The sequence below is a fragment of the Dama dama genome, chromosome 22 (assembly GCF_033118175.1).
Source record: "Dama dama isolate Ldn47 chromosome 22, ASM3311817v1, whole genome shotgun sequence".
NCBI lineage: Eukaryota > Metazoa > Chordata > Mammalia > Artiodactyla > Cervidae > Dama > Dama dama.
Window position 1 is genome coordinate 16388390 of NC_083702.1, and position 102866 is coordinate 16491255.

Sequence of the window (102866 nt, forward strand, 5' to 3'; positions counted from 1 at the left end):
CCAGCTCCTTTTTCCGGGAGCTTCCAGCTTAGCTGACTTGTCCTGTCGGGCAAGCGGGATGATCAACCTTCTTTGTCTTTGTCCAGTGACGGCAAGCCCCCCAGGGCCTCTGTGGACCTCCAGTTGGGTCCTCTTGAACTGCTCCTTCAGCCGCCCTGACCTCCCAGCCTCCGTGCATTGGTTCCGGGGCCCAGGCAGAGTCCCTGTTCAGGAGTCCCCCGATCACCACTTAGTTGGAAACTTCCTCTTCCTGCCCCACGTCAGCTCCTTGGACTCTGGGACCTGGGGCTGCAGTCTCACCTACAGAGATGGCTTCAATGTCTCCATCACGTACAACCTGGCTGTTCTGGGTAACTCCTCCAGTCTGCCTTCACACTTGACCACAACCCCTTCCTGGCCCCTGACACCTTCTGCTGACTTCTGAGCCCCCAGATCAAGTCTCCGACAGCGGATGACACCTGTGATTACTCTGGGCCTCGCTGTCCCGCCCCTTTCTTTTTCCCTTTGCGGCCTTTCCTCGGCTTCTCCCCTTCGAGCTTTTCCCTTGGCCATCCAGCCTCCCTTGCCAGCCTTTGGTCTCCTGCTTGCCGGTCTGCATTTGGGTATTCTTGGCATCCTTTGTTCATTCACCTTGTTCTGCTCCTTAGCACCCTTCAAACTGGACCACTTCCTTCGTGTTTCTGCCCGCCTCCCCTGCAGACCTAGTGCTCCAGCCCATCTGTACTCCTCAGCTTTAACTCGGGGTTCCCTTTTCTCCGCAGACCTGGAGCCCCAAGTCCCTCTGACAGTGTACGCTGGAGCCGGTTCCAAGGTGGAGCTGCCCTGCCGCCTGCCTCTGGGTGTGGGGACCCAGTCTTCTCTCACCGCCACGTGGACCCCGCCCAGAGGAGGCCCCGACCTCCTGGTGGCTGGAGACCAGGGCAACTTTACCCTTCGACTAGAGGCTGTGGGTCAGGCCCAGGCCGGGACCTACACCTGCCGCGTCCACCTGCAGGGACGGCAGCTCAGTGCTACTGTTACTTTGGCAGTCATCACAGGTTAGCAGGTGGGACAAGACAGGAAGGGCAGGTTGGTGGGCAAAGACTGGGCAAGTCCACCTCATGATGCCAGGCCCCTGGGCACAATTGTGCGGGGTGCCCCCTTGACCTTTTCTTTTCTCACCCCCATATAATTAACAGAAACTGAAAATCTCCCCTGAGTCACTGGATGAATGTTCCATTCTTCTGTAAGGGACTCCCCAGCTCTGAATTGGGGGGAGGGTCAGAGAACTTAGAAGGAGAGGTCAAAAAGTTTGAATGATTCCAAAGAGGTGGAATATTTATTTTCAGAATCCTTGCCCACTTTGGAGCCAGGGATTGAGTTAAAGTTGCAGGAGGCAATCTAGACTGGGGGGAGTTGATAAATCAGTCCCTTAATCAGCAAATAGGGCTTTCCTGATAGCTCAGTTGGTAAAGAATCCACCTGCAATGCAGGAGACCCAGTTCGATTCCTGGGTCTGGAAGATCTGCTGGAGAAGGGATAGGCTACCCATTCCAGTATTCTTGGACTTCCCTGTGGCTTAGCTGGTAGAGTCTTCCTGCAATGCAGGAGACCTGGGTTTGATCCCTGGGTTGGAAAGATCCCCTGGAGAAGGGAAAAGCTACCCACTTCAGTATTCTGGCCTGGAGAATTCCATGGACTGCAAAGAGTCAGACACAGCTAAACGACTTTCATAGTCAGCAAATATTTACTGAACAAGGACTTTTCAAGACAGTGTAAAACAAACATAGGAGAAAACACCAAACTCAGAAAGTATGTGTTGATCGATCAGCAAACTATCACAGCTTGGCCGTGTCTGCAATGCTCATCTGTCGCCACTAAATAGTAGTACCACATAGGTGGCGCTAGTAGTAAGGAAGCCGCCTGCCACTGCAGGAGACTTAAGAGACGCAGGTTCGATCCCTGGGTCTGGAGGATCCCTTGGAGGAGGACATAGCAACCCACTCCAGTATTCTTGCCAGGAGAATTCCAGGGACAGAGCAGCCTGGTGGGCTGCCGACTATGGGGTCGCACAGAGTCGGAGACGACTGACGCAACTTAGCAGCAGCAGTCAGTATTCTTGCCTGGAGAATCCAATGGATAGAGGAGCTTGGTGGACTACAGTCCATAGGGTTGCAAAGAGTTGGACATGACTGAAGCAACTTAGCATGTATGTGTGCACATAGTAGGTGCTTAATAATGTATATTGGTTGAATGAATAAATGAATCTACTAATAAATAACCCATATCTCAAAGACCAGGGCTGAATTTCCACTTGTTTTCCACATATCTCTACCTAGACATGGTACCCACACCCAGCCTCACTCTGAACCCCATCTTTTCCTTATACCCAGTCCTCCTGCTAAGTCACTTCTGCATCAGTAACTCCAGTTGTGTTCTACTCATCCTGAAACCTGGCCTCCTTCTTCTGCATCAGTTGCCACAGTCTACCAGTTCTTTCTGTCCAGGGTTGTCTTCTTTTTTATTATTATGAATTTTAAAAATATCTACTCACGTCATTGTGGGGTGTGGGGTCTTCGCTGTGGCATGCTAGCTTCTCTCTTAGTTATAGCATCAGAGCTCAGTAGTTGTAGTGCAAAGGCTTAGTTGCCATGTGGGATCTTAGTTCCTTGACCAGGGATCGAACCTGTGTCCCCTGCATTGGAAGGACAATTCTTAACCACTGGACCACAGGGAGAAATACTGTTGTCTGTGTTTTACAGAGAAGGAAGTTTCTCAAAGTCACACAGCTGGGAAGAGCCAGGTTGGGGCTAAACTTGGGTATCTATGCCATCAAGTCTTCAGGGGCCTGTACACCACAGTCAGCTCAAGGTCCTTCATCAGTTGTCTCCTCTTACCCCCATCCCTCACCACATGGCTTCCAGGTGCTGTCTCTAGACCTAGGATTCGAACCCAGGTCTCCTGCATTGCAGGTGGATTCTTTCCCATCTGAGCCACCATGGATGTCCCATCTCTAGATCTCTAGATCTCTCTAGGTCTGCTCTCTAGACATTCAGAAATGGGAATAGGGTTCATTTAGGGGACACAGATGGAAGCTATAGCATGGAGGCAGAAAAAGTGTAAAGTCTTCTGGGGACCAACTCACATGGCTGATATTGGGGGTTCTGAGTCTTTGAATAAAAGTCATGAAAAAGAATCTGAAAAGGTACCTGTTTATGTGATCCCTCTGGGCCAGTTTGAGTTTGAACATTCCCCCGAGGCAGTAGGGAGCCTGGAAAGTTTGGGGGTAGCAGAGTGACCTGACCAGAGCTTTGTCTTGAGATTAATTTGGTCTTGACTCCAATCTCCTCCCCTCAAGTTCACCCAGTCAGAGCCCAGGTGAATCAAGACTTGGGCGGAATCTATGCTTTCAAGGAAGGGGGTCAGATCCCCCAAAGATCTCTTCCCTCTATTTTATCAGTCACTCCCAAGCCCTACGGATCATCTGGCAGCCTGAGAAAACCCTTCTGTGAGGTGACTCCGGCATCCGGACAAGAGCACTTTGTGTGGAGCCCCGTGGACGAGCGGTCTCAGAGGAGTTCCCCAGGCCCCTGGCTGCTGACACCGGACACCGGACGCCTCTCTCAGCCCTGGCAGTGCCGTCTGTACCAGGGGCAGAGGCTTCTTGGGACCGCGGTTTACCTCACCGAGCTGTCTCATCCAGGTCTGAGACCCCACAGCGCCACAGCCCCAGCTCCAGACCAGCCCCTTCCATTCCACTTCCAGACCGACCCCCACCCCCACTCTTCCCTTTCCAACCAGGGAGCTGACTACCAGCCCTTGTCAAGGCCCGACCCACTTCCACCACAAATTAGCTGAGTGACCCTGGACACGTCCCTTAAACTCTCTGGGTTTCATTGTCTGTAAATTATGGGAGTGTGGCTAGACGTTCCTCCAGCCGAGACCCCGTGTGTGTATGTGTGTGTGTGTGTGTGTGTGTGTTCCAATCCTGTCCTCTCTCCGTAGGTGCCCAGCGCTCCGAGAGAGCCCTGGGGGCGGGGAGAACAGGTCACCTCCCTCTCCTCATCCTTGGTCTTCTCTTCCTGCTTCTGTTGGTGACTGGAGCCTTTAGCTTTCACCTTTGGAGAAGACGGGTGAGCCGGGAACCCCCCTCTCCAGTCCTCAGCATGCTGTCTGGTACCCCTTCCTCAGGAAGATGAGCAAAGCAGACCCTGAACTTGCCTCAGAGTCCCTCTTCATGAGGCTGTGCTCTCCAGGGATGCCTTGTGCCTGAAGGACCCAAGGAAGGCTCACGGCGGGGTGGGGAGTGGCTGAGAGGCCTGGGACCAGATGGGCAGGGCGGGGGCTGGGAAGAATAGCTTATTCCCTTTCCCTTCCTCCTCCTACCCTCCGTGTCTTCTTCCCGCAGTGGCGACCCAGAAGATTCTCTGCCTTAGAGCATGGGACTCACCCCTCTCAGGCTTCGAGCAAGACAGGGGAGCTGGAGCCAGAACCAGACCCGGAGGTAGAACCGGAACCGGAACCCGAGCCAGAGTCTCAGCCACAGCTGCAGCAGGAGCAACCCTGACCTGCAGCAGTCAGCCACCCGCATCTCCGCAGCTCAATCCAAATAAACTCCCCGTCAGCAGCAAGCTTGAGTGTGGCCCTTTCTTGCCTAGGGGATGTTCTGTCTCTGCCCAGCCTCTGGGCTGCCTTCTCACACCGGCCTTCTGACCTACTTTCCCCAGCCAGGCTCACATCTTCCCCTTTTCAGTTCCTGGTTTCTTGGAGATTCTCTCTTCCTGGTCTCTCTCTCTCTCTCTCTGTCTTGCTCTTTCTGTCTCCTGAGTAGTTCTTTTCCTGAACGTCCTCACTCCTCCAGCCTATTCCTCCGTCCTTCTGCTCATGTTGTGCTGGCTGTCCTGGTTTCCTTTATATTTTGCTCTTTTGGCCCCCCCATGCGCGCCTGACCCCCAGCACTGTCCTTGGCCCTCTGGCAGTGGCGCACACACACACACACACACACACACACACACACACACTCTTGGAGCAGCCCTGCCGGTCGAGTCCTCTCCGAGAGGGGGGTCCTTCAACCTTCCTGGGTGGCAGCCTCCACCCCACCCCCATGTTCCGCAGCCAAGGGCGACCGGTCTGGTCTCAGGCATGAGAACACACTGCCACCCAGCGGTCACTGTGTGTCACACAGCACCGGAGGTCACAGAGCCGGGGCAGATGAGCAGTGCAGGGACCTGGGACCAGGGGCCTCAGCAGCCGACAGGCTGGCTCTGTCTCTGTGGCGGCACTGTCCATGGCCTGCACATGCGCGTCATCCGGCAGCTGTCTCCTGCATTGTGTACCCTCAGGACACATCACCAGGGCCCCAGGGGAGTCCTGGGACCAAGTCCCCAAGTGGGGAAGAAAAGCAGACACTGGCTGCTGCTGAAGCTTCAGAGGTCAGGACACCTGGCTTCTGATCCTGGATGAGCTGATGTGACCAGAGCTAGTCTCTGAGTCTCAGTTTCTTCACCTCTTAAATGGGCTGATGACTCACCCAAAGGGGTTGTTGCAAACATCAGATGATCCAAGGGCCAAGCATCCACTTGTGAAGGAGGAGACCAGCAAGCCTGCCTGTCCGCCTCCCTCTGTCTGTCTGTCTGTCTAAGAGGGAAATGTTCCTCTGGGGCTTGAGAGACAGTGCTTTAGCAGAGCACACACACACACACACACACACACACACACCCAGAGGGACCCAACCTCCGCCTACAGTGTGGGCACCCAGGCTGGACTCAGGCTGAAGGGTCTGTCACCCTGGCTGAAGGAGGACCACAGGGCAAGTGGGCAGGAGCGGTTGTGCAGCGGTGCATGGACGTGGGTTGTTGCGAAGGGACAGCCTGCTGCTGTCCCCTGCCCCCACGCCCGGCCACTTCCCGACCTGCTGTGCCCTGCTCAGTGACACAGACACTGCTGCCCACGCAGCTGAAGACCTGCCCTGGGGAGGCACAATGGTCAGAGACTTGGGGACAGAACCGGGAGAGGGGCCTCTTCGTGGCTGCAGAGCCCTAGTGGGGAGGGGCATCGGTTTGAGGGCACCTGAGGTCCCCAGCCTGAGGATGGTGGTGATCCTTGTCGTGTCACAGGCAGAAGTGCACAAAAGAGGCTCTGGGCTTGCCAGGGATGGTGGCACCATAAGGAGAGGCCCGAAGTCTCTTTGAGCATCCTGTCAAGCACCATCCCCACCCCTTGCTGGGGGGCTGCCAGGAGACCCAAGACCCACTCTCTGGGCAGGTTTTAAAGGGGCAAGGGTTTCCTGGAAAGTTCTGTGGGTGGCATTTTCCTCTCTATGGGGTGACACCGTCTTGCCCTTTGGGCTTCTGAGAGGAGTCACTGCGGATTCACGGGCTCCATGCAGGGACTTCCCCGAGTTCCTGCACAAAGGGGACGGGGAGGGGACAAGAGGCCACCTGCTCCTCCACCCACTGAGGAAGAGAAGAGCAGAGGGAGGAAGGAAGAGCAGTCAGGGGGTGGGGGCAGGGGACAGCAGCTCTCCTTTGATTAATTCTCGCCCCCCACTGTCTCTGTGGGGTCTCTCCTAGGGAGTCTCACATTCCTCCTCCTGCCCCTCTGGCCCCCAGCCCCACTCCCCATCCAGCAAGATAAGCTTGGACACTTTTTGTGTTCTCTTAGGGCCTTCCAGGGAGCCAGGCAAATCCACCCTGTATTAGCAAGTTTATCTTCAAACCGGTGTTCCAGGCTGGAGGGAGGAGAAGGGGCGACAAGGAGGCAGGGAGCCCATGGGGGTGTGAGGGGAATCAGCTTAGGTCCTTGTTAAAAAGGAAGGGAGGGGAGTTCCCTGGTGACATAGTGGTTAGGATTCCAGGGTTTCACTGCCAGAGCCGGGGTTCAAGCCCTGGTAGGGGAACTGAGATCCCAGAAGCTGCATGACACAGCCAAAAAAATGAAGGAAGGGAGCGTATTCGTTGTCTATTGCCGTGTCACAAGGGTTTCAGAGGTAAAGAATCCGCCTGCAATGCAGGAGTCGCAGGAGATGCAGTTTCCATTCCTCGGTTGGGAAGATCCCCTGGAGGAGGGCATGGTAACCCACTCCAGTACTCTTGCCTGGAGAATCCCATGGACAGAGGAGCCTGGCGGGATACAGTCCATAGCATTGCAAAGAGCCGGACACAACTGAAGCAACTTAGCATGAACACCCTAGAGTCAGTGCTCTGCAATAAGAGAAGCTACTGCCGTGAGAAGCCTGTGCACTGCAATTAGACAGTAGCCCTGGCTCTCCGAAACTAGAGAAAAGCCATGCAGCAACGAAGACCCAGCACAGCCACAAATAAATTAAGAAAAAAATTTTTCAAATGGTCCACATGAAAAAAAAAAATCTTAAAAACAATAAGGAGGCAGGAATTGTAGGGGCTGTCTTGCACCCTGCCATGTTGGTGGGGAACAGTGCCTGAAGGAGAAATAGGCCAAGATGGGGAAGAGGCCTCTCTGAGTTCCCCACCCCCAATCCTGCAGGGACCTGACGGCCTCCTCCAGGTCTGCCATCCAGACTTCTGGAGGCCAAACGAGGTCCAGGGCTTGGCCAAGTCAAATGTGTCAGCCGAGAGGCCACCTGGTGCTCCTTCAGGTCTGCCAGAATGTCCCCCACCCTGACCTGGTCTTCTCATCTCCTCCGGACAGGACAGTCCCAGAAAGTTCTCTGCCCCATCTATCTCACCAGCCAGAGGTACTGGGGTTCAGATGTACACAAAGGAGGTGCCTTAGGTTTCCCTGCGAGGCCCCACCCCATGACAGGGCTCGGCCTTTGAAGGGAGGGAGGTTGGGGTGGGGGCTGGGCTCTGTCTGCTCCACTCTGCGGCTGACAGTTTCTTCAGGGCCTGCAGCTGCCAGCTGGCTGGGCCCAGGCTGGGCTCAGAAATGTGCCTGCTCATACCGCCTGTGGGGCTGTGGGGCGGGAGGCCTGGGAGCCACCCTCCCAGAGTTGCATAAAGTCGGGAGGAATGTGGCCTGGGCGGAGGTGGCTCAGCCTTGCCAGACTCTGCCTCCCCAGGAACAGCTTCGGTGGTGACCCCTCCCCACCTCTCCCCAGCGCCCAGCCCCCAGCCCTGCCCCACCGCCTTGCAGAGGTTGTGAGTGCAGCTGCAGGGTAACTGGTGAGGAGGTCACCGCAGGACTGCACCTGGGGCTTCCGACCCCGGGCTCCGAGAGCCGCCCTACCCCAGCACTCTGTCAGCAGCCTGGCCTCCATGTCTTGCTCCCCTATCCCGACTTGGCCTTCCCTACCACTTGGAGGGAGACAAAACACACGCAGTAAAAATAGCTTCATATCAGGAACTGTATCAGGAGATTTCTGGAAATCCCCATGCTCCATTCCAACAGTCATGTGAGGGGGCAGAGAGCTTAACTGTGGCTTCTTCTGTAGAGTGAGGATAGTCGCATTTGCTGAAAAGATCCAGCATGTGCTAACAAATGTGAAAGAGCTGTGAAAACGGAAAATCTCTCTCTAGGTGTGAGGGATCCTGGTGAGGTTGCCTCAGAAGCCCCAGATGACCTGATGACCTCACACCCCCTCCACTCCCTTGGCCTCATCCTGGCCTTTTTTCTTTCTTTCTTTTAAAATATTTATTTGTTTATTTATTTGGCTGTACTGGGTCTTTAGCTGTGGCACTTGGGATCTTCAACCATCATTGTGGCATCCAGGATCTTTAGTTTAGCATAAGGGGTCTAGTTCCCTGACCAGGGATCGAACCTGGGCACCTTGCACTGGGAGCAAGGAGTCTTAAGCCACTGGACAACCTTTCTTTTTTCAATTGAAGTATTGTTGATTTACAATACTATATGCATCTCAACAGCATTGTGATGCAATATTTTTATAGATTATACTTCATTTAAAGTTATTACAACCTACTGTATAGCTCAGGGCACACTACTAAGTACCCTGTGATGACCTAAATAGGAAGGAAATTCAAAAAAGAGGGAATATATGTATATGTATGCGTTCGATCCCTAATCAGGAAGATCCTCTGGAGGAGAGCATGGCAATCCACTCCAGCATTCTTTCCTGGAGAATCCCATGGCCAGAGGAGCCTGGTGGGCTACAATCCATGGGGTAGCATAGAGTCATACAGAGTCGGACACGACTAAAGTGACTTAGCATGCGTGCACGCATGTATAGATATAGCTGATTCACTTTACTGTACAGTAGAAACTAGCAACATTGTAAAGCAACTATACTCCAATAAAAAATAATTTAAAAAATAGTTATTACAAAATGTTGGCTATATTTCCCTATGCTGTATGATATGTTCTTGTTCCTTATTTATTTTATACATAGTAGTTTGTGCCTTTTAACCCCATATCCCTATCTTGGAGGTCTCCCCCTTTCTGCACTTTCTTACTGCAGAGGAGAGCCAGTAGGGTGAGGAGGGTACCATCCAGGGAGGTAAGTTCAAATCCATCAGCTGTGATTACTCGCTTTGTGACTGCTAGTTCCCTGGTGGCTCAGCAGTAAAGACACTACCTGCAATGCAGGAGACACTGGATACCTGGGTTTGATACTTGAGTCAGGAAGATCCCTTGGAGGAGGAAGTGGCAACCCATTCCAGTATTCTTGCCAGGAAAATCCCAAGGACAGAGGAGCCTGGCAGGCTATAGTCCATGGGGTCGGATATGACTGAGCGACTGGGCATGAGCAAGTCTCTTAATTTTTCAAGCCTCAGTTTCCTTATCTGTATGATCTGGAAAATAATACTTATGCCCGATCACTGATATAACAGTTAAATAAAATACACAACTACGGAAATGTTCTAAATGTTCAATACATTTAGAAAAAACTTGCTGTCTCTTCCCCTTTTCTTTTCCTGTTTGAAAACCCCAAGGACCAATGCCTCAAGAGCCAGGTTCTTTAGGCATCGCTTCCTGGGAATTCATCTTCACAGGCAGTCACGGGCCACAGACCAAGAGCTGGGTGGCATCACACAATCTGTCTGGTCCATCGGTTGCAAACTGGTGGGCCTTGAGCTCCATCCAGCCCTTAGAAGGCTTTGGGTGATTTATTCAGTGTTAGAACAAAACATAAAATTAGTTGCCAACATCAAAACGAGGAGATATTACATAAATGTCTGGTTTTCCACATTCTCTTGAAATTCTGGCAGAGGCTGGAGACTCTGGGATCACATTCCGGCAGAACCTCCACTGTCAGCTCAGCTGGAGCTGTGCGGTTAGTGTCTGCCCTCTTTAGCTGAGACAGGGCCTCTGCTTACCTTGGTCCTCACCCCTCTCTGCTGTTACTATCAGCCTGCTCTTCTCAGCTATAATGCCAGCAGGCTCCTACAGACCTTTAAGTCTGTGACCCTTATTTCAGCCCCTCTGCATTCATTCAGAAAGTATTCAACAGCCCAGGGCTGGGGGGAGGGGGAAGCAGAGAGTTAGGTTTAAGGGGGACAGTTTCAGTAGGGGGAGATAAGAAAGTTTTGGAGATGGATGCCAGTGATGGTTGTATAACAGCATGAAGGTATTTAATGCCCACAGAAGTGAACACGTAAAAATGGTTAAAATGGTAAATTTAATGGGATGTGTATTTACCCTCATAAATTTAATATTGATCAATATCAATAAAATTTAATATCTAAGGAAGTATTCAAAGGGCATTCCCTGGTGGTCCAGTGGCTAGGACTCCATGCAGGGGATATAGGTTTGATTCCTGGTCAGGGAACTAAGACTCCACATGATGTGTGGAGTGGCAAAAAAAGAGAAAAAAAAAAACCATGTATATGTATATATATATATATATATATATATATATATATTCGACAAGAATTAACAGTCTACCAGGCCCAAGACACTGTGCTGGGTGCTAAGACAGACAAGGTCCTCCTGCAGCCCCTGAGGTGAACTGAAATGAAGTGAAGTGAAAGTCGCTCAGTCGTGTATGACTCTTTGCAACCCCATGGACTGTAGCCCGCCAGGCTCCTCTGTCTGTGGAATTCTACAGGCAAGAATACTGGAGTGGGTTGCCATGTCCTTCTCCAGGGGATCTTCCCCACCCAGGGACTGAACCCAGGGATTGAACCTGGGTCTCCTGCATTGCAGGCATCTTTACCATCTGAGCCACGAGGGAGGAAGCCGGTGCAACAGATACTAAACAGGAATTTCATAATTATTTCACTTGGACAGTTGCTTCCATGGGAGAAGTTACACAGTGTTCTGGGAGATCTTACCATAAGGGGACCTTCACTCAGCTGGGGCGCCTTGGCATCCTTCTCAGACTATGAGGAGGGGTCACGTGGAGGATGAGGGTGTGGAGCAAGATACAAACAGCTGATCCTGCTGCTGGAGTCGGTTTGCTGCTCGCCACTCCTACCCCGCACCTCTGGATCACCCACCTCCAGGCTTCTTTCAGAGGAGAAATTAATTTCAGTCTCATTTTGGCCTCTGTTGTATTGTATTTTCTTTCACTTTTGCCAGGGCCCACATGGTTACTGGGATATGCTTTCTGGAAGCTTTTCTCAACCCCCCCGGTTGAAATAAAGCTCCCCGGGGACTTCTCTGGTGGTCCAGTGGTTAGGAATCTGCCTTCCAATGTAGGAGTTCTGGGGAACTAGGACCCCACATACTGTAGGGCAACTCCTGAGCCTGTGGGCTCTGGAGCCAGCCCCTGTGCCAAAAGAGCCCACACACTGCATCTAAGACCCGACACAGTCGAATAAATATTTTTTAAAAAAAAGAAAGGTTCCCTATGATAAGCTGCCCTAGCACCCTGTGTGTCTCCCTTTGTGGCCCTTCTCCAGTTGTGATGGAATTATTAAATACATAGGGTCGATGCCACAGGCTTGAGAATAATCATGTTTGGTTTATTTAGCATCACATCTCTGGGTTCCTTGGGCTTCCCCTGTGGCTCAGTGGTAAAGAATCCACCTGCAATGCAGGAGAGGGAGGAGACGCAGAAGACGCTAGTTTGATCCCTGGGTGGAATAGATCCCCTGGAGGAGAGCATGGCAACCCACTCCAGTATTCTTGCCTGGAGAATCCCATGGACAGAGGACCTGGTGGGCTACAGTCCAAGGAGTCACAAAGAGTCTGACAGGACTGAAGCGACTAAGCACAACAGCATACTCTGGGTTCCAGCAGATGCCTTGGGCTGGTAAACATGGCATGCTTGTTGAATACACAAATGAATGGAGAGAATTGGGATGGGTCAGGGGTCACAATCTTGAATACTTACAGGAGCCTGCGAGGTCATACAAATGAGAAAAGCAGGCAGGCAGTATGTAAGATGGATGTTTGCATTCCTGCCCAAAGGAGGACACCCACACTCCCTTGAGGGACATGCCATAGAGCTTGCACTTAACAACTTATATCCATTAACCTAAATGGAGTCATTCAGGGACTTCCCTGGTGGTTCAGTGGCTAAGACTCCTCACTCTCAATGTAGGGGACCCAGATTCCATCCCTGGTCAGGGAACTAGATCCCACGTGAAGCAACTAAGAGTTCACATGCCTCAGCTGAAGACCCCAAGTGTTGCATCAAAGACAGGCCCAGGCAAATAAAAAAATATTAAAAAAAAAAAAAAAAAGAAAGCCCAGAGTCATTTAGCCATACCCAGCTGCAAAGGAGGCTGGGAAATATAACTTAAATATAACGTAAATCTGGGCAACTATGAGCTCAGCTAAAAATTGAAACTTCTATTACCAGGAAGAAGGAGAAAATAGGTTTGGGGGATAACTAAAGGTCTGTGCAGAGAGATAACTAAGACCTGAAGAGTGGATACAAAATTTCCAGATTAGTGGGGTTCCCACTGTGTGATCCATGGGGGACCCCGAGACCCTTTCAGGGAGTCTGCCAGACCAAGCCATTTTCATAAAAATAATAGGACATTATTTGTCCTTGTCACTATGTTGACATTGCAGAGATGTTGCAAAAACAATCTAGATTAGACTGCTGCCTTAGCACAAACCAAGGTGGTGGTGCCAAACCATGCTAAGGTCATTGTACTTTCCACTGTCGGGCACTTGTAGCAAAAAAAAGAAAACAACCAATGCCAGTTTCGATTTAGAATGCTCTTGATGAAGCAATATATAAACTAATGTTGTTAACTCTCAACCTTTGGGTATACTGTGTTATGAAAGGAGAAGTAGCAGAAAGTGCTTCAGCTGCAATAAAGCACAATGGTTGTCTCAACAGAAACCCTTGTATTAGTTGTTGGAGTTGAAAACTGAACTAGCCACTTTTGTTGGCAGTGGGGGAATGCCATGATGACAGGCGCGTACTGGAATGATCACTCAGGCTGTTGAGCAGATGATGGTCTGCAGGCAAGGCAGGAGGGCGACACCAGGAGACCAGGGGGAGGCAGGAGCTGTTGACCAAGTGAAGGATGAAGATGGCACCTTGGACTCGAATGGTGGCAGTGGGGCAGAGTGACTGACAGACGTCAGAGCTACTTAGAAGGTGATGTCCCGGGGAATTGGGAAACAAATACTTGGGAGATGCTGGCTGAGGAACGAGTCAGAGATTACACACAGGGACTTCCCTGGTGGTCCAGGGGTGAAGAATCTGCCTTGCAATGCAGGGGACGTGGGTTCAATCCCTAGTTGGGGAATTTGGATTCCACATGCTGCCTGGAGAAGACCCTTGAGAGTCCCTTGGACAGCAAGGAGATCAAACCAGTCAATCTAAAGGAAATCCACCCTGAATAGTCATTGGAAGGACTGATATTGAAGCTGAAGATCCAATCCTTTGGCCACCTGATGCAAAGAACTGACCCACTGAAAAAGACCCTGATGCTGGGAAAGATCAAAAGCAAAAGGAGAAGAGGGCAGCAGAGGATGAGATGGTTGGATGGCATCACTAACTCCATGGACATGAGTCTGAGCAAACTCTGGAGATAGTTAAGGACCAGGGAGCCTAGCATACTTAGTCCATGGGGTCACAGAGTTGGACATGACTTAGTGACTGAACACCAATGTCATGTGGTATGGCAAAAAAAGACAAGAACAACACAAAAACTCAACCAGACAAACAAAAAAAAATCAAATTAAAAAAAAAGAGAACAGGGGGACTTTCCTGGTGGTCCAGTGGTTAAGAATCCTCCTCGCCATGCAGGGTTTGCGGGTTTGATCCCTGGTTGGGGAACTAGGATCCCACAGGCCATGAGGAAACTAGGCCTTCATGCTACAACTACTGAGCCCGAGCACCATAATGAAAGATCCTGCGTACCCCAACTAAGACCTGACGCAGCCAAATAAATAAATATTAAAAAAGAGATTATACCCAGTTTCTTGTGTTTGAACCCAGTTCCTTGGTGGGCCCCTCACTGAGTGGGAAACTTGAACAAGGAGTAGGTTTGGAGGGTCATAGTATGGAGGTGATGGGTTTGGTTTGGGAGGCTATGCGCTGGGTTTGAGTTTGCTATGTCTGCTGAACATCCAAACGGGGAGACCCCCATCTGGTGCTCATGAGAGATCTGAACCAGAGAGAAACATTTGCGGATTGGCCAGAAATGAAGGCTCACAGGAAAGAAGCCCAGTCCATGGTCACTGTGATTGTCTCAGGTGCCCCTTCTTAGCCCTGGCCCTTTCTGCTGCGCGGGCCCAACTATGATGCTTTTGGTGAGGGAGCCCTGAAAGCACCTACTGAACAGATGTCCTCTGACCCTGGAGTTAGATGCTGTGTGCGGCTGACCACAGCAGCTACTGTGGATCCTCCATCTGCTTCCCACTTCTTGTTTCCCTGAAGCCCTGGCCAGACTGTAATATCACTGATCCAATCAATGTTTTTCTTGCTAGCCACAAAAAGCACATTGACGCTTTTTCCTGCCATCCACCGAGATGCGGGGCCACATTCTGGGCTCCGGCTGGGTTCTGCTAAACTTTTTCCCTTGACTTTGTCATTTTCATTCTGACATCTTCCCCAAAAGGCAGAGGGTGGGGACCCCAGCTCTAGATGGTGACGTTGGGGGCTGGCCCAGGCCTGGGGAGTGGAGGGGACTCGCTACCAGGCTTCCTGTCTCTCCGTCTAAGCGTATCTCTGCCTGCAGAAGTAACAGGCATCCTCCCCAGTGGGCCTCTGCTCCCAACCCTCACAGAGACACACCTGTGCAAGAAGCAGAAGGGAAGAGAGACCCAGGCCGGGAGGTAAGAGGGACAGACCAGGCTTCGTTCCTTTCTGAGGGTCGAGAAGGGGAGGGGTGTGAGGCAGGAGATGTGTTGGCATCACAGGTCTTGCCCAGAGCTCCGGCAACCTTCTCTGGCATTTCCCGAGCCACACTCTCCCCCTGGAAATGTGAGCTTGCAGAAGCCAAGGGACTCTGCCATGCCTCTCTTCACAGCCCCACTGCACACAGCTCAGTTCCCGGGGCGGAAGGGTGTCGACTTGGACTTGGAGATCAGAGAAGAAATGGGCGCTTCAGGGCCCCGGGCTGAAAAAGGCCACTGGTCATGGGCAGTAGAGGAGATAAAGACAGGCAGAGGGGAAAAGAAGGAAAAAAAGGGGAAAGAAGAAATGGAAGAGACATAGAAAGAACCCACAAATATTAAAAGAGGGAGGAGGCCTAGGAAAAAGAAAGGAAAAGAAAAAACAATATAAAAGCAAGAGAAAGGGAAGTAGAACCTGGTGTAGAGACATTTCTCCCTTCAAATTAATTTTCCCAATAACTCACTCACCAAAAACTCACACCAGAAATCACATTTGCAGCATTTCATAAGCCATATGACTGATGTAGCCTCTTTCGACTCTCAGTTTATGTTTCTACACTTTTGTTTGCTTTTCGTGCCTTTTTAGGATTTTTGAACAGTATATCTAAAGACACTTCCACTTTAGCTTTAAAATGATTAATGAGATGATTGAAAGCTAAAATTCTGAGAAGGGGGTGAAACCTAGCTCCTGGGTATGACATGCGGTAAAAGGGAGAGATACGTATTTTTAGGCCACCACGTCATTAGAAAAATTGGTTCTAAGAAATCAGTGTTAGGTGTCTCAGCTGCTCTAGGAAAGGAGGCTGTTGGGGGCGTTAGAGAAGGACTTGCAGACCCTCCCTGGGCTTGGTGGGGTGTGGGGGACACACAGGAGGTGATACCTCTCTAGCAGAATGCTCCGAAGGACCCCTGCCTCCCACCTCCACATTCTCAGTCCTCTCCTCTCTCCTGAGGCCTCCTTGGCTTACAGCCCTGTTCCCCAGGGTGTCCACTGTCCTCCCATCCTGGCCGGATTCTGTGTGTGTGTGGATGGGGGCCTCCTCCCTACAGTCAGATCCCTCAGAATAGAAAGGCCCCACTGTCACTCATTCAAACATCGCGCTCTGGGTGGGACAGCTCTTCCTGAATGTCCTGCCCTTTCGGGGTGGGCTTTTTGGGGTGCAGGACTGAGGGTAGAGCCTGATGCCGGGGAGGTCACCGCACTGTGTGTTTGACAATTTCTTGTGCTGTGTAGAGTCTGGGCTGGAACAAAATGGCCGCCCTCCTCACCTCAGAAGAAGGGGTTCCCAGAGAACCGTGGGATGTCTCCCTCCTTCAGTGTGGGGGCCCTCAGGTAGAAGAGGCCCACTTGAGATAAGACTCCCTCCCATCAACTGGTCTGGGCAGAAGCCCCATAGGCCTTGGGCCCTGATCCTGGCCCTGGCATGGCATCAAGGATTTGGGTAGACAAGGGCCTGGCCGCTTTAGAGCCTCCGTGAGTCTTGGCTGAGTGAAATGCCTTTGATGAGGGTGGGTGTGCGGAGGGGACAGGCAAGGGGCTGGGGTTTGTGGGCTCCTTGGCTGAGGTCGGCTCTGCACCCCTCCGGGGATCGTGGAAGGAGAGGGGGCGCTCCGTTCCCCCCATGTGGGCGACAGAGGCAAAGGAGAGGATGGTGGAGGTTTGCAGCCACCGAACCACAAGGGTCCCTTGGAGGGACCAAGTCTCTAGGAAGCTAAGTTCGCACGAAGCCGGAGCGCAGCAGACGGGGCTCGTGCAGTGAGGGGCACATCCGCGGCGGGCTGGAGGGGGCTGATGGGGGCCATGCGGAGGAGATAAAAGTGCCTGCGGGACCACAGACTGTCACTGCGGTGGGGCTGTGCCCTCCTCCCCCCAGCCCCCAGCCTCTTTCTTCTCAGCCCTGCCGGGGGTGGGGGGCGGCTGGGGCCGCGAGGGCAAGCAGTGCGTTGCCACCTTGACCTCTCCTTTCGGTGTCCTGCTCCAGGCCTGTGTCTTGTGTCTCAGAATCTCCTTCTTTCCCTCTGCCCTACCTCGTTTTTGCTACCTGGGGCATTGTGTGTGATCGTGGACTGTGTAAATGTAGCTGCTGCTTTAATGAGCTAATCTGGGTCCCTCCCTGTCTTTCTGTCCCACCCCCCCCCCCCCAATCCTCCCATCATCCTCCCTTGGGTCTTCTATGTATTCCTCTGCAGAATCTGTCCTTTTTCCTTTGTCCACCCCACAGCCATCTCCCTGGCATCTATCCTGGGCCCCAGGCTGTAGTCTGCAGGCTCCCTTCACACAGAAGCTTGTGGGGAGACTGCAGCCCTCCACCCAGAGGCCAGGATGCTGGTTTCCAGGCCAGGAGGGACTGGAGCTTAGTGGCTGCTGGAGAGAGAAGGGATTCTGAGGGGAAAGAAGCAAGGGGCCCTGCAGGCGAGCCAGGAGAGCTAGAATTGCCTCTTAGCAGAGGAGGAGAGACAGACACAGGGAGCTGAAGGTAGAGGTGAGGGGAAGCACGGCTGTGAGCAGAGAAACAGGGAGAGAGAGGAGCCAAGGCCTCAGGGACCCGTGGGCCCTCCCGCCGGCCTCAGGAGCCTGCGGTGTACAGTGTACAGGATGCTACTGTACCGGGGCAGAGCGCTTCTGGGGAGGCTGAGGATGTGGGGATCAAAGGCCAGCTCTCTGGGGCGGCAGCGGAAGCCCCAGGCATCAAAGCAAACAGCAGCTGGAAACCCAGAACCTCCTCCACCGACCAAGCTGAGCCCTGGGGTTGTGGGTTGGGGCAACACAGGGAACTGGGGGTGGTAAGTGGGCCTTGCACTGAGGCCAGGATCACGGAGTGGGGAGGAAAAATTGACCACACCCGGGGAGGGACAAGAATGGCCCTAGTCTTGCTCAGGCGTCTAAGCTGACTCTGAACCTCAGGGAAGGGCATCTCACATGGAGACTCCCTCACTCTCTGCTCACCCAGGACACGGTGAGTCTAGGATGGGCAGACAGTGGGACCTACTTTCAGATGTAAGAGTGCCCCGCCCTACTTTCTCACCCCAGCCTCCTGCTATGTGCCTTGTCGTCCCAGGCCAACTAGTAAACAACTTCACCCGTGACCTAGCCTCCCTCTTCCTTTCCTGGAAACCTCCTCCTCCTCCTTTTTTTTTTTTTTTTTTAAGATTTATTTATTTATTTTATTTTTTTGACTGTGGGGGGTCTTTGTTGCCACATGCAGGTTTTCTCTAGCTGCGATGAGCGGGGACTACTCTCTAGTTGCGGTGCGTGGGTTTCTTACTCCGGTAGCTTCTCTTGTTGCAGAGCTTGGGCTCTAGACGTAGGCTCAGAAGTTGTTGTGCACAGACTTAGTTGCTCCGCAGCACATGGAATTTTTCCGGACCAGGGACCAAACCGTGTCCTTTGCATTGCAAGGCAGATTTTTAACCACTGGACCACCAGGGGAGCCCCCAAAACCTCCTTCTTGACCACTTTTCTTCTTATTTCCCTTATTTAAAAAAAAAAAAAAAATTCTAGCAAGTTTCTACCAGGCATTAGGCCCTGAGTAGTTCCTCTTTCAGGCAGACAAAGCAACATCAGGTTGGCTCTTTCCCTTCAGGACTCTGCCTGCTGCTTTGGCATCTGGTGCCTCAACACCTCTTGAAGAGGAGGCTTCCCCTGCCCAAACCTCACTAGGAGGGTCATGCCCTTAGCACGCACTCAAGTGCTGCCTCCTTATCATGGATCATTGGCCAACAGGAAATGGAATCCATCTCAGATGGTTCAAGACCACCTGCAGAAAGAGGTTTTGAGGCACCAGATGCCAAAGCAGTGGGCAGAATCCTGAAGGGGAAAGGGCCAACCTGGTGTCTCTGGAACCCAGTGATGCCTTGAGTTGCTATTAGGGGGCCACCTGGCAAGAGCTGTGGTCACCATGGGAAGGAAAGGGCAAAGGAGGGAATACAGCTGATGCCAGAAAATATGCCCTGAGCCAGGAGAGAACAAGGATAAAACACCCCAACCTCTCTCCCCAGCCCTCTCATCTCTTGTGGGTGCTTCCCATTGGCCGACCCCAACTAGGAGCTGAAGGCCGAGGGAGCCTGGGTGACACAGTGTATAAGGTGTGCAGTGGTCAGCCTCCTTGTGGAGAGCAGGGCAGAGACCATGGGGAATGCCTGGGGGTTGGGGGTTTGGGCTTCCCTGATGGTCAAGTGATTAAGACTCTGTGCTTCCAGTGCAGGGGGGTGCAAGTTTGATCCCTGATTGGGAACTAAGGTCCTACATGCTTCGTGGTGTGGTCAAAAAATTTAAAAAATAAAAGAAGGAAGGTGGAGGAAGTGGGAGGGAGGTTCAAGAGGGAGGGGACATATGTATACCTATGGCTGATTCATGTTGATGTATGGCAGAAACCAACACAGCATTGTAAAGCTGTTATCCGCCAATTAAAAATAAAAAGAAAGAAAAGAGAATGCCTGAGAGGATGGGCACAAGAGTAGGCCGTGTGGATGGGGACGACTTGGTGTCATCCAGGCCAGGTTTGGGTGTGTACAGACACTTTTTAGTAACAGAATTACCATGTTGAGTCCAGAAAAAAGTAATCAGTGATTTCCCCTCTCTGTTCAATTCAATTTGGTTTAAGTTAACCAAACACATCCCAAGACCCTTCTCTGTACTCCAAATGGGGCCAGTGGTGGCCTTGCTGGCTGGACCATCATCTCCAGCCTAGAGATCAAGTTGGTGGAGGAGAGTTGTTATTGTTCAGTTGTGTGCAACTGTTTGCGACCCCTTGGACTGCAGCATGCCAGGTTTCCCTGTCCCTCACCATCTCCTGGAGTTTGCCCAAGTTCATGTCCATTGCATCGGTGATGCCATCCAGCCATCTCATCCTCTATCACCCCCTTCTCCTCCTGCCCTCAATCTTTTCCAATGAGTTGGCTGTTCGCATCAGGTGGCCAAAGTTTTGGAGCTTCAGCTTCAACATCAGTCCTTCCAATGAATATTCAAGGTTGATCTCCCTTAAGATTGACTGTTGGTGGAGGAAAGGCAGGAACTGAAACTATGGTAGAAGGTGGGATGTGCCCATAAGGGGGTCAAGTTCAGAGTGGGAGACTCTGGGAGTTCAGAGCAGACAGCTCACTGAAAGGTGGTCCCCAGCAGAGAGAAAGACCAGCCTGGGGTGGGGGGTGGGGGAGAAAAGTAGGTCTGGATACACAAGCTGCGCGCCAGGTGTGCGCTGACAGCCCCAAGGCTGTCACTGCTCTGGGGCCCGCCCTCAATCTGGGGCCAAATTCAGACACTTAAAAAAAAAAAATTGAAGTACAGTTGATTTACAATGTTGTGTTAGTTCCTGGTGTACAGCGAAGTGATTCAGTTATATATACTATACTCTTTTTCATATTCTTTTCCATTATGATTTATTGCAGGATATTGAATATAGTACCCTGTGCTATACAGTAGGACCTTGTTGTTTATCCATCCCATATGTAATAGTTTGCCTCTGCTAGTCTCCCAGACTTCTAGTCCAACCCTCCACCACCCCCTCAAAGACACTTGAGCCAGGTCCCGCCTGCCTGCGAGGCACTGTCTGGTGGCCTTCCTTTTGGCTCTACTTCCTCCATGTCATCTGGTCCCCTTACCATCTGATTGAGCTTCCTAAAGCTCTCAAAGACCTCATCACATCTCTGCTCCAAAATGAGCAGCGGTTCCCAGTGCCCTGCAGAGCCAAGCCCTAACTCTCTGGCCTGTCCAGCAAGACTCGAGATCAGGCTCCACCCACCAAGACTTCCCTCCAGAGCCACACACTGCCCACCCCCCCCCACCCCGACTCTGCGGACTGTGGTGGGGTGCCCTCCCCTTTCTTTTCCAGCTGGCTTGGGGTTGTCAGACTTGAGTGTGCACCAGTCCCCCAGAGGGTTGTGAATGCAGACGGCTGCACCCAACCCCAGCTCCTGATCCCGGAGGTCTAGGGTGGGCCCCAGAGGTTGCCTGTCTCACAAGTTCTCGGGTGATCACACGTGGAGAATCACTGCTCCAACCCAGTGCCGCCCATTCCTCCAGGTCCATGCAGAGCCCTTCTGCGACCCCCTCCCTCACTGCCCTGTCTGTCTTCCAAGCCCACAGGAACTCCGGAGCATCACCTTTTTGCTTGTCCCACTCAGAGGCCTTCTAGGGAATCACCCTCTGCCCTTTCCCTGACCGCACCCCTCATGCCAAATCAGACCCCAGGAACTGGGGGTTTTCTTTCAGAACTCCTCCCTTAAGTCTGTCTGTCTGAGTTCAGGCCTCATCTTCTCTCACCAGGATTCTTGCAATCCTGCCTCCCATGCTTGACCTCCTCCACGTCCTCTTCTGCTCAGCAGCTGGAGGGATCCATCCTGTAAGTCTACTCCTGTCCTTCTCTAAGTAAAGCTCCCTCGAGCACCCAGGGTCATGGCACTCCGGGACCTTCATGACCTGGCCTGACTCCCTAGTCCCAGTTTCTATCAATTTGCCACCTTCTCTGAGGCTTCTTCTTTTTAAAAAACTTTCATTCACACCAAAGGCCATTCACTCATTTTATTTTGTAATTCATTGATTGATTTATTAATTTTTGGCTGTGCTGGGTCTTTGTTGTTGGCCGCAGACTTTCTCTAGTTGTAAGGAGTGGGGGCTGCTCTCTAGCTGTGGTGGGAGGGCTTCTCATTCTGGTGGTTTCTCTTGTTGTGGAGCATGGGCTGTAGGACATGTGGCCTCAGTAGCTATAGCACATGGGCTCAGTGGTTGCAGATCTCAGGCTCTAGAGCACAGGCTCAATAACTGTGGTGCAAGGGCTTAGTTGCTCCATGGCATGTGGAATCTTCCTGGACCAGGGATTGAACCCGTGTCCCTTGCCTTGGCAGGCAGATTCTTAACCACTGGACCACGAGGGAAGTCTTTTGAGAATCCTTTTCTGGTTCCCCCTGGCAAAAAACCCACCCCTGGCCTGGGCACAGCATGCGTGGCATGTAACCCATGGGTGTCTTGTTCAGAGTTCCCGCTAGGTTCCCACCTGGCTGTCTGGGTCATGAAGGGGACCCAGCCAGGTGAATGCCTGCTAACTGCTGACTGGTGTCTCCCCCAGGCCCTGCCCTTTCTTCAGGGGAAGGCTCAGGCCCCCTGCGTGCCTCAGCAAAGCCACAATGCGCCTGAGGACTTCTCTTAGGCACCTGTTCTTGGTGCAGCAACTGGGTGAGTGCTCAGACTTGGGGTCCGGGTGCAGGTGACTTGGGAGGAGGGGCTGGTTGGGGACTGCCAGGTGGGGGATGGGGCAACCACAGCCTCAAGGCCTGACCCCCCTGTTTTTCCACCTAGCGACCCTCCTGGCTGGCACTCAGGGAAAAACAGTGGTGCTGGGTAGGGCAGGAGACCAGGCAGAGCTGCCCTGCCAGACTTCTCAGAAGAAGAACCTGGCCTTCAGCTGGAAAGATTCTTCCCAGTCCAAGATTTTGGGGAATTATGGCTCCTTCTTGCACAAAGGTAGGTGGGCCCTGCTCCCTGTTTAGAAAAGAGAGCCCTGGGGAATGAACACACCTGTGGCAGGGCCCGGCTCCTAGTAAACGCTGGGGTTCTGGAGGGTTCTGCCGTCAACCAGAGTCTCAGGGAGTCCCCAAGTCCAGAACCTCCCTCTGCCAGCTACTGGTGGGCTGGGGAATGGCTTCTGGTGGTCTATTATAATTTCATTATTTTAATATTGATGGCCTTATTTTAATGGATATTAGAAAAATAGCTATCATATGAAACCCATGATTTCATGAACGTTTTTGTTACAGACCAATGATGATACTTTGTTTACTTCCATTAAGAGCAACAAAATGTTTTTTTCCTAGCTTTTTAAAAAAATTATTTATTTTTGACTGGGTCTTCATCGCTGCTTGGGCTCTTCTCTAGTTGTGGTGACTGGGGGGCTACTCTCGAGCTTAGGCCACACTACTCTCTAGTGTGGGCTTCTCATTTCAGAGGCTTCTCTTGTTGTGGAGCACAGTCTCTAGGCAAGGGCTTCATGAGTCGTGGCACGTGGGCTCCAGAGCTCAGGCTCGGCAGCTGTGGCACACGGGCTGTTGCTTCTCAGCATGTGGGATCTTTCCCCACCAGGAACTGAACCCATGTCCCCTGCACTGGCAGGCAGATTCTTATCCACTGCGCCACCAGGGAAGTCTTTTTCTAGCTTTCAAAGTGGAAAGAAGATTTCAAAACTTCTTAGGAACATTATTTTGCAATCTTATTTTTTCACGTAAATTTTACCCTCATGCTCCTGTTTAAGTAACTTCTTTCTTCTGGGTATGGCTTCTAATATTCAATACATTATTGAATGGGAGAAAGTCATATGAGTCAAAAATAGAAAAATGCCACCAGTGTGAAATGTATTTATTCTTTATAAGTTTATTTGATTTATTATTATTTCCATTTCACTGCTTATGTTAACATTTTCTTTTAATTCAAATGTATATAGAAGTTGAATAAGTATATGATGAACCCTTATGTATCCCTCTCAGCTTCAACAATGATCAATTCATGAGTGATATTGGTTCATATAACTGAATCACTTTTGTGTACACCTGAAACATTGTTAATCAACTATATTTGGTTTTAAAAAACACATCTATAATACAATCATCAATGCTTAAAAATTAATTCCTTAATGAAAAAAAATATCCAGTGTTCAAATTTTCCCAAATGCCTCATAATATAATTTTTACATTTGGTCTATTTGAATCAGAATTCAAATAAAAATTCATGCATGGTATTTGCTTGACATGGCCCTTAAATCTCTTTGAATTTGTACATTTACTCTCCTTTTTCCGCCCCCTCTTGCAACTGATATTTGAAGAAACCAGGCAATTGCCCTGTAAGTTTTACACTATGGTAGCATTTAACATGTGTCTCTGTCCCTTAAATCTCCTAGAGATGGTGATTAGATCTAGAGGCATGATCAAGTTCACGTTCATTTTTCTCTCAGTGACTTATTTAATAACTGTACTCCATATTACAAAGCATTATAGCCCCATCTTTTTTTAAAATTGAAGTATAGCTAATTTACAGTGTTGTGTTCATTTCTGGTGTGTAGCAAAGTGATTCAGTTATACCTACACACCATTCCTCCTATACACCATTCCTCCTACACACCATTCCTCCTATACACCATTCCTCCTATACACCATTCCTCCTACACACCATTCCTCCCCTTTGGCAACCGTGGCGCTAGTGGTAAAGAATCCACCTGCCAATGCAGGAGACTTGCAGGAGACTTGGGTTTGATTCCTGGGTTGGAAAGATCCCCTGAAGTAAGAAATGCCAACCCACCCCAGTATTCTTGCCTAGAGAATCCCATGAACAGAGGAGCCTGGAAGGTTACAGTCCATGGGGTTACAAAGGATTGGACACAACTGAGCAACTAAGTCATTAAGAGATCTTAATAAATTGAAATATTAAGAAGTGTTGGCAAGAATACACAGAAGAACTATACAAAAATATCTTAATGACCCAGGTAACCACGGTGGTTGAGTCAAGTGGGCCTTAGGAAGCATCACTATGAACAAAGCTAGTGAAGGTGTTGAATTCCAGCTGAGCTATTTCAAATCCTAAAAGATGATGCTGTCAAAGTGCTGCACTCAATATGGCAGCAAATTTGGAAAACTCAGCAGTGGCCACAGGACTGGAAAAGGTCAGTTTTCATTTCAATCCCAAAGAAAGGCAATGCCGAAAACTGTTCAAACTACAGCACAATTGCACTCATCTCACACGCCAGCAAAGTAGTTCTCATAATTCTCCAAGTCAGGCTTAAACAGTACATGAACCATGAACTTCCAGATGTTCAAGCTGGATTTAGAAAAGGCAGAGGAACCAGAGATCAAATTGCCAACATCCGTTGGATCATCGAAAATCAAGAGAGTTCCAGAAAAACATATACAATAGTGCAGTCAATAAAATCAACTTTATTGACTACACTAAAGTCTTTGACTGTGTGGATGACAACAAACTGTGGAAAATTCTTAGAGATAGGAATATCAGACCACCTTACCTGCCTCCTGAGAAATCTGCATGCAGGTCGAGAAGCAACAATTAGAACTGGATGTGGAGCAACGGACTGGTTCCAAATTGGGAAAGGAGTACACCAAGGCTGTATATTGTCACCCTGTTTATTTAACTTATATGCAGAGTACATCATGTGAAATGCCAGGCTGGATGAAGCACAAGCTGGAATCCAGACTGCCAGGAGAAATATCAATAACCTCAGGTATGCAGATGATACCACATTAAGGCAGAAAGCAAAGAAAAACTAAAGAACCTCTTGAGGTAAGTGGAAGAGGAGAGTGAAAAGTTGGCTTAAACTCAACATTCAAAAACTAAGATCATGGCATCTGGTCCCAATACTTCATGGCAAATAGAAGGGAAAAAATGGAAACAGTGACAAACTTCTTGGACTCCAAAATCACTACAGATGGTGACTGCTTGGAAGAAAAGTTTTGACCAACCTAGACAACATATTAAAAAGCAGAGATGTTACTTTGCTGACAAAGGTCCATCTAGTCAGAGTTATGGTTTTTCCAGTAGTCATGTATGGTTATGAGAGTTGGACTATAAAGAAAGCTGAGCACCGAAGAATTGATGGTTTTGAACTGTGATGTTGGAGAATACTCCTGAGAGTCCCTTGGACTGCAAGATCAAACCAGTCAGTCCTAAGAGAAATCAGTCCTGAATATTCATTGGAAGGACTGATGTTGAAGCTGAAGCTCCAATACTTTGGCCACCTGATGCGAAGAGCTGACTCATTGGTAAAGACCCTGATTCTGGGAAAAATTGAAGGCAGGAGGAGATGGGGACGACAGAGGATGGGATGGTTGGATGGCATCACTGACTTGATGGACATGAGTTTGAGCAACCTCTGGGAGTTGGTGATGGACAGGGAAACCTGGCGTGCTGTAGTCCATGGGGTAGCAAAGATTCGGACACGACTGAGCGAATGAACTGAACTGAGCTGAGCTGGATGATACACAGTGACGATTAATCTCCCTCTTACTCCTGATCCCCTGTTACTTGGTTCCCTTCCCCAGAGTCAACTGTTTTAATCAGTTTCTATGTTTCCTTCAGAAGATGAACTAGGACTTAACTAAGCAGAGTTCTTAGACTAGATACCAATGCACAATCCATAAAAGGAAAAATGGATACATTGATCTTTTTTTATTTTTATGTTTTGGCTGTACTCCACTGTCTTGTGGGGTCTTAGTTCTCCAACCAGGGATCGAACTGGTGCCCCCTGAGGTGGAAGTGCCAAGTCCTAACCACTGGACTTCCAGGGAATTCCTGACATGTTGGTCCATACATTCCTGGTATGTTTGACCAAAATAAAAAAATTTTGCTCTGCAAAAGACTCTATTGAGAAGAGGAAAATTGTCTTAATTTATAAAATATGAGAAAATATATTCAAACTACATATCCAACAAAGACTAGTATCTAGAATATGAACATAACTCTCAAAATTCAATATCAAAAAACCCAAACAATCCAATTAGAAAATAAGCAAAAGACATGAAGAGATATTTCACCAAAGAGGACATAGAGATGGCAAACAAACACATGAAAATGTGTTCATTGTCATTAGTCATCAGGGAAATGCCAATTAAAACCACAATGAGATATCGCCACACATGTATCAGAATGACCAAAATTAAAAAAAAAAAAAAGGTAACATCCAGTGCTGGTGAGGATGCAGCCACTGGTTACTCTTATATTGCTGGTGGGAGTATAAAATGGTACAGCTGCTCCAGAGAACAGTTCAGCAATTAAAAAAAAAAAAATATTTACTTATTTTTGAGTGTGCTGGGTCTTCATTCCTGCTCAGGCTTTTTTTTAGTTTCAGGGAGTGGGGGCTACTCTCTAGCTGCAGTGTGTAGGCTTCTCATGGTGGTGGCTTCTCCTGTTGGGTAGCAAGGGCTCTAGGACTTGGGGACTTCAGTAGTTGCAGCTCCTGGGTTCTAGAGCACAGGCTCAGTAGTGGTGGTACATGAGCTTAGTTGCTCCATGGCATGTGGAATCTTCCTAGACCAGGGATCAGACCTGTGTCTCTTGCATTGACAGGCGAATTCTTTACCACTGAGCTACCAGGGAAGCCCTGGAAATTTCTTTAGAAAGCTAAACTTGCAACAACCTAGCAATTGCACTCCTAGACACTTACCCCTCAGAGAAAGAAAGACTTATGATCACACAGAAATCTGTGTAAAATTGTTGACAGCAGTTTTATTAGTAGTAGCCAACGACTAGAAATAACCTAGATGTCCTTTAATGGGTGAATGGTTGTATGCATGCTATGGACTATTTTTCAGCAGTGAAAAGAATGAACTATAGTTTTGGATCACAACCTAGATGACTCTCCAGAGGACTATGCTGTATGGGGGGAAAAAAAAAGCCAATCCCACAAAATAACATACTAAATAATTTCATTTATCTAACATTCTCAGAATGACAAGTTACAGAAATGGAGAACAGATTAGTGATTGCCAGGAGTCAGGGCAAAGGGGTCTGGGAGGGAATAGGAATTGGCTGGAAAAGGGTAACATCTTTATAGTGCTAGAAATGTTCTGCATCTTGAATTGTGTCCATGCCAATATTCTGGCAGCAATACTGTGCTATAATTTTGCAAGCTGTTACATTTGGGGTGAGCTGGGTCAAGGGTATTCCAGCTATTTCTGCGCTATTTCTTATGGTTGCATGATTTTCTCAGAAGAAAATGTTTAAAGAATCATCAGAGTAAAATGATTAGCTTTCATAATGTCAAAACAAAACAAACAGAATGAAGACGCTCCACACACACACACATACTTAGAAGGATGTCAGCCACATTTTGTTAAGTGGAAAGTAAGCTATGTATGTATCAATAATAGAGTCCCATTCTAATTTAAAAATTCAATGTGGGGGCTTCCCTGGTGGTCCAACGGCTAAGACTCAGTGTTCCTAATGCAAGGGGCCTAGGTTTGATCCCTGGTCAGGGAACTAGATCCCCGATGTGGCAACTAAGACCCAGTGTAGCCAAATTAATATTAAATAAAAATAGATACTAAAAAAAAAGGAAAATTCAATGTGTGTCAATATATGTCTACACAAACAGAAAAAAGCATGAAGAAATCCACACTAAGTTGTTTGCAGTAGTATTGATGATGGGCAAGGAAGGAGAGAAATGTTGAGTCTGTGAGTCTGTATAATTTTTGTAGTTCAAATAACTAACCAAAAAAGTAAAGATGATCTTAACACAACTTAAAAAATGTATATTATGAATGTTTTCCATTTCATTGAAAATTATTTGTAAATGTCATTTTTAGTGCTCACCTAATAGTCCATCAAGTTAGTATGCTCTAATATGCAGCCATTATCTTTTCATCTAATCTTGCACCCTATTAAGAACACTGTAATTATTATTTTTGTACCTACATTTTGGCTTGAATTTTAAACTTATTAAGGATAAAGTTCTAGAAATGAAATTAAGGATATGAGCTTTAAAAAAAAAAAAAAGTTGGTGTATACAGCCAGATTGCTTCCAGAAAGGTTCTATCCATTTACAGTAAGTCTAGATAATAATGTCACTGTGTGTGTCTTTCCCTGGAGCCCTTGCTGGCACTGAATACTAATATTTAAAACCTTCTCTCTTTTATTTTTTGCTAATTTTGATAATTGAAAAACATATCATTGTTGTTTTAATTTGCATTTCTGTGCTCGCCTGTGAGCTTGAAACAATGTGCTCCATTCTAAAAATTCTCACCTCTTTTGTGTCGATGTTTTTGTTCTGTTCCTAAGATCTCAACTTCTTTCAGAATGGCTTCGCTTCCCAGCTTCCTGATCTCTGACAACAGCAGGATCACTCTCCTGGCCGCTCCCAATTTCTGAACCAGAGTGGGATTTTTTTCCCCCCACTTCAGTCCCTGATTTCCCCTCAGTCCCTGCCTAGGGCCATTCCTTCCGGTGGAAGTGTTCTTCCGTTTCACCTTCTTTGTTCTCATGGGAACGCCGCCATCATTGGCCAAGGCCATCTACCCCTCCCCTGGGTTACAGTGGGAGCTTCCTGGCAATTCCTTTGCTACTGGTCTCTCCTACTTTGCTTCTCTTCTTCCTACGGCAGCGCTGATTCCCAACAGTGCCAGTCACTCCCTAATCCACTAGACTAAGCCTGGAAGAGCCTCTGCCAGACATTCATTCCCTCAGGATGGCTTCCCGCAGCTCCTCAGCCAGACACCTCACACCCAGGTATTCTCCGCACTGCTTTGAGGTGGCTGCCTGTATGACTTTCCAGGAACTTTACCCCCTTCCTAGACATTCTTGCTGCAACACTTTCCTCTAGCTTACTTCTTTTTTTTTCTAAAGAAAAATATTTATTTATTTGTCTGTACTGAGTCTTAGTTGCGGCATGCAGGATCTTCAGTCTTCGTCTGGCCTGCGGGATCTTGAGTTGAGGCAGGCAGAATCTTACTTTAGTTGAGGCAGGATCTTTAGTTGAGGCATGTGAACTCTTAGTTGTGTCATGTGGGACCTAGTTCCCTTACCAGGGATCAAACCCAGGCCCCCAGCACTGGGAGTATGGAGTCTTAGCCACCAGATCACCAGGGAAGTCCCCTGCCTACCCTTCTTTTAAGGCTTTGTTCTGTACTGGTCTCCTCCAAGAACTGATCCCAGATTCTCTCACACTCTTAGAACTTTCACAAAGTGGAATTGCTTTTACAAAGTATAGAACAGTCTGGACAAGGGGGTCTTGATGAGAGCCAGAAGAGCTTTTAGCAGGGAAGCAAGGAAGACAAGTTATTTTAGGGAAAGGTTGTTAGGTTTCATTTGTAACCAGTTGAGTTTTGGGCTGATGTCAGGACATCCAGATGAAGTCATTCCTTGGGCCACTGGAAACGTGGGCCCAGGAGGAAGGCGAGAGGTTGGGGCTGGGAGTTATCTGCTGAGCAGACAAGGGAGGCAGTGGAAGTTTTTTTCTTTTAATATTCATTTTTATTTATTTGTTTGTGCCAGGTATTAGCTGTGGCATGTTGGATCTAGTTCCCTATCCAGAGATTGAACTTCCTGAATTGGGAGCTCAGAGTCTTAGCCACTGGACCACCAGGGAAGTCTCACAACAGACTGAATTTTAATCCTGGCTCTACCACTTACTGGAGTCAAAATTTGAACAGTAGATCTAAAAGGCATAAAATGAAAAGCTCTCCCACACCTGTCTCATGGGGTTCACTTCCTATCCCCAGGGACAACCAAGGCGACCATTTTCTTGTGTTCACCGCTAGAAATATTTGTTCGTTTAAAAGATAGATGGATAGACAGATAGAAATATAGGTAGATAGATGATAAATAACTTTCTCCCTCCTTTTCAAACAGTGATAGCTTTGAAAATATCTTGCTTTATTCAGTTAACAGTGTTTCTCAGATATTATTCCATCTCAGAATATAAACAGCCTCCTCATTCTTCTCTTATAGCATTCCACTGAAAGAGTGAGTCTAACTTATTTAACCTCTTCTTTCATGGTGGACATTTCATTCTGTATGTGCATTTGTAATTCTGGGAGTATTATAAATTACCTTCCAGGGGAACAGATAAATTGGGAGATTGGAATTGACATATACACACTACTATATATAAAACTGATAACTAAGAAGGACCTACTGTATAGCACAGGGAACTCTATTCAATACTCTGTAACAACCTGTATTGAAGAAGAATTTTTAAAAAGAGTGGCTATGTGTATGTGTTTAGCTGAATCACTTTGCTGTACAGTAGAAATTAACATAGCATTTTAAATCAACTATACTTCAATAAAAACTTAAAAAATAAGAACAAAACAAATTACTTTCCAATGAAATTGCACTGGTTTATGTTCCTGCTGATAATGTGTAAACAAGAGTTTGGACAACTACTTTATTTCTCTGAGCCTCTGTTTCCTTATCTGCAAGATAAGCAAAATGATACCTATTTCTCAGACTTGTGATGATTACCTGAGATGATGTGTGTAAAGTGTTGGCCTGTAGGAGCTGGTGGAGCTTCCCAGGTGGCTCAGTGGTAAAGAATCCACCTGCTAATGCAGGAGACTCAGGAGACATGGGTTAGATCCCTGGGTAGGGAGGATCCCTTGGAGGAGGGCACAGCAACCCACTCCAGTATTCTTGCCTGGAGAATTCCATGGACAGAGGAGCCTGGCGGGCTACAGTCCATGGAGTTGCAAAGAGTCAAACATGACTGAAGCAACTTAGCGCACATACCTGTAGAGGCTGGTGCTCTCTAAGGGAGGTTACGATTTTATTTGGGGTTAGCGAGATGCTGTCCTGGCCAGGTAAAGGAATGTGTTTGGACCTCCTCGCCAGTCTGGGGTTCTCAGATTAGGACCAGGGCAGATTTTATCGGAGATCAGCAACTCAGATCAGAAGAGTCGTGGGTACCACCCTTGCCAGGGATGCGCTGTCTCCAGGGTACCCCAACCTCCTCCATACGGGATCTGCTCCCAGGTAACAGTGAACTGAGCCATCGAGTGGAATCCAAATTAAACCTGTGGGACCAAGGATCCTTTCCTCTGATCATCAAGAATCTCCAAGTAACTGACTCGGGGACTTATACCTGTGAAGTGGACAACAAGAAGCTCCAGGTGGAACTGCAGGTGTTCAGACGTGAGTAGGGCAGCCTGGGACCTTCAGCCAATTTCCCTTCCTTCTTGACTCGCATCCTTGCACCCAAACCAGGGCCTGAGCTGCTGGCATTTCAACAGTCTGAAGACAGATCAGACAGGCCACTGTGTCTTCTCAGTGCCGCCTCAGGCCTTGGGTCAGGCAAGCGAGACAGAGACCTGCGGGCGAGTGGGAGGTGCAGGGGTGGAAAGGCAGGAGACAGAGGGAGGAGTGAGAGAGACAAGGAAGAGAGGTGAGCGGGAGGGGAGAGGAGACCCTGCCTTGGGCTGGAGGTGGACAGAAGGGAGATGTTGGAACAAGGGTAACTGCAGATTCTCAGATGGCTCAGTGGTAAAGAATCCGCCTGCCAATGCAGGAGACGCAGGTTTGATCCCTGGAGTGGGAAGATCCCCTGGAGAAAGAAATGGCAACCCCACTGCAGTGTTCTTGCCTGGGAAATCCCATGGATAGAGGAGCCTGGTGGGCTACAGTCCATGGGGTCACAAAGAGTCAGACACAGCTTAGCAACTGAAACAACAGACAACAGAGCAATACCCTAGGCTTCCTGGCTTCTCCTCTTCTTGGGGAGATGGTGTGTGTCTGCTTGTGACACAGTTCGCCTTCTCCCCTCACAGTGACTGCCAGCTCAGACTCCCGAGTGCTGCTGGGACAGAGCCTGACCTTGACTTTGGAGAGTCCCTCTGGGAGCAACCCTTCAGTGCAATGTAAGGATCCAGGGAATAATAGGAAGGAAGACCTCAAGAGCCTGTCACTGGCCCAGGTGGGGCTGCAGGACAGTGGTACCTGGACGTGCACTATCTACCAGAGCCAGCAGACACTGGAGATCAAAATACCCATCGTGGTGCTGGGTAAGAGGGACTCCCCTCCCCCACAGGCACCCCCTGCCTGCCAGACCTTCTTCTGCCCTCAGTGCTCTGCTCTGGTGGGGGGGGGGGGTTTGGAGGGGGGGAGGGGGAGGCTGAAGCCAGGATCCCCTGGAGCAGAAGTCTGCCCTAAGGGACACGCTGGCCTTCTCTTCCTCACAAGCCACTCCTTGGGGAAGCGAACATGGAAGAAAGAAGGGACAGGGGGTGTAAGGATGTCAGGGACCCCAGAGACCCAGGAGGAAGCCCCACAGGAGGGCTGTCAAGGGCATCTGTCTTTTTGGTTGCCTCAGCTTCCCCCTCCCACCAAGATGCAAGTCCACTAACTCAGAGATGCTCACAGCAACAAGCCAGCCCTGATGAAACTCAATGTTGCAGGTTCAGAGTCCTGAGTAGGCACTGGGAAGGAAACAAAAAAAGAGCCTAGAAGACAGGTGCTACCCCAGACCCTGTCCTCTGGGTGACTCACGTGACACACAGGAGGGTAGCGTGGTAATGAAGTTCATGGACTCTGTCTGAAATCCTGGCTCTGACTTGACTGTGTGGCCCCGGGGAGGTCACTGAAACTCTCTGTGCCTTGGTTTCTGCATCTGCAAAATGGGGATGATCTAACCTACCTTGTCGTGTCATGAGGACAAGTAATGTACTAAGTGCCCTTAGAACAGCGCCTGGCATGTAGTCAGCCAGTGTCTGCGCTTACCTCGAGAAGGGTGATGAATGTGGTACCCATGTGGTACAGGCCAGATGCCCTCTGTGCTCCGGGATCCTGAGGATCCCTGTGGCTGGGCTGTTCTAGGAGGGCTTCTCCGGGGAGGGGTCATTGCTGTGGCACCTCCCTGGGGTGCAGAGCAGAGAGAAGAGAGGAGATGTAGAAGGGACTTGAAGGGCTCAAGTGGCAGCCCAAGTGTTTGGACTCACGTGGCCCCCTTTCCTGCGCCTGCCTTGCCCTGTATGGACCCAGGTTCTCTCCCTCCCCCTCCAGCCTTCCAGAAGACCCCCAAAACAGTCTATGTGAAGGAGGGGGAGCAGGCGGAGTTCTCCTTCCCACTCACCTTCGAGGATGAAAATCTGAGTGGGGAGCTGAGCTGGCAGCAGGCGAACGGGGATTCTTCCTCCCAATCCTGGGTCACCTTCAACTTGACGAACAGAGAGGTGAAGGTGCTCAAGACTCCCAAGGACCTCAAGCTCCTTGTGGGGGAGAGGCTACCGCTGCGTTTCACTCTGCCGCGGACTTTGCCTCAGTACGCGGGTTCTGGAACCCTGACCCTGGATCTCACCAAGGGGAAGTTGCAGCAGGAAGTGAAGCTCGTGGTGATGAGAGGTGAGGAGCTAGCCTGAGACGGTGAGGGTGGGGTCAGGGGCCAAGGGACCTGGCTCAGCGCCCCTCCAAGTCATGACAGACCCTTCAAGAGGGTGCCTTGGCCCTGGATGCCTGATGGAGCCCATCAAAGGCCCTCTGGTTGGGGGAATTTTTTTTTTTAATGTGGCTATGTTGGGTTCATTGTGGCATGCAGGGTTTCTCTAATTGAGGCACAAGGACTTCTCTTGCAGAGCATGGGCTCTAGAGCATTGCAGGTCAGTCGTTGCAGCTCGAAGGGTTTAGTTGCCCTGCCACATGTGGGATCTTAGTTCCCTGACCAGGGATCCAACCTGCGTCTCCTGCATTGGGAGGCAGACTCTGAAGTCCCTGGGGGTTGGTTTTGAACTGAAGTTGGAATCTTCTGTCCCTCCCTGACATCCAAGAGCCGGCCTAGGGTGAGCTCCACTAGAATTCCCGAGGGCCTCACTGAGAACCAGGCTCTAGTTCTACCTCTGCCGGGGCCCTCTCAGATCCCGACTAAGCCCCTCCCTTCTGTGGGTCATTTTTGTCCTAGGGAGGATAACAGTGTGACAGTGATGGTGACAATGTCAGGTGTCATACTGAGTTCTTCCCCTCCTACCTCCTTAATTTTCATAACAACATCACCAATAATAATGGCTTAGATTGGGTGTTTCGTACAAGCCAGGCCCCATTCAAATGCTCTGCGTTTATCTTTCCATTTAACTATTGTATGGGGCTCTCCCTGGTGGCCCAGGTGGTAAAGAATCTGCCTGCAATGCAGGAGACCTGGGTTCGATCCTGGGTGGGGAAGATTCCCTGGAGAAGGGAATGGCAACCCACTCCAGTATCCTTGCCTGGAGAATCCCATGGACAGAGAAGCCTAGTGGGCTACAGTCCATGGGGTCACAAAAAATCGGTCACCACTGAGCAACTAACACCTCACTTCAGCTTGGGAAGTAACTTCTTCAGAGACTCACAGATGGTAAGCAGCAGGGCTGGGGTTCAAATCTAAGACTGCTGGATCTCAGAAGCTGTGCTTCCTCCATGATAACTGTATGAAAATGTGCTCTGAGAGGCTAGCAGAGTGGTGCTGATGTAAGCACCATCGTCACTGTTCTATGGAATTCCTGGAGGTCCAGGGTCCCGGTCTCAGGCTCTTGTCCCTCTGCAGTGACCAAGTCCCCAAACAGTCTGACCTGTGAGGTGCTGGGACCCAGCTCGCCAAGGCTGACCCTGAACTTGAAGATGGGGAACCAGAGTATGAAGGACTCAAATCAGTCGAAGTCGGTGACAGCGCTGGAGCCTGAGGCTGGGACGTGGCAGTGTCTGCTGAGTGACAAGGGCAAGGTCCTGCTGGAATCCGAGATCAACGGTGAGTCAGGGTCCATGTTCCATGGCCTAACCCCGAGCCCCTGCCTCCTCAGCTGGGGGACCCTCCCAGGGCTGGTGGAGACCACCCAGCCTCCCAATTGCTCTAAGATGGATAGGGTGGTAGGTGAGGGGCTGAGGACACAGGGCTGATGAGGTGAAGTGGGGTGTGGCCCTGAGCTCTTGTAGTCCTACAAGCTCCCACTTCTCTAAGGTCTACCACCCAGGAGTGGGGCTCCCCTGACCAAAAGCCCCCCTCACTGGCTCCTCTTCAGACCCAGACATACGTGCACACCCAAACGTACAGACATTCGTGTGCATGGCAAGGATGGGGACTGTTGGTCTAGCTCCCCAGAAAGCAGAGTGGCATCTAATCTTAAAACCCTTTCCCCAAGGGAGCTTTGGGGTAGAATGGATACACGTATATCTGTGGCTCAGTTCCTTCCCTCTTCACCTGAAACTGTCACAACAATGTCTTTTTTTAATTTTATTTTTAAACATCAAAAAATAAAATGTTAAAACAACAACAACAACAAAAAATCCTTCCCCAGCCTTTCCCTTCCAGTCCTGGTGGCCCCTAAGGGGACCTGCCTCGCTCTCTCAGCCCAAGGACCAGACCCAAGTGTGGCTGGGCAGTGAGACCCTCTCTCCTGGGCCCCCTTGTGTGCCCCTTGCCCTGATGGTGGGCAGGGAGCTGAGCACGCCTCTCTCTGTCTTGCAGTCTTGCCTTCAGACCTCACCCAGGCCTGGCCAAAGCTCCTGCTCGTGGTGTTGGGGGGAATCACAGGTCTATTGCTTCTCACTGTCTTCTGCATTGTCTGTGTTAAATGCTGGCACCGCAGGGTGAGTGAGCCCTCCCCCGACGTCCTCGCACCCCTACGGGACACTCAAGACCCTGAGGCCGGTCCGGCCACGAGGGTGTCCTGTGTCTGTGACCCGCTTCTCCTCTGGCTCCCTCTGCCCACTGCTCACTCCCTCACTGATGGCTGGGCCCCGTCCCAGATCCCATGAGGAGGGAGAGAAACGAAGGCGCACAGTCAATTCTGGGACAGATGGCCTACTCGGCCACAGCCCTGGCCTCTCCCCTCCCAGCTTTCCCCCCATCCCCACCCCTGCGCCTCCCCTCCAAGGGGCAGCTCCCTTTCAGAGGCCCAGGGCCCTCACAACTCGCCTCCTTCTCCCTGGACAGCGCCAGGCAGAACGGATGTCTCAAATCAAGAGGCTCCTTAGTGAGAAGAAGACCTGCCAATGCCCCCAGTAAGGAGAGTAGAGAGGGAGGGGAGGGTGGTGAAGGGAGGAGGGCAGGAGATGCAGGCTAGAGGGAGGCTGTGCAGGGGAGAGAAGCGGGTGGGGATGGCCCAGGAGGCAGGAAGCAGGCTGGAGGATGGAGGACCAGGTGAGGGGTAGGGGGCCTGGGGTGTGGCTGGAAGCCAGCCCTGCACTGGAAGGGAAAAGCAGGCTCTGGGAACCACAGAGGGCCTGGAAATCAAAGGGCTGGGAAGCACAGACTTGTTCTTCTTATTCTTTGTCCCCCAGCCGGCTCCAGAAGACCTGTAATCTCACCTGAGGCCCTGACCAGGAGGAGTTTTTCACCTGCAACTTCCACACACCTGGCTCCTCCGCCCCCCAACCCCAACCCCACCCCCGCATCTCCTATCGGGCCCCTGGGCCTGGGGACCAGATGAATGTAGCCGGGCCCTCTGGCCGCCTCCCGCCCTCCTGGTTGAGGGCACCTTGGGTCTGCTCTTCCAGATGCTCGCCCCTTCTTCCCCATTTTCTTTCTACTCCAACTCTAACCCTTCTCTGATGACTTCTCTCTCCACTCTCTCCCTCACCACTGGCTCGGATCCCGGGCAGCACAAGGGACCAGCCCAGCCTGGCCTGGAGGATGAGGCTGGGTGTCTGCAGCATGAAGCCCAAGACTGTCATTGTACGGGGAGAGAACCCTGGGACCAGAGAGAGGAGGGACTAGCCCAGGATCACAAGCTAGTCAAGGACAGATTCAGATCCAAAGGTTCCTCCTGACTGCCCGCCAGCAGCATTTCATTCTGCCTGCATCTCACTCTGCCTTGGCAGAACCACAGACTCACATCCTGACCTGGGCACAAACAGGCACCCTGGGCACACTTGTTCACAGATGTGATTCCTTATCGCCCCAGCAGCACGGCTCTATTTACAAACCAGTTCCTTTGTTTGTCTATGGGCTTCCCTGGTGGCTCAGATGCTAGAGAATCTGCTTGCCAGTGCAGGATACCGGGGTTTGATCCCTGGGTTGGGAAGATCCCCTGGAGAAGAAAATGGCAACCCACTCCAGTATTCGTGCCTGGAGAATCCCATGGACAGAGGAGCCTGGCGGGCTACAGTCCATGGGGTTGCAGAGTCAGACACGACTGACTGACTAACAATGTCTATTTCAGCCTCACGAAAATTCTGCAAGGCTGGTAGTGACAGGACCGAGACTAGCATCTCCAGTTTATAGACCAGAAACAGAAGACAGAGAGGTACAGCTAGTGTGTGGACTAGCCCCGGTCTCTTGACTGCTAGTTCCATTGCTATCTCTTGAACAGAGGGAAAATATCACGCAGGTCTCTGCAGCTGGCTGGTCACAGATGCCGGGTATGTCCCTTGTCCCTCCATGGGAGCCCTTCCTGGCAGGGAGTTTGCCTCAGAGAGTTCAGGATCAGGCAGGAGGGCCTCCCTGCCTAGAATCCCTCCTTCGTCCCCTGCTGGCTGCAGAATCCTGTTACCAGGGAACAAAACCTGCAGTTCTCCTAATCAGGGCATAGGCCCTGTGGGAGAGGGTGTCCACTGACCACCACTCACCCTCTCAGAACCTTCTGGAAGGTGAGTTTTGCCTGGGGGAGAGGTGGGAAGCTGGCTGGAAACTGAGCCCTCTGAGGGCGCCTCCTGTGAAGGGTGATACCCCTGGGCCTCAGTCTCCCCACCCTGCACTCCCTTCTTCCTTCTCCCAAATGACTCAGGATACAAGAAAATCTCAGGGTTACAAGTTTTCTTCTTCTTCCTCTTTTCGATCCATTTCTCTCAGTATCCCCAGCCTCCTCTGCCCCACTCTCCTCCCTTCCCTTTCTCATCACCTCTTGCAATCCCTACCCTTTTCCCTTCTTTTCCTTCCAATTTGCCTCTTTGAGGAAGAACACCCAGCTGTCGACAGGGGTCCCCATGGCTTGCTTGTATTCATGACCTGTCCCCACCCCTGCCTCCCTGAGCTGAGAGAAAAATACAACAGACTTAACTTTAAGGAAGATGCTCTTCATTTATGTGTGTGTGTGTGTGTGTGTGTGTGTGTGTGTGAGAGAGAGAGAGAGAGAGAGAGAGAGAGAAAAGGGTGGGGGAGACATTGCGTGCCAAGTCTCTTCAGTCGTGTCTTACTCTTCGAGACCCCGTGGACTGTATCCCGCCAGGCTCCTCTGTCCATGGGATTCTCCAGGCAAGAATACTGGAGTGAGGTGCCATGCCCTCCTCCAGGGGATCTTCCCGACCCAGGGATGGAACCTTTGAGGGGGAGGCAAAGGTGGACTCTTTCCTGGGGATCTGGAATCTTCTGATCTGTGGGGTCAGACCCAGAGGACAGGTTGCCAGGTTTGCCCCCAAGAAGCAGACCAAGTTTCCCTGGGGAGGGAAAAATCCTCTGGAGGTGGTTAGCCACCTCCCCACCCCACAGGGCCCTGAGTGTGCGCGCTTATGTGTGTTCTACTGAAGCGGAGAGACTGCAGGGGCCGTGTGTGCGCGCCACGTGAGAAACTGCGATGTGTGCGTGAAAACTGTGTGTGTCCCCCACACAAGTGTGAGTTTGTGTTCCAGGAGGAGGCAGCGGTATATTGGGGGAGGTGCATCCTTCTAGGCCCCTGTCCCCACCCCCCCACCCCCTGTATCCCACAAGCAGCCCCAGCATGGCCACCGCCCCTCACTCCTGCAGCCTCCAGCACACGCCCGCGTGAGCCCTCATCCTGGGAACAGCCCTTAAAGATACACTGGGTGACACACGCGTCCTCCTCCCCGGGCCATACCAGCGGCCTCTCGGAGCCTGAGTTCGCCGGGGGGAAAACCGGGTGGGGTGGGGGCAGGACTCGAGCCGGGTCACCAATGAGACGGTTCCCTCCCGGCACCTGCCTAGCCCCTCCCGCGCCAGGTCTCCACCGTCCGGTCCCCCGGCCCGCGCTCACCCCGGTCCCCCGGGGCTGGCCTCCATCTCGACTCGGGGCTGCAGGCAGTGGCGGGACCCCGGGAGAGAGGGGCCGGCGGGCATCTAGGGGGCCGAGCCGAGAGGCTGGGACGGGCGGGAGGAGGGAGGCCCCGGGGGGAGGAGGGAGGAGGACTGAGGGCGGCGAGCTGGAGCCGGCAGGCGGCGGGAGCCCGGGCGAGCCGCGTCGCTCGGGTGTGCGGTCTCCATAGCAGTGCTGGGCGCAGCCCGAGGTAAGGCGACCCCGGCCCGCTTCCCCGCGGGCCTCCCCTCTCTCTCCCCGCACCACCCCCTCCACCGGCTCCTTTCCCCTCCGGCTGGCCCCTCCTCCCCGGCCACCTGCTGTCTCTGCCCTGGAGACCGCGGTGGGTGGCAGGCAGGAGGGAGGAGCCGCCTGACCTTACCCCTTCACCCCGAAGGGCGAGGGACCCCTGTCCGCCCCGGAGTCCCTCCGCACGCCCTCCCACCTTCCTCTGATCTCTCTCCGTCCTTCACCTCCTCTCTCTGTCCTTCACATCCTTCCTGCCTGGCTCCTTCTCTGAGTCCCCGCTGTTTCTTCCCGAGCCCACCCTCTGGGCCTGGGTGGGGGTGGGTGGGAAGGGGTCCAAAGCTGTAGCGGAGGGTGGGGGGGGGGCGCTCCTGACCAATTCCCTCTATCTTCCTCTGGCTGGCCATTGCCATGGCAACTAGGGTGTACTGGGCTCCCAGGGAAGACAAAGGTGGGGGATGGACGAAGGACCTCTGGGGGAGGGGGCAAGGGTCTACAGGAAACAGACCTTCCACTGCTGCACCCCATTTTTACTCCATTTACCCCAAAGCCGCTATGCCCATCTTTCCTGCTTCCACTCTATCCAGGGTTTCCTCTTAGCCTCCTTGCCGGGGCTCAGTAAGGCTCAGAGTCAACACATCCAGGACACCTTCCTTCCCGTCAGAGTAAGACGGAGGCTCGGGGCAGGGGAGGAAAGAGTGGGGGTCCACGGGGTGGGGGGGAGTCCGAACCTTATTGAACACCGGGCTTTTCTTCTCAGCCTCCCTCCCCCCTGCTCCCTCCCTCCACCCACCCCCGCATCTCCAGGGGTCTTGCATTTCCTTCTATTTTCAGATACTATCACTTTGCCCCCTCTTTCTCTCTCTTCTGCTCAAACTCTCCTCCTTCCCCTGGTTCCCCCTCTTTCCATTTCTGGATGCTTCTGATGTCAGCGGTTTCCCTGCCTTTGGGTTCCCTAACCACCACCCCCCCCCCCACTCAGTCCCTGCCCCCTTTCTCCGGTCTTCCCAGATCCCCGGTGAGTGGGAGGGTGATCGTGCAGGCTGGGGAGATGGGGCTGAGCATCAAGACCCCTGGATCCGGGAGTCTGGAAAGTGGGGGAGGGGCCGTACACCCCATCCCAGTTTCCCGTGAGCCCTCGGGAAGAAAGAAGTCGTGCCTTGGCCGACGTGGCTCTGGGGAGAGACTGGGGATGTGAAGATAGCGGTTGGGTAGTATTGGGCAGAGGACAGAAAGAGGGGCCTGGGAGGGAGGAAAAATGGCTGACGATGGATGGGAGATGGGAAGTCAGAATACCTTCTTTCCTGGAGGTCTGGAAGACAGGGCTCTTATCCGTGTGGGGTGTTGGAGTGACCGTCTGGTTTAGGGCAGGAGAGTGTTCTGAACGACCCTGTGACCCAGAGTAACCAGTCGTTTCTATAATTTCGAGAGAAGGGGGGATTCAGAGCCACTTGGAGACCAGCTCAGGCTCTGCCCCTTCCACACCTCATCTCTCCCTTGCAGTGAGTCCAGGAGGCTGAGCACCACCCCCAGGATCCTTGGGGGCGTCCAGAAGACCCGGAGTGGTCAAGAACCAGAGGAAGAAGAGACCTGGAAGTCCTGGCATGAGAACCGGGGCTCCCCAGCCAGTTTCCTAGTGGGGGAGCTATCAGCTTGTCTCCCGGTTAACGACAAGAATACTTCTGGAAGGGCCCCACCCAACATGGAGGCCGAGGACCACCTCCGCTGACCCTCAGTCTCCTCCCCCGCCCTCCCCGCCGGACCTCAGCTGGGTCATTCATGCAATGCTGAGCAAGAGGGGCAGCCTAGGGGCGGCCCACCTCACTCCGGGGCAAGGACTGTGGGCGTCATGGGGGTGCGTGTGAGCGGGGCTCCTGGGTGAGACCCAGCCCCCACCCCCAGGAGTTCAAGGGGGGTGGGGGGACCGAGGAAGGATGGCTCGGGGCGGGGCGGGGGCAGAGGAGGCCTCCCTCCGCTCGAACGCGCTGTCCTGGCTGGCCTGCGGGCTGCTGGCGCTGCTGGCCAACGCCTGGATCATCCTCAGCATCTCGGCCAAGCAGCAGAAGCACAAGCCGCTGGAGCTGCTGCTCTGCTTCCTGGCGGGCACGCACATCCTCATGGCGGCCGTGCCCCTCACCACCTTCGCTGTGGTGCAGCTGCGGCGCCAGGCCTCCTCCGACTATGACTGGAACGAGAGCATCTGCAAGGTCTTCGTGTCCACCTACTACACGCTGGCCCTGGCCACCTGCTTCACCGTGGCCTCCCTCTCCTACCATCGCATGTGGATGGTGCGTTGGCCCGTCAACTACCGCCTCAGCAACGCCAAGAAGCAGGCACTGCACGCCGTCATGGGCATATGGATGGTCAGCTTCATCCTCTCCACCCTGCCCTCCATTGGCTGGCACAACAATGGAGAGCGCTACTACGCCCGCGGCTGCCAGTTCATCGTCTCCAAGATCGGCCTGGGCTTTGGCGTCTGCTTCAGCCTCCTGCTGCTTGGGGGCATCGTCATGGGGCTGGTCTGTGTGGCCATCACCTTCTACCAGACACTGTGGGCCCGGCCCCGGAGGGCTCGGCAGGCCCGGAGAGCAGGGGGTGGGGGTGGGGCCAGGGGGGGTGGGCCAGGGGGCTTGGGTACCCGTCCGGCCTTCGAGGTGCCAGCCATCGTAGTGGAGGATGCCCGGGGGAAGCGGCGGTCCTCGCTGGACGGCTCTGAGTCGGCCAAGACATCTCTGCAGGTCACCAACTTGGTCAGCGCCATCGTCTTTCTCTATGACTCCCTCACAGGAGTGCCCATCTTGGTGAGACTGAGGCTCCCCCAAACCCACTCTGTCTCCAATATCCAGACCCCAGCATGATCACCTGACCTCTGACTCCATCACAAGCAGCTCCATCATCCATCTTCTCATCTACTCAGCCCCGCTGTGAGCCCCTGTCTCCATTGTCCATCTCAGCTCCTAGTTCCCACCATCCCCAGCTCCATAGCATGTTCTCTGGTGACAAGTACTCAACTTCATCACCTGTGCTTCTGTCCCACTCCCTGTCCTCTGGTTTCATCATCTATCTTGCTGTGCCACTATTCAGCCTCTAGAACTATCAACCCAGCTGTTAGGCTCCTCTCTCCACCCCCGAATTCCCTCTGGACACAATAGGGTCTTGAGCACTCCTGGGTGGCAACCCCACAGAGCTCACCCCACTCCACCCGCAGCTTTCTGCACTCCTGTGTGTGTGCGCTCATTTGCTCAGTCGTGTCTGACTCTTTGTGACCTCGTGGACTGTAGCCCGCCAGGCTTCTCTGTCCATGGGATTCTCCAGGCACGAATACTGGAGTGGGTTGCCATGCCCTCCTCCAGGGGATCTTCCCCATCTGGGAATCAAACCCATGTCTTTTATATCTCCTGCATTGGCAGGTGGGTTCTTTACCACTAATGCCACCTGGGAAGCCCTGTGCATCCCCCATCTAGTCCTTATTTCTGAATTTCAACTTGTCTTCAAGTTTCCTATACCACCTCTGCTCCTCCTCTCTAGACCCCTGGGCTTTCTCTCTAGAACACTTTCCAGATCTTCCTCCCACTAGGTTCATCCATCTTCACTCCAACTTTGCCTCTGTGCTTGTCCTATGTGATCTGGACCATCCCTTCCTGACTTCCTCCCTCCCTCCTCCCCCAGCTGCACCAGGATGTGGGGTCTGGGGTCGAGGAGGAGCCACCTCGGCTCTGGGCCCTGACCCGGCGCCCTTCCCCCTCCTCCTGCCAGGTGGTGAGCTTCTTCTCCCTGAAGTCAGACTCGGCGCCCCCCTGGATGGTGCTCGCAGTGCTGTGGTGCTCCATGGCACAGACGCTGCTGCTGCCGTCCTTCATCTGGTCCTGCGAGCGCTACCGCGCCGACGTGCGCACGGTGTGGGAGCAGTGCGTGGCTATCATGTCTGAGGAGGACGGCGAGGACGGTCAGAAGAGGGGCTGGGCTTTCGCTTTGTCTAGGCGTCGGCTCCCTTTCCTGCTCTTTTCTACCAGCTCATCGCGGGGGGTCGGGACGGGCTGCTCTGGAGTGCCCCCTGCTGGACAGAACCTGCGGTTTCCCCTGGGTGGACTCCTGATTCCCTCTCCCCAAGCATCTCCCCATGCCCACCCACTGATTCCTCCACTCTACTTCCCCTGGAAGCCCCACACTACCCAGCCCTGCGTCCGCCGGGCAGAGAGACCGAGAAACAGTCCAGCGTCCTAACACAGCCATAAAGGAAGGCTGTGGAACCAAGAGGAAGCTAAGCCTCCCTCCTGAGACTTCCCAACTACAGGGAGAGCGCCTGGGGGTGGGTGGGTAACTATTTCAAGTAAGTGTGCCTATGTGTATGAATCACTAGAGATTCAGCACTGAACGCAACAGACACTAGCCACTCTTGGTTCTTCTTGGAGCTCACTAATGGAAACAGGAGGATTCTCCGGGGAGCTTCTCAGGGAGTGGGAGCTCTTAAAGGGGGTGGGGAGGTGGGCATTCTCTACCTCGAACCACTCTGCCCCTTTTCTCTTCTAGATGGGGGCTGTGATGACTATGCAGATGGCCGAGTGTGTAAAGTTCGCTTTGACGCCAATGGGGCCACAGGGCCAGGGGGCAGGGACCCCACCCAAGTAAAGTTGCTACCTGGACGGCACATGCTCTTTCCCCCTCTTGAGAGGGTTCACTACTTACAGGTACAGGACACGTCCCGTTCTGGGCATCCCCTCACTACTTTTCTCCAGTCTGTTATCCATCACACCCCTCCCCCATCCCCTAGCCCTGGCCTGCAGGGCACGGATGGGGAGGTGGAAGGAAGGCCTGGTTAGGGCGGTTCCCCATCAGTCAGACCACACTGAACCAGGTCTGCCCCTTAGAGGATGTTTTGCAAAAGTTTAGGGGGTGGAGCCACCTTGCAGGGTCCCCACTTTGGTCCCCGCTTTGTCCCTGCAGCACCTGAGGGTCTATTTGCTCCTCTCCCCAGGTCCCTCTGTCCCGCCGTCTGTCCCACGATGAGACCAACATCTTCTCTGCTCCTCGGGCACCAGGCTCCTTCCTGCACAAGTGGTCCTCCTCTGATGACATCCGGGTCCTCCCAGCCCAGAGCCGGGCCCTCGGGGGCCCCCCTGAGCACCTGGGACCAAGGCAGAGGCTGGAGGATGAGGAGGATGAGGAGGAGGCTGGAGGTGGGGGGCTGGCCACCCTCCGCCAGTTCCTGGAGGGTGGGGTTCTGGGCTCAGGTGGGGGACCCCCACGGGGTCCAGGCTTCTTCCGAGAGGAGATCACCACCTTTATTGATGAGACACCTCTGCCTTCTCCAGCCGCCTCACCGGGGCCCTCTCCTCGCCGGCCCAGGCCTCTGGGGGTCTCACCCCGCCGACTCTCCCTGGGGTCCCCTGATAGCCGAGCCATTGGACTTCCTTTGGGGCTGAGTGCAGGGCGACGCTGCTCCCTGACAGGAGGAGAAGGGAGCACAAAAGCTTGGGGAGGATCCTGGGGCCCAGGGAACCCCATCTTCCCCCAGCTGACTCTGTGAGCCCAAGTGGGCCTGCTGGACTCAGAGAAGGGGGCCTGGGTGGGGAACACCTCCTTCCATTCCTGAGCCTCCAGACTCTGGGGAGATGGGCAGGAACCGGGGCCCAGGGACGCCAGCTGGCTCCCATCCCAGTCACCAGACACCCGCCTCACCTGCCATCCTCTCTAGCAAAATGTATTAAAGTCAAGTGTTACCATGGAAACCTGTGTGTCCAGTGTGCTGTGGTGGCAGAGGGGATGGTCAGAGGCTCGGTGGGTGGAGTGGCTCATGAAGGACAAAATAGAGCAGGGGCAGTGGATGGAGGCCCAGAAATACACCGGGAGAGAGACAAGTATGCAGACAGTCACAGGGATGGGCTTCTGGGAGCGTCTTGGGCTCGGGTGGGGGGCGCTTGGGGATACACTTGAGTTTGCTGATTTGGGTGTGAAGGATCTTTGCTGAGATCTGTGAAGGTGGTTTTAGAGTTTGTCTCTGTCTTCCTTGGGCTTCCCTGGTGGCTCAGAATGTAAAGAATCTGCCTGCAATGCAGGAGACCTGAGTTTGATCCCCGGGTCGGGAAGATCCCCTGGAGAAGGAAATGGCAACCCACCCCAGTATTCTGGCCTGGAGAATCCAAAGGACAGAGGACCTTGGCGGGCCACACTGCATGCCTCAGCTCTCCTCCTTTCCCCAAATGTGTATGTGCCTACTTTCTGGGCAGGAAAACGTTTGAGCAGACTTGGTGTCACGCCTGGAGTTTACCCTCTGCCCTGCTGCATTCTAAAGCTCTTTTTCTTCTACAAGTGCGGGTGGGTGTGCGGGAGGCTTCCACCCTCCTTTTCCTGGGCCCAGAGTGGAAGGGGAGCCCAGTCCACCCTAGCGATTCCCGCACGATGGGCCCCCGGGGTTGGTCAGGGGTCCTAAGAGGTTCCTCAGGCCTGCTCCAGGGCTGCCGTCTGCCCTGTTCTCTCCACTGTCTGTTTCTCCCTGGACGCCGCCCCCACTTGTCCTAAAGCCCACGTTCTCCACGTTCTGCCGCCGCCGGGCGTCCTCCGACTCCAGTCTCTCTCTCACCCCGGCCTCTCCGGGCTGGGGCTCGGGCGCATCAGTTCCCTGCGGCGCTCCTCCCTCCTCCCCTCCCTCCTCTCCATCCCTCCTTCCTTTCCCCTCCCTCTTCCTTCCCCCTTTTCCTCCCTCTCGCTCTCGGCTCCCGCAGTTCCCTCCTGCAGCCGGCCGGCGGCTCTGGCACGATGCTCCGGCTCCTCCGGTGGCTGCTGCTCCTGTTGCTCCTGCCTCCCCCGGGGTCCCCCGAGCCCCCAGGCCTGGCCCCGCCGTCCCCGGGGGCGCCTCCCCAGGCCCCCGACTTGCTCTACGCGGACGGGTTGCGCGCCTACGCGGCGGGGGCCTGGGCTCCGGCAGTGGCGCTGCTGCGGGAAGCGCTGCGGAGCCGGGCGGCGCTGGGCCGCGCGCGGCGGGACTGCGGGGCGTACTGCGCCGCCGAGCCGGGGGTCTCGCTCCCCGCCGCCCCGGGGCCCGACTCCGGGCCGGGGGCCTGGGAACCGCTGCTCCTCCGCGCGGCGCTGCGGCGCGCAGAGTGCCTGACCCAGTGCGGGGCGCGGAGGCTGGGCCCGGGGGGCGCGGCGCGGCTCCGCGTGGGGAGCGCGATCCGGGACGCCTTCCGCCGGCGGGAGCCCTACAACTACCTGCAGAGGGCCTATTACCAGGTGCGCGACCCGGCCCGGGCCCCGGGCGTCCTCCTCCAGCTCCCGGGAAGGGGCGGCGAATAAACGCCGGGACTCGGGTGGGGCTGTGTGGTCAGGACCTCGCCTTTGGAGTCGGTCCTGGCAAACCGCGACCAGTACCTACAGAATGGGGCACGGCCTCGGGAGGGTGGGAGCAACGTTGGAAGGGGGTGGAAGCCGATCGAAGATGGAGGGCAGGGGCCTGGAGTTCGAGGAAGTCTTATGAGACCTACGTGGAGTGACAGAGCCTCTTCCCAGGAATGAAGGGGGGCGGGGACAGGGGCGAAAGACGCGGCTGGAGAGAGAGAACGGGGTGGGGGGGGGGGTGGGGGGGGCGGGTAGGGGGTGAGCGTGAGCCTTCGCTTGGGGCAGGAGGGAGCTTCGGGAAAGAAAGAGGTGGGCAAGGCTGAGGGCTCTGGTGTCCGGTCGTGGGACCCTGCCCAGCTACTGGTGCGATAGCTGTTGCCTACTAACGCCTACGTGGCCGGGGAAGGGGGGCGCCGGTCACACACACCTCAGCTCAGGGTCCTAGAGACCTGCGGCTTTTGCTGGCGGCTAGGGTCACCCCTACGTCCCCACCTCGCGTGGCCATCACTTCCGCCTTATCTCACCAGTGAGGTCCCTCTGCCCACACCCCACCCACTCCAGTTTCTGAGACCCCCTTTCCATGGCTACCAGACTCCTGAGAGTCCCCACTTACTGGGGGTCTGGAGGTTGGGTGATGGGCAGCTGTCACCTACTAGTCTTCCAGAAGGCTCGGGTGGGGATGTTGGGGATGGGCAGATTCTGACACCCCTGCCCCGGCGGCTTACTCCCGCATCCCTCCCGCGTCTCAGCTGAAGAAGCTGGACTTGGCAGCAGCTGCGGCGCACACCTTCTTTGTGGCAAACCCAGCGCACCTGCAGATGCGGGAGGACATGGCTAAGTACAGACGGATGTCAGGGGTTCGTCCCCAGAGCTTCCGGGACCTGGAGACGCCCGCATATTGGGTGAGACCCTCAGCTTGACCCCAGCCTTTGACCGATGGGATACACAGGCCTCGCCCAGCTGTGCACTGTCCGCTGGGCATCGGGAAATCTGGGTATGTCCTCTGTGACCCTGATGGGAGGGTCCCTCTCTGGGACCTAGTTTTCTTCCTGAGATTCGCAAAGTCTCATGTTCTAACATTCGGATTCTCAGGCATGCCCTGTAGTCCCCAAGGTGACCTGAGACCTGGAGTCCAGGCCCCCAGTGAGGTCAATGCCCCTCCCCTTCTTTCTGTCTCCCAATCTATCTTGGCACCCTCCACCCCCGCCCCCAGGATCTCGAGTGACTGACCTCTCCCCTCCCCAACAGGCAGCCTTTGACACCGGCCTGGAGCATCTTGGGCGCCAGGAGGCAGGCCTGGCACTGCCCTGGCTGGAGGACGCCCTGCAGGAGAGCCTGGCCCAGGTGGAGAGCTGCCGGGCCGGCTGTGAGGGGCCCGAGGAACAGGAGAGGGAGGCAGAGGAGGAGGAGGGGACCGGGAGCCAGGGGGGCCTGTATGAGGCCATCGCAGGTAAGGGGCTGGAGCGCGGGGGGTGGGGATCACGGTGCACTGGGGCAGGGGGAGGCATATCACTAGCTGAGTGAGTCCCCCGTGTGTCCCCCACAGGGCACTGGACCCGCGTCCTGCAATGCCGGCAGCGCTGTGTGGGGGACGTGGCCACGCGTCCTGGTCGAAGCCTCCCTGTTCCGGACTTCCTTCCCACCCAGCTGAGGCGGCTGCACGAGGCCCACGCTCAGGGTCAGTGAGAGGGAAGGGTGAGCCCCGGGTGGGTGGACTAGGGCTGGAACCCAGAGAGTGAAGGTCTGTCTCTGCTGGTACCCGGAGCTCCACCTCTCCATCCTTCCATCTATCTCTGCATCTGAGTAGGTCGGGGCTCCCTGGGGACCATCACCTCAGAGGACTCTGGCTCTCCATTGTGGGAAGCTCAGGAGCTGGGTCACAGGGCTCCTTCTGTCCTCGCTGCTTCTCACTTTCCTTTCTTCTCTCCTCTCTTCCTCCCCTCTGAACTCTGCCTGTACAGCCCAGGTATGTTCCAGGAAGCTTTGTAAAGAAGCAATGGATGAGCCTGTCTGCCGGGTGGGATGGGTCACTGGGAGACCACCTTCTCCGGCTCTGCTTCTGTCCCCCCCGGCTCTTGGCCCTGCCCTGGGATGACTGGGGTGCTTGTCTCTGGGCCACACCCCCACGCTGTTGCTCTGTCCCCAGTGGGGAATCTGTCCCAGGCTGTGGAGAATGTCCTGAGCTTCCTGCTCTTCTACCCGGAGGATGAGGCTGCCAAGATAGCTCTGGACCGGTACCAGGCCCAGCTGGGGGAGCCAAGACCTGGCCTCGGGCCCAGAGAGGTACCCCCTACTCACTTACCCTGTGGATGTGTGCTAAGTTGCTTAGTCGTGTCCAACTCTTTGGGACCCCATGGACCATAGCCCACCAGGCTCCTCTGTCCATGGGATTTCCAGGGCAAGAACACTGGAGTAGGTGGCCATTCCCTTCTCCAGCTCACCCTGTGAGGTCGTCCTAAATCAGACAAATACAATGGAGAAGTCACCTGGGCCCGCCCCCCATTCTGGCCGAAGGTGACCCCAAGTCCAGCATCTGGCCTTGTCTCCACTCCCTGCTCCCCACTTCAGGCTATCCTTCTTTTTTTCCTAACTTATTTCAACTGCACTGGGTCTTCATGTGGCCCACAGGCTCATCTCCTTGGCACATGGGTTTTCTCTAGTTGATGCACGCCTTCTCTTGTTGCAGTGTGTGGGCTTAGTTGCCCTGCGGCTTGGGGGATCTTAGTTCCCTGACCAGGGATTGAACCCACGTCCTCTGCATTGGAAAGTGGTTTCTTTTTTTAGCAGAAACATTACTTTACTGACAATGGTTCGTATAGTCAAAGTGAAGTGAAAGTGAGTCACTTAGTCGTGTCCCACTCTTTGCGACCCCACTGACTGTACAGTCCATGGAATTCTCCAGGCCAGAATACTGGAGTGGTAGCCTTTCCCTTCTCCAGGGGATCTTCCCAACCCAGGGATCAAAACCAGGTCTCCTGCATTGCAGGCAGATTCTTTACCAACTGAGCTATCAGGGAAGCCCTCCCATATAGTCAAAGCTATGGTTTTTCCAGTAGTCATGTATGGTTGTGAGAGTTGGACCATGAACAAAGCTGAACACCAAAGAATTGATGCTTTCAAACTGTGGTGCTAGAGAAGACTCCTGAGAGTCCCTTGGACTGCAAGGAGATCCAACCAGTCAATCCTAAAAGAAGTTAGTCCTGGATATTCATTGGAAGGACTGATACTCAAGCTGAAGCTCCAATACCTTGGCCACCTGATTCAAAGAACTGACTCGTTGGAAAAGACCCTGATGCTGGGAAAGATTGAAGACAGGAGGAGAAGGGGACGACAGAGGACAAGGTGGTTAGATGGCATCACTGACTCAATGGATATAAGTCTGAGCAAGCTCCAGGAGTTGGTGATGGACAAGGAAGCCTGGCGTGCTGCAGTCCATGGGATCACAAAGAGTTGGATATGACTGAGCAACTGGACTGAACTGGGTTGTTTATTTGTTTATTTATTTATTTTGGCTGTGCTGATTGCTGCATGGGCTTTGGATGGACCTGTGTCTCCTCACTGGCAGGCAGAATTTTTTGTTGTTGTTAGATTTTTTTTTAATGTGGACCATTTTTTTTAAAAAAGCCTTTATTGAATTTGTTACAGTCTTGTTTCTATTTTATGTTTTTTGCATTTTGGCTGCAAGGCATGTGAGATCTTAGTTTCCCAACTAGGAACTGAATCCTCACTCCCTGTATCAGAAGGCAAAGTCTTAACTACTGGACCACCAGGGAAGTCCCCTGGCTCTACTTCGGAGTCCAAGCCAGCCTTCTTCCCTTAAACTCACCCCTGCTTGCCCCAGCCTGTGCACAAGTGGGCACGTGTGTGTACACACACACACACACACACACACACACACACACAACCCCCAGTCTGAGCTCGGAGACCCTGACTGCTGAGGGAGGAGGGTTGGACAGAGGGGCAGGACCAAGGTTAGGGAGCCTGTGGGCTGCCCTGCTCTCTTCCAGCCTTAACTCTCCCCCTCCTGCTGTCCCCTCCTGCTGTCACCAGGACATCCAGCGCTTCGTCCTTCGATCCCTGGGGGAGAAGAGACAGCTGTACTATGCTGTGGAGCACCTGGGGGCCAGCTTCAAGGATCCCGTGAGTGACCCCGCTTCGTCCCCTGGCCGCCCCCAGAGGGGAACAGCAGCAGTGCCCTACGGGATGTGCCACGTCCCTCCTCAACTGCACCTCTCATTTCTCCACAACCCCGTGAGGCTTGGAGAGGACTCTGTGCCCCAGGGTCACAAGACACAGGCAGGTGCCTGTGGCCACAGGCAGCTTTGGGATCACACAGGCCTAGGTGTTGGTCTCTCTGCCACAGACGAGGTCTGGACCTTCGCTGGCTCGGTCTCAACTTCCTTCCCTGTAAAATGGGAACACCATACTTATAGCTCTGTTGAAGCCGTGCCACTTGCTACAAAGTACAGGAAAGTCTGCTGCTGGTTTTCATACTCTTTTTTCTGTGGTAGTTTTGAGGGGAAACTAAAAGGCAGAGGTTATTCTCGCTAGTGCTCTAGGGTCAGGCAGGCTCCCCCAGCCTTCTTGGCTATCTTGCTGTTTTTGAAGCCAGTATTTCCCAACTGGAAGAAAAGGGGCTGTCCCTACTCTGCCCAGTAGGTGTCACTAGCATCCCTGAGTCTTGGCCGTCAGAGATGTTTGCAGACATTGCCCTGTCTCCTAACGGACAAGTCTTTCTGGGCACCATCGCTTAAATCCCAACCCTGTCCTTATGGGCTGTGTGACCTTGGGCATGTTACTTTATGTCTTTGTATCTCAGAGCCCTCAACTACAAAATGGGCACATTAATACGACCTGTTTGATAAGACTATTGTAAACTTTAAATGTTAAACTCCACATCTGTATAGAAAGCTCTTCCCTGGTGGCTCAGATGGTAAAGCATTTGCCTGCAACGCAGGAAACTCGGGTTCCATCTCTGGGTGGGGAAGATCCCCTGGAGAAGGGAGTGGCAACCCACTCCAGTATTCTTGCCTGGAGAATCCCACGGACAGAGGAACCTGGCGGGAAACAGTCCATGGGGTCGCAGAGTTGGACACGACTGAGCGACTAACACACATATAAAGCTCTTTAAAAAGCACCTGGCAAACAGTGCTTTGTAAGTTGTTATTATTATTGCAGTGTTTGGCCCAGTGCCCAGGGCTTCTGACAATGAGTCCAGGGCTTCCCCACCTCCACCTTCCCCTCTGGAAGCAGGAGGACTTTACTATGGTAGCCCATGGTCTACCGTCAAGGACTCATAGGTGGACTTGGCAGGTGATGGTTCTTTTCCTGACCATCCCAGGACCTGTGGACCCCAGCTGCCTTCATCCCTGAGGCCCTTAGAGAAAAGCTCAGGTAGGAGGGGCCTTGCGGCGGGAGGGGCGTGGCCTGTGTGGAAGGGGCGTGGCCTGTGTGGAAGTGAAGGGGAGGGGTCCTGGGAGGCAGGGTCTGAGAAGATGGGTCTGGGCGGCCGATGTTCACCGAGCATGTTTCTCACCCCTGAGAGAGGATCAGGAGAAACGGCCGTGGGACGATGAGCCTCCGCAACCTAAGCCCCTGACTCACTGGAAGGGTGAGTTCCTGGGACAGCAGGAGGCAGGAGCCTGGAAGGGGCTGGGTCTGCCCCCGGGGGACCGTCAACCCCCTGCCCTATCCCTCCCCCGCAGATGTCCTCCTCATGGAGGGAGTAACCCTGACCCAGGACGCGAGGCAACTGAATGGGTCGGAGCGAGCCGTGTTGGACGGGCTGCTCACCCCGGCCGAGTGTGGGGTGCTGCTGCAGCTGGCCAAGGTGAGAGGACCTGTAAGGAAGTAGCACAGTGCTACTGGGGGACCCTCAGACACAGCTGCCTGCCCCCTTGCTCTTGGCCTTTCCCCGCCTCGCCGCCCTCCCCACTCCCCTGCCCTCTCAGACCCTCCAGTGGGGACTGCTGATGTTGCCTCCCTCCTGTGGACAAGTTCCTTTTCCTCTCAACTGACATGGGGCTTCCCAAGTGACAGCTCAGTGGGTAAAAAGAATCCACCTGCAATGCAGGAGACACAGGAGGTACAGGGTCAATCCCTGGAAAAATCCCCTGGAGGAGGAAGGGGCACCCCACTCCAGTATTCTTGCATGGAGAACCCCATGGACAGAGGAGCCTGGTGGATTACAGTACAAAGGGTCACAAAGAGACGGACACAACTGAGCAACTAAGCATGACATGGCATAGCTGGCATGGGCTGGACATCTTAAAGAAGTTTGCTAGAAACTGATAGGAAGAACAAAACGAAAAAAGTAAATGCATCAAAAAGGGCGGGTGTGCAGGTGAAGACGCCTTGGTTGGCTGAGAGCTTAGTTATTGGCTCTGCAGAACCACAGGCTGCTTCTCCATCATGATGTCCCTCCTAGATTGGGCTAAATGATCTGTATTCACCAGGTTGAGTCTGCCAATTTATGAAACTTCATCTCACTCTGGGTTTGTTCCTTTCTGAGTCCCTGGTGTGTACTGGAAATACCCAGGTTCCAGGGAGAGGCAGATAAACACAGACTGTGTATTTGGGAACTCAGTGTACTGAGAAGGCATCAGGCATGGAGATATAATCACAGCAGGTGGTGAGTTTGATAAAAGACGTACTCATCCAATTAGAAGCACCAAGATGAAAATCACAGAGGAATTCCTGGAAGGGGTGGCATTTGAGCTTAATCTTAAGCATGAGTTAACCAGACAGCATGAGTTGCCAACATCCATTGGATCATAGAAAAAGCAAGAGAGTTCCAGAAAAACATCTACTTCTGCTTCATTGACTATGCTAAAGCCTTGACTGTGGAGAAACAACAGCATGCTGTGGAAAATTCTTAAAGAGATGAGAATACCAGACCATCTTACCTGCCTCCTGAGAAACCTGTATGCAGGTCAAGAAGCAAAATTTAGAACCAGACATGGAACAGTGGACTGGTTCAAAATTGGGAAAGGAGTAGGTCAAGTTTGTATATTGTCACCCTGCTTATTTAACTTATATGCAGAGTACATCATGTGAAATGCTGGGATGGATGAAGCACAATCTGGAATCAAGATTGTCGGGAGAAATATCAATAACCTCAGATATGCCAGTGATGCAACCCTTATGGCGAAAAGCAAAGAGGAACTAAAGAACCTCTTATGGGGACTTCCCTGGTGGTCCAATGGCTAAGACTCCGTGCTCCCAGTGAAGGGGCCCCGGGTTCTATCTCTGCTGCAAATAAGAGTTCACATGCTGCAACGAAAGATCCTGAATGTCACAACTAAGACCCGGATCAGTCAAATAAATAAGTAAATAAAATATTTTTTTAAAAAATAAAGAGCCTCTTATGAAGATGAAAGAGTAGAGTGAAAAAGCTGGCTTAAAACTCAACATTCAGAAAATGAAGATCATGGCATCCGGTCCTGTCACTTCACAGCAAATAGATGGGGAAACAATGGAAACAGTGACAGACTTTATTTTCTGGGCTCCTCCAAAATCTGCACCACTGCATCTGCAGTGGCAGATGGTGACTGCAGCCATGAAATTAAAAGATGCTTCTTGGAAGAAAGCTATGACAAACCTAGGTGGCATATTAAAAAGCAGAGACATTACTTTGCCAGTAAAGGTTGGTCTAGTCAAAGCTATGGTTTTTCCAGTAGTCGTGTATGGATGTGAGAGTTGGACCATAAAGAAGGCTGAGCACCGAAGTACTGATGCTTTGAACTGTGGTGATGGAGAAGACTCCTGAGAGTCCCTTGGACTGCAAGGAGATCCAACCAGTCAATCCTAAAAGAAGTTAGTCCTGAATATTCATTGGAAGGACTGATGCTGAAGCTGAAGCTCGAATACTTTGGCCACCTGATTCGAAGAACTGACTCACTCATCAGGGAAAAGACCCTGATCCTGGGAAAGACTGAAGGCAGGAGGAGAAGGGGACGACAGAGGACAAGATGGTTGGATGGCATCACTGACTCGATGGACATGAGTTTGAGCAAGCTCCGGAAGTTGGTGATGGACAAGGAAGCCTGGCGTGCTGCAGTCCATGGGGTAGCAAAGAGTTGGATACAAATGAGCGACTGAACAACAACAACCAGATAGAGAAGGGAGGGAAGTCAGGCTGCAGGGAAGAAGAACGGGGCGGAGGTGGGGGAGGGGGGGGGGCGGTGGTTGGGAACTGGAGTGGAGAACAGGAGTTCCGAGCATGGGCATGCCCAGTGGGAATTACCTGTGTGGCCTTGGGCCATGTATTTTAACATCTGTGAACCTAGTTAGTTTCCTCCTCTACAAAATAGGGATAAATACAGAGGTTTTGTTGTAGGGCTGTTATGAGGATTAAATGAGTCAGTACATGGTAAAGCTCTTGGAAGAATGTGCAAATACTCAGTATGAGCTGTTGCTATTATCATCAGGCTGCATATTATCCAGGGGCAGGAATGGGGAGGAGGCGCACGGTGAGAGATGGGTGAGAACCTCTGTACCCTGCCAAGGAATTTGGGCTCTCTTTGTAGATGGTGGACAGTTTACTGAAGGATTTAAAACTCCCAAGTGCAGGGCCTGGAGTCTTCGTCCTGTAGGACCAGGAGCGCCCTCTAGTGGCAGCACTGAGAAGGCAACAGGACAGGGAAATAAGGAGGGGCTTAGGGGTGACCGCCCTAGAATAGGTCTCATTTCAAGTCAATGAAGAGGAGGACAGATGAGAAATATTTAGAAACTCAAAGAAAGAGAATTTAAGGACTAAATCTATGTGTGTGTGTGGGGTGCTCAGTCTTGTCCAACCCTTTGGGACCCCATGGAGCCACCAGGCTCCTTTGTCCATGGGGTTGTCCAGGCAAGAATACTGGAGTGACATGTAACTCCATAGCTGATTCATGTCAATGTATGACAAAACCCACTGCAATGTTGTGAAGTAATTAGCCTCCAACTAATAAAAATAAATGGGAAAAAATAAAAAAAAAGAAAAAAAAAAAAAGAATACTGGAGTGGATTGCCATTTCCTCCTCCAGGGGATCTTCCTGGTCTAGGGACTGAACCTACATCTCTTACATCTACCTGCATTAGGCAGGCGGGTTCTTTACCACTAGCGCCACAGAGGAAATCTATGTGGGTGATGAAGAAAGAATGAACTCAAGGATAACTCCCCAGTATCAGCTATCCCCTAACCTCTGCCAGGGCACTTGCAAGGTTGTAACCCTGCTTTAATTTTCCATGTAATACATCACTGAATTGACCTGGTTTGTTTATCTCAAAATGTAAAGCCCGTAGTAGCAGGAAATTTTCGTGTTCACCATTGAGTCCCCAGTGCCTAGAACAGTGCCTGGCACACAGTGCTCAGTGCCTACTGAATGGATGGATGAATGAATGAAAGCTTGAGTGACTAAGCGGCCTCTCAGAGGTGAGGCTTATATATGGCGTAACTAGATAGTGGTACTTTGAGCTTCAAAAAGCAGACTGAATAGAAAAAAGAAAGAAAAAGCAGAGGAAATAGGTGTCAGTAAAGGGTGATGAGACTTGTGGAGGCAGCTGGGGAATTCAGAGTCAGCATCAAGGGTTCCCACATTCTCCAAGAGTGTGTTGGGTGAGAAGGGACAGGAGAGAGCTGTGTCTGCTGGTGCCACGTCCCCACCTCAGGTCCGTGAGGACCTGGCCCAACGGTCGAACCTCCTGCCAGGGTCTTGCTCCAGAGAGACTCCTCTGTTCTCAGCCCGTCAGAACAAGTGATTGAGCCCTTTCTGCCCCTTTCTCTGCTGTCCTGACCTCCCGGAGCCCCTTCCCCACTGTAGGAAGCTCTCCAGAGTCCTATGCACAGTCCCCTCGGTCAGTGGGGTTCCAGATATTTACCAGGAGTGACCACACAGACATGGAGTTAGTCATTCTCTGGGAAGGGCAGCAGCTCACAGAACCACAGGAGCTTCCAGCCTCTTCCAGGGACTGGCTGGTTGGAGGGAAGGCCATGTAGCCCTGTGAGGTGGGTGGTAGCCCGGGGCTGGGCGGGGTGACCCCACAGCCAACTCCCTCTCTGCTTAGGATGCAGCTGAGGCTGGAGCCAGGTCTGGTTATCGGGGTCGCCGCTCCCCACACACCCCCCACGAACGCTTTGAGGGGCTCACGGTGCTCAAGGCCGCCCAGGTGAGAGGAGACACAGAGCTGGAGAAGAGGGCCAGCCTTTCCTGCCTGTGGAGGGCTCTCCTGGGACTCAGAGGAGTTCTCGGCCCAGGACTGATGGAGGAGGTTCCCCACAGAGGGACCCGGGTCCTTGTCACAGAGACAATGGAAAGAGTGGTCTGGGCTGATGGGTGGGTTGATGGGGCAGCTGGCTGTTGAATCCCAAACCATGGGTGGAGGGCAGTGGAGGTTGGGTAGGGGCTGGGACCAGCCTTACCACACCTCCCCTTCCCCACCCTTTATTCTCTGCCGCAGCTGGCCCGGGCTGGGGCGGTGGGCAGTCAGGGTGCCCAGCTGCTCCTGGAGGTGAGCGAGCGGGTGCGGAGCCTAACGCAGGCCTACTTCTCCCCCGACCGGCCCCTGCACCTCTCCTTCACCCACCTGGTGTGCCGGAGTGCCATAGAAGGTAACCGCCCGGGCCCCCCATCTCAGGGCCCCTCGGGGCCCTGCACACCCCCAGCACCCCCGCTATGTGGGTTTCCATCTTCACTGCAGGAGGACTGACTCCCCTGCCCAGCGGGGGCTCAGCTGTGACCCTGGATCTACAGGGTGGGTGTGGGTGGGCGCCCACCAGGCCCTTGGCTTCCCAGGGGAGCAGGCGCAGCGCATGGACCTGAGCCACCCAGTGCACGCCGACAACTGTGTCCTGGATCCCGACACCGGGGAATGCTGGCGGGAACCCCCAGCCTACACCTACCGAGACTACAGGTGGGCGGCCCTCCAGGGGTCGGGTGGGGCGCTTGGCTGGTGTCTCACTGCCTCCTGTCTTCCTCTCTCCCCAGTGGACTCCTCTACCTCAACGATGACTTCCAGGGCGGGGATCTGTTCTTCACAGAGCCCAACGCCCTCACAGTCACGGTAAGTGGAGTGGGGGGGGGGGGCAGGAAGGGGGGGCGCAGTAGGGAGCCCAGCCATAGGCTGGGGATTCAAAACAGAGGGTGCCCAGAGGCAAATGCAGGGAAATGGCTGGGGCCACCTTTGTTGTTGTTTATTTGCTAAGTTGTGTCCGACTCTTTGTGACCCCAAGGACTGCAGCAGGCCAGGTTTCCCTGTCCTTCTCTATCACCTGGGATTTGCTTAAACTTATGTTCATTGAGTCAACCCTCTCCTTTGCGGCTTCCGCAGCACCTCCCCACTCTTGTCTGTTCAGGGGCTCTCCTAGACCCTCCCAAGAGACCTCCAAGGGGCCCCTCCAGGCCCTGCCTTCAGTGATCACCTCACTTCTTATAGGAGGGCAGGTGAGGGACTTCCCTGGTTGGTCCTGTGGCTGAGACTCTGTGCTCCCAATGCAGGAGGCCCAGGTTTGATCCCTGGTTGGGGAACTAGATTCTGCATGCTGGAACTGACAAATCCCGTGTGCTGTTACTAAAACCCGGTACAGCCAAATAAATCAGTAATAAATAAAATAGATATTATAAAAACTCAAAAATAAATAAATAAAGGAGGGCGGCTGAAGCACAGGGCCCCAAGCCTCTACTCCAGGTAGAAGCTCAGGTCTAGGACCAGCAGAAGGACTGGAGCAGTGATTTTTCATTGTGCATTGCTCTGCCTTATCCAGTTAGCTCCTTCTCTGCTCACCACCAGCAGCTCCCTGTCATCCAAGCCCTCTCTGGGGTGGAAAATGTCCCCAAGACCCTGATGCCCAGAACCCAGAATCTGGTTGGGCAGAGGGTGGGCAGGAGAAGCGGAGCACGGGGGCGGATAGAGTCGCTTCTCCTTTTGGCTCCAACTCCTCCAGCCTCCAGTCTGGCATTCGGTGCTCCCAAGTGGAGGCCTGGTTCCCACTTGCCCCAAGATCGTCCCTGAACTAAGGAGGGGACGCGGTGGGCAAGAGAGCTGCTGCCGTCTGAGCCCCCTCCCGGTCCTGCTCCAGGGAGTCAGGGTCAAGGTCTCTGAAGCCCTGTCCCTGGAGCTGAATCTGCCATCCGGCGCCCCACCCCAGGCACAGGTTCGTCCTCGCTGCGGCCGCCTCGTGGCCTTCAGCTCGGGCGTGGAGAATCCGCACGGCGTGTGGGCCGTGACACGGGGGCGGCGCTGTGCCCTGGCGCTGTGGCACACCTGGGCCCCTGAGCACCGGGAGCAGGTGAGCGGGCGGCGGGGCGGGGCGGGGCCGCGTGAGGGGCGGGCACGCTGGCGGGCGAGGGGCGGGGCTGAGATGACCCCGGGAGAGTCCCGGGGCGGGGCGGATGCTGGGGGTGGGGGCGGTCAGCCTCGACCCTCCTCCTCGCCCCCCAGGAGTGGACGGAAGCCAAAGAGCTGCTGCGGGGGCCGGAGAAGGATGAAGACGACGTGACCAGCAGGGACCCCGGCCCAGAACCCCCCAGCCGCAGGCTTCCGCGGCTCCAGGACAAGGCTGGGAAGCCGCCTCGCATTCGAGAGGAGTTGTGAGGGGGCCGGCCCAGCTCCTCGGGGATATGGCCACTTGACTTGTGGAGGGTCTGCCTTGATGCCGGGGACCCCCGGGAAGCCCCCGTGTGACCGCCACAGAACAGCGAGCCCTCGGTCCCTGTACCCTGCCATCTTGGGGATCACCAGGGCCCCGCAACCCTGGGCTCAGAGGACCCTGCAGAGACTTAGCCTGGGGACTGGCCTGGGCCCAGCCAGGATGGACCTCCAGGCCTAGGACAGACAGAAGACGGGCAAGGCCGAAGTGGAAAGAGCTGGTAGGGGGTAGGGCCCCAGCAGGTGCTGTAAATGAGGAAGATGAGAGGGAGGGTCACCCCCGCCCTCCCCAGCCTGTCAATAAAGATCCTGACCATCCCTCAGCTGGGGCCAGTCAAGTGTATCGTGGTTTCCATGGTGGCCGGAGGTGGGAGAGGCTGTGGCTGGCCTGGGAGGAGACAGGTATCCTGGGCCTCCTGGAGATGGGCCCCTCCAACCCGTGATTTGTCAGGGAAATCTCAACCACCTGCCTCCCTCATGCAAATGAACCCTGACCCCTGACAGCTGCTCCCTGGGCCTCTTACTCTAAGCCAGCGTCTTCCCTCTCTGAGCTTGGCTGAGACTTAGGGCAGCCTGATCCCTCTGTTTCTTGCCTTCACGGCCCCAGCAGAGCCCGGCGAGTTATGAGGGCCCAACACCAGATGCAAGCAGCGGATGGGCTTGTTCTCCACTTCCATCCTCTCTGCACCCAAAGCTGGGCCAGGCCCGTCCGTCCTCCTCTTTGGGTCTCCTGGACCTCCTCCCAACCCCCCAGGATCAGCTCCCGGGGGCAGCTAGTTGGGGTTTGTCCTAAAGAAGGATTATCCAGATCAGTGCCTTCTAATCTCAGCTCCTGCCTGTACCTCCCCATGGTCACCACAACCCTCTCCCCCATCACCCTGAGCTCGGGAGCACAACTCGGGGTGTTGACAATGGGCCATCTCTCCTGCTCGCTCTCTGGCTCCGGGGCTGGTTGCTAGGTAGGCCCTGACGGCCAAGATCATCACCATGGGATGGGGGGCCAGGCCTGGGGGGGACCCTGGAACGTGGTCGGGCTGCTCCTTTGCACCCTCCCAGACCCAACCCTTAATCCTCACAGCTTTGCTCTAATCCCGTGGGGCCTGATGCTCTGCTCTCTGCCTGGAGAGGGACTGGCCAGGGAAGCACCCCACCCCTCCTCCCTCCAGGGCTTGTTGCGGGTGCCGGGGGGGGGGGGCGGGGGGCACTGTGCCCCGCTGTAGCCCCACACTCCTGCTCCCACCCTCCCCGGGCTGGGCCTAGGTCCCTCTACAAGCCGCACACCTCCCTCCCCATCCTCTGCTCCCCCCACAACCCGCCAGCTGATTTCATTTGCCTGACAGTCGTCATTGGCCCTACCCTTCGCTGTCTGCACCCCCCGCACCCCCCCCCAGGCGGGGCCAGGCCAGGCCAGCTCCTCTGGCAGCAGAGCTGGGGCAGGTGACGGGCGGGTGTCGCGGCTGAGGGAGCCAGGAGGCGCCTGGGGACCAGAGCTGGAAGCCTAAAGTCAGAGCCCAAGTAAGAGGGGCTGGCCTGGCTCTGCCCTCTGGGGCTGGGGGCTGCGGGGGGCGCGGGGGTGGCCTGGGACTCCAGATGTGGAGGGGCTGGCAGGGGAGGCGGTGCAGACCACCCAGTCCTGGCCCAATGTGGGGAGGGGGCTCCAGCCCCCCATGGTGTGGGATGTGAGAAACAGAAATGTGGGGGTCCCCTACACACACCCCGTGTCCCCGGCAGGAGACTAAGGAGCCACCCCTCAAGCCGTCCACGATGGGGGAGATGGAGCAGTTGCGGCAGGAAGCGGAGCAGCTCAAGAAGCAGATTGCAGTAACCCCAGAACCCTCCCTTCCACCTGGGGACACGGGAAAACTAGGAACGGGGCCCATGCGGGAGTGTGGCCCCCAGGGGAAGGGCTGGCTTCACCCTGACTGACATCTCAGAGACCCCTGACCTGGAAGCGGCCAGAGACTTCCTGAACTTGGAGCTCGTGTTTGAGCTGTGCCCCACCCCGCCCCTCAAAACCCTAGAGCCCCAAACCCACCCACCTAGACACCCGCACACACACCCTGCCCCTACCCACACCCATGTCTGCTATCCCCCCCAGGATGCCAGGAAAGCCTGTGCCGACACTACCCTGGGAGAGGTGAGCCCCCACCGCTCCCCAACAGGGCCAGAAGGGAGGGATGGAGGGGAGGGGATGGCGTGGGAGCCCCCTGACCAGCCACAGCCTGGCGCCCAAGCTCCAGTACAGCATGTCCTTGGAATGAGGAACGACATGAATTAATTCATTCAACATTTTGTGAGGTCTGCTATGGGCCAGGCACCGAGTCGGAGACTAGGGAGGCAGACGCTGTCCTCATCCACAAAACAAGAGCGCCAACCCCTCCTGGCTGGCTGGCCAGGATGAAGAGGACTAGGGCTGTTAAATCAGAAGCTCTTGGAGACTAGTTGTTGTTGTTTAGTTGCTCAATCCTGTCTGACTCTTTTACGAACCCAAGGACTGTAGTCTGCCAGGTTCCTCTGTCCATGGAACTCTCCAGGCAAGAATACTGGAGTGGGTTGCCATTTCCTTCTCCAGGGGATCTTCCCAATCCAGGGATTGAACCTGCATCTCCTGTGTGTGCAGGTGGATTATTTACCACTGAGCCACCTGGAAAGCCCAGACAAGACTAATTACAAGCTGGCTGATACTGCACTTTTTCAGTCCTGGATGAATTTTGTTTCACATTTTGACATCCTGGAAATTGAGATGCATCCAACAATGATGCCTTACAGTTATAATCAGCAGCACTTTTTCTTTCTTAGTGATCCATAAAAGAATGGTGCTTCTTGGAGCCAGTGCCATCTTAGATTGAATTAAATGTTAATAATAAGAGTAAATATTTACTGAACATGAGCCAGGCACTGGGTTGCTTAAATACATAATTTCATTTAATTTTCCTGACAACTCCATAAGTCTGGTGCTAAAAACTTCATTTTACAGATGGAAAGTGGGGCTCAGAGAGGTTAAGTAATTTGCCTGAGATAAAGCAAATAAATGGCAAGTCAGGTCTTTTGACTCTGGAGCCCCAGTCTAATGTCTAGAAGGCCAAAGGAGTCTCAGGGGCATAGGACCCCAAGTTTCAGGAGGGGGCAGTTCAGTGCCATGGTGCTGTTCTGGATACCCACTTAGCGCTGGCCGAGCAGCAGCAGTGGGCGAGGGCAGGCTCCTAGCGGCTGGGTTCAACCAAACATGTGCATATTGTCCCAAGTCCATGTGTAGTGGACTCACATTGGCAGCTTGAATCGGTCAAGGTGGGGGTGTTTACATGGTGGAACCCCCCCTTCCCCTTCACCTTGACCCCTGGCCTACACAGGAGAGGTGGTGGTTAAACCCTTAGCCATATACCCTGGCCTTGCCCATGTCTCTCTCTACACCCATCTAAGCCATGCCTGGGCTGACTTCTCAGCCCTTAGTCGTCCTGGAAGCCTGACTTCGAGCTGGGCATGCTACAGAAGCTCACACACAATCCTGGCTCAGATGCTGACGTGTAGGCATGCGCCCTGCTCACCCTGATTTATTTTTATCTGTGCTGTGTGATGTGTAGGATCCTAGTTCCCCAACCAGGGATTGAACCCATGGTGCCTGCATTTGGAGCACAGAGTCCTAACCACACACAGGGAGGTCCGCTCCCCCTGCCTTCTGACACCCCCTTTCAGAGCTTCCCTGGTGGCTCAGATGGTAAAGAATCCCCCTGCAATGCAGGAGACATGGATTCAATTCCTGTGTGGGGACGATTCCTTGGAGAAGGGAATGGCAACCCACTCCAGTATTCTTGTCTGGAGAATTCCATAAACAGAGGAGCCTGGCGGGGTACAGCCCATGGAGTCGCAAACAGTTGAACACAACTGAGCTAACTAACTTCCTGCAGCTGGTGTCTGGCCTTGAAGTCGTGGGACGCGTGCAGATGCGGACACGGCGGACCTTAAGGGGACACCTGGCCAAGATCTACGCCATGCACTGGGCCACCGACTCTAAGTGAGGCTTAAGAGGCCTGGGCCGGGGGCGTTACGGGGAGACAGGCAGGAAAGGGGGGTTGGGTGACACGTGTGTCTTCTCCTCTCCCCAGGCTGTTGGTAAGCGCCTCGCAAGATGGGAAGCTGATCGTGTGGGACACATACACCACCAACAAGGTACCAGCCCAGCCTCCTGGCCCCGCCATTGCCCGCCTTCCTGGGGGCATCCCACGCCCTTCCTGTGCCCCCGACCTGGGAGCTCAGCCCAGGCGCCTGCCACCCCACCCCTGCAGGTCCACGCCATCCCACTGCGCTCCTCCTGGGTCATGACCTGTGCCTACGCCCCATCAGGGAACTTCGTGGCCTGTGGGGGGCTGGACAACATGTGTTCCATCTACAGTCTCAAATCCCGGGAGGGCAACGTCAAGGTCAGCCGGGAGCTGTCAGCTCACACAGGTGAGTGAGAGGCCAAGGGTACCTGCGGGTTGTGCCCGGCAGCCAGGGCCCTGTCCTAACCGCCCCCACCCCCCAACCCAGGTTATCTCTCCTGCTGCCGTTTCCTGGACGACAACAACATCGTGACCAGCTCCGGGGACACCACGTGGTGAGGCCCAGGCGCCCGTGGGTGCGATGGCCGGGGAGGCGCCTCTCTGCCGGCCTCACTGGGTGACAGCGTGTCCCCCCACCCCGCAGTGCCCTGTGGGACATCGAGACTGGGCAGCAGAAGACTGTGTTTGTGGGGCACACGGGGGACTGCATGAGCCTGGCTGTGTCCCCTGACTTCAGACTCTTCATCTCCGGGGCCTGCGATGCCAGCGCCAAGCTCTGGGACGTGCGGGAGGGGACCTGCCGGCAGACTTTCACCGGCCACGAGTCGGACATCAACGCCATCTGCGTGAGCCCCCTCTGAGCTTCTGGTGCCCTCTGGGGACCCCCTCCCCACCACCACCCCCCCACTCAGCCTTCATCCCCTCCCATGGCCCCCTGCCCCTTTCCTTTTGACTTTTCACTTTGAAATAATTTCACTCCCAGAAAAGCTGCAATAACAGAAACGGTTCCCGTCTGCCCTTCACCCATAGTCACTGTCACCTTTTTGCCACATATGCTTTATGGTTCCCTCTCTGCAGGGGAAGGGAGGGAGGGATGGACGGACACACAGATACACACCCACCTAGATGTAGGTATAGATACACTTGGTTATTAATTTTTTTCCCTGGGTTCTTTGACAATAGATTGCAGACCTCATGCCCCTTTAGCCCTTCAATGCTTCAGTGTATTGGAGAAGGAATTTCTCCAGTGTACTGGAAAAGGAAATTCTCCAGTATTCTTGCCTGGAGAATCTCATGGACAAAGGAGCCTGGTGGTTTTTGGTCCCTTGGGTTGCAAAGTGTTGGACATTACTGAAGTGACTTAGCACATATACACTTCAATATATACTTCCTAAAATCAAGGCCATTCTCTTCCATAGTCATAGTCTAATTCTTTTTTTTTTTTAACTTTTATAAATTTCTATTATTATGTTGTGATTTTTATTTTTATTTTATTGCCACACGACTTTCAGGATCTTAGTTCCTCTGTGCCCCCTGCAGTGGAAGAACAGAGTCCTAACGCCCAGACCACTAGGGAATTCCCGGCAGTCTAATTTCTTAAAATCAGGAAGTTTAAATTGATGCAATACTATAGTCTACAGTGTGTATTCAAATTTCACCAGTTATCTCCAAAATAGCCATGTTTTCTCTGTCCACGAACATGCATCGCATTTCCTTGCCTTGTTTTTTCAATTTCTTTTAAACTGGAAACCTTTTTTGCCCTTTTCCTGTCTTTGGTGACATTGACACTTTGGACGAGTACAGGCCAGTTTTCTGTAGACTTTCCCTCCATCAGGTTATGAGACATTTCCTGAGAATGAGATTCAGGATATGCTTGTATACTTGGCCCTGTGCTGACACGCTGATCCAGGGCCTAGAGATGCTGGTGTCTGGAACAGCCTCCACCCTTCTAACCGTGTGACCCTGAGCACGCTGCCCACCCACCCTCAGCCCCGTGCTGTCCCCTGCCATGTGGCAGTATTGTGGAGCCAGGGAGGGTGTAGGGAGCCCAGCTGCAGCTGGCAGGCCACAGAAGGGATGGGGCAGGAGCTGGAGAGGCCGAGGGAACTAGCCTGGAGCCGGGAGAGGGCAGGAGAGGTTGAGGGCTGCCCAGGTCTGAGTCCTGACCCTCACCGCCACCCCCCGCCCCACCCTGGCCACCTGTATCTGCAGTTCTTCCCCAACGGAGAGGCCATTTGCACGGGCTCAGACGACGCCTCCTGCCGCCTGTTTGACCTGCGGGCCGACCAGGAGCTGACCACCTATGCCCATGAGAGCATCATCTGCGGCATCACGTCTGTGGCCTTCTCGCTCAGCGGTCGCCTGCTCTTCGCAGGCTACGACGACTTCAACTGCAATGTGTGGGACTCCATGAAGTGCGAGCGCGTGGGTGAGAGCCTGCCCACCATGGCCACCCTCTTACAGCTGCTCCCTCATTACTGGCTGACTCTGAGCTCCTCCCCTAGAGCAGTCCCCTTGGTTCCCAGTCCAGAACCGTCTCCTCTCAAAGTGAAGTTGCTCTAAGCAGCCTTTCGCCATGGCCCACTGCAGCTGCAGCTGCTCCCCGCCAGAGGAGCTCCTTCCAGTCACCCCCAGACCTGTGGACCCAGACTGTCCAGTCAGGAATGGGTTTCAGGGGCCTCCACGGAAGGGAAGGGCCACCTTGGGGACTCTGCAGTGACAAGAGTCCAGGGGATGGGATGTGACTTGAGGGCCCTGACTCCAACCTGGGTGCTTCTCTGGGACTGGCCTGGTCTGAAGTTGAATCAGTGTGGCTTCCTCTCTCAGGAGAGGCCGGGTGCCCAGGGAGGAGAACCCTGGCCAGAGTCAGGATCCAGACCTTAATTCCACTGCTTACTGTCTGAGTGCTCTTGGCCGAGTCACTTGTCTCAGGGCCTGTCTCCATTTGGAAGCTCCCCCTTCCCCGTTTTCCCAGTCAAGGTGCCCTTGCTTTTCTCTCAGCAGCTGACACACGTCCAACCTTCCCATCCCTCACCCAGCCCAGATCCTGGATGGGGAGATTGGCCTCGAGGGAAACCCTTTCCCTTAGGGCTAATCCGCTTTCCTCTTTTAGTCGGATGCCCCGCCCCCCTAACCTCTAACCCCAGCTCCCTAACACCTGCCAGGCTGACTCCTCTCCCTTTTTCAGGCATCCTCTCCGGCCATGACAACAGGGTCAGCTGCCTGGGGGTCACAGCTGATGGGATGGCTGTGGCCACCGGTTCCTGGGACAGCTTCCTCAAAATCTGGAACTGAGGAGGCTGGACGAGGGGATGTAAAAGGCCATGAAGACACTCACTCAGCTGCCCCTCCCCTGCCCAGTTTCTTAAGGTTTCTTCGAGCTTTTCTCTTCTACACCCCAGCTTTCCCCCTTTGAGGGCAGTGGGGAGGATGGGGAGCGTGCCTTTGGGAGGCAGCATCAGGGACTCATCAGGGGTGGGGGAACTGCCCCATCTCCTCCCAGGCCTCCCCGCTCCATGGTCCTGACAGCTTCTCCCTTTGTGAGCAAGGACAATGGACCCCCACCCCTCCCTAACCCTAACCTTGGCAGGCCTAGCAGGCTTCTTGTCTGAGGCCGCAAGCCCTAGGATTCCTCCCCCAGAGCTACCACCTTTGTCTAGACCTGGTTGGCACAGGGTGCTCGGCCCCGTGACTGTGGCTCTGACACAACTAGGGTCCTGGCCCCCTTCTCCTTCATGCTTTCTCCTTTGTCTACCTTCTTGCCTCTCCTCAAGCACCTGCAATAAAGTGTAGCGCCTTGTATGTGTGTAATGTTTGCCTCCCAGCTGCTTCTTTTCTGAAAAGACACAGGTCCCACTTAAGTAATGAAGTATTATAGGTGTGGTGATAGAGCTTGGGTACCAGATAGCTGCAGGCAGAAAGGTTGGAGGCAGAAGCCCAAGCCTCATGGGCAAGGCCTGAGATGGGTTAGGAAAAGGTGGTTGGGGTGGGGTGTGATCTGCATGACAGCTCACCACCGCCTGCCTTTGGTGCATATGAGTGTGTTTGCACAGAAAAGTTATGTTGAGAAAGAATCAGATTACAAAAGGCCTATAGAAAGCTATTCTACACCTTGTCCTAAGGGCAATGGGGAAGAGTTTCGAGCAGAGTAGTAATAATCAGTGATGCTTCTTGGGAACATCGCCCTCATAGCAATGTAGGTTGATGAAATGGAGGAAGGGGGAGCCTGGAGGGAATGGAGGTAAACAAGGTAGGAGGCAGCAGGCAAGAAATGTAGGACAGAGTGGGGAGGGAAGGGACGGGAAAGAGATTAAAGATATAGAATCACCAGGAGGAAGTGAACAAGGGCTAGGATATGGGATACTCAGAGGGGAAGATTTGAGATGATAGCCAAGGTAGGATTTGGCAACCGGGTGGAGAGTGCTGTCATTCACAAGGTGAAGGGAGGAGGAGAAACTTTGGGGGAAGAACACACATTCAACTTTAGACAAGTTGACTCTGAAGTGCCTCTGGGGCAGCTGAATGAAGGTGAGGGTTAGGTACAGAGACCTGGATGTTACCAGAAATCGGGTGACGGACAGTTGAAGCCCCAGAAGTGGGGGAAGGGGTGGTGGTGGGATGAATTGGGAGATTGGAATCGACATATATACACTATTGTGTATAAGATCAAACCAGTCAATCCTAAAGGAAATCAACCCTGAATATTCGTTGAAAGGACTGATGCTGAAGCTGAAGCTCCAACACTTTGGCCACCTGATGTGAAGAGCTGACTTACTTTCCCTGAAGCTGGGAAAGGTTGATGGTAGGAGGAAAAGGGTACGACAGAGGATGAGATGGTAGAATGGCATCGCCGACTCAATGGACATGAGTTTGAGCAAACTCCAGGAGACAGTAAAGGACAGGGAAGCCTGGAGTGCTGCAGTCCATGGGTTCGCAACGAGTCAGACTTGAGTTAGTGACCGAACAACAGCAAACAGCAATGTATAAAATAGATAACTAATGAGAACCTACTGTATAGCACAGGGAACTCCACTCAGTGCTCTGTGCTGACCTAAATGGTAAGAAAATCCAAGGAAGAGGGGATATATGTATATGTATGGCTGATTCACTTTGTTGTATAGCAGAAACTGACATGGCAGTGTAAAGCAACTATACTCCCATTACCAAAAAAAAAAAAGGCCCCAGAAGTAAACATCCAGGGACAGCAAAGGGGAAAGGGCCAAGGACAGCACCCTGGGGAACACTAGGATTTAGGGGAGGTGTGTAGATGAGGCTTGGAGGTACCAGCATGGGGACAGTCAAGCCAGGGAACACAAGCCCCCTCCAGGCTTTCTGCAGACAGGAGACCCAGTGCACGGTTTAGGTACAACACTTAAAAATATAACTTAAAATCACTTGCTTTAATATACAGAAATATGTCAGACACAAAGAAAACCAACGAAGCTCTGAGTCCCAGAGTTGGCAGTTTAGGGGGAGTTAAGAAAATGAACTTTTCCAGTCTCCCAGGGCAAGAAGGGGCGGGAGGACACAGAATGGCCAGGCCCTTGGGGAGTCTGGTGCTGGAGCCATGCATGGTCTAGCTCTCCACCAAAGGAAAGTGCTGATTTTCCTTGTCATGACCCTGGCCTTGCTCCCATGCTCGTCCTCCAGTTTTCAGAGGTCGTCCAGTTCCCAGAATGGCCCCTTCCTTTAGTTCCCTAAAGTTTTCACTCAGGGAAGGCTGCTTACCCTGCAAAAGGCATTGGGCAAGGTGAGGGAGGGCAGGAGGCTGTTCAGGGGACCGAAGACTGGGTGGGGAAAAGGCCCCTATCTTTATTCTGGGTTTCCTAGTAACAGCTTTCACCCGCTTGCCCTTTACCTGTCGTGGAGTCAGAGTCCCGGGGGAGTTGTCATCCTGCAGGACGGTGAGAGGAGACCTCCCTGGAACCTTGTTGTTTGCTTTCCGCCTGCTGCACTTAGAACCTGCGCAGGGGACACAAGAGACATGGGTTTGATCCCTGGGTTGGGACGATCCCTTGGAAGAGGGCATGGCAACCCACTCCAGTATTCTTGTCTGGAGAATCCCATGGACAGAGGAGCCTAGCAGGCTACAGTCCACAGTGTCGAAAAGAGTCAGACACGACATAAGTGAATTAACACACACACACACATACACGCACAGGCACACTTAGGACCTCAGGTGAGTAAGGAATTAAAACAAGCAGCCAAGGTTAGGGGCTTTCAGGTTATTCTTCCTCCGTCCGCCTGTGGACGTTATCCCAGAGTGTTCTCCCAAGTGCTCTTCCCCATCCTGTGCCCTTAGATTCTGTACCTGAAGATCGAGGAGTCTCGGGGTCTCGTAAGGGCTTGTCTGAGCCCTGGCTAGCCACAGGCGTTTCTGAGGCATGTCCTGTTTTCTCCCTGGCAAACACCTGCTCGGCAGGGAGTTCAGTCTGGCTCCCAGGAGGCACCTGGTCTTCAAGGGAAACCTGGGTGCCCAAAGGCAAGTCCAGTCGAGGAGATGAAGGTGTCTCTCGGGGCAGAATAGCCTCGGGCGGAAGGCTTAATTTGGGGTCTTCGGTCTCAAATACATCACTCAGTTGTTTCACCAGTGGACTTGGAGGCTCTGGGGAGGGGAGAAGTGATATGAGATAGTGACCATCTGTCACAAATCATTCAGCAAGGAGGAAGGGATACATGGGCCTTAGGATTCGCGTCCTGGTCAGTGAGGGATCGGGAGAAGAGGAGTCACTGAGAGACAGCAGTGTTGAGGAAAGAAGGACGTGGGTTCAAAGTAGGAGGATGACAGCATTGGGCCAACACTTACCTCCGCTCGTCTTCATAGGTGTCCGTGCAATGCCAAGGGTAGGGGAGCGGGGATCTGAGTCCTGGGCCAGCTTAGGTTCCTCCACTTGCTCCCCTGCCAGCAGGCTTGGCTGTGGGGAGCTCTCTACCTGTCAGGACCAAAGGCTAGAACGAGTCTGGGCCCTCAACTCTCCCCTCCCAGGTCTGTAGCCTTAGATCCATACTGCAGAAGGGAATTGCAAAGGCCCTCAGACATTCAGCCTACTTCACCGGGATTGAGAATATGGAAAATAAGGCCTCAAAGGCGAGGGGTACTGGGGGAAGGGAGAGTTCTCTTAGATTAGGCAGCGACTCCGAAACTGAGACAGAGTCGCTGCCTCCTCCATGCCACCCCTGTGTACCTGGATGGGAGTGCGCAGGATGCCGGCGCTTGGTGAACGGGGGTCCGCCACTCGAGACAGAAGCTTGTTGTGCGGCGGAGGCCGCGCTGGAGTGACGGGGACGCTCTTAGCTGAGCCCATCGCAACCAGCAGAAATAGGATGGGGCAGGGCCCGGCCCGGGAAAGGAGGGGATGCCTGCGAGAAATGACTCAGGTCTCAGCCCTTACGGCGACCACGTTGGACCTTTGACTCCAGACCACCCATCTCCCCCCGTTCCCCGCTGAGAAACTGCCTGGCCGCCGGGCCAGAGGTCTCTGCGGGGATGATGACTAATACAGTAGACAAGACAACTCCTTCAGGGCCTGCTGGGCCCTCTAAATTATTCACTATTTATTCAAATCCCTTACCGGGCCCCAATTCCACCTCTGGGTGCAAAGCGGCTCAATCCTCAACTCCCGAAGCTGAGTTTCAAACTTCCCGCCACGCCCCTGCCCCGACCCTATTGGCTGAACCGATGCGGGCTCCTATAGGCCCTCTCTGTGAGTACCGCCTCCAATCAAGGAAGCCATTGGGCTGCGTGAACGTCTATCATGGGTCCGTGGGGCCAACAGGCAGCGGTTTGACTCGCCGGGGTGACGCTTCCTTGCTAAGGGGACTTTTGTTCCGTACCCGGCTGCCGGTTGTGAGATTTTGCGGGATGCTAATCTTCGCGCAAGAGATCTTCGGTTTCAAAATGAAGTGATTTTATTAAAAAATAGAATCATGAGTTAGTACGCTATTATTTACATATCCCGCTGGAGACGGAGTTACGAACATTTTTTTCCTAAGGCCAGAAAGATAGTAATCCTCATTGGTCGACGTAGTTATCAATCACTCAACACTAACCCTCTCTAACCCCGCCTCATTGGACAGCCCATTTTCAAATACCAAGACTACAGCTGCCCTTTAATTTTCCCATTGGACAGGTCTCCCAGGAAAGTTTCTGGGATTGACTGGTTTAAACAACCATCAGTTTCTGCTCTTCAGTAGAAGATACGCGAATGCACTGTAAGGTCCCAGAGTCTCGGCAGCAAAACTCCTGGGCCCACCTCGCTGATCTACGTGCGCTCTGCCCTGGAGGAGTGGGATTGGCTCTTTTGACCATCGATTGCATTAGAAGTGCTTTTCATTGGCGATGGTCAAGAGGCGGGCAGAGGGCGGAGCACTAGCGGGCAGGCTCGGTCCAACTGCCATTCTCGCGCGTCTTCCCTTCGGCGCATGCACCTAACGAGTGGTGCTCATTGGATGGAAGGGTAGGGGGGGACTAGAAGCGGTGAGAACCGCTGTGTGTGGAAGAGCTGGTGCCGGTGTCATGGCGGAGCTGAGTGAGGAGGCGCTGCTGTCAGTATTACCGACGATCCGGGTCCCCAAGGCTGGAGACCGGGTCCACAAAGACGAGTGCGCCTTCTCCTTCGACACACCGGTAAGCCCGTTCCCCACGCCCGCAGCGAGCACGACTTCCATCTCCCTGGTCATTCTGCCGGGGCCTGCAAGGCTTGGGCCACCGCCTCCTTGCGGTGCACCATGGGGCTTGTAGTCTTCCACGCTACTCCTGCCGTTGCTTTGAATACGCGCGAGCTGTCGTCTGACTACCACTCCCGAAAGCAACCGCGCCCGCCCCACCCGCTCCTCGTCTCGTGGAGCACTGTGGGGATTGTAGTCGCTCACTCCCCTCATTGCCGTTCTAAACTAGAGGCTCCACCCAGTTGCCGGACTACATCTCCCACGTGGAGCCCTGCGAAAGCCTGGGAGTTGGCCTTGCCTGTCGCGCATGGCTCTCCGGGTTTTGTAGTCTCATGTGGGAGGGATGGGGCGACCCCCCCCTCCCGCCCCCCGCTGTTCTGAGCCCGGGTTGGGGGTAGTAGGGTGGGGACTGCAGTTCCCAGGCGCCCAGTAACCTGGAAGTGGCCTTGAAGAAGGCTGGTTCTGCGAAAGGCTGAGTTATAGAGCCTCCACCCATGGTTAATTTGGTCAGGGGGCGGGGAGGTGGGTCATTGGGTGGGGGTGGGGGGAAGAGGAGAGGAAAGCTCTAGTCGTTTCTCCTTTGAGGTGAATCATGGCCGCAGTCCCCTTTCTTTCTCCCGTCCATCAGAGAGCGCAGAGGGAAACCTTTGGAAAGTATTCCCAGAGAGATGGTTTCTTTCTTGGGGGACACTAAGGCTTCTTTCCCATCCCACTCCCACTCCTGACTAGTTAGACAAAGCCACCACCCACACCCTGCTTCACGTTTGGCAGGCTCCACCCGGTACCTCCCTTCCTGCAGTTCTGCCTTCCTGTGACACCGTCAGGCAGACACAAGCCTCCCGCCAGGCCAGAGCCTGAACTGAGGGCAGCAGCCTGGCTGGGATCCGCCCCCCTCACCACCCCTCCCTCAAGCCGCTGTGGGCCCTGCCCAGGGTGTTCAGCCAGACCAGCTCATGGCTGGGAAAACTGCAAGTCAGAGTGGAAAGGCTTCATTAATGCATCGCCAGTGCTGAGTATAGCAGGGTGATCTGAGGCCCATTTCAGGGTCATCACTGTGATTTGTGGGTTGCTTGGATTGCTAGGCTTTGATCTGGGCCTCAGAAAACATGCTGCTTCTCTGAAGTCTGGCAGAATGTAAAGAGGACAACTGCTCAGAGCAGAACTCTGGGGTTCCCAGTCCTTGGTGGAATCAGCATCTTTTATTGGCAACAGAGGAGTTTAATCACTGCAGAGCTCCCACAGGCCTCCCAGTTTATCAAGTGCATGGATCATGAAGTGCTGTCTTTCTCAGGAAGAAAAGGTTTTTTTCCCTTAATTATCAACAGATGGTAGAAGTCTCCCTTTCTGTACTCCTGTCTCCCTCCTTAGTAATGGTTTGAATAATCCAAAAGGGGTTTTGATCTCATTACACTTTTTTTCTCTCTTCCCTGTCAAGAGGTCTCCATTGGTTGTCTTTGCTAACCAACTTCTGGCATATTTGATTATTTTTAAATTGGGTTCATGATAGAAAGAGTTTATGTGACTTCCCTGATGAGAAATGCTCTATTTGTCCATAAATTTTGTAACCCGCACAGTTCTCAGGAGTGATACAGAGCGATCTATGGGATGGAGAACTGCCCTATTTTTAATTCCCAGCAGAGAATTTTTCAAGGCCACTGAGGCTTTAATTCCAGGAAGAAGATGCCTGTTGTTGCTTGGATCTGAGAGAAGACTCTGTTGTCTCCAGTTTCCTCCGCCCCCTTCTCCAGCACCCTCTTCACAAGGGCACTGGTAGACTCACTCAGGTTGGGGAAAGCCCATGTCCCCTCCTCTGCTGTGATTTACAGTGGACACTTGTCTTTTCCCTGGTTTCTTCCTGGGCTATGTGTATTCTAGCTGTCTCAGAAAGTGTTGCTAGATTGTTCCAGAAGAGGAATGGCTTTGAGGTTGGAGGCTGATGGGACTTCTTGGAGATTTGGTTATGGCGGGGGGGGGTGGGGGAGGCATCCGGGTGGTGGCTAGAGAAGGCTGGGCTTCATGTCCTTGCCAGACGGGGTCCTGGTTCAGCTGTGAGCCCCAAGCAGCACATGGTTCCCTTGGAGCCAGCCTTTAGCAGGAAAGAGGAGCCGAAACCAATGTGGGCCAGGGTTTGATCATCTGGTAGAGTGAGGTAAAGGAAAGGTCTGATCTTGCTGGCAAGCCCATGGGTTAGATGTCTTGTTCAGATGCTAGTATCTCTTCTCCTCCAGCCTGGAAGGTTTGCTGAATCTTGGTGGTCAGGTGGGGTTGGTCATGGTGTTCCTGGTTTAGGTGCAGTGTCTGACATGGAGTTCTTCCCAGGTCTGTAGTAGTTGATCCCGACTCACTCTGGATCTCAAGGCTCCAGGAAGGAGATCAGGGAGTTCTCTGCATTGACTGGAGGGCTTCAAAGAAGGAAAAGGAGTGGTGACTGACAGGCATTGCTCAGCCCAGGTGTTCTTGTTGGCCATTACCAAAGTCATAGGAGGATGGGGAGACTCTTAGCCATGTACCAGGTCCTGAAAGACTAATAGGTGACTTGCCAGAGGCCACACAGTGCTTAAGAACAGACCTTGCCTCCGGAAGCCACTCATTTCTAACCCCAGGTCTTGCCTTCCCCTGGCCAAGCTTCATCCCGCCTGTTTCCGCCCCTGCCTCTTGTCCTGCAGGAGTCTGAGGGTGGCCTCTACATCTGCATGAACACATTCCTGGGCTTTGGAAAACAGTATGTGGAGAGACATTTTAACAAGACTGGCCAGCGAGTCTACCTGCACCTCCGGCGGACCCGGCGCCCGGTAGGCAAGACCTGCTGCCCTCAGGCTCATCCTGCTGGGCCACCAGGTTGAATCTGTCTGTCCCATCCTGACCTCTCAGGGGCCTCATTTCCGCCCCATACCTGCTTCTGCTGGGGCCATTAAAACTCAGCATGTTTGATTTTTTTTAGCTCTTATCTTTTCTGAGATTAACCCACTCCATCCCCGTCCATCCATTGTCCATTTGTCCCTTCCCTGGTGCTGGGGCTGATCGTGCCCTTCCTGCCTCACTGTAGAAGGAGGAAGACGCGACCGCAGGCACTGGAGACCCTCCCCGCAAGAAACCCACCCGACTGGCCATTGGTGAGTGTCTCTTCCCTGAGCTGGTTTCTCCTGCTCTCAGAGGTGCTAGGAAGGCCCCTGAAGGAAGGGCCTGGTCAGTGGCCCTGGGACCCTGGAGGGGGCAAGGTGAAGCACTATATCAGAGGACGGGGGTCCCCCTGCGGTGGTCATCCTACCCGCACTCCCTCCCCCATTACTCCACCCCCCCGCCCCAGCTCCTTCCTTGTCTCACCAGGTGTCGAAGGTGGGTTTGACCTCAACGAGGAGAAGTTTGAATACGACGAGGATGTAAAGATCGTCATTCTGCCGGATTACCTGGAAATAGCCCGGGATGGGCTGGGGGGACTGCCCGACATTGTTAGAGATCGGGTACAAACACCTTCCCGCCCTACTGAAGATTCTGGGGCAGGCGGGGTCAGAGCAGCGGGGTGGTGGGCAAGCTCCAGGAAAACTGATGACGGAGGGGTGGGTGGGGCTGGGAACTGGGTCCCGCCTCTGACCCTCTGCTTCCCCCAGGTGACCAGTGCAGTGGAGGCCCTCCTGTCGGCTGACTCGGCCTCCCGCAAGCAGGAGGTGCAGGCCTGGGATGGGGAAGTGCGGCAGGTGTCTAAGCATGCCTTCAACCTCAAGCAGCTGGACAACCCTGCTCGGATCCCCCCCTGGTGAGGCCTGCCCCACCCACCGCCACCTCGGGGCGAGACCCGCAGGGCAGGGGCAAGCAGTCACCCTTCTGGGAGTCTGGAGGGAGAGAGGCTCAGGAGCAGGATAAGGAGGGAGACTCGCGGGGAGCTGGACTGGGGGAGAAGACGTCCCAAGGAGACGAGAGTAGGCCTTGGACCAGTGGGGGAGCTGCAGAGCCCCGTCTGTCCGTCCACCGCTCCCATAAACTGCTGACCTGTACTCGGCTCGTTTTCTTCCCCGGGGTCAGTGGCTGGAAGTGCTCCAAGTGTGACATGCGGGAGAACCTGTGGCTCAACCTCACGGACGGCTCCATCCTGTGTGGCCGGCGCTACTTCGATGGCAGCGGGGGCAACAACCATGCCGTGGAGCACTTCCGGGAGACGGGCTACCCGCTGGCCGTCAAGCTGGGCACCATCACCCCCGACGGAGCTGGTACACCCCGCCCCCTCCACGTGGACATCCCTGGGTCTGAACCACTACTCATTTCACATGACACGAACAAAACATGAGTCTAGTCTCCTGATAAACAATGAAAATATTGCAGATGAAACAGAACTTTCAGATAGCCCCCTGAAACCCCAGTCCCCATCCTAGTGATGACCGTCATTCTCTTGTAAGTAAGAGAGTAAGTCTTCTGCCAAACTCACTTCACTCTCGAACCTCCTCCTGCTGGGTGGAGACACAACCAGTTCCAGCCCTCATCCTGTTTGACTGCATCTTCTTTGACAGCCAATCCAAGAAGGGCTTGAGGCCTCTCTGATGCTCGAGGGAGCCAGGAAGGTTGCCCTCTGGGCTTGTCCTGCTGTCCCACCAAGGCCTCTCGGAGCAGGGGGTGGGCTCAGTGTTCGGGTGGGATCTGAACTGCCCGCCCCCTGACACTGTTCCTGCCTCCCACACTAGATGTGTACTCATACGACGAGGATGACATGGTCCTGGATCCCAACCTGGCTGAGCACCTGTCCCACTTCGGTATTGACATGCTGAAGATGCAGAAGGTGAGACTGCTCTCCGCTCAGATTCTCTTGTCCCTGCCCGTCAGGCCCTCCCTCTTTGCCCGAGGCTGAGGCTGAGGTAGCAAGGAGGGAAGAGATGCCATGGTGACCCCAGTTCCCAGGATTCGTGGGCTTCCTGTGAAAAGCCGTGTAGAATCATTTCATCATTCAGCGACTATTACTGAGCGCCTGTTGTGTGCTGGTCACTCTGTGAATGAGGCAGGGGTGGTCCTTGGCTTGTAGGCTTCTACCAGATGAGACACAGGCATCCTTTGTGTGCTTGTGCAGGTCAGGGAATAACCACCAACTGTAGGCAGAGCCGCCAGAGTTTCCAGCAGGGGCCGCCGGGCCCAGGGGCCCGAGGAAGCAATGCTGGGGTGGAGATCTGAGGGTGAGAAAGGGTGGCTTCAGAATGGAGGAACACTTCAGCTAGGGGATGTCATGTTCACTTCATCCCCTCATGTGGGCGGAGGCCTGCTGCCTGATGGGCCCCTGGAGGTTGCCTGTGGCCTTCCAGAACTTGCACCAGAGGATGCCCAGTGGGCCTCCCATGTCAGGGTCCATAATTCAGCACGTTCCAGGCTCCAGCTGGCTCTCATCCTAGACTGTGTTTTAGAACATAAAAGACACAGGTCTGGGGCTTCCCTGGTGGTCCAGCGGCTAAAAGCCCATGCTTCCAGTGCAGAGGGTCCGGGTTCAATCCCTGGTCAGGGAAGTAGATTCCACATGCCCCAACTAAGACCTAGCAAAGCCAAATTAAAAAGAAAAAAAGACACAGGTCTGAAGTGCCTCCTCCCCTGCAGACGGACAAGACGATGACAGAGCTGGAGATAGACATGAACCAGCGCATCGGTGAGTGGGAGCTGATCCAGGAGTCCGCAGTGCCGCTCAAGCCGCTGTCCGGGCCCGGCTACACCGGCATCCGCAACCTGGGCAACAGCTGCTACCTCAACTCGGTGGTCCAGGTGCTCTTCAGCATCCCCGACTTCCAGAGGAAGTGAGTCCTCCCTTCCCCCGCGGCCAGCCCCCGACCCCAGGCCCTCCGCCCACAGCCGGCCCCCTGGCTCTGCCCAGACCCCCAGCCCTCTCCTAGCAGCCAGCCTCCAGGCGCCCACCTCTGGTGCCCTCAGGACCTCTGTTCTAGCTCAGTCTTGGCTCTTGGTACATGCTGGGGAGCAGGTTGTAAAGTTGCTTATACACGAGCCCACTGGTGGGGCCAGATGCTCAGTCCCAGGGCTCTCCCAGGCCTCCTGATGGACTCAAGGGCCAACAGGTGCTCTTTATTTTGGGCCAGTGACATCAGATGAGCACCTAACGTGGGCATGGCGCATTTGGGGAGAAGGGAGGGCTGGGACATGGAGACAGAAGAAAGCCAAGTTAGGGTTAGGGAAGTGAGCTTCCTGTCTAAATAGGAAGGCCTGAGACACATGTGAAAATTTAGGATATATTGATGTGTTCTATTCAAAGAACATGAGCTGTATTTATCCTTCTGAGTGTCTTCTCCCACCCTGTGGCTCTGTCTCGGGGCAGAGGCTTGTGTACCCAGCATGCTGACCGGTTTGGGAAGGGGAGGGAAGGCAGGTTGCTGGAAAGACGTGGACCCCAAGTGTCAAACACATGTCTCCCCACTCTGGAGGGACCTGTTCCCTGAACGGTCCCTTCCCTTTTCCTCTGGGCCTGGCCACAGCCCCTTCAGTGATCCTTCCCTTGGCTCAGGTACGTGGATAAGCTGGAAAAGATCTTCCAGAATGCCCCAACGGACCCCACCCAGGACTTCAGCACCCAGGTGTATGTAGCTGGGCCTGTGTGCCCTCTTTCTCCTCCATGACCCCCTGAAGTGAGCAACAGTGTAGCCTCTGGCCAGCTAGACGCTTTCCAATGGCTGTCTTGCAAGCATGCTGTCTACCTTGAGTTGGGTTCCCATGGAATCTAAGGTGGTTCACATTTAAGAGAGTTGTCTTAGGGGGTTTGAGCAGGGGTCGAGTTGGGGAGATAAGGGGTAGATTGGTGGTGTCAGACGGAAGCTAAGTGGTTCTTTTGGGTGATGACACAGGGCCAAGCTGGGCCACGGCCTGCTCTCGGGGGAGTATTCCAAGCCAGCACCAGAGTCGGGCGATGGGGAGCAGGTCATGGAGCAGAAGGTGGGTGTGGACCTCCGTCCCTCTCAGGCTCTGGAATGGTGGGGGAACTGAGATCCATCTGGGAGGTGTCTAAAGAAGGCCACTTGGTGGCCTCTTGGGCCCCGGCTGAATGGCTGCCCCAATTCTGCCTAGGAAGTCCAAGATGGCATCGCCCCTCGGATGTTCAAGGCCCTCATTGGCAAGGGTCACCCCGAGTTCTCCACCAACCGGCAGCAGGATGCCCAGGAGTTCTTCCTGCACCTTATCAACATGGTAGAGGTGAGGACAGGGAGGCGGGGGCTATCTTCACTCTCCTCCTGCCTACCTGCACCTTGGCTCACTCCTTCTTCCCGCTGCTCACTTGTTACTCCTCTGTCAGCCCCAACCCAGCCCCACCCCAGTGACCCCGAGCACTGAGCCTTTACTGAGAGTGGCATTTGCACCTGAGGACACTTGTCAGGCTTGCAGCCTAATGAAGGATGCTCCCAAAGAAAATGATAGGCCAGCACTTAGTGCTTAGAAAGAAAGTACAGGGGACTTCCCTGGTGTCCAGTGGTTACGACTTTGCTTTCCAGCATAGGGGGATGCAGGATCAATCCCTGGTCGGGAACCTAGGATCCTCCAGGCCAGGAAACCAGAACCAAGCAATGTTGTAACACATTCAATAAATACTTTTTTTTTTTTTAATATTTATTGACTCGGCTGTGCTGATCTTAGTTGTGGCACACGGGATCTTTGATCTTTCATTGCGGCATGTGAACTCTTATTAATTTCCACAAGTGGTATCCAGTTCCCTCACCAGGGATCGAACCTGGGCCCCCTACATTGGGAGGGCAGAGTCTTAGCCACTGGACCACCAGGGAAGTCCCCAGTAAAGACTTATTTTAAAAAGGAGGTCCACATTAAAGAAAAATAGAAAGTACAGGCACTTTCCCATGCCGTCCCGCAGTGCCAGAATGGGCCGGAACTGGCGGGTTGATGAGGGAACGTTTCTGCTCTGCTCTCCCATCCCTGCACCTCTTTGTGCCCCGCTCCTTTCCATTCCCCTCTCCCCCTGACCCCCCAGTGACTCTTGTAGGCCCCCACCCCAGTGCTTGGCTGTCCAGACCTCCCCACCCTGCCTCTTCCCCATAGAGGAATTGCCGGAGCTCCGAAAATCCTAACGAAGTGTTCCGCTTCCTGGTGGAGGAAAAGATCAAGTGCCTGGCCACAGAGAAAGTGAAGTACACCCAGCGAGTGGACTACATCATGCAGCTGCCTGTGCCCATGGACGCGGCCCTGAACAAAGGTGGGTGCTCTGCTACCCCCCGGGGCCTGGGGGCTGAAGCCTGGCAGCGATGGGGCTTGTGCACCTTCTAGGAGCAGAGCCCGAGGTATCCCTGCTTCCCGACCAGGCGGGGATGTGGGGTTGACCTTGCCCGCAGCTGGTCAGCTGAGCTGTGCTGAGAAAGAGCCCAGGTCACAGGCAGACGTGTGTCTGCTGGGTTTGGGGAGGCAGAGGGCGGGGCTGAGGGGGGCCGTGGCGCCCCCTCTGAAGGGTCCACCCACTGCTGCTGTCACCAGAGGAGCTTCTGGAGTATGAGGAGAAGAAGCGGCAAGCTGAAGAGGAGAAGCTGCCTCTGCCTGAGCTGGTTCGGGCCCAGGTGCCCTTCAGCTCCTGCCTGGAGGCCTATGGCGCCCCCGAGCAGGTGGACGACTTCTGGAGCACGGCCCTGCAGGCCAAGTCAGTCGCCGTCAAGTAAGTCCTTTGGGTCCCGGCCTCCGTCAGGGTCATCCCCGAGATGCTGTCAGCCTCTTCTGCGTTCTCTCATCCCTTTGTGGTCAGAACTCAGGCTTCCATCAGTTGAGGCAGGTAACCTGGGGCCTGAGGGGAACCAAGAGGCCCTGGCAGAAGTGGACTTGGATAACTGCTACCTGTTACCTTGACCTGCCCTGCCAGTCTTCACCTCTCTTGGGATGGATGGGGTCACTTTTCAGGAAGCCTCTGCTCACTTCCCCAGTGCTGGCAGAGCACGGGCACTTAGGAACAGTCGTGGACAGAACTGAGATTTCTAGCACATAGTCTTACTTTTTGCTAACCTGTCACTGGTGTGAACTTGAGATCTGAGAGAGTACTTTGGTCTCCAAGATTTCAGCCACCTGCCCCTTTGCTGTTCCTGCCCCTAAGAACCCCATCCCGCCCCCCCCCCCCCCCCCAATTCCCCTACTTCCTACCTTCTGCTGCTGTTCGTCTGCAGACTTTCTTGATGCCTGTCCAGGTCAGGAAAGGAATATAAATTGTCTTCAGGGCGGTTAGTTCTTCTACCTATGAGAGGCTGGACTCAGGTGGGGCTTTCAGGACAGCTTCTCTGGGTACCAGGCCATTCTCTCTTCCCTAGGACCACACGATTTGCCTCGTTCCCTGACTACCTGGTCATCCAGATCAAGAAGTTCACCTTCGGCTTGGACTGGGTGCCCAAGAAACTGGGTATGGTGGCCTGGACGAGCAAGGGAGGCTAAGCAGAAAATGCTAGAAAAAGAAGGGGCCTTGACATGTAAACTAGTGCTTCTTCAGCTTTCCTCTGAAAGGGGAAACATTATTAAGACTTCTTTGATTTAAAAAAACTTTTTAACTACCTTTTTAAATTGAAGTATCATTGACTTACAACATGATGTTAATTACTGCTATAGAGCAAAGTGATTCAGTTATGTTAAATACATATATATTCCTTTTTAAATTTTTTTGTTACAGTTTATCATAGGATATTGAGTATAGTGTGCTGTGCTATACAGTAGGACGTTGTTATTTAAGACTTCTTTGATTTTATAGTTATGACTTACACAAGAAAAGTGGTTTTCATAGTTTTACTTTTATACAGTTGGTAAGATGTTTTCATTTTGATAATCTTGAAACAGCTTGTTTTCACGGGTCTCACAGGCTCCTGACGACTTTGCAAACCCCAGAACTAGCTTCATTTCCTAGAGAAGTTGAGCCCCACGGAAGTACAGAATCGTTCCGTGGCACAGTCAGAGACCCCTCCCTGGCTCGTGGCTCATTGGTGGTAGATCTAAGACCGGAATCCTATTCACTTGCCCCCCCCACCCCCACCCCCACCCAGCCTGTGGTTATTTTTATCACACGGCGATGGGTCCCTACAATGGGTCCTGCTCTGCGCATCATCTTATTACAGAGCAAGATGGGGGCAGGGGCCTGAGATTCCCAGAGTGCTCTTCCCAGGAGGGCCTCGGGGATCTGCCGAGGTGAACTTTGTCCTGCCGTACGCTTTCTAGACGTGTCCATCGAGATGCCCGAGGAGCTAGACATCTCCCAGCTGAGGGGCACAGGGCTGCAGCCTGGAGAGGAGGAGCTGCCCGACATTGCCCCACCCCTGGTCACTCCGGATGAGCCCAAAGGTAGCCTTGGTTTCTATGGCAACGAAGACGAAGACTCCTTCTGCTCCCCTCACTTCTCCTCTCCGACATGTTAGTGACTCTTCTTCCTGCCTGTCTCTTTCCCTTGCTGATGGGGGTCTTCTCTGCCTGCCACCCCTTGGTCCTGTCCTTTGTGCTCCTCCTGTCCTCCCTTTCAAATTGTCTCTGCCCTCCTGATGGACGTGAGGACTGAGAGAGCACCCCAGCCGCGTTCTCTGTGTGGGTGGAGCAGCGCTGGCTAATTGCCTCTGCCCCTGTAACCTCGTGGGCTGGGGGCAGGGGCGGGGGCTCATACTCCAGAAACAACCTGTTGTGGGAGAATGAACAGGGAAGGGGCGCCCTGGGGCACCTCTGGCCTCAGTTCTGCAGACCTTGAGGATAGTGCCGGCCCCACATGAGGTTGTGTTGCCATTTTAGTTCTGGAATAAGGTGCCAGGCCGTGGAGGAAAAAACGCATGGAACGGGTGGTTGGGAGAGGGCTGGGGGGAGGCTGTTGGGGACGGGCAGGGAGTGGCCCAAGGAGTCAGGCCCTTGTGCCCATGCTTTTCCCCCGCAGCGCCCATGTTGGATGAGTCAGTCATCATCCAGCTAGTGGAGATGGGCTTCCCGATGGATGCCTGCCGCAAAGCCGTCTACTACACGGGCAACAGCGGGGCTGAGGCCGCCATGAACTGGGTTATGTCGCACATGGACGACCCGGGTAGGCAGGGCTGGGGATCTGGAGCGGGGGAGAGGGGTGGCAGGCAGGGCCAGCATCTCCCCCAAACACTTGAACCCCTTCCATCCCCAGATTTTGCGAACCCCCTCATCCTGCCTGGCTCCAGTGGGCCCGGCTCCACGAGTGCAGCCGCTGACCCCCCACCGGAGGACTGTGTGACCACCATCGTCTCCATGGGCTTCTCCCGGGACCAGGCCTTGAAAGCCCTTCGGGCCACGGTATGGGCGCCCCCCCAGCTGAGGACAGGTCCGCTGGGAAGATGAGGGCGGGAGCGAGGTTTCACCCCTCAGGAGCAAGTGAGGACTACCCCTGTGGTTTGGCCAGTCTGGGGCTCCACCCTTGAGTGGCTGTGGTGAAGGAGCAGAGGCCTTCACTGGGGGTTTCTCAACCCTGACCTTGCTTTTTAAAAAAGTAACACTTCCTCCTTCCCAAGAACAACAGTTTAGAACGGGCTGTGGACTGGATCTTCAGTCACATTGACGACCTGGACGCAGAAGCTGCCATGGACATCTCGGAGGGCCGCTCAGCTGCCGACTCCATCTCCGAGTCCATACCAGTGGGACCTAAAGTCCGGGATGGTCCTGGAAGTGAGTGTCGCTGGGAGAATATAGCCAATCCGCTCAACTAGGTCTTCACCATCAGGCGGCTCTGCTTCCCTCGGGAGGGTGCAGAGTCAGAAGTTTCATGGACATGACTCGTGAAGCTGGGGTCTGGGAGGCTGAGATAGACTTGGCCCCAGCCTGTCTGCCATCTCTAAAATCCCACCCTGGGCATGAGCTGCTGGACACATCCCCCTCCCTCACTGTCTGCTCTGCCCTCTCTCCCCTTCCCTAGAGTATCAGCTCTTTGCCTTCATTAGTCACATGGGCACCTCGACCATGTGTGGTCACTACGTCTGCCACATCAAGAAGGAAGGCAGGTGAGGGGCCAGCACGTGCCTTCTGAATGGGGGAGGGGTGGTGGGAATGGGTAGGGGCATCCTGGAAGACCCTAGAATATTCCTGGGTGGCGGGGGAACATAGGGAACTGCTGGTGCAGGCCACAATTCACCAGAAATTGATAGAAAGCCTGAGGGCAGAGATGGGCAAACTAGGGCTCCAGGACTGAATTGGGCCACTGGCTTTTATAAATAGTTTTAACGACTACGGCCACATTCATTTATGTATCATCTGTGGCTATTTTCACGCTGCAGCAGGCAAGTTGCATAGCTGCATAGTTGCATAGACCTGATGGCCTGCAAAACCTGAAATATTTCCTGTCTGGCCTTGACAAAGCTTGCTGACCTCTACCCAAAAGGAATAGGTGGGGGTGGGCTGTAAAGACAGCACAGGGGTCCAAAAACACAGAGGAGAAACGACCCTGTGAGATGGGACACTCCCTTCAGGCAGGAGGCAGCTGGGCTGAGTTTGGGGGCCCAGGCAGAGAAGGTTGCGAGCCTTTGCCCCCGAACCACCAGGGTCAAATCCAGGGAGCACGTCAGAAAGACAGACTTGAGGATGCCCGGGTTGTTCACCCTTCTCCCCGCCCCATTCCCCAGGTGGGTGATCTACAACGACCAGAAAGTGTGTGCCTCTGAGAAGCCGCCCAAGGACCTAGGCTACATCTACTTCTACCAGAGAGTGGCCAGCTAAGAGCCTGTCCTGAGGGCGCCCCGGGGACAGACCACCCAGCATGAGGAATGGGGCTGAGGGATGGACGCCTCCCTGCTCGGTACCCCTTTTCTTTTCGTCCCCAGCAGCAGGGAAGAAGCTAGAGGCCAGGAGAGAATGGCCAGGCAAAGCGTAGGGTGGGGGCGCCTCTGGGGAGACTTTGGGAATGGAGTTGGAGGGGGCGGGAGGGGCCGGCCGCCTGTCTGTGAGGAGACTGTTGCTTCCCTGCCCTTGACCCCACAGCGCTCTGCTTCTCTGTGATCCCGTCCGCCCGGTGTGGAGCGGGCTTGTTCGTGTGTGGGTGTGGGTGGGTGTGTGGGTGTGTGTAGCGTGGGTGTAGCTCTGTGCCGCCTCCTCCACTGAGGGGGCTTCTGTGCCTCCCCTCCCCCTTTGTGTGTGCTCCCCGTGTGGTGGGGCCAGGAGGGATGTGAGGGAAATGGGGAGCCAGCCCCCCCCTCGCCCTCCTGCCTCAGTCTTTGCCCCACCCTGTCTCTCCCCGTCCTTCTCTGGAAAATGCCAAAATACAGGATGTGAATAAAAGTACAGTGGCTCAAGCGTGTCCTGTTTGATATCTTGGGGGAATCTGCCTTTCCTGGGTTAGCAGGGGGGTCAGGCTTTGAGAACTGCGGGCCCTGCTCCTCCATGCCGCTCTGCGCCCCCTCCGGCCCCCCTGGCAGGCAGTTCTATATTTTTTACTTCTATACATTTTACTGCTCTTGGGAAATTGGGGTCTGAGTGAGGTGCTCACGGGGGCAGGAGAGGGAGGCTGAGGGGTGGGGGCTGTCAGATGCAGGGAAGTGGAGGAAAGTCGCATAAGAGGGGGCCCAAGTGGGTTCTTCTCGAGTGTCCCCAGGTGCCTGGTGGGGAGCCCTGGGCACCAGGCCTTGCAGTCCCTTGTCTGGCCCTGGCCGCTGGAGCAAAAAGTGACGTACTCCTGGAGGCAGGGCAGACCTCTGAACTGCCTCTTTAGTAGTTGCACGGTGTCCAGCCCATGTGGGACGTCCCTCCGCCTGTGAACCCTGTTACTTGCCCAGTTAACTGTGGGGCTGGGCCGGCCCTGGGTAGGTCAAAGGTGCCTGCTCAGCAGTCAGGGATGAGGCCGCTCCGATGGGGGCAGGGGGGGTTCCATTTCCCGGAGTTGGAAAGATGCCCCTCAAGGCCCTGAGGCCAAGCCTAGGGGTGGAGTGGAGTGTCCACCAGGCGTTCAGCCAGCCAGCGAGCGCCCCTGGGGATCCTTCTAGCCCTCTGGGGGGCGGGGGGCTGCAGCCCTGAAGCAGGGGTTCCCCTGAGCGCGGGGCGCACAGTTCGCGCCTTCTCCCCAAAGTCACGCAATTCAAGCTGAAGGCGACCCGAGCGAGCCCGCGACGGCAGTGGAACGTTGCTACAAAAAAGGGGGTAACGTCAGAACCTCGCAACGCGGGCGGCGGGCGGGATCGGGGGCAGGGCGGCGGCGGGCGGCAGGCGGGGCCGGGGGCAGGGCTCCCGCGGGCCCGGCCAGCCATGGACGAGGACGCAGAGGGGGCGGGTTTCTGCATCTCGGCGCTCTATATAAGCGGCCAGTGGAAGCGGGGGCGCGCTGCTCCTGACCTTCAGCGTGCCTGCTCCTCGGCCATGGCGCCCTCCAGGAAGTTCTTCGTAGGGGGGAACTGGAAGATGAACGGGAGGAAGAACAACCTGGGGGAACTCATCAACACTCTGAACGCGGCCAAGGTGCCGGCCGACACCGGTGAGCCCTGGCTGGGGAGAGCCGGGGTGGGCGGTCGGGCGTGGTCGCCCTCTTCGGCACTCTCTTAGCCCGGGTCCGCGTGGCCCTGGGGTCCAGGGCTGTCGGGATCCGGGCCTGAGCTCCGCGGCTGCTGAACTGGGGGTGTGTCGGCGGGGAAAGGCGGGGCCGCATCTCATGGTGCCCTCTGGCTGTGGTCGTGAGGAGAATAGTGGCCCCGGGGCGCAGACGGGGCCTGCACGGGCCGGGAGTGAAAGGTGAGCCCAGCCCCTGCGGGCGATCGGGAGAGGCCGGCTGCTGCCCGGTGAGTAGGGATGGAGGCTGCGTGCCGGCTCCGGCTGCCCCCTGGGCGCGGGCTCCGTGCGCCGCCGCACGTAGCCCGCCGGAGACTCCTCCCCGCGCCTTGCCGGGGCGGCAGAGCTCCCCTACCGAGCCGCGTCGGCTTACTGAGCTATCGCTCCGATCCAGTCCGCTCAGCGGCCTGTAGGACTCCGGCCTTCCGCGGAAAGGGGCAGAGCCATTTGGGAATGAGGCGCGCTCCTACCGTTTTCTCCAGCCTAAAAACGGGAAAGCGCAAGGCCTCTATGAGCTGGTCGACTTGCTGCCACCCACGGCCTGCGTCCTTGTCCCCTCACCCACCTGTCACAGAACCTCGGGGCTGATCGAGAGGCATCCTCTTGTGGTTTATTCTCCCAAAGATCTCAGTACAAACCCCAGGAGTTGGCTCCTTCTGCTTTTGCTGAAAATCCTGGCCTGGCCTAGGGGAGGTGGGGATGGGCTATTTTAGAAGGGAGGCGGGGTTGGCCCCCAGAGAATGCTGAGTCTAAGAGGTGCCCAGGCCCAGAATAGCCTGGGGAAATCAGAGCCACAGCTGCTAAAGAGCAGAGGGCAGGGCAAGGGCCATGGCCTCTCAGGGGTACCTGGGAGGCTCAAAGACTTGGGTACAGGCCCAGCCTGGGCTGCAAAGTGGACAGAGATGATCGTGCTGGGGTGAAAAAGGGCAAAAGCAGAACTAAGAAAGTGGTGAAGGCGAGGGGACTCTGGAGCACGGGATGGGGTCTGGGGAATGAAGATTTTCCTGTGATCTCATCCCATCTGTCACATCTCATCCTCAGAGGTGGTTTGCGCACCCCCCACTGCCTACATTGACTTCGCCAGGCAGAAGCTAGATCCCAAGATTGCAGTGGCTGCGCAGAACTGTTACAAAGTGGCCAATGGGGCTTTTACGGGGGAGATTAGGTAAGATGCTGGTGGCCGAGGGGTGGGAGGGGGACCCCCAGCCCTCACTGTCCTCATGGAGGGGACAGCGACAGGGTGGGCTCCCTGCTGAACCACGGCTTTACTCTTCCTTTAGCCCTGGCATGATCAAAGATCTTGGAGCCACGTGGGTAGTCCTGGGGCACTCTGAGAGAAGGCACGTCTTTGGGGAGTCAGATGAGGTTAGTAATGGGGGGAGGAGATGAGGGCTGGCTTGTTCCTAGACGGGTGATCACCAAGTCTGTTCCTCAACAGCTGATTGGGCAGAAAGTGGCCCATGCCCTGGCAGAGGGACTTGGAGTGATCGCCTGCATTGGGGAGAAGTTAGATGAGAGGGAAGCTGGCATCACTGAGAAGGTCGTTTTCGAGCAAACCAAGGTCATCGCAGGTATCTCTGGAGAAAGGGGCCCTTGAGCCTAGCCAGGGCTGTGAGACACAGAGGGTGGGGTCGGATGCCCTGCAGCCTGAGCCTATCTGGTGCTGATGCAGGAAAGGGGAGGGTGGGAATCCTGTATCCTTCGGATTACTTCTACTCCTGCCTCTAATGTCACTTTCCTTTAATAGCCACCAGGGGGCAGTAGGCCACCAGCACTCATTCTCTGGGAAACAACTGGTTATGTTCTTCCTTGTTTTCACCCTGCCACCTGTGATCTCTGTCCCACAGATAATGTGAAGGATTGGAGCAAGGTTGTCTTGGCCTACGAGCCTGTGTGGGCCATTGGTACTGGCAAGACGGCGACACCCCAACAGGTAGCCAGGCCCAGGAGCCCTGTCCTCATCCTCCCCTGTCTTGATAGAAGTGGATGGCCACAGAGATCACCTGGGCCAACCCCTCATTTAAAAGACAGGAGAGGGACTTCCCTGGAGATTAAACCTCCACTGCAGGGGGCACTGGTTTGACCCTAGTCAGGGAACTAAGATCTCGAATGCTACATGTCAATCCTGCATGCTACACATCAAGACTAAATAAATAATAAAAGGAGAAAAGAGAGTTACTTGTCCCAGGATACCCATTCCAGGGCCTGGGTAGGATCGAAGCCCCAGTGTTCTTGCCCACAAACCACATTGCCTGTCTCCACTGGAGCCCAGGGTTTTTTCCCCAGTGAGTGAAGGTCTTAGTCTGGCTTCTTGTTCTAGGCCCAGGAAGTACACGAAAAGCTCCGGGGATGGCTTAAGTCCAACGTCTCTGATGCAGTGGCTCAGAGCGCCCGCATCATTTATGGGGGTAAGTGGGTTTGGCTCCAGCCTAAGGTGGGGTGGGCTGAGAACCAGACCGAGCCCTCCTTCAACCTGGAGGTCGGCGTGGAGTACCCCCATCTCATCACTGACCACTCCCGCTCTCGTCTCCCTTCCCAGGTTCTGTGACTGGGGCAACCTGCAAGGAGCTGGCAAGCCAGCCTGATGTGGACGGCTTCCTTGTGGGTGGTGCTTCCCTCAAGCCTGAGTTCGTCGACATCATCAATGCCAAACAATAAGCCCTGTCCATCTCCGCTACCCTTCCTGCCGAGCCAGGGACTAGGTAGCTCAGAAGCCCAGTAACTGTACTGCCCCCGACCTCCACACATGCTTCTTGTGATGTCGCCTGACCCCTCTCATGGCCGAATCCAAAGTATCTCTTCCTTTATCGTTTACACCCTACCTTGTCATGGTTGGGACCAGAACAATCCCGCCTCCACTTACTGTACCCGTTGGAACTAAACCTGTCGCCAAGGTGGCTTCTTCTTGGCTGAGAGGTGGGAGGGTGGTTTGCTCGTGGGTCCCCTCAGTCCCCAGTGAAGACAGGAGAGAGAACCGGTCCTGTCCCGTCTCCCGCCATGAGGCCAAGGGCTGAGAGAAAGCCCTGTCCTCTGCTGAGGCCAGGGCGCTGCTCCCTCCCACGGTGCCAACGCCTGTGTGTGTTGTGTCTGAGCAGTCCCGCGTGTGGGGGAATAAACACCTGGCACTGAGCCCTGTGGTGTGTTCCTCTTCACTGAACTTGCCCCCATCATCTCTTCGCCTTTCTTGCGGCAGCCGGGGGACCCTTGTGCCCCAAAATACCACAGACCAGTTTCTACAGCAGCACATCTCTTATAATTTTTACTTGCAGAAATGTCTTGCGTACCAGGCTGCCACAGCCTTGACTAACAGCTCCGTCCCTTCCACCCTCTGGGTGGTGGCTCCGGAGCGGTGGCACTCAGACCTGAGGTGGGGTGGGGGTGGAACCCAGCCTCGCCTGCCCCCAGCCTCCCTGGCGGTAGGTTGCCAGTCTCGGCCAGCAGTGCCTCCTGCCCCCGAGGGGTGAGTCAAGGCCCCAGGGCCACGTGTGGTTCCCCTGGGGTCACTGGTAGAGCAGGTAGCGCTTCAGGGCAGGGGGCAGGGGCAGGGCAGAAATGTGGCCTAGCCCGGTGTCCCCCAGGGCGTGGCGCACGCTCAGGCGGCTCAGGTGCAGAAGGGAGTGTGGTTCTGCTGGGGGAGAGAAGGAGGGAAGGTGAGTAGGGGTGCAGCCTCCAGCCAGAAGTCCTCAAACCACAGGGTCCTGCCTGGGCTCCCTCTGTTCTCTGGCTGCAAGTCCACTCCCACCACAGTTGAGCGGGTGGCCTAAGGTGCCCTGAAGTTCTGTATCTGCTCTGGGGGAGGCATCACAGATCTCACGCATCCTCAGTCAGAGCTGGGGTGACGCCCTAAGGCCCTCTAAGCAAGGGGCCACGGCGGCTCTGACAGTGGGGTTGGCCCAGGCTTTGAATCCAGAGAGGCCTTGGCACTAGGGCTGATGAAAAAGGCAGGCCCTTTTCACTCTACAATAGTTCCCATGGGCCACAGTGGGGAGAGGCAGCCACCCTCTGCTGAAGACTTTGCAACTGCAGAAAGGCCTGGCTCCCTAAGAAGGCCCCTGCCCACAGCCCCACCCCGAGGCCTGCCTCCTTCACTGCTCTCCTTCCAGGTGCCCCAGCCTCAATGGCTCCTTCCTGGGGTTTGACTGAGGAAGGAAGTAGGTATGTGTCACAGAGTCAGAGCCCAGAGAGTCGGGTACACGCCCTGGGCGCCTGGTGCCCCAGGTCCTCTTCCTCCTGGAGTTGGACTCCTAGCCCAGGGCAGATTTAACCCTTTGCACCTCTTCTTCCAGGGGCTGAGCTCTCCTGGGAAGCCCTAATCCCTGGGGTGTGTCCCTCCATTCTGGGGACTTGCCACCTACTATGCTTTCCCAACTTTTACTTACTTTTACCTCTAGGACTGTTAGGAAGATGAACTTAGGTAACAGCTGTTAAGTCCCTTAGCCATTCCTGGCACTGAACTGGGTAGAAGATCAGTCAGATGATGGCCCATTCTCTCTGTGGTTGTAAGGTGCTGAGCATCCATCCCAAACCACAGCCACCAGGGGCCGAACACTCGCCCCACACCCGTCCCAGGCCTCACCTCTCCTTTCGCCCAGGTAGTTGATGCGGACCTGGCACTGGCCCCAGACCGCGCTTACTGCTGGATAGAGGGTCCTGCCCTTCAGTCCGCGGAACGCCGGCCCCAGGTAGGTGCCCCCGACAGCGTAGCCCAGAGTCCCCTCCTCCATGTCCAGTACCACCAGCAGCCTCTCTGGCACCTCCAGCGGCTCACCCTGAGGTCCGGGTGGATACTGAGGGGCCCCAGGCCCCTTGCTCTGATGGTACAGTTTCCCCCGCCCAATGTCCCAGCCCCACGACTCGCTGTTGCTGCCCAGCAGCGCCGCGTAGTGGTCAGCCTGCAGCGGGGCGTGGGCTGTGGCCACGCCCACCACGGCGTGGGTGCCCCTCTGTTCCCGGGGCCAGCTGATCTCCCAGGCGTGCAGGCCCCTCGAGTAGCCCCTCTTCCCTCGGGCCCCATCAGTGCTCTGGGCCACGGGCCGCCGCTCAAAGCACAAGCCCCCTTCCTTGACCTCGATGTTCTCCGAGCAGTCCTTAGGGTTCCAGCCGTGGCGCCGCTGGGCCCCCAGGTCAGGAGGGGGAGCAGACAGCAGCTCCTCCAAGCCTTCGGGACGAGACCGGTCAGGGTACAGGCCCTGTGGGGTGGAGGGGCCGCTGCTGCCCCCTGCCAAGGCCGTCTGGCCCATGGAGGTGAGGAGCTGGACGACTCCCCGAGAGAGGTTTGCTGCGGCGTCTTTTCTGAAAGTTGAGCTCCCGGTCGGGATCGACCTAGAGAGAATTTGGGAGAGAAGAGGGTGTGAACCGAGGGATCCTGCAGGGGATTCGTCACTCAGGTTCGCACCCATCCTTGTCCCCAGGTTTGCTCACCGCCCCACTCCTCCGTCTTCGCTCCCCGCGAATCTCCCAGGCCCATCATTACCCTGCCCGCACCCCCGAACCTCGCCCGGCTTCGGGTGCCCGGAGGTCGCCGGCCCCCCGGAGAAGCCGAGCCGAAAGTTACCGAACCCCGGCCGCTTCCGCCTCCGGCCCTGCCCCCAGACCAGGCCCCGCCCATAAAGCCCTACGAGCGGTTAACCCTCTCGCCGCTGCGCCAGGTCGAGTCGCGCCCCGAGGCCACGCCCCCGGGGGCCCCTAGAGAGTAGTTAACACTTGGCTGGGGCGGGGCCGTCGGGGGCCCCTTGTTGCGTAGAGGCCACTCAAGGGCAGTTAACCTCTGTGCAGCCCCCGAGGCGGTCTGCCCAGCGCTTAACCCATTCTTGGCCACTAGGGAGTCCGCCCCTGGCAGCCCAAGCTCAGAATTAACCCTTTCATGGTATCGTCGCTTTGAGGTCCCTAAAGGTCTGTTCTCAAAAACTTTGAGTCGCCTGGGCAACCAGCTCCTGAGCCCCTCGGGATACGCGACACGAGGTCAAGGAAGGATCTCCATTGTGGTGCCATCTATTTCGGAGTGCTGCTGATTCTAGGTCATGTTACTAGGCTGATCTTTTTCTGACCTGGGGTGTGAGTCAGCCGGCTGTAAGCCTGGGGTTCTGAAATCTGAGTTTCTGGCTCTGAGCGGCAGGTGTCAGAGGTCTGCATGCATCACCCTACACATGAATCCACTGCTGAGCTAGTGGCCTCATCTAGTAGTGTAGTGGTTAAGACCTTGCTTGTGCGTGAAGCTACCGCTCTAATTAGCTCTATGACCTTGGAGAGGTTGCCAAACTTCTCCAGAGCTGTTTTCTCTTATGTGATATGGGAATAATGATGGTGCTTACTTCACAGGGTTGAGATAATCCAGGCAAAGTCTGCTAGTAGTATGCACTCAACTAAGCATAGCTATTTCTGTTTCCATAACATTTACTAAGGGCCCATTTTATCTTTTTAGAAATGTTTATTTGACTGCGTCAGGCCTTAGATGAATTATGAGGAATCTTTCACTGCAGTGCACAGATTCTCTAGTTGCATTGCACGGGCTTAGTTGCTCTGAGACATGTGGGATATTACTTCCCTAACTAGGGACCGGACCTGTGTCCCTTGCATTGCAAGGCTGGTTCTTAACCACTGGGCCACCAGGGAAGTCCCAAGTGCCCATTTTATAGAGATGCAATATCCGTGGCTCACCAGTAAATAATTTCCCAATGAGGGAGACACTGATCTGATCCCTGAATTGGGAAGATTCCCTGCAGGAGAAAATGGCAACCCACTCCAGTGTTCTTGCCAGGGAAATCCCCATGGACAGAGAAACCTGGAGGGCTACCATCCATGGGATCGCAGAGTTGGACACAACTGAGCGACTTAGCACAATATAAGATAGTGGCAATACCTGCTGTGGAGCCAGGCTGACTGGATGTGAATGCCTAAAGGCTGGTAGGCAGGGGACCTTGGGCCAATACTAACTTCCTCATGCCTGTTTCTCTCTCTGTAAAATGGAGATACTATTGGTTTATCTACTGCATAGGCTCTAGCGAGGATTCAGAGGTTATTCAGTAAAGCACTTACAACAGTTTCTGGTTCAAACTTAATCATGTGTGCTGAGCACTAAGGACTAAGCATTGAATCCTCAAGGAAGTTACAAGAACATTTATAAAACAGTTTATCATGTGTTAGATAAAATTCTGGGTATCTAGAAGGTACTAGGGGAGTAAAAAGGCTAGGACTGCTAACCAGGGATCAAGCAGTTCAGAAAGGAAAGTGTCAGATGACAGTGGACTGAATCTTTAAGAAGGACAGGAGATTTCCCTGACTGTCCAGTGGTTAAGACTTCATGCATCCACTGCAGGGGGCACAGATTCGATCCCCGGTCAGGGAACTAAGATCCCTCATGCCACACAGTGTGGCCAAAAAAGAAAAAAAAAAAAAAATGACAAGGAATTTATCTGACAAGTGGTTCTGCAGGACAGAGATTGGATTAGAGTCACTACATGAAGAAGACATTGAGACTGAGCTGTCAACATAAAAACAACAACAACAACAAAACACAACTTCCCTGGTGGTACAGTGCGTAAGACTCTCCCTGCCAATGCAGGGCATATGGGTTCCATCCCAGGTCCTGGAAGATTTCACATGCCATGGAGCAACTAAGCCCATGTGTCACAACTATGGAGGCCCATGTGCCGACAGCCTGTGCTCCACAACAAGAGCAGCCACTGTAATGAGGAACCCGTGCACCGTAATGAAGACCCAGTGCAACCCCCCCCCCCAAAAAAAAAAAACAGAAGCAGTAGCACTTGGAAGACTTCAGGGTGGCTGTAGCAAGAACGGAAGCTTGAGACACAAGCCTAGGGAAGTGGGTGTGAGATCAGAAGGCCTAAGAATGCAAACGTTACCTGGTAGGACAGATGGGTAATAGGGAGCCACATAAGAAAGAAACTGGGGAGGAACATGGTGGAAAACTCCTTTTAGAAAGATCACCCTGGCAGCAATGGAAAGCAGGATTCAGGGAAATAGATGGGAGCAAGGAGATTGGTCCCAGTGGCCCAGGTGACAAAGTGTTGAGAGCCTGGAATAGGGCGGTTGAAATAAGGATGAAAAGAATTCAAGAAACACTGATGAAACGGCAAGATCTGGTGACTGATTAGATGCTAAGGCCAGGAGGAGGAAAGAGAGAAAGGAAGGTTTTCTTTTTTCATTTTGACCACATGGGCGGGGCTTCTCTTTGTGGAGCATCAGCTCTAGAGCTTGTGGGCTCAGTGTTAGGGTCCACAAGGGGCTTATAGGGTATAGTTTAAAAATGGCCCATTGTGGTAACCTGACAAACAAGGGATGAAGTCACAGTGGCCATATTGCCCTGGTAGCATCCTATTTTTTCCTTAAGGCAAGGTCCTGTTTTTCCCTGTTGGTGCCAGTTTCTCAAGACTACGTGACCACCCAACTGTGACAGCCCTCAGACTATGTGATCCCAAGACCCCAGCTGTGGACTAAAGATAAACTAAGGCCCCCTGCCTTCAGGGCACAATTTCCCACCATAAGAAGGTTGGCTGTAAAGGGAGGACACTGGTTTCTCTCTAAAGCCAGTCATTTTCTCTCTTCTATAATAAATTTCTCTCTGCCTGCATGCCCGGTTCGCTCTCTTTTTCTCCACGCTCTCCTTACACTCAGTAGTTGTGGTGCTAGAATTTTGTTGCCCCGAGGCATGTGGGATCTTAGTTCCCAGACCAGGGGAACCCGTTTCCCCTTCATTGCAAGATGGATACTTAACCACTACACCACCAGGAAAATCCAAAAGGGAGGTTTCTAGCCAGGAAGACTTCGTTAGAAGGTGGTGCCACAAGTGAAGGTGGAGACGACAGAAAGAGGAGCTGTTGGGAACAGGGGCAGGAGGGTGGGAGAAAGAGGTGGTGGATTCACTTTAGGATGTGTTTTTGAGGTGCCAGAACAACTCAGTGGAACCATCCAGAACATGCTTGACAATGGCAGGTCTGGAAAACAAAAAGAAAATGGCAGCCCTGGGGATGGGGGTTAAGGTAGTGAGAAGCCTGGACTAGAGATATAAATTTGGGAAGTGTGTCAGCCAGGAGTTGAACTCCGAGAATCAAGAGGGGCCCTCGAGAGAGTGTACAGAGTAAGAAGACAAGGAGGACACAGCACAGCAGACAATTCAAGTCTGATTACATACACAATTTTTTTGGTCATTGGCAGCTTCAGTGAGAGAGCACATGCGTGTTGTAGGAGGTGGGGGTCCAGGCTGAAGGTACTTCCTGTATGTCAGACACTGTGCTACATGATTCACATTTTCAGGAAACAGAGAAGGAAAGGGCCAATTACATCTCATAGTTAAAATTACCCTTGAAAATCCCTTCCTTACTCCATCTATTAGGTACAGCAGATGTTGTTCAGTCACTAAGTTGCTAAGTTGTTATCAGACTCTTTGCAGCATATGTTAGCTTCATGTAAAATACAATACAGGGCAGTACACATACAATGATGTACAGAATATAATTTTCTTTTCTCTTCTTTCTCTGCCACACCCCATGTGGGCCCTTAGTTCTCCTACAAGGGATCAAACCCACACCCCCTGCACTGGAGGCATGAAGTCTTCACCACTGGACCATCAGGGAAGTCCTTTATATTATTATAATTAAAGAGAAAGAACACATATTAAAAAGAAAGATCCCACATGATGCAATAGAGATCCAGTATGCTTCAATTAAGATGACGCTGCCAAATAAATATTAAAAAAAGAAGAAAAAGAAAAAATTATAAAGAAAAAGAAAGATGTGAACCTGAACACTTGTCATCCATCCAACCTGGGTATTCTTGCCAGTGTGACAACAAAAATAAAGATATGTCTTTGAGGACAGATACCAAGCCTAGTCCAAGGCCAACTCTAGCTCAGTTTGAGAAGCTGCACTGGCTCAGCTGTTGGTAGTTTCAATGCTTCTTCGCCAGTTGTGCCCGCTGACTCTTGAACTGCTCAATTTGCTGGTAATAGCTCAAATATCCCACAGTGCTACAAGTAACTTTAACTTTTTTTGTTTTTTTTACTGAAATGTAACATATACAAAGTACACTAACGTGAAACTGCTCAGGGAATTTTACATATTTATATACAGCAAAAAGATGAAAATGTCCAGCATTCCAGACAGCTCCTTCATGCCCTGACACAACACCCTAAAGGTACTTCCTATTTGAGCTCTATAGATTAGCTTTACCTCTTCATCGATACTTTGGCTACCTGATGTGAAGAGCTGACTCATTTGAAAAGACCCTGATGCTGGGAAAGATTGAAGGTAGGAGGAGAAGGGGATGACAGAGGATGAGATGGTTGGATGGCATCACCAACTCAATAGACATGAGTTTGAGTGAGCTCCGGGGGTTGGCGATGGACAGGGAGGCCTGGTCTGCTGCAGTCCATGGGATGGCAAAGAGTCAGACACGACCGAGTGACTACACTGACTGGCTGACTGACTTCATTGATTTCTTGCAACTGAAACAATACAGTATGTATTCTTTGTATTCTTTTGTGTCTGACCTGTTTTTTTCTCAAGATTATGTCTGTGAGAGTCATCCATGTTGTTGCATGAAATGATAGTTGGTTGAGTATTCCACTGTATGCGTGGGCTTCCCTGATGGCTCAGCAAGTAGAGTCCACCTGAAATTCAGGAGACACAGGAGACTTGGGTGGGGAAGATCCCCCGGAGGAGGAAATGGCAACCTACTCCAGTATTCTTGCCTGGAAAATTCCATGGACAGAGGAGCCTGGCGGCCTACCGTCTATGGGGTCACAAAGAGTCAGATGCAACTGAGCACATGGCACATGCAGGCTGTATGGATATACCACAGCTGTTTCCATTTTTAGCTACTATGGAGAAAACTACTGTGTACAGTTATCGGGAATCTTTTGATGGACCTAGGCAGCTCATTTTCGTTGGGGGCATACTTATGTGCAGAATTGTTGGGTTATAAGGAATTACAATGTATAGATTTAACCACATGTAATTTTCAGGTTTCTCTCCACAGAGGGATTTTGTTCAGAAATGAAATCATTCAGGTATTTTACAGCATGGAACACTAACAAGTTAATGAAAATTTGAGCTGTTCGGTTCTTCCTCTTTATCAGTTCCTCAGCTTTTCTATTACTGTTTTTCGGTTCTTCAGGTTTTTCAGTTTCTTCCACAGAGCCACCATGATCCCCCTGCTAGGCCGCTCAAACATTGAGTTTCACTTCTTTGTCAATAGAAAACCCTTAAAGTTCTAAACACATTCTTCCCAACATGCAAGAACTGTTTGAGGCTTGTTTCCATGCCTGCTTACTATAAAGGATGCAACTGGAAATATTGGAGCATCTTCAAATCTTTCAACTCATGACCACATTAAGCCGAGGATCAGCTCTCACTGGCTCTCAAGGAGGAATCTTAGTCTCATGCATGTGACTTTGAAACAGAAATTCACTCTTACAGCAAAAGGAAGGATAGGGGTGATGATAGGGGGAGGAAAACTTCAATGCCTTTATGAGCACATTCATAAAGTGTGTGGGGCTGCAGAGTGGTACTGCTGCCTGTAAGCAGCAATGACAAAGCCAAGGCCTTTCTCTCTGATGTCCAACTTTGCTTCTACGATGTAAACTGTAAAAGCAAATCAGGAAAAATGCTACAACTACCCAGGACTTTGCATTTGAAACACTGGAGTACAGAAGAAAAAAAAATTTTTTTTTTTTTTAAGGACACTGGGATTTGTATCTTTGTAGAACTCTTTGGCTTTGTGGAAGAGGTGGTCACGAGCTCATTTTGTTGTTGTTCAGTCGTGTCTGACTCTTTGAGACCCCATGGATGATAGCCTTCTTTATCCATGGGATTCCCCAGGCAAGAATACTGGAGCGGGTTGCCATTTCCTTCTCTGGGGAATCTTCCCGACCCAGGGATTGAACCCGAGTCTCCTGCATTGCAGGTGATTCTTTACCACTGAGGCACCAGGAAGCCCCTACAAAGTCTTTCCTTACTTTTAAACCAGGGTCTTGGGCTTCTAGTTTGGAAACATAAAAGCAGTTGGGCAAGTCCCCCTTAGAAGATACCAACCTCACTATATTCTGGAGGACAGCGCTTTGGCCAATACTACTTCTTAGTCGTCCTGGGTAGGTTCCACCACAGATACAGCCTCATAAACAGTTGGAACGTATCTGGTTTCTAAACCTGTTATGCCATCCTTGGCTAGTTGTGAAATCCTTCCATCCCAACGCTCTCTTGTCTGGCCAAAGTGTGAACTGTGACAAGACTAAGTTTTTCTTTTTCCTTTCCTGCCATGTATGGCCATTGTGAGGCACCTATTTCTGCTTCATTTCTTCCAGGAATAAGTTTAGTGTGTTCTCATTCCTCATTAAAGTTTTATCACACGTACTTTGCTGTCCCTGTAACAGCTACAGGAGATGACCTGGCTTCACATATCTATTGAATCTCAATTGCATGTGTGATTTCTTGAGGTCATACCATACTCCTGTGCCACGTTGGAGATGGCCCTTGGTAAGTAAACCTGTTTTCCTCCCAGTGCGGGAAGGGACTGCTGCCTCTCTGGGTGGGCGCCAGATGAAATTGTTAGATTGCCTTCAGGTGGGTCGTGTTATACGGAAAAGAGGCAGCTTAAAACACTAGTTTGAAAAGCAAAAGACCAGAACCGCAGTCAGGCTCAGGCGCAGGGCCAAGGGCAGATCCAGTCCCACCGTTGGTGGCGAGCAGTACCTGGAGACCTGCTACCCTATTTAATTTGAGAATTGGTGTGTTTGTGCGCACACTCCCGTGCTCAGTCGTGTTCAAGTCTTTGCGACCCCTTGGACTGTTGCCCACCAGGCTCCTCTGTCCATGGAATTCTCCACGCAAGAGTACTGCAGTGAATTGCCATTTCCTCCTCCAGGGGAAGCTTCCCCACCCAAGGATGGAACCTGTCTCCTACATTGGCAGACAGATTCTTTACCGCCGCGCCCCCAGGGAAGCCCTGAGAATTGTTGGGCTCACTTTAAGTGTGCCTGATGCAACCCCATCACCTCTCATTTAATCCACACAACTAAAACGGCCCAGTGTTTACAGATTCGTACACTGGGGCTCGTACACTAAACGACTTGTCTGTGACTAGACCTGGTAAATGGCAGCGTCGGGATTCAAAAAATGAGAAGCCACTGCGCCAGACCCAAGGGTGGTGACCAAATGGCGACCGCTGGTAACGCTTCCAGCTCTCCGAGCCAGGCGCGCCACCCCCGCCGCCGCCGGGGGACTGGTTATGTAACGCGCGGGGGCGCGGACTCCCGGGGGCGGCGGTCACGTGCGCGGCTATCTGCGCAGGCGCGGGGGCCGGGCGGCCGCAGGGGCTCGCGCGCCCCCTAGCGGCCGCAGCGGTGACGCGGTCTTCGCTCGGCCCGCCCCCGGTGTGCTGCTTTGCAGCTCCCGCCTCCGCCCACGTCTCTCAGGCGTTTGAGTCTGGAACATTATGCGCCGGAACAAAGGCCCCAGGGCGGAACCGAAGGCCTTTAAGCCACGGCTGTAGCTTTGGGCTCCAGAGGGGAGTGAAGGAGGTGGTGCTTCGGGAGATCGGCTTATCGAGGCTAACAGCCGGAGTTTCCGTACCTATGAAGGGCTCCCTTCCTCCGTCCCTCAAAAAACTGTCCTTACCTCCCCGTCTCTCTCTTCTTCCTGTGGTCAATGTCGCTCCGTCTAGGGACCCTCACCACAGGAGAGTCTGCGACGTCCACCTGGGCGGTGCGAGGTCGCAAGATGCAGACAGCCAGGTTATGCTGAAAACTGCAGCCTAAAGGAGCTCGCCTGTTATAAAAACCACTCTCTCAAACTCTGCCAGCCTACATCAGCCTGTTATTAAAAGTCTTGCTTGCCAAGTCAGTGCCCGTTTGTGTATCATTGGTAAGTTTTAAAAGACTGGCTCAAGTTTGCCTAGTTTTTCTTCACCTTTAAGGCCTCCACTTTCCAGTGACTCATAAGTGGGGATACCTGCTGGCTGGTCCTTCCTTTATGCCTTGTCAGGGATTCTCGAAGTGGAGGGAGGAACAGAGGGGATTTTATCTGTAAGGTAAATCCAAACTGAGGGCAAGGTGTCCTTAATTACTTTTGAAAAGCACATTTACTATTAGTTCTGATGACATTCCTGGCGGTCCAGTGGTTGGGGCTCTTTGGTCCCAATGCAGGGTGCACAGGTTCAATTTCCTTGTCAGGGAATTAGGATCCTGCATGCTGTACGTGAGCCTGGCTTAAGACAGCAAATAAAGAAAGGTGAGATGGTTGGATGGCATCACCGACTGGATGGACATGGGTTTGGGTGGATTCCGGGAGTTGGTGATGGACAGGGAGGCCTGGCCTGCTGTGGTTCATGGGGTCGCAAAGAGTCGGACACGACTGAGCGACTGAACTGAACTGAAAAAGTTTCTTAAAAAAGTTATTTAGGAAAATAAAATTGTGGACTTCTCTGGTGGTCCAGTGGTTAAGACTCTGAAATTCTACTGCAGGGAGCTTCTACTGCAGGGAGCTTCTACTGCAGGGACTCCTAGTCCGGGAGCCAAGAACCCTCACACCGTGCTGTGTGGTCGCACATAAAAATTGTGCAAGCATGATTTAAAGAAATTATATTTTTTAAAAAGTACTGAAAACTCATCACAGTCTAATTATTGTACTACCTTTTGTAGTTTGCTAGGACTGCCATAACAAAAGGCTTAAGTAGTTTAAGCAACAGAAATTTATTTTCTCACAGTTCTGGGGGCAATGCAAGAGCAAGGTGTCAACAGGTTTGGTTTCCTGGGAGGCCTCTGTCCTTAGCTTGTAGGTGGCTGCCTGTTTCTATGTCCTCACACTGTCCTTTTCTCTGTGTGCCTGCATCCCGTGTTCAAATATCCTCTTCTTAGGTTGATACCAGTCCGATTGAATTTGTGCCCACCCCACTGGTCTCATTTTAACTTAATCATCTCTTTTAAGGCCTGATCCCCAATAGAGTCACATTCTGAGGTACTGGGGGCAGGGTTTCAACTTATGAATTTGGTGATACACAATTCAGTCCTTAACTGTTTTGCTATTATTTATGCTCTGAAATTGTTTATCTCAATTATATCTTCATGAAGGAAACACCACATTGCAAGTTGCTAGCCTAAAATTGGTATTTATAGGAGAAAAATCAGTACATGCTAAAAAGTAGGGCATTTTGTTCTCCCTGGAGAGCCTGTTGTTAAAGATTTACCTGAACATCACAGCTGTAGATGTTGTTTTGTTTTAGAATATAATTTGAATGTGAACAATGGGGAACACACATGCAAAAGATAGACTTTTTAGTTATTAGAACTAGTAAGATAGGATCAATTATGTATAGAGAAAAATCAATAGTTATGGCAGTGTGGCACTAGATCAGAAATAGCTATATATTGAATATATTATATATGGATGAATGGAAAATAATCATCCAGGATTTTATATGTATATATAATGGCATTTCAGATCAGTAGGTAAGGGTGGGATTAATCATTTCTTTAAGGTGACATGCTGTATAAACAAAGTGAAAAGGAAAACATTTTCAGTATTTATAAAGAAGAAAAAGTTAATGTATCTGCATGTTGGTTTTAATACATGCCCACCAATTCTTTGATATTCTTCGCTTCATGGAGTGGAGCCTATTTCCTCTCTACTTGAGTGTGGCCTAGACTTAGTGACTAGATGCTGAAAACAGAATAAAGTGGAAGCAATGTGTATGTTTTAGTATAGGGGCTTCCATCTTAGTCTCTTTCTCTCTTGGGGGAAGCCAGTTGCCTAACTGTGAGGACATTCAGGCAGTCCTATGGAGAAGTCCATGTGGTAAGGAACAGTCCCTCCAACAGCCATGTCACTGAACCATCTCCAGCCTCAGTCCATCCATTGGATAACTGTAGCCTCAGCTAAGATAGTTTTAGACTGCTGATTCACAGAAACTGAT

The 102866-nt window shown here is 53.6% G+C and overlaps 9 protein-coding genes across 18 annotated transcripts in view; 7 read left to right on the forward strand and 2 right to left on the reverse strand.

Annotated features, from left to right (window-relative positions):
• LAG3 (lymphocyte activating 3) overlaps positions 1 to 4610 on the forward strand; it is a 6646-nt gene extending 2036 nt beyond the window's left edge. Inside the window, exons 4-8 of the mRNA XM_061124813.1 lie at positions 87 to 350; positions 762 to 1037; positions 3440 to 3682; positions 3985 to 4112; positions 4388 to 4610. Coding sequence (XP_060980796.1) covers positions 87 to 350; positions 762 to 1037; positions 3440 to 3682; positions 3985 to 4112; positions 4388 to 4546 — 1070 coding nt within the window. The 3' untranslated portion in view covers positions 4547 to 4610. The remainder of the gene's footprint in view (positions 1 to 86; positions 351 to 761; positions 1038 to 3439; positions 3683 to 3984; positions 4113 to 4387) is intronic.
• A 10283-nt stretch (positions 4611 to 14893) lies between these two features.
• On the forward strand, positions 14894 to 38606 carry CD4 (CD4 molecule). Of its 3 annotated transcripts, none has more exons than XM_061124814.1 (10): positions 14894 to 15099; positions 22224 to 22330; positions 22454 to 22618; positions 31619 to 31777; positions 32410 to 32643; positions 33641 to 33979; positions 35151 to 35351; positions 36069 to 36190; positions 36537 to 36604; positions 36884 to 38606. In XM_061124814.1, exons 1-10 carry the CDS (start codon positions 14909 to 14911, stop codon positions 36912 to 36914), a joined length of 1617 nt encoding a protein of 538 aa, XP_060980797.1. In that variant the 5' UTR covers positions 14894 to 14908; the 3' UTR covers positions 36915 to 38606. The 3 variants fall into 3 exon arrangements, with proteins under 3 accessions (XP_060980797.1, XP_060980798.1, XP_060980799.1); XM_061124815.1 differs by having other exon boundaries at positions 36069 to 36134; XM_061124816.1 differs by lacking the exon at positions 36069 to 36190.
• Positions 38607 to 39650: 1044 nt separating this feature from the next.
• Positions 39651 to 45523, forward strand: GPR162 (G protein-coupled receptor 162). Its single transcript, XM_061124075.1, has 5 exons — positions 39651 to 39781; positions 41320 to 42617; positions 43573 to 43762; positions 44347 to 44504; positions 44792 to 45523. The coding sequence occupies exons 2-5, from the start codon at positions 41751 to 41753 to the stop codon at positions 45341 to 45343; spliced, it is 1767 nt and encodes a 588-aa protein (XP_060980058.1). The 5' UTR covers positions 39651 to 39781; positions 41320 to 41750; the 3' UTR covers positions 45344 to 45523.
• Positions 45524 to 46536: 1013 nt separating this feature from the next.
• P3H3 (prolyl 3-hydroxylase 3) lies at positions 46537 to 60098 on the forward strand. The gene is made up of 15 exons (XM_061124817.1): positions 46537 to 47046; positions 47901 to 48053; positions 48400 to 48601; positions 48698 to 48829; positions 49298 to 49434; positions 51202 to 51291; positions 52493 to 52545; positions 52695 to 52762; positions 52857 to 52981; positions 57196 to 57297; positions 57589 to 57739; positions 57924 to 58041; positions 58116 to 58191; positions 59276 to 59416; positions 59569 to 60098. The coding sequence occupies exons 1-15, from the start codon at positions 46573 to 46575 to the stop codon at positions 59719 to 59721; spliced, it is 2175 nt and encodes a 724-aa protein (XP_060980800.1). The 5' UTR covers positions 46537 to 46572; the 3' UTR covers positions 59722 to 60098.
• Positions 60099 to 60244: 146 nt separating this feature from the next.
• On the forward strand, positions 60245 to 67619 carry GNB3 (G protein subunit beta 3). The gene is made up of 10 exons (XM_061124818.1): positions 60245 to 61290; positions 61507 to 61596; positions 61874 to 61912; positions 63681 to 63787; positions 63879 to 63942; positions 64059 to 64221; positions 64303 to 64369; positions 64459 to 64660; positions 66027 to 66243; positions 67003 to 67619. Exons 2-10 carry the CDS (start codon positions 61540 to 61542, stop codon positions 67107 to 67109), a joined length of 1023 nt encoding a protein of 340 aa, XP_060980801.1. The 5' UTR covers positions 60245 to 61290; positions 61507 to 61539; the 3' UTR covers positions 67110 to 67619.
• Positions 67620 to 69195: 1576 nt separating this feature from the next.
• CDCA3 (cell division cycle associated 3) lies at positions 69196 to 71470 on the reverse strand. 3 transcript variants are annotated; one of them, XM_061124819.1, is made up of 6 exons: positions 71387 to 71470; positions 71000 to 71174; positions 70621 to 70747; positions 70126 to 70419; positions 69673 to 69776; positions 69196 to 69543 (listed from the first exon to the last, which is right to left on the reverse strand). In XM_061124819.1, exons 2-6 carry the CDS (start codon positions 71117 to 71119, stop codon positions 69391 to 69393), a joined length of 798 nt encoding a protein of 265 aa, XP_060980802.1. In that variant the 5' UTR covers positions 71120 to 71174; positions 71387 to 71470; the 3' UTR covers positions 69196 to 69390. The 3 variants fall into 3 exon arrangements, with proteins under 3 accessions (XP_060980802.1, XP_060980804.1, XP_060980805.1); XM_061124821.1 differs by lacking the exon at positions 71000 to 71174 and having other exon boundaries at positions 71387 to 71446; XM_061124822.1 differs by lacking the exon at positions 71387 to 71470 and having other exon boundaries at positions 70621 to 70743; positions 71000 to 71137.
• Positions 71471 to 72206: 736 nt separating this feature from the next.
• Positions 72207 to 85700, forward strand: USP5 (ubiquitin specific peptidase 5). Of its 2 annotated transcripts, none has more exons than XM_061124823.1 (20): positions 72207 to 72441; positions 75149 to 75274; positions 75529 to 75595; positions 75810 to 75943; positions 76091 to 76236; positions 76503 to 76687; positions 77156 to 77250; positions 78051 to 78244; positions 78964 to 79035; positions 79301 to 79388; positions 79521 to 79646; positions 80502 to 80655; positions 80931 to 81105; positions 81746 to 81834; positions 82638 to 82829; positions 83335 to 83478; positions 83569 to 83714; positions 83930 to 84083; positions 84331 to 84415; positions 85034 to 85700. In XM_061124823.1, exons 1-20 carry the CDS (start codon positions 72331 to 72333, stop codon positions 85125 to 85127), a joined length of 2577 nt encoding a protein of 858 aa, XP_060980806.1. In that variant the 5' UTR covers positions 72207 to 72330; the 3' UTR covers positions 85128 to 85700. The 2 variants fall into 2 exon arrangements, with proteins under 2 accessions (XP_060980806.1, XP_060980807.1); XM_061124824.1 differs by having other exon boundaries at positions 72208 to 72441; positions 82638 to 82760.
• Positions 85701 to 86630: 930 nt separating this feature from the next.
• TPI1 (triosephosphate isomerase 1) lies at positions 86631 to 90071 on the forward strand. Its single transcript, XM_061124831.1, has 7 exons — positions 86631 to 86871; positions 87984 to 88107; positions 88223 to 88307; positions 88381 to 88513; positions 88790 to 88875; positions 89263 to 89350; positions 89482 to 90071. Exons 1-7 carry the CDS (start codon positions 86646 to 86648, stop codon positions 89598 to 89600), a joined length of 861 nt encoding a protein of 286 aa, XP_060980814.1. The 5' UTR covers positions 86631 to 86645; the 3' UTR covers positions 89601 to 90071.
• Positions 90072 to 90172: 101 nt separating this feature from the next.
• SPSB2 (splA/ryanodine receptor domain and SOCS box containing 2) lies at positions 90173 to 92548 on the reverse strand. Of its 5 annotated transcripts, none has more exons than XM_061124826.1 (3): positions 92435 to 92548; positions 91519 to 92264; positions 90173 to 90567 (listed from the first exon to the last, which is right to left on the reverse strand). In XM_061124826.1, the coding sequence occupies exons 2-3, from the start codon at positions 92180 to 92182 to the stop codon at positions 90443 to 90445; spliced, it is 789 nt and encodes a 262-aa protein (XP_060980809.1). In that variant the 5' UTR covers positions 92183 to 92264; positions 92435 to 92548; the 3' UTR covers positions 90173 to 90442. The 5 variants fall into 5 exon arrangements, with proteins under 5 accessions (XP_060980809.1, XP_060980808.1, XP_060980812.1 ...); XM_061124825.1 differs by having other exon boundaries at positions 90173 to 90570; XM_061124829.1 differs by having other exon boundaries at positions 90173 to 90570; positions 92497 to 92528.
• Positions 92549 to 102866: the final 10318 nt, after the last annotated feature.

Coding starts and splice junctions, on each gene's coding strand:
- SPSB2 (XM_061124825.1), bottom strand. CDS start 92,182: ATGGGCCAGACGGCCTTGGCAGGGGGCAGCAGCGGCCCCTCCACCCCA. Junction 90,571..91,518: donor CTACCTGGGCGAAAGGAGAG/GTGAGGCCTGGG, acceptor TCTCTCCCCCAG/CAGAACCACACTCCCTTCTG.
- TPI1 (XM_061124831.1), top strand. CDS start 86,646: ATGGACGAGGACGCAGAGGGGGCGGGTTTCTGCATCTCGGCGCTCTAT. Junction 86,872..87,983: donor CAAGGTGCCGGCCGACACCG/GTGAGCCCTGGC, acceptor TCTCATCCTCAG/AGGTGGTTTGCGCACCCCCC. Junction 88,876..89,262: donor AGACGGCGACACCCCAACAG/GTAGCCAGGCCC, acceptor TTCTTGTTCTAG/GCCCAGGAAGTACACGAAAA.
- GPR162 (XM_061124075.1), top strand. CDS start 41,751: ATGGCTCGGGGCGGGGCGGGGGCAGAGGAGGCCTCCCTCCGCTCGAAC. Junction 42,618..43,572: donor TCACAGGAGTGCCCATCTTG/GTGAGACTGAGG, acceptor TCCTCCTGCCAG/GTGGTGAGCTTCTTCTCCCT. Junction 44,505..44,791: donor AGAGGGTTCACTACTTACAG/GTACAGGACACG, acceptor TCCTCTCCCCAG/GTCCCTCTGTCCCGCCGTCT.
- CDCA3 (XM_061124819.1), bottom strand. CDS start 71,119: ATGGGCTCAGCTAAGAGCGTCCCCGTCACTCCAGCGCGGCCTCCGCCG. Junction 70,748..70,999: donor TCCTGCGCACTCCCATCCAG/GTACACAGGGGT, acceptor TGGTCCTGACAG/GTAGAGAGCTCCCCACAGCC. Junction 70,420..70,620: donor ACCTATGAAGACGAGCGGAG/GTAAGTGTTGGC, acceptor TCCCCTCCCCAG/AGCCTCCAAGTCCACTGGTG.
- CD4 (XM_061124814.1), top strand. CDS start 14,909: ATGGTGACGTTGGGGGCTGGCCCAGGCCTGGGGAGTGGAGGGGACTCG. Junction 15,100..22,223: donor AGAGAGACCCAGGCCGGGAG/GTAAGAGGGACA, acceptor TGTCTCCCCCAG/GCCCTGCCCTTTCTTCAGGG. Junction 35,352..36,068: donor GCTGGAATCCGAGATCAACG/GTGAGTCAGGGT, acceptor TCTGTCTTGCAG/TCTTGCCTTCAGACCTCACC.
- P3H3 (XM_061124817.1), top strand. CDS start 46,573: ATGCTCCGGCTCCTCCGGTGGCTGCTGCTCCTGTTGCTCCTGCCTCCC. Junction 57,740..57,923: donor GTGCCGGAGTGCCATAGAAG/GTAACCGCCCGG, acceptor TTGGCTTCCCAG/GGGAGCAGGCGCAGCGCATG. Junction 59,417..59,568: donor CCCCTGAGCACCGGGAGCAG/GTGAGCGGGCGG, acceptor CTCGCCCCCCAG/GAGTGGACGGAAGCCAAAGA.
- GNB3 (XM_061124818.1), top strand. CDS start 61,540: ATGGGGGAGATGGAGCAGTTGCGGCAGGAAGCGGAGCAGCTCAAGAAG. Junction 63,943..64,058: donor ACACATACACCACCAACAAG/GTACCAGCCCAG, acceptor CCACCCCTGCAG/GTCCACGCCATCCCACTGCG. Junction 64,370..64,458: donor AGCTCCGGGGACACCACGTG/GTGAGGCCCAGG, acceptor CCCACCCCGCAG/TGCCCTGTGGGACATCGAGA.
- USP5 (XM_061124823.1), top strand. CDS start 72,331: ATGGCGGAGCTGAGTGAGGAGGCGCTGCTGTCAGTATTACCGACGATC. Junction 75,596..75,809: donor ACCCACCCGACTGGCCATTG/GTGAGTGTCTCT, acceptor TTGTCTCACCAG/GTGTCGAAGGTGGGTTTGAC. Junction 77,251..78,050: donor ACATGCTGAAGATGCAGAAG/GTGAGACTGCTC, acceptor CCTCCCCTGCAG/ACGGACAAGACGATGACAGA.